General features: G+C 45.5%; 3 protein-coding genes across 3 annotated transcripts; all 3 read left to right on the plus strand.

Annotated features, from left to right (window-relative positions):
- Positions 1-1,838: 1,838 nt before the first annotated feature.
- On the plus strand, positions 1,839-65,921 carry TMT1A (thiol methyltransferase 1A). The gene is made up of 5 exons (XM_085883072.1): positions 1,839-1,952; positions 21,795-21,913; positions 31,562-31,694; positions 52,939-53,110; positions 62,021-65,921. The coding sequence occupies exons 1-5, from the start codon at positions 1,876-1,878 to the stop codon at positions 62,255-62,257; spliced, it is 738 nt and encodes a 245-aa protein (XP_085739198.1). The 5' UTR covers positions 1,839-1,875; the 3' UTR covers positions 62,258-65,921.
- Positions 65,922-96,293: 30,372 nt separating this feature from the next.
- Positions 96,294-129,559, plus strand: LOC147027023 (bifunctional methylenetetrahydrofolate dehydrogenase/cyclohydrolase, mitochondrial-like). Its single transcript, XM_085883073.1, has 8 exons — positions 96,294-96,486; positions 98,473-98,657; positions 98,920-99,042; positions 101,246-101,398; positions 101,683-101,790; positions 107,922-108,014; positions 114,555-114,680; positions 128,802-129,559. Exons 1-8 carry the CDS (start codon positions 96,398-96,400, stop codon positions 128,948-128,950), a joined length of 1,026 nt encoding a protein of 341 aa, XP_085739199.1. The 5' UTR covers positions 96,294-96,397; the 3' UTR covers positions 128,951-129,559.
- A 7,949-nt stretch (positions 129,560-137,508) lies between these two features.
- LOC147027024 (uncharacterized) lies at positions 137,509-140,259 on the plus strand. The gene is made up of 2 exons (XM_085880306.1): positions 137,509-138,679; positions 139,080-140,259. The coding sequence occupies exons 1-2, from the start codon at positions 138,551-138,553 to the stop codon at positions 139,770-139,772; spliced, it is 822 nt and encodes a 273-aa protein (XP_085736432.1). The 5' UTR covers positions 137,509-138,550; the 3' UTR covers positions 139,773-140,259.
- The last annotated feature ends 3,920 nt before the right edge of the window (positions 140,260-144,179 follow it).

Genomic DNA, 144,179 nt, shown 5'->3' on the forward strand with positions numbered 1-144,179 from the left:
GTTTTTCGCCCTATTTCTCAATGGTGAAGAATCAATAAAAACTTTTTTTATAGAATCTGGATCTTCACCAAAGTCGAATCAATTCTTCCTTGAATCAAACACCCAATTGTCCAAGTTTCTTCCGAATCTGTCCACAACTTTTTGAGATAACCTGCACACAAACAAACAAATGAAATTGCTCGTTGAGCAAGGAATTGCCGAAATAACTTTGTCATATCTCCATGATCTCTGAAAAAACAAAAACCTGGAGTTTGATCTTTCAAGGTCACCAGATTTGCCTTGACCTCTGAAAATTTGCATTTGCTTATCATTGGGGAGCTTTGTTGCCATGTTAACCGGAAGTGGCTGAACCAAATATCATCATTTTTAGCACATTATTGGACACTCATACCAAGATACCACATGCCAAATTGAAAGTCAATCGGGATCGAAATGACGTTTTTATCTCAATTTGAAAGTTTTGACTTGAACCCCCTGACATTTGACCCCGACCGCTAAGAAGGGTGTTGGTGTGACACCCTAATGAGACATATAGTTGGTTGCAGAATTGGAAGATGCACATTTTGGATTTGGTTTGAAGTCGATATGACCATTTTAGCGGACGATATTGCGAAAATAACAATTTCGGTTTTTCGGTGACCTTGACCTTGACCTTTGACCTATATTCACCAAAAACGACAAGAGTCTAATTTGGACCATGGCCGACGTCTGCACCCAGTTTGGTGATGATCGCTGAAACGGCGTGGCTGCTGCAGGGTAAACTAGAGGGGGAGCACTCGGTAGAGTGCAAAACCTCTGCCGCCAATACTGCTGGGTCTCTCAAGTGAACCTGATATACTATTCATTAAATATGATGTCAACAGTGCTCACAGAGTTATAGTTTGCAACTTTTCCTTTTACATACTCAGTTCATTCGTCATAACTAGATTCCTTGAGACAGAAATTGATTTTACGTGGGTATATCCACCTGAAGTTCCAAAATCAGCCGCAATTATAATTTTGGCATGTTTTTTTGTTGGAAATTACTTATAATATGAAGAAATGCAAAAAAAAAAATCGAAATTTTGTTGAAAAAAAAGTTGCAAATTTTTTTTTTCTCAAACAATTTTTTTTTTGGGGGGGGAGGGGGGTTGGAAATCACTTAAAACATGTAGAAATGCAAAAAAAAAAAATTTTTAATATTTTTTTCAGAATGGCGCCATAGCGGCCATATTGGAGTTTGGACCAGTCCAAAATCTGATGGCATGATCCTTGGACCATACCTAACCCCCCCCCCCCCACCAAGTTTCGTCAAAATCCGTCGAGGAGTTTTTCCGTAATACTGTTCACAAACAAACACACAAACAAACAAACAGACAGGAGTGAAAACAGTCACCTCCAATCTTCAATGGCGGAGGTTAACAAACACACAAACAAACAGACAGACAGACACACAATGACACACACACAACCGAGCAACATAATTTCCGAAATCCGAAGGATTCTGGTAATTAACAAACATTCAAGAGAGGGGTGATGAAATGAATGCGAGGGAAAAACCTTCAGAGAGTAGGCTTTATTTCACTGTAGGCTCGGTTTTATCTGTCACGTGCGCGAGCCGCGCGACATGTGATCACGTGTCACATCCTTCAATTCATCACAGGTGAAAACATAACCTCCTTGACCTTCGGTGGCGGAAGTAAAAATGATCGATTTTGATGAATATATTTTAAAACGTGAAATTCACATCACGTTCGGGTCTGAGCAATGAATGCAGCGGCTCAACCTTTGTGGAGTCTCAAGATGGCGGCGCGTTGGCTTCAACATTGAACTGTGACTGGATCTCGCCAACCGGAAGTGTCGTCATGAACCACGTGATATCAAGTTATCAGCACGATGGTTTGGTTTTGTTTTGCCTGCGCTCTCGTCGCTCTTCCTATCGCCATCATCCTCCTGGTGTTTGCTTTGGACTGGTAAGGAGGGGATGCAGGTGATGTATTTGTGCTTGTTCATCTGTCTGTGGTTTGTAGAAAAATTGAACGATGAACAACTAGACGAGGTAGAACGGCTTCAAGCGTCCTGAGTGAAGGGGACGGGGGTAGTTGTGCACCCATTTCATCCGTTTTCACGTCGCGTCCTGTGATTTGCACCACGTGGTCGATGATAGTTGTCTTGTAAAAGGATTTCGGCAATTATGTTGGTCGGTTGTGTGTCAGGTCAGGTTCGATCTGTGACCTGCTACAGGTACCATGTAAACCTGTACTAACCTGTTCCATGGTCGGGTTGTCGGCGACTAAACCGTCTCCCCCACCAGGTTTTCTGGTGAGGAGGGTGTTTGGATATGGACACCCAGCAGGATTAAAAACAAAACCTGTCAAAGGGCGGAGGAGCTCCTTGTGAGCCAACGGCCATCCATATCTCGTGCCCAACTGTGTCTGCGGACGTCCTCCTGCAGTTGGGCCACTTCTTATTAGGAGGTTGGTGGCAGGATTTGCACTCCGGCCACTGTAAAACCCTTCATTCCGCAAAACGCAAAAAAATCTGAAAACCCACTCCGTGGGAGTACCTCCTGTGCAGCTTCCCTTCGCAGGGCAGCTCACCGGATGACGGGATTGGGGCAAAACCTTCGGGACCCCCAATCTTTGATCGGAGGGAAACCACGGGGTAACATCCCTGGGTCAGATTGCGGGAGAGTGTGTCGGAGTGGTGCTGAGGTGTCGTCCACCAGACGGCGGTCTCCTTGGGTTGACCTGAGGCGGTCCCTTCGGGTGGGTGCCTGGAATGTCCTATCCCTAAGAGAGGATGATCACCTGTCTCTGTTATCATCTGAGCTCAAGCGTTTGGACATCGGGATTGCAGCTCTCTCTCTGAGGTTCGGAGACCGGATTGCGGCGAGATAATGGTGGGTGGTTACACCTACTATTGGTCTGGTCGCTCTGATGGTTACCATACCCAAGGAGTTGCTGTAGCTGTGTCCAATAAGCTGACCCCAATGATAATTGAGGTAACACCGGTCAACGAGCGTATTATGAGATTAAGGATTCGTCACTCCTTAGGTGTCATTTCCCTGGTCTCTGTTTATGCTCCGACTGAGGCGAGTGATCTCACCGTGAAGGATGCATTCTACGCCACACTCGAGTCTGTGGTTGATCAGTGCCCCAGACGAGATACACTTCTAGTCTTGGGGGATTTCAATGCATCGACTGGAACTGATAGGGATGGTTATGAGGTGTGTGTTGGTCCCCATGGGTCAGGAACTATGAACCAGAATAGCACTAAGTTCCTTGACTTTGCAAGAAGTCATGGACTTAGGGTGGCTGGTTCATGGTTTCAGCGCCCACAAGCTCATCGCTGGACTTGGTATTCCAACGCTGGCGGTGCGGCAAAGGAGATTGACCATGTCCTCATTGACGGTCGTTGGAGGATGATCCAGAACTGCAGGGTCTACCGGAGTGTTCAGTTCTTCAATACTGACCACAGGCTTGTTGTAGCAACTCTAAAGCTGCACCTTAAATCCTGGAGAATGGGACCATCCCAGCCTAGGCTGGATGTTGGCAAGCTCAGGGATGTGAGAGTAGCTGAGGAGTTTGCGAACAGGCTGAGTGGACACTTGGGGGGTCTGGGTGTTTTGGGGGGTCCTGAAGAGTTGTGGAGCGCCTTCAAGACCACCGTCCTTGATGTTGCCGGTGGATGTCTTGGAGCTCACCGCAGGGCAAAGAAGAATTTTGTCTCTCAAGGGACACTGGATACCATTGACCAGAGTCACAGGGCCAGGCTGAATGGCAGAGCTGAGCTGTTCAGGGAGCTGAGGCGTAAAACTGTACGTGCACTGAGGGTGGACAAGGAGGCCTATGTGCGAGGAATCTGTGAGGGGGTAGAGCATCACCTGTGGACAGGTGATTCTCGTCCCACTTACAGGGGAATTCGCGCATTGCGTTCATCCAAGCCCATCCCTCGGAGCACTGCAGTTCGAGCAGAGAGTGGTAGGCTCTTGACAGAGGAGTCTGAAGTGAAGGCCCGCTGGGCCAGTTACTTTGAGCGGTTGTACCAGGCTGATCCCCCAGCTGTCTAGTTGGATGTCAAGGGTGTTTCAATCCCTGTTACTGACCCTCAAATCAACTGTGGTCCACCTACGCTTCTGGAAACACGGGCTGCGGTGAACCGGTTGAAACGGGGCAAAGCTCCAGGGATCTGTGGCATCCATGCCGAACTTCTCAAGGCTGGTGGAAATGCTGCACTCGTGTCGTTGCATGCAGTTTTGTGCTCTGCCTGGAACACAGGCATCATCCCAACTGACTGGAAGAGGGGCCTTGTTGTCCCTCTCTGGAAAGGGAAGGGTGATCGCCAAGACTGCAACAACTACCGAGGGGTGACGCTGCTCTCAGTGCCGGGCAAGGTCTTTGCTCGGATAATTCTTGATAGGGTTCGCCACCATCTGCTTGAGCACCAGCGTCCAGAGCAGTCAGGCTTTACACCAAAGAGGTCAACGATTGACCGTATCCTTGCCCTTCGTGTCCTCACCGAACGCAGACGAGAGTTTCGGCAGGGGCTGCTTGCAGCCTATGTTGATCTCTGTAAAGCGTTCGATTCAGTGAATCGGGATGTCCTCTGGAGGATTCTTGGTCTTCGTGGGGTGCCACCAAAACTGATCGATCTGATGTCTGAACTCTACTCTAGCACTGAGAGTGCTGTGAAGTGTGGTGGTACCATCTCTGACTTATTTCCAGTTGTTCCTGAAGTTCGTCAGGGGTGTGTACTGGCCCCCACACTTTTCAGCACTTGTATGGACTGGATTTTAGGGAGGATGTCGGAGAGATCAAGCTGCGGTGCATCGTTTGGGAATGTCAAGATCTCGGACCTTGATTTTGCAGATGATGCAGTCATCTTTGCGGAGACTTTAGACATCCTCTTGGGGGCCCTAGAGGTGCTGAATGAGGAGTCGGAGCCGCTGGGATTACGGGTTTCTTGGGTCAAAACTAAGATCCAGGCTTTCGGTGACATCTTGGATGCTGCTGTCCTGTCGGTGTCTGTTTGTGGTGAGGATGTTGAGGTCGTGGAGAGATTCACTTACCTTGGCAGTGATATTCATGTCTCTGCTGGCTGCGAGTCAGAGGTCAATAGACGTCTGGGTCGGGCCTGGGGAGTCATGGATTCACTGGATCATGGGGTGTGGCGCTGCCGGGACCTGTGCGGGAGGACGAAAGTCCGAGTCTTCAGGTCCTTGGTACTTCCAGTCTTGCTCTATGGGTGCGAGACTTGGACTCTGACCAAGGATCTGAGACGGAGACTTAATTCCTTTGGTACCAGGTCTCTTCGGAGAATCCTTGGCTATCGCTGGTCGGATTTTGTGTCCAACGAGCGGTTGCTGAGAGAAACTCGGATGAGATTTGTTACCTGCATAGTCCGTGAGCATCAGTTGCGGCTGTATGGACATGTGGCTCGTTTTCCTGACGCTGATCCTGCTCATCAGATTCTCTCAGCGAGGGAGTCTCATGAGTGGAGGAGGCCAGTGGGCCGACCACGTGCCTCATGGTTGCAGCAGGTTGACCATCATCTCAAGGAGATGGGGATGGGCCTGGCATCTGCCTGGGGGATGGCCAGACGGAGGCCCCTGGAGTACCGGCGGGAAGTGGACGCAGCGACGCGCTGTTCTGGCACATGCTCCCATACCTGACCTGACCTGTGTGTGTCATTGTGTCTGTCTGTTTGTTTGTGTGTTTGTTTACCCTGTAGCAGCCACACCGTTTCAGCGATCATGACCAAACTGGGTACAGACGTCGGCCATCGTCCAACTTAGACACTTGTCGTTTTTGGTGAATCTAGGTCAAAGGTCAAGGTCAAGGTCACCAAAAACCCCAAATTCTTATTTTCGCAATAACATCCGCTAAAATGGTCGTATCGACTTCAAACTAAATCCAAAATGTGCATCTTCCAATTCTGCATCCAACCATATGTCTTATTGGGGTGTCACACCAACACCCTTCTTAACGGTCAGGGGTCGAATGTCAGGGGGGTTGGGTCAAAACTTTCAAATTATGATAAAAACGTCATTTCGATCCCGATTGACTTCCAATTTGGCATGTGGTATCTTGGTATGAGTGTCCTATTATATGCCAAAATGATGAAATTTGGTTCAGCCACTTCCGGTTACCATGGCAACAAAGTTCCCTAATGATAAAAAAAAATGCAAATTTTTGAGATTTTAAAAAAGTTTGAGTCTCCACAATTGTGCAGATTTGTTCACCAATATTTGCACCCACGTAGGCAATGGCACTGGCTACTGATGTGTTAAGTTTGGTTGACCTTCAATCAAGGTCAATGTCAAGGTCGACTATAAACCGTGAATCGTTTTTTTTGTCATAACGTACTCAACGAGGCAAATCTGGTGACCTTGAAAGATCAAACTTCAGGTTTTTGTTTTTTTGTCAGAGATCATGGATATATGACAAAGTTATTCCGGAAATTCCTTGCTCAACGAGCAATTTCATTTTATCCTCTGTCTTGTTCCGATTCGTCGCGAGAAAGCTTTCACGTTATGTTCGGAGGAGAAATAGCTGCAGATGTCTCGGTGATGTCATAAATGTAGTATTTACTTAGACAGGAAGAGTGAGGTCGATAGCTGCCATCATAAATCCCCACGCTTCCTATTTAAAGCAAGGTTGAAAGATGGGGGGGAAAAGTTCCACCAGGAATGACGCAATATCAAATTGGAGTTAAAAGAAACAAAAAAAACTTCTGTTTTGACCCCTGTGACCTGAAGTCCCCACCCCCAAGGGCATGGACCGAGGATCAAATCCCAAAAAAACATTTTCATATTAACTGCGTCCCACAATGCTGGTTTCATTCCAAAAAATGTTTTAAAATGTGCCCGCAATGACATTTCTTTTAGTATTTGATCTTTTGGCCACGTCTCAGAGCCCCGAGGGGCAGAGCCAGTAAATGACGATGCTCTTGCGCCTCTTGTCAAGTGATGATCATGACGACCTCGCTTGATGAATTTTTTGCACAACCCTATAGGAGGAGATAGACAGACAGACAGAAAGACAGACAGATGGAGCCAATTAAAATTTCACCCCTTTTTTTTTTAAGCATGGGGATAATGAGGGGTGGGAGTGTTACGGTTGAGGGAGGAATGTTTCATCCACAATGAGGTTTTGTTAAGCACCATGATGTCTTTTTTCACCACTCCCCCGCCCCAGGATAAAGTCATAGGTTGACGAAACGTGCTGGCTGATGTCCCTCCACCCCTCCCTTCTCCCCTTCTCCCCTTCGCCCAGGGAATTTGGGGGAACTGATTTGTCTATAATTCTCCTATTCATTAAAATGCCCCAATTAGTCCCATCTTCTTGTGGCATTGTCAGGGGAATGTTTGTCCTTCACAAACTGGCTGGCCAGGCATTCCACCTGAATCTATCATCATTATAACGATTAGCTCCTACTTTGGTTCACATTCTTTGGTTATTGTTGCCTTAACGTTAGTGTGGTAGAAAACTGTTGAGCTTATTAACCAGAGGTGAACTGTACTTGTTAAAAATAACTTTGGATTATGGTAAAGGTCTGAGGTTGCTGATAGGAGGGGTGGAGGATTGAGAGGATTGAAAGGAAGAAAGGGGAAATGATTATAGAAAACCTTGAGTTGGCTAAGGAAGTGTGTAAAGAGAGGGCAAATGAGGATTGGGTAAGTTAGGAGTGTAAAGGGGATGTTGTGGTATATACAGGGGTGTGGGGTCAAATTCTGCCATTTTACATTTGTAATTGGAAGGGCTCTCGGTGGAGAGCGTACCTCCGCCAGGCTGATTAGTTTACGTTTTGTATCCCACCGATAGGCCGGATCTGGACTCGGACTTGCACTCCGATTTAATCGGCTTGTTATTTTCTCGTCCAACTGTCCACCAAGTTTCGTCTGAATCTGTCCACAACTTTTTTGAGATATCCTCCTGCTACATTCCGGTTTTTTTTTGGCCTGTCACTCAATGCTGATGAATTACTTTAAAAATTCTCAGATTCAGATCCGGATTCGGATCTTCACCAAAATCTAATCATTTTGTCCTTGTCGTATTCGAAAGCTCTCCATCAAATTTCATCCGAATCCGTCCCAAACTTTTTGAGATATTTCGCTCAAAAACAAGCAAACAGACAGACCAGGGGTGAAAACATAACCTCCATCCACCTTCAGTGGAAGTGGTAATAATATGATTGTCCCCAAGGAAAGTGAGATCCAAATAACCACAGTTCCACCCATCACACCTGTGCCATCTGTTTCATAGCTACTTTAGCAGAAAAAAACACAGCAAGACATTACGCAAGGTGTGATTACAGACTGTGGTCACATGACGCCTGATAAATAAATGGCTATGCAAGCAACCGCAGAACCTGTGAGCAATGTTGCTTTCTTCTTCATTTTATTTTTGTGACAATGAGGGAGCGTTTTTTTTTTTTTAACACCATAGTACTGTATTGTGATCCCGGTGGAGATATTGATTATATTGAAGTGAAAAGTAGATTTTTTTTCCCACCGGCATGTCCTCCTTGTGTAGCTTTTCGAGCCATTTCCTCCGGCAGGGCCAGCCTAGCCTTTTGATACCAGCATCTCATCCGAGAACTCCACGATCTCAGGATGCAATTTTACAAACTGTTATTTTTGTTTATTAGTTGCCGGTTGGTTTCTTCCTCTTATTTCATCCCCGCTTTCCCCTTCCTCTTTTTGCTGCGTTTCATTCGGTTTGTGTGTAGCTAGTTCATCCACATATGTCCTTGTACCCCTCCCCTTGATCTCACTCTCACTCTCATTTTATACTCTGCTGTTGGTGTTTTCCCCCTTTCTATTTTTTCCCCTTGCATTGTGCTCTAGCTCTTCCACGAGCCTCAGCCACGTATACAAAAAAGCCAGTGAGGCACAAAAGTTGTTGTTTCGTATGAAGCCTGTGGCTGCTGGTTTCATTTCTGGAAGCACGGCTGTACCGCTGATGCAGTGCCCCTGATGCCAGTAAGCTGGTACTCATTTTGCCGACCTCGGAAGGATTCCAGGCTGAGTTGACCCATCCGGTGTTATTTCAACAGCACGCCAGGGGCTCGTCCTCAAGGCCAGCCACCTTAACCATTAAGCCAACACCAGACAGGCACATAAGGGCAGATTATGAAGTGGAATTTGCCCCAAAGGGACAACAATCAATCTCACTTGGCAATTTGCTTGCTCCTCATTTTATTTTGGAATGAATACAAGAGTGAGTTATTGGAAGGACATGATGAATGATTGTTTACCTGGTTTAGCCACACACACACACACACACACACACACACACACACACACACACACACACACACACACACACACACACACACACACACACACACACACACACACACACACACACACACACACACACACACACACACACACACACACACACACACACACACACGCATTTAAAGGCCATTTTCCCCGCTAAAGCGGGGGTTAGCCTTGCGGGCCCCATGACAATCTTCTCCACTTTACCCTGTTTTGTGCATCTCCCCTTCTTAATCCCCTTGCCCACATTTCCTATTCCACCACATTTAGCCAAGTTTTTCTCGGTCTTCCCCGTCCTCTACTTCCGACTACACTCATTTCCAACACTCCTCTCACCCAGTCACTTTCATCCTTCCTCAACACATGACCCAACCATCTCAACCTGTTTCTCTTCACAACCTCCATCACAGACTCTATTCCCATCATCTTCCGCAAGTCATCATTTGTCTTCCTCCCTCTCAACGATACTCCACACATCCACCGAACCATTCGCATTTCCACCCTTTCCAGCCTTTGTTGCTGCTCCATGTTCAGTACCCATGTCTCACTCCCATAAATCATCGTACTCCTCACACATGTAGCATACACCTTTCCCTTCAGCTTCAACGACACTCCCCTCTTTGTCAGCACGCCACTCAGTTCCCTAAACTTCTTCCATGCACATCTCACTCTAGCAACCGTCGAAGAGTCTGATCCACCTTCTCCATTCAGCATGTCTCCGAGATTTTTTTATTTTTTTTTTTTTGTATACCTTGGTCGAGGCTCGTGTGAGAGCTAACACACAACTCACAGCAAGGAGGCATGAGACAAGAGGGGTGGGAGTGGAAGGGACAAAACATTGGGGAACAGACACAGGTGAACTGTGGAAGGGAGAGGGATGGGGATGGGACGGGGAACATGGCGAGGAGAAGATGGACATTACAGGGACTTTCAGGAAGGAAAGCAGGAGAATTGAAGGAAGTGGGCTTGGGTGGATTATCGGGGGTAGAAAAGATCGAGGATTTGGATGGGGGAAGATAAGAGGTGGTGGTGAACAGCTGTTTTGAAAGCCTGGAGGGAAGAATGGGAAAGAATAGAGTGAGGAAGTTTATTCCAAAGGCGGGAAAAAAGAGGAATGAAAGAGTGAAGATGAGCAGTGATTCGTGATTTTGGTAGTTTTACCAGAAGGGGGTTGTTGGCGGACCTTGAGCGCCCTGTGGAAATGTGGTTGGGACAAATCGCAGAGAGAGCAGGGGGGGCAAGGCTGGAGAGGAGTCGGTAGAAGACAGAAAGACCACCGACCAACCTGCGGTGATTGAGTGAGAGGCCCAAAGACTCAGCTTCATTGCGGGAGATGCCAATGATCTTAAAAGCCCTGGTTTCGACAGCGTGAAGTCGAGAAAGGTGGGAGGCAGGAGCACCAGCCCAGAGGGGAGAGCAGTACTCCATCAGGCTACGGAGATAGCAAAATGTTTTCACCCCTTCCAGCTTCACACCATCTCCAAGATCCAACTCAACAATTCCTTCATCTGCTGCTCCCTCGATGCATACCTTACACTTGAATGTAGCTGCCACACTGGTTAATGACCCTCTCACCCCACTACATTTTTGATGAACCCATTCAGCACACATTGTACACTGAATGGAGTTCACTCCGACACCCTTCCTGCACACAGCACACGGCCACTTCCCAGTCCTTTCCACCTCACCACATGCTTTACCACTTGCCATCACCTTCGTCTTTCCGATATTCACCTTCAAACCTTTTGCCTCCATACATTCCTTCCACTTGTTCATCTTCTCCTTCAGTCCATCCAGACTCTCTGCAAACAACACCAGATCATCTGCATACAGCAGCTCCCACGGTAAACCCTCCTTTACCCTCCGAGCCAGCACCTCCATCACAACGACAAATAGAAGTGGACTTAGTACCGACCCCTGGTGCACTCCTACCCTCACCTCAAACTCACCACTGTTCCCATCCTTTGTCCTTACAGCTGTGCGTGCTCTCTCGTACATGGCCATCACTACTCTGATCAACCATTCCTCCACTCCTAACTTCCTCAATGCCCATGCCATTACTTCGCGTGGAACCCTATCAAATGCTTTCTCCAGATCAACAAACCCAAAAAACAACTTCTTCCTCTTCTCCATGTACTTCTCCTGCAACTGCCTTACAATAAAAATTGCATCTGTCATTCCTCTTCCTGGCATAAATCCAAACTGCATTTCGTCAATCTTTACCTTCTTCCTTATCCTCTTCTCCAACACCCTTTCCAATACCTTCATTCCATGCTCCAATAACTTTATTGCTCTATAGGAGCCACAGTCCAGAGGGTCACCTTTCCCCTTGTACAGAGGGACGAGGGTACTCAGTTCCCAATCCACTGGAATGCGGCCTTCTTTCACCACCAGATTACAGATCTCTGTCATTCTCTCCACACCCCAACTTCCCGCTGCCTTCAACATATCTCCCACAACTCCTGTTGGTCCTCCTGCTTTTCTACTCTTCATTGCTCTTATGGCTTCCTCAACTTCCTTCTCAGTTATCTTCTCTGCTGGTCCTAAAACTGGGTTACTCTCGATGTTTCTATCCCATTCATTTTCTACATTCAACAGCCTTTCCATATATCTCTTCCATCTTCCTTTAATTCCATCTGAATCCGCAACAATTTGTCCCACTTCATCCTTCAAGCAACTCACCCCCGTCACATCAAATCTCTCTCTCGCTGTCTGCTTTGCAATCCTGAATACCGCTCTCTTACCCTCCTCCGAATCCAAGCGTTCTCCAAACATTTTCCTATGGGCCTCCTGCGCCTTTGCAACCTCTTTCTTTGCAGCCTTCTTGGCTTCCTTATAACTTTCATGTGCAGCCTCTTCTTCCACCGTATCCTTTGCCTTTTGCCATTCCTTGAACTTCTTCCTCTTCTCTTCAATCGTCTTTCCAACTTCATAATCCCACCACCATGTTTCCGAGTGCCTCGGTGGTCCTTTTGTCTATCCACATACCTCACCAACGGCTCCCAATAGACTATCTTTCATTGACATCCAACCACTTTCAAGCTCAACCACATCATCTTCAACCATACTCAGCCTCTCTCTTAATGCTTCCTTCACTGTCGCCTCTTTCAACCTCCACACCTTCATCCTCGGTTGGTACTTCACCCGCCGAATTCTCCGCGCACCTTTCACCCTTATATCGCAGACAATCAGGTGGTGCTTTTTTTTTTTTTTTTGTATACCTTGGTCGAGGCTCGTATGAGAGCGAACACACAACTCACAGCAAGGAGGCATGAGACAAGAGGGGCGGGAGTGGAAGGGACAAAACATTGGGGAACAGACACAGGTGAACTGTGGAAGGGAGAGGGATGGGGATGGGACGGGGAACATGGCGAGGAGAAGATGGACATTACAGGGACTTTCAGGAAGGAAAGCAGGAGAATTGAAGGAAGTGGGCTTGGGTGGATTATCGGGGGTAGAAAAGATCGAGGATTTGGATGGGGGAAGATAAGAGGTGGTGGTGAACAGCTGTTTTGAAAGCCTGGAGGGAAGAATGGGAAAGAATAGAGTGAGGAAGTTTATTCCAAATGCGGGAAAAAAGAGGAATGAAAGAGTGAAGATGAGCAGTGATTCGTGATTTTGGTAGTTTAACCAGAAGGGGGTTGTTGGCGGACCTTGAGCGCCCTGTGGAAATGTGGTTGGGACAAATCGCAGAGAGAGCAGGGGGGGCAAGGCTGGAGAAGAGTCGGTAGAAGACAGAAAGACCACCGACCAACCTGCGGTGATTGAGTGAGAGGCCCAAAGACTCAGCTTCATTGCGGGAGATGCCAATGATCTTAAAAGCCCTGGTTTCGACAGCGTGAAGTCGAGAAAGGTGGGAGGCAGGAGCACCAGCCCAGAGGGGAGAGCAGTACTCCATCAGGCTACGGACAAAAGCTTTGTAAGTGGTCAGGAGCTCAAGAGGGCCGAGGAAGGACTTTGCACGACGGAGGATTCCCAGTCGGCGACTGGCTTTTGAGGCAAGGTTGGAAATGTGACTTTCCCAGGAAAGGTCATGGCAGATAGTGAGACCCAGAAGCTTGAAAGAAAAGACTTCTTCCAGAGGATTGTTGAGAAAGTGGATGGGGGGGTTTTGTAAACGGTCCTTTCGAAGAGACATAGTGAGAGTGTGAGATTTGTCTGGATTGAAAGACATGTTCCACGTGTTGGACCAGTTTGTGATTTTATCCAGATCTGCAGTGAGCGAAGAAGCTGCTGCTTGCCGGTCTGAGGGATGACAGATGGTACGGCAGAGGGTGGAGTCGTCGGCAAAGAGAAATAGAGGGTTTTCCAGAGAGTCCGAGAGATCATTGATGAAAACCATAAAAAGAACAGGGCCCAGAACGCTACCTTGAGGAACTCCAGCCTGCACAGGAAGAGGGGATGAAAGAACTCCATTTAGGGCCACACGTTGACTGCGACAGGAGAGGAAGTCTGCAAGCCATGAGTGGAGATGGCCTTGAATACCATGGGAAGAGAGTTTGGTGAGTAGGGCAGGGTGCCAGACTGTGTCAAAAGCACGTGATATGTCCAGGGATACGGCTCGGATTTCCTGTCTGGCATTGAGGACCTCCATCCATTGGTGGGAGAGCAGTAGCAGCATATCCAGGGTAGAGTGACCTGGTCTGAAACCAAATTGATGATTGGAAATCAAGCCATTGGAGAAGAGGAAGGATTTCATGTCTGAAGCTGCGAAACAGTCTCCTCCCCTGGGATCACCTTTGTGTCCTGGAGGTTTCCCCTATCTCGCTGACGCACCATCAGGTAGTCAATGGTTGTCGTCAACCCACCTGACGTGTATGTAATAAGCTTATTATCCGCTTTCTGGAATTGAGTATTACAGATCAACAAATCAGCTCCATCAGCAAACTCCAAGATCCTTTCACCTTCTCCATTTCTCACACCATATCCATAACCCCCATGGACTCCCTCAAAACCGTCTGGACTCCTTCCCACATGTCCATCCAAGTCTCCTCCCACCACAACAACTTCCTCATCTTTCACATTTTCCATCAACTTCTCCATCGCACACCAGAACATGTTCTTCTCTTCATCGCTTCGACCGACCTGCGGGGCATATCCCGAGATGACGTTCACCAAGAGATTTCCGATCACAATTCTCACCATCATCAACCTTTCACTCACTCTAGTCACAATCACTACACTGTCTACAAACTCCTCAGAAAACATTACACCAACACCATGCATGCCTTCTGGGCACCCTTGCCACATAAACTTGTACTTTTGCCCCTGCCTTCCCTTCACCATTCTCACACCACTTCCCTTCCACCGTGTCTCCTGCACACAACATATGTCCACTCTTCTTCTGACCAATGTTTCAACCACTTCTCCAGATCTCCCTGTCATTGTCCCTACATTCCATGTACCAAACCTCAGAAACCGATCTCCACGTGGGGCATCAGACTATTGGTCATCATAAATGGAAAAATTTCCTCCCTTGCTTCGATCGGGTTCCCCACCTTGAGTTTTAACGAGAGGGGGTGAGGACCCCCACGGGGTACTTCGGGCTGTACCCTGCCCATCAGTTGTACTCATCATGGTTTCCTATTGAGGTGATGTTTTTATGGCCGGATGCCCTTCCTGACGCCAACCCTTTTAGTCGCCTTTTACGACACGCAGGGATACGGTGTACCTATTCTGACCGGGGTACACACCGGGAGATGGAAAGCCAAGCTTTCCAAATATATCCATCCATTGGGACGATACCCTGTACAGAGCGCTGGTGCTGCTGAGGCTATTGGGCACAATCCTGGACAGGTCACCACTCTGACGCAGGATACTCAAATGGCTCAATCATCCCAGCAAGCTGGTACTCATTTCCCAACCTCAGAAGGATGACAGGCTGAGTCAACCCAACCTGGTGTTTATTCAGCAGCCAATGGGGCTCAAACTCAGGACCCGAGGATCCTAAGCCAGTCACCCTAGCCACAAAGCCAACACCAGACTTGGAACATCATGGAACTTGGAATCAGTTGTTCCTGCTGAGTTATGAACTTGATGTAAAAGATTCCATTTTACACAAGTAGTCATTTGTGAGCGTTGTTGTTGTTGTTGTGTTACATTTTCTGCTGCCATAAGTATCTTTTAAAAATTGCACCATTTACATGTATTACTATTGTCTAGTATTACTTTTAATGGCCCCAATTATTCACATCTCGTGGGGTCATCCAGGTTTTCAGGCCAAGTCTTTCACTGACTGGGCTGACTGGGCAGGCCTGTCGTTCAATCGGACAAAGGTAATTTTGGCGGAAATTTGGAATTTGGTCCTCCTGGTGATAACTCACCCACTCTTTGTGAAATACATCGTCTGATATTTAACATCCATCAATAATGCAGCAGAATAACATATAACGTCCATCTGAGGGGAACGCTCTTTGTGATACGACGCCTGGCCTGTCAAACGCCGATCTGACAGTCTGTAGTCGGGTCGGGGATCAAACTCAGATTAGATGGCTCAAAGAAAAGTGCACTACCGATGCACCATCAAATTGGATGGTCTGACATAAGAAACACATGAGTTTGCATCCCATCTCCAATTTATCTTTAAAATACCGTTATGTTTGCAGGGTAGATGGAGGAATTTCTTCGTAAAGGGAGGATTATATCATGTGGCATAGTCCATGGATGAATAGGAGACATTTCGATGGAAATTAAGTGGGGAAAACTGTGAACTTAGGATTGTTATGTGTCGCCACATGGGGGTGGTGCTGTGTTAACTAGGTAGGGTTTAAGGCTAGTTCTCCCAGTTATTGGTGTAGCCAGGGGTCCAAAAGTGATGAGGAAAAAAGAGGTCGGGGGGGGGGGGTGGTATTGTCCTATTGAGGTATTGTGACAGGAGTGGAGATAAGAGTATTCAGAGCACTGCCAGGAAACTTTGATAGTTTACTCCCCAGGGAGCTCAGATGGCCAGAGGGCTCAGGCCAGATCATATTTCAGGAAATGAGCGATGAGGCAACTGCCTCGTCTGCCTCAGCCTGGCTATGCCCTTACCAGTATGTGATTGCCCCGTGACCTTTTCCTATGGTTTTTTTTTTTTTTAATATACCTTGTCGAGGCTCGTATGAGAGCTAACGCACAGCAAGGGGGCATGAGACAAGAGGGGCGGGAGTGGGAGGGACAAAACAGTTGGGAACAGACACATTAGGCGATCTGTATAAGGGAGAGGGATGGAACGGGGAACATGGGGAAGAGAAGATGGACATTACACGGACTTTTAGGAAGGAAAGCAGGGGAATTGAAGGAAGTGGGCTTGGGTGGATTATCGGGGTTAGAAAAGATCGAGGATTTGGATGGGGGATGATAAGAGGTGGTGGTGAACAGCTGTTTTGAAAGCCTGGAGGGAAGAATGGGAAAGAATAGAGTGAGGGAGTTTATTCCAAAGGCGGGAAAAAAGAGGAATGAAAGAGTGAAGGTGAGCAGCGATTCGTGATTTTGGTAGTTTTACCAGAAGGGGATTGTTGGCGGACCTTGAGCGCCCTGTGGAAATGTGGTGGGGACAAATCGCAGAGAGAGCAGGGGGGGGGCAAGGCTGGATAGGAGAGGGTAGAAGACAGAAAGACCACCGACCAACCTGCGGTGATGGAGTAAGAGGCCCAAAGACTCAGCTTCATTGCGGGAGATGCCGATGATCCTAAATGCCCTGGTTTCTACAGCGTGAAGCCAAGAAAAGTGGGAGGCAGGAGCACCAGCCCAGAGGGGAGAGCAGTACTCCATCAGGCTACAGACAAAAGCTTTGTAAATGGTCAGGAGCTCAAGAGGGCCGAGGAAGGACTTTGCACGACGGAGGATTCCCAGTCGGTGACTGGCTTTGGAGGCGAGGTTGGAAATGTGACTTTCCCAGGAAAGGTCATGGCAGATAGTGAGACCCAGGAGCTTGAAAGAAAGGACTTCTTCCAGAGGATTGTTGAGAAAGTGGATGGGGGGGTTTCCAAACGGTCCTGTCGAAGAGACATAGTGAGAGTGTGAGATTTGTCTGGATTGAAGACATTTTCCACATGTTGGACCAGTTTGTGATTTTATCCAGATCTGCAGTGAGCGAAGAAGCTGCTGCTTGCCGGTCTGAGGGATGACAGATGGTACGGTAGAGGGTGGAGTCATCAGCAAAGAGATATGGAGGATTTTCCAGAGAGTCGGAGAGATCATTGATGAAAACCAGAAAAAGAACAGGGCCCAGAACGCTACCTTGAGGAACTCCAGCCAGGACAGGAAGAGGGGACGAAAGAACTCCATTTAGGGCCACACGTTGACTGCGGCAGGAGAGGAAGTCTGCGAGCCATGAGTGGAGATGGCTTTGGATACCATATGAAGAGAGTTTGGTGAGCAGGGCAGGGTGCCAGACTGTGTCAAAAGCACGTGAAATGTCCAGGGATACGGCTCAGATTTCCTGTCTGGCATTGAGGACCTCCATCCATTGATGGGAGAGCAGAAGCAGCATATCCAGGGTAGAGTGACCTGGTCTGAAACCAAATTGATGATCAAAAATCAAGCCATTGGATAAGAGGAAGGATTTCATGTCTGAAGCGATGATGGATTCCATAACCTTGCTGATGATTGGGAGAAGGCTGATTGGTCTGTACTTGCGAGGATCTGTTTTTGCACCTTTTTTATGCAAGGCGGTAATGTTTGCAGATTTCCAAGCAGATGGCAGATGACCTTGAGGAAATGAGAGGGTGAATAGAACAGGGAGAGGGTGAGCAAGAGCAGAAGAGCAGGCTTTGAGGACACGTGGGCTGATGCTGTCTGGACCGGTTGCAGAATCTGAGTCGAGGTTTGAAAGCAAGCTCTCCACCTTGTTCGGAGAAAAGGACACAGAGTCCAGGGACAGTTGGGTGCGACTGGGTAAGGTGGGTAGAGAAAGTGATGGGTTTTGGACACAAGATTTAGCTGCAAACACCGAGTTTAGACATTCAGCTTTATCACGTGCGGTATCAGCAGTGCGGCCATTTGAGGTAAGGGAGGGATGGAGAGGGAACATACACGAGAAACAGATTTGATTAGACGCCACCAGGATTTTGAGGAGGGAGAGAGGTTTGAGAGTTCAGACTTGAGATGAGAAAGATATTGTTTTCTGGCTCTCCTGAGGGTAGATACACACTTGTTCCGAGCTTTGTGGAAGGAACTGAGATTGCCCTCAGTTGGGTTTGCTTTCCATGACGCAAAGGCAAGTTGTTTCAGGACAACTGCCTCACCACAAGCTTCAGTGAACCAAGGGTGGGAGGAAGGGTAGGACAACTGAAGACGAGAGGGGATAAATCTGTGCATGAGGGAGAGCAAGTTTCTTTGAAAGAATTCCCAGGATGAGTTGATGTAGGAGAAAGTAGCGATCGGAGACCAGTCTATAAGTTTGATGGCTGCTTGGAGACCCTGCCAGTCGGCTTGAGTGAAATGCCAGACTCGCCGGCGGTGAGGTGGTTCTCTGATAACAGCCAGAGAGATGTCCACTTTGACAAGGACGTGGTCAGAAGAACCGATTGGAGCAAAGGAAGAGCAGCAGATATTGTCAGGGAAATTTGTCAAAATCAGATCCAGAAGAGATGAAGTACCATTGGTTGAGATCCGGGTCAGGAAGTTGACCAATTGAGTTAGTCCCAATGAGTCGCAGAAAGCTTTTGCTGAGGTGCCATGACAGGTGAGAGAGGTACCCACACCTAGCCAACTGGCAAGATGACAATTGAAGTCGCAACATATGAGGAAGAGAGAGTTCAGATGAGAAGATAGAAGTTGTTCCATGTTTTTGGATAGTGAGGTGTAAATGGAGTCATCACTGTTTGGTGGACGGTACAGTACGCATTTTAACATGAGGTGGGAGTGGAGGGGAAGCCGCAGCCAGAGGTTTTCGCATTTACAAAGCCGGAAATAAAAGAACCACGTTTTCAACAACAACAATAACCCAGCTGGAAAAATCCCGCCTTCCCAGCTTCGTACTGGCAGGCCATGCCTCCGAGGCTGATAATTATCAATTATATAATTGGTCAGTGTGACTGAATAGGGAGCATGATAGTGTGGAGATGGCAGTCATAACACATAGGACCTCTCTGGCTTCTCCAAGCATGGTCAAGAGGGCTGCGTGATTCTTGTTGTTTGTGTTGTGTGAATTTGCTCACGTGCTGGAGTAAGATGCTAGCCATTGACTGTTCGGGTGGGTCATGAAGTTTGGACGCTTTGAGGAGAAGGAGAGAACAAGAGTAGCGTGTCTCTTGGCCTAATCTCAGAGCCTCAGCAATCGCCTTGCTGTATGACCAAGGAGAAATTTGCTGTGAGCGGACCTGGTACTGCAAGAGGAGCGGTGTCGGTAATTTTGATCATGAGAAGGAAACTGCACGGCGGTTGGTGGGCCCCAATGAAGGAAGATTGTCAGCGTAAATCGCCTCACGTACGTGACCGCAGAGAACGACTTGGCGCCATTTTGGTGCGTTTTCCCACATGGTGGCTACGCAGTTTGATGACTGTGAGGCTCCTAAAAGGTCATCTCTGCAAACAAAGCTGTCAGGTCAGGTCAGATATGGGAGCATGTGCCAGAGCAGCACGTCGCTGTGTCCACTTTCCGCTGGTACACCAGGGGCCTCCGTCTGGCCATCCCCCAGGCAGATGCCTGGCCCATCCCCATCTCCTTGAAATGCCGATCAATCTGCTACAACCACGAAGCACGTGGTCGGCCCATTGCCCTCCTCCACTCACGAGACTTCCTCGCTGAGAGAATCTGGTGAGCAGGATCAGCGTCAGGAAAACGAGCCACATGTCCACACAACCGCAGCTGGCGCTCACGCACTGTGCAGGTAACAAATCTCATTTGAGTCTCTCTCAGCAACCGCTCGTTGGACACAAAGTCCGACCAGTGATAGCCAAGGATTCTCCGAAGAGACCTGGTACCAAAGGAATTAAGTCTCCGTCTCAGATCCCTGTTCAGAGTCCAAGTCTCACATTAATAGAGCAAGACTGGAAGCACCAAGGACCTGAAGACTCGGACTTTAGTCGTCCTGCACTGGTACTGGCAGTGCCACATCCTATGATCCACTGAATCCTTGACTCCTCAGGCCTGACCCAGACATCTGTTGACCTCTGACTCACAGCCAGCAGACACATGAATATCACTGCCAAGGTAAGTGAATCTCTCCACGACCTCAACATCCTCACCATAAACAGGCACAGACAGGACAGCAGCATCCAAGATGTCATTGAAAGCCTGGATCTTGGTTTTGACCGAGGAAACCCATGATACCAGCGGCTCCGACTCCTGATTCAGCACCTCGAGGGCTCCCAAAAGGATATCTAAAGTCTCCGCAAAGATGACTGCATCATCTGCGAAATCAAGGTCAGAGATATTGACATTCCCAAATGATGCACCACAGCTTGATCTCTCTGACATCCTCCCCAGAATCCAGTCCATACAAGTGCTGAAAAGTGTGGCGGCTAGAACACACCCCTGACAAACTCCAGTAACAACTTGAAATAAGTCAGAGATGGTACTCACACTCACATCTCACAGCACTCTCAGTACCAGAGTAGATTTCAGACATCAGATCGATCAGTTTTGGTGGCACCCCACGAAGACAAAGAATCCTCCAGAAGGCATCCCAATTCACTGAATGAAACGCTTTGCAGAGATCAACATAGGCTGTGAGCAGCCCCTGCCGAAACTCTCGTCTGTGTTCAGTGAGGACCCGAAGAGCAAGGATACGGTCAATCGTTGAACTCTTTGGTATAAAGCCTCACTGCTCTGGATGCTGGTGCTCAAGCAGATGGTGGCGAACCCTCTCAAGAATGATCCGAGCAAAGACCTTGCCCGGCACTGAGAGCAGCGTCACCCCTCAGTAGTTGTTGCAGTCTTGGCGATCACCCTTCCCTTTCCAGAGAGGGACAACAAGGCCCCTCTTCCAGTCAGTTGGGATGATGCCTGTGTTCCAGGCAGAGCACAGAACTGCATGCAACGACATGAGTGCAGCATTTCCACCAGCCTTGAGAAGTTCAGCGTGGATGCCACAGATCCCTGGAGCTTTATCCCCTGGCACAGTACTGAGTCCTGGTAAAAAAGGAGGATTTTCTTTTATTTATATCTTTCCCCTTGTCTGTTTTTGTGACTGAGTGGAGGCATCTCAATTAAGCTTAGCTTTACCTCACATTTCATTTTCAACTTTGGTTTATTTTAATTTAACTCTTGATTTTATGTTCATTAAACCATCATTTGTTAAATTTACTTGTGTTTGTCTATTCGTTGTGGGTTCGAGTATAAACCCGTGTGTTTCCATCTGGTATGCTCCCTCACCGCTCTCCATCCCCCGTGCACCATAATCTCCCAGGATTTGGCCTGTTCGCCTCCAAGTAGAACCGTTCGGCTATCCGTCCAGGTCGGTGTGAACCGGCTGGATACGACAATACGTTAATTTGTTTTTATTGCTGTTCTTCTGTTAAATCATCGTACACATTTCCTTGTTGTTGTTATGTTGTTCTGACATTTAGTTTGCTCTGATTTTTCTGTTTTTGTTTGCAGCGTGGGCTTGTGGGAACCACTGAATTATCACATGATGCCACATCTAAATGAGCACGTATCAAAAGACTACAACAAGAAAATGGATTTTGTGAAACGGGACCTGTTCAAGGACATCAGCAGTGAGTGTAGAGATTGACAATAAAATATGCATTGTGAATTCTTCAACATTTTAGCTGTCGAGTCACTGCCTGTTTCTTCATTCATCTTGTTTGTACTCCATATTGTGCTTTGACTAGTGTCCAGTTTTCTCAGTTTGTTTTAGTCACTTTCTTTGGTTATTTAGTTTGGTTTCATTTTTGTTGAAGTTCCCAAGACTGTTGCAATGACGACTATAGAGTTTATAGAACACGTTACCCCCTTGTCGTGTTCAAGTATATACTTCAATTTAAATATCATCATGATTTTAAAAATCGTTAAAAAAATTCCGGAAGTTTAGCGCTGTTGAAGCAGTCTTATATGTCACCCTTATACACAACCTCATTTAACACAAGCAAATAAAGCCTGTTGCTTCGCTGATGGGAATATATTATGGGGAGGGGGGGGAAGAGAGAGGAATGTGGGGGGCGGGGAGACCAAACGGGGTTTGCCTCACCAAACGGAGACCAAACGGCAAGGTGGTGTGGGAGGGAAAGGGAAGGTGGTGTGGGAGGGGAAGGGAAAGTGGTTGAGTAGAGATGAAGGGAATAGAAGGCAGCATGAGGCGAGGGGAAGGTAAGGGAAGGGTGATAAAATGTGGCCAAAAAGCAACATTTTTTTTAACCGCCGGGTTCCATATAAAACTGGGCGGGAGCATTTATAACACATGCTACCTATGTAATCTGGGAGCTAACAGTGATTTGTATTACATCTTGAGTACAAAAGGTGTGAGAGCGAAACTCATCATATGGTGGGATGGGGACCTCCGAATGACCATTCTTAATTTTTCCAATTGGTGCATTAAGTAGGGGGTGCTGCTTGAAGTACCCCCCAAAGTCAGTTTAAATTACATTTTGAGTATATCTATCAAACTTGTGCCAAAAGTTTCATTTTGGCACTGTCATTACATATGTGCCATGTTTAAGTGAAGAATTTGGTGCAAAACTCCTTTAAGAACGGCCTAAAGAGGGTGCTATTTTTAGCACATTTAAAACACATCTGAAGTACATCAATGAAACTTTGTGGAAATATTTTTTTGACCTTCCTAATGAAGGATCAGTAGTTCTTAAAGTTCTTAAATACCTGTTTCTGGGAAATTAAGATCAATAGAGAGCAGGTCATGGTGAAACAAAGATCATTTCATATCGAATATTTATATTGTTCCTTGTAATTAAACCGGTAAAATGTGTAAGATTCTATCAGATATCAAGCTTTGCATTACATTCTGAATTTAAAGAAAATTATGGTTGAAATCCTATTTATGTTCTCTGGTAACATGGTAAGAACATGTATACTTTTAAGACACGAAAGATTTAAAACCTATAGAATGCCTTAAAATTTTACTCTGATAGGATAGAAGAACAAAGAAACTATCAATTTAACTTTTCTATGAACTACGTATATTTTGATGATAAAATCAAGTGTGATGTGTACATCTAGCATCGATACGTAAAAGGAGCATCAGTGATCAATAAATGTAATTTATTCAAGTATCTACGGAGGATATCTGTGCACTCCCCCCCCCCCCAGGACTCTACCAAACCAATTTTTTCTCTACCAATTACTTCCTTTTATGGTCCTATTACACATTTGAGATGTTAACAAAAAAGAATTCCCGCCACTGTGGCGATATTCAAGATGACGTCCAAAATGGCCGCCAAAATGGGTAAAATCATAGAATATGGTATATAACGTATCAAAAATGTAACAAATTGGAAAAATAATCATTGGTATTTGGTTCCTTGTCATTAGCAACTAATTTCCGATGATTGGATTTTACCATTTTTAAAAATCCAAGATGGCGTCCAAAATGGTCACCAAAATATGCAAAATCATAAAAAAATTTTATATAACAGCCAAAACCTGTGACAAAATTGAAAATTAATCATTCAAATAAAATGTTTCTTATCATTAGTAACTAATATCTGGTTATTCTAATTCAGTTGCTATTTTTTAAGTTGAGTACTAAGTCATAGTATTCCACCTTGGAATATCTGATGAAAGAATAATGCTAGTAAATGGACATTTTATATAGCGATTGTCCACAGCTTATCAAACTATGCAAGCAAACTTTCATTATACAAGGAACACTTGTGATGATTCATACAATTACCAGTACTTTGGCATGGAATTTCGACGAGGAATATCTGGTAACAGCAAAAATGCTACTAAAATGAACATTTTATATAGCGATTGTCCACCGCTTATCAAACTATGCTCGCAAACTTTCATTATACAAGGAAACACTTGTGATGATTCATGCAATGCCATTTTGTTATGGCATTCCACAGAGGACTATCTCCAAATTTTCTCCTGTAACTAAAGTTCATGCATCCGGTTTGACTCCTGCAGGAGTGTCAGAATCATAGACCGGTGGAATAGGTCGAAGCTGGGGAAGAAATTACTATGTTATCAAACTCTTCTGATTTTTACTCACCAATGTCTCCAATACCACTGAAAAAAGTCCTGAGCGATTCACTTTGGGGAAAGTTTTTGACGGCATTTTGAATTTTTGTCGATATTTTGGCTTTTTCGCACAATGAGAATAAGGGTTAGATAAAGGAAAATACCGATTTCTATTTTTTCTGGGATACTAGAGTACTGCAAATTGGCTTGTATATTAAACATAACATGTTTTATCCTACTATGACAAAATAATTTCGTTCTGACAGAGACGTCATATGAAAAATCCAAGATGGCCGCCAATATACGGGTAAAACCGAAGCTCCGCGGCCGCACGGTCACGAGTCCAGACCACCCTGGTAAAGATGGATATACATGAGTTCAATAAAGAAACTTGATCGAACTGGTTTTTATTCCTAATACTCTATGCATCATAGTTGGAATGATAAACCAAGAAAAATAAATGGACTCTGCTTTAGAAAGACATTATAATAATAAAACAAATCCAAGACGGCCACCCACTGGTATAGATAATGCCCGAACATTAGGCATTTACAGGTTGTTTTCAAAACACCTTGACTACCAAAAATGTACAGAAAACACAACAGCCTGGATACAGTTGCCTTACTGTGCTACTTCAATACATTATATTATAATTATATATCAAAATCGACACAAAATGTTACACACACATACATTATACATGGGCTTGGTTCAAGGTTCATATGCATCATCTTCATCTTCGTCAATTATAAAATCAACTGACTTGTTGTGGCAGCTCTCCCCACAACAACCACCACATGCAACCACACACTTTAAGCCATTTTTTGTGGCAGGAACACTGGTTTGTAGCACACTGTCTTTTGGTGCTGACTTTACATTTACAAAAAATAAATTTAAGGACATTTGCGGGTGCCGCATCTAAGTCCGTCATAATTGGGCGCATAATGTTTTTGTCCATAGTCCATCCCCATTCCAGCGCATCCAGGCATTTGTTGTCGAGTTCGTTCCACTGAACCATCTGGAGATGTACACGAAGGTTATGGAAATGGGCTGCACGCTCAGTCGGAGGGAGTCGTTCTGGATCCATAAAACATACTTTTATAGAGACAATGGCTGAATGGCGTGTTTTGTTACATTAAATAAATTAAAGGTGGCCCATATAATCATAAAGAAAATAGAATACTAAAATTTAACTAACCTTTTCAATCCTTATGGCAGTACGGCACAAGTTCAATCATGTTACACTGATTCCATAAATGCACAATGTAAACAGATTATAGTTATACTGCGTACAACCCGTTACGTCATATTAGAATAATAGTAGATTAATAGTTATATTACTATACATGATGTCTGATAAAGTGCATGAAGGATTGTTTGAAACATATTCAGTTTATTATATATATATATATATATATATATATATATATATATATATATATATATATATATATATATATATATATATATATATCCATTCTTTTGTATCTAGGCCCAATATAAAGTTCTGAATCAGTTGATTGCAAACACGGTTGTGCCACCTTGAGAATGCTTTAATTAGACCCTCATATGGATGGACATGGCACCTTTGTCTGTGAAGCTAGAAGCATACGTAATAGGAAGGAATAAATACGAGTTAGAATAGCTTTTATTTTCGTGTACTCATACATATCCATCTTTACCAGGGCGGTCTGGACTCGTGACCGTGCGGCCGCGGAGATTCGGTTTATCCCGTATATTGGTGGCCATCTTGGATTTTTAATATGACGTCTCTGTCAGAACTAAATTATTTTGTCATAGTAGGATAAAACATGTTATGTTTAATATATAAGCCAATTTGCAGTACTCTAGTATCCCAGAAAAAAAGAAATCGGTATTTTCCTTTTTCTAACCCTTATTCTCGTGCGAAAAAAGCCGAAATATCGACAAAAATTCAAAATGCCGTCAAAAATTTTCTCCGAAGTGATTCGCTCAGGACTTTTTTTTTCGGTGGTATTGGAGACATTGGTGAGTAGAAATCAAAGAGTTTGATAACATAGTAATTTCTTCCCCAGATCACACCAAAAGGGATCCACTCCACCAGTCTATCAGTCTTTGTCAGAATCGGAGTCTCCGCTAGAGTAGTCGCATTCATCAGCATCTCTAAGTTCATCATCAGATGTGTCATCCTCGGTGACATCAGCTAATATATCTTGAAGGCAGGATGGCAAGATAGGTCCCTCAGACCATACTGGTTCAGTGTATCCATCGGAACGTACCCATCCGTGATTTGTAGCAGGTGGGATATCTACCATGGGTGTGTGTGCTCGTTTCCATTGTGCTGCCCTGCAGTTTGCCTGTCTGATGTGAGGATTAAGTGACTGCTTGCAGGGTGGTAGTTTAGATAAGTCCATTTTACTCGATGACTTAATCACTTCCCCCTCTCCAACCATTTTCTTCAACATGACAGCACGAACTTTTTCGACATCTCTCTGCCTAGGGAACCCGTACAAGAAGCACACAAACTCCTCTAGGTCTTCAAACAGAGTCTGCTCAACTTCCCAGATATCCCCCAACTTAGTGAAACAGTCTTGGTATTGAGGCTTCTTTTCAAGCTTCTTCAGGGGGGTTTTCTGTCCCTTTCCCTTAAAGGCACAGTTGCAGTTCTCAGCAATTATCAGAAACTAGTAACTAATGACCAGGAACCAAATCCCAATGATTATTTTTGCAATTTGCCACATTTTTGAGATGTTATGTACCGTATTCTATGATTTTACCCATTTTGGTGGCCATTTTGGACGCCATCTTGAATATCGCCAGAGTGCTGGGAATTTTTTTTTGTTAACATCTCAAATGTGTAATAGTGTTGTGGGGCCGAGTTTCGGTGGTGAGCACGACCGCTAGATGGAGCAGTAGAGTCGGCTCCACCGAACACCCGGAATTTATAGGTCGTCACCCCGGATAACTCCGGAGCCGACGGGTCCCTTATCGGACCGAAGATCGCCAATAGGTCGACCGCGTGGGATAGGGTCGATTGCCAATTTCAATTTACCTAAATACCCACGTCGTCCAAACTACCGGGGAAATTCACCCTCGGCGGAGCTCGACGGAACGAGCCGATAGCGTGCTCGAACTGTGCGTAACCCGAGCGGGTGGTTACCGAGGTCCATCGGTCCAAATGCACAATTTGCCGCTTCCCAATTTCCCAACACGCACCGTGCTAAGCCAATGAAAGAAACACAGAAACGAGCTGAAACATGTAACAGGGGATTTATTTATAACTAGCGTAACCCGCGCTCTGCACGACATGTTGGGGGGTGGGTGTGTTTGAAAAAGGAACTGATGCAGAGTATCAGTAGTAATTTTACTTTAATGCAGTAAGTGGAATACGATTTCACTGTTTCAGAACCATTTTATTTACTTTTTTTTGTACCATGCACCTCATATGGTCTTTGAGATAATGTAAGCCGAATATCACGTTACTCGAGCGCAGAACAAAGTCGAAGATAGCGCGACACGAAACCACAAACTCGGAAATAATATATAAGATTGGGGGGAAGGGAACACACAAAGAACAGAGTTATCACGACTAAGCAAGGCAAGTAATGTGCAACAAAAAGCACTAAACAATTCTCCTAAACAGACGGGCCCACACACATACACACACACACACACACGCACAAAATAAATGGGCTGGCCGGCCTTTATTGATGCCCCCCAGCTCGGAGGGAAGGTGAGCCGAAGGAGAGACCCTGTCTCGCACCTCCTCACCTCGTGCGGTTTTCGATGATCCGGTTCGGCGGGACTCAAACCCGCAACACAATGCAATGATGGACGCCAGCCGGCGCGAAGGTGGATCAGACAGAACGCCGGCAGGCCAGACGAGACGACCAGGCGACGAGGCTGACAAGGCGACCAGGCGACGCGACCTTGACTGGACCTCAACACAACTCTGGCCCAACAACTGCGCTGGACCGATCGCAACCTCACTCGCGCACCGTCGGGTCTCAGCACTCTCTCGCTCTGTCCGAACGCGCCGAAAACTACATTGTGAGTATAGTTTTAAATCACATTGTGAGTACATTAAATCGGGGGGGGGGGGGCACGGATACCCTCCGTAGATACTCCCCTAATTGGACCTGGCGTTTTTCCAACACATTCAGTGCATATGGAACAAGCATCATGAATCATGAAAAATTAAACAGTTTTTCTAGTCTAATGTTTCACGCTTATGACAAGAGAGCATCATTAAGTAGCTATTGTGGTAAAACATTTGTATTTAATTATATGTTGCAACAGGACACTAACATGCCTATGTTCAAGTGGTGATGCTCTTTGGAAACCAAACTTTTGTCATGTGTCAACTATGACTACCTTTTGATATCCATATCCATATCATGCAAATTTTTAACATGATATCAATCTATCGCTAAAGCTTACAAGACAAAACATCAAAACTGCTGATGAGTCACACACTTACTGTGAGGCAAAAGTTCTATTCCTATACTGTGAATATGTCTATAATCATGAGTTCACTAGTATTTATTAGTATTGGTATAATTATAGTTTCACCCTGCCTGTCTGTTACAAGATTCGAGTCATCTTCATCTGAAGATGCAATTTCCATGTCATCCTCCTCTTCCTTGTCCATTGCTTCTAATTCCTCTGTCTCTGGGATAAGGCTTTCGGGAAGTTGCTCCCCTTCGAACCAAACCGGTTTGTAATGGTCATCAACTAACTGCCAGCCATTTTCTTCAGTGGGATGCTGCTCTTTATGATTTTGATCTGCTCTTGCCCACATGTTGGAAACAAAGGAAGCACGCTTAATGGTGGTCTTCACAAGGTGGTAGTCCACTTGCATCCATGCCCCTCAAATTGGCTAGTAGGTTTTTTCCATTTCCCTTTGGTCCCTATGTCTTCATGAACTTCTCATGCCTATACTCATTCAGGCTGGTATTTGCACTATCCTTAGCTCCATACATTGTGGCTTCTTAAATGGGTTTTGCTCCAAAAGGGTAACGTAAGAACTACTGATCCTTCATTAGGAACGTCAAAAGAATATTTCCACAAAGTTTCATTGATGTACTTGAGATGTGTTTTAAATGTGCTAAAAATAGCGACCTCATTAGGCCGTTCTCAAATGGATTTTGCACCAAATTCGACACTTAAGAACTACTGATTCTTCATCAGGAAGGTCTAAGGAATATTTCCACAATGTTTCATTAATGTACTCACAATGTGATTTAAATGTGAAATTAGCGCCCCCTTTATAAATGTGAAAGTGGCGCCCCCCACCGCTTACTCACAATGTGATTTAAATGTGAAAGTAGCGCCCCCTTTATAAATGTAAAAGTAGCACCCCCCAGCCCCCACCGCTTAAAAATTGCCCTACTCCTCTCTGTGCATGTACACTCAGGACGAGATTCCATACAATTTGCCAAATTCAGAGCCAAAGTACTGCATAGCTACAAGTTCATGCCCTAATTTGTGTTCTCCAGTATTCAAAATATAACATTCAATTGAAATTAAATAGTTCCTTGATCATAAACTGACGTATGTAAACAGACAAAGTGAACCAAATGCTTAACCCCACTTTTCGCTTTGCATCCATACATCCATCCATTGGGGCCATACTGTATGTAGACCATTGGTGCTGCCTTAGCAGTCTCTTTGGCTATTGGGCACAATCCTGGACAGGTCGCCACTCTGACACGATACCAGCATGCTGACCGGTACTCATTTTGCCGACCTCGGAAGGATGACAGGCAGAGTCAACCCCACCTGGTATTAATTCAACAGCCAAGGGGGATTTGAACTCAGGATTCCTAGGATCCCAAGCCCCCCACCCTAACCATTAAGCCAACACCAGGTATGCTTTGCATGTGTGGAGTTATAATTGGTACCTATTTAAGGGACAGCCTGTAGTGCAGAAGCTGCTTCCCAAATAGCAGCCACGCTTTAAGATAACAAGCAATGTAACCTAGTATCTAAGAACCTCCAAGAAGCGAGACCAGACCACTTTTTACCTGCAGTCCAGGCAATAAGTTGGAATTTATCGAGAACGGCAGAGATAACTCGCCTATTCTTCGCAAAATGACATTGTGAGATCTTTTACATCCACCAACTAATGCCGGCAGACAGGGCACCGAGTTTAACGTCCATCGGAGGGATGGCACACACAATGATGCATCGCCCTGCATACAAATCACCAGTGGAGCAGTTTATTGTTGGGTTGAGATGTAAAGACAGGCGAGACAGCTCAGAAGTGAGTGCGCATCACCTTTTGGCTATCCTGTCACCCCATTGGATCAACATAGAATCAGCTCCAAACTAAAGATTCTCAAAATGTTAAACGACTTTCCCTGGATGTCTTTTCTGTTTATCTAATTTGTATGGTATGATTTTGTACCACAAGGTTATCTGTGAGATGCACTTCCTGGTGGTTTGTTGGTGCAGTAACAGGGAAATCTTTGAATAAATGTAGCTGCTATACCCTTCCTCTTCGAAGAGAGAGACAGAGAGACAGAGAGACAGAGACAGAGAGACTAATTTTGTAGAACAATTGTTGAGCTGTACTTTAAGTTTGAGAACGCTTCTTTTGTCTATTGTCACCTGTGAACACCCATTCTGTGAAAACTGCCTTGACATTGCTGCAATGCTAAAGATGCCCCAAAACAGAGTTCCCTCATGATGCTTGCGTAAATCCACGACTAATCAGAAAGAGTCCCCTTATAAATGATGTAACCACTGAAATTAGTTTAAGGAAAAACAAACTGATAAATTAATCGTAAAGTTCTCTGATGTTGTGGGAAACATCTGTTATTATTCGTCCCCTACCTGTTTCTCCAGAGGGGACAATAGGTTTGCTCTCTCTGTCCATCCATCCACTGTGGTTTCTCAGACTTTTTTCCCACACCCTTGAACATGTTCAACTGAAACTTGGTACGTGGCTTTACCATGATAAGTTACAGAACAAATTCGAGTTTCAGGGTGTTTCGTCGATTTTTTTTCAGTTATGTCCTTTGTGGACGAAGAAAATATCACCGGTAGCGGACATGTATTGCAAAGCAATTCTCGCTCTTGCTTATATATTTTTTCTTTATTCGATGTGCACTACTTTTTGGTTTATAAACATTTTCTTTGACCCTCATCGGTTGAAAGTTAATTGTCGAGGCGGCAATTTTTGTTTATAACCTGTTTAAATAGTGGTTAAGGAAACCTGAAGAAACGTTCACTGTTTTTCACAGACTCTTCTGTGGATGGAAAGCTGACCATTGTGGAGATCGGAGTGGGTGGCGGTGCCAATTTTGCCTTTTACCCGCCAGGCACAGAAGTCATCTGTGTTGACCCAAACCCACACTTCGACAAGTTCCTGAAAAAGTAAGATGTTGTTTCCATGTTTTAGTAATTTGTATGAACACATGTGGTAGTTACTATATCGGTGTAATTGAAAATGCTATTAGAGCCATCTATGTACAGTTAACCCTCTTCCAACGTGGGTTTTCGCAATGCGGATTCATTTATGCACATGGGAATAAATGCGATTCTTAGTTTCCGGACGCGCATAAAATATGATCATACGTGGGTTTGAATGTGGTGCTTTGACCACGTCATGCACAGAGGTGACATCTCCCGCCCTGTTCTATCATCTGCACTGTCTTCAGTCTGCATAGTGCCGCTGTCAAGTGAGTTCATGCCCAAGAGATTTAACTCCACATTATTTAGCTGCATACTGTGCCCTCAAATACAGTATGGTACCAAAAGGTCAAGCCTATCCAAGTGGTAGTGGAGTGATGAAATCCTGTAAGGTTGTGACATTGGCAGAGAGAATCGTGATTGTAGACAAGTTACTTAGCAGGATGAGTGTAACATCAGTCGACCATGAGTATAGTGTGAGTGAAGCCACTATACGCAGCATTTGTTGAAGCCAGACTTCCTGGAGTTTATAACAGAAAAAGCACCTCTGAACAGGTGTTCAATACTGATGAAACGTGGCTTTTCTAGAAGATAACGGGTAACAAGATGTACATCTCCAAGGAGCAGAAAGTAACACATGGGTTCAAGTCTTTCAAGGATCATCTTGCACTACTTTTTTGTGGAAATACATTTGGGAACTGTAAATGCAAACTATTCGCGCCACAACATGTCCACCGGCGACCATGATCTACAGGCTTTATACAATTAACCCCCCACACTACATACGCACTAATATATATATATATATATATATATATATATATATATATATATATATATATATATTATAGAATAAGTATTCCCTCTGAGGCTTATATTGTTGCAGACCCAGTGGCACAGGGATACTACGAGGGCAGGAGGTATCGCTGGTTCTCCCCGGACTCATCGGGAATTGCAGGCCGTCACCTACGAAGAACTTCATGTTGCGGCAGGTCGCTAAAGGAACGCGAATGCCAATAGTTCGACCACGTGACTTAGGGTCCTCCGTCTGACACCGTTTAGCTAAGAACACGTGATTTCCTCATCGGGGAATCACACCCTCAGCAATTATGCCATTGTTATCTTTATTGGATCTTGATTAATGCGGCCCAGATTTCCGCGAGCACAATACCGGACTGATATGAGAGCCCCTTAGTGGAGAATTATATCCTCCTGGCGAATCTACATACGGGCATTGCTTGAACAATGGAAGAAAGGACAACTATGTGCAGATTGTAAATACAGTATAACAAGAATAATTTATTTACAATGAGCGATGGATATGGAAAGGAGAGAGGAGAACTGAAGAGCTTTAATGGCGTAGAAGGGAAAACCGGGGCAGGAAAAAGGAAATGCAATAAATCAAGGTATGTATTTATAAAAAGGGACAACAAATGTACAAGTTGCAGTCTTAAACTATGCCTTACCTACCGGCTAACAAAACAGGGTACCCATCAGACCACACACACAGGGAGACAAATTGAGACTTGGTGCCACTCTCCCAAATGGCCCAGACACTGATCTCCACCACCGAGGGTCCACCAGCTCCATTGGGAGCAAAACGCCAATGTGTCCAGGACCAGGGAAGAGACGAGTGCAACGACCCAGATAGAGAGACAGAGAGACAGAGACAGACCGAGAGAACAAGAATAAGCTCGTGCCACGACCAGGAAGGACCCCGATAGCTAGAGGCAAAAGAAGAAAGAGAGCACAGCAGCCAGGACCAAAGTAGCGCGGGGGCGACGACAGAGACACCAAAACAGTGTGCCATGCAGATTTATAGCCCTGGGGGCAGGCAGGGCCAAACAGCCACACGTCAGATCCCCTGAGGCAGCTTGGGACCAGCCAGAGGGCCACGTCAGACCCTGCGAGACGGCCCCATGCCAGCCATTGGAGGGTTCTCCCGCAACCCTGCCCATTCTGCCGCCTGGCCAGATATTCATTCATTTGGTCCTTCCAGTTGTCGTCATGAACAGAGCTCTGCACTTAACATGGGGTGGGAGGGGGGGAATCCCTTCTACCACCATGCTACTGGGACAAACCCCAAACGTCCAACAATGTTCATGGCACAAATCCAAGGAATAGGGGCAATCATTTCAGGGAGGCTGGGTCATGTGTTGGTTCGTTTGCCAGTCCTTTTGGGTGGAGGGGAATAAACGGGAATTCGGGAAACTAAATACAGTACAGGAGAAGACGGCAATAAATAACATTGCAGGGTAGACGTCCATACAGATGAACAGACAAACAACGACTTTGTGACAAACAGACAAACAAAGACTTTAAACAATAAAGGGGAATGGGAGAATTTGGCACACGTACTAGAATGCTGATGTATGTAGCACATGTTGAATGCCAGGACAGTAAAACATGCACGCCCTGTGATGACAGCTGTTACGGCACACGTCATCATGCGCTGATGTCTCCATTCTCCCAACGGTTTGACAGGGGGGCGCTAACTACCCAACCCAATGCACTCAATTACGTAATAACCCCATTATAGGAAAGGTGCTATTCTTCACGTTCATTACGGAGATAACTATTCTAAAAGTCTATGTGCTGTGTGTGTTTCAATTTCAGCATGCGGTTTATAAAACCGCAACAATATTAGCAAAAAAAAAAAACTTATAAAATATTTGTCCGTATGTTATGTTCCATGGTCGTGTTCCATTATCCCCATTTCTCCCATGATGCCTTGAGGTTGCGTCACATGATTTTGCTGAATGCGCAGTTTTCCAGAAACTGAGCCCCTGCATTGGGCGATGGTTTACTGTATCTGATGGATGCAAAAACGACAACTTTTGATCAAAATAATTCCCATTCCCTGATCAAATTCCCATTTGATCAAAGCATGCTTATTATCATTGACCGCCATACCTGCCACCTTTCTTTCGGTACACAGTTTCTGTTTGGACTCTATTCTGTCAATGCAATTCACTGCTTTTATACTTGAACATTTGATATTTACTTTACCTGAACATACTTTACTTTACTTGAAAAAAACATCTCCCATTTGATGTTTTGTCTGTCCTTCCATCGTCCTTGGAATGATCAGGTCGGCTGTAAATCAATGTCGATTAAGCTCTATCGTTCGCTTAATGACACGATTCTTCTGTAGACAAGTGTGAAGCAATTGCAAATTTTCCAGATGATGCATCACACAATCATCTAATCTCAACTACACTCTTCAGGTCAAGTGGCCCACAAGGCTGCAGTGCGAACTCTCCAGTCTGCCCTGTTTCTGGCTATCAGCCTGGCTTCATTCCATGATTTCCATCCTATCTCTTTTCTTTCTTTTTCCACCGTTCTCCTCCAGGTTTTTCCAGGATGTCCCACTTTCCATCTTCCTTCGGGCTTCCATAACAATGCTGCCATACAATTGTTATCTTCTTTCATTCTTAGCACATGCCTAATCCATTTCAATCTTCTGGTCTTCACTTTATCATTGATCTTCATTACTTTGATTCTTTTAAGTATTTAAAGGCCCTGTCACACCTTGACGATTTAGCCAGCGTATGCCTGACGTATGCAAAATTTGGCTAAAACGCTGGCACACGTCGAATACGTTATGGGTAAGTTTGTATACGTTAAGAGCATGCTGGCATACGTCTTTGTACGCTGGCACACGTCGAATACGTTATGGGTAAGTTTGTATACGTTAAGAGCATGCTGGCATACGTCTTTGTACGCTGGCATACGTCGTAGTACGCAGAGGTGTTAGACAAATTTTCCATGCTTGAAATTTTTTGACGTATACCAGCGTATGACTCACACGTTCCGCATAATGCTGGCCATAAGTTGTAGGCACGTTATGCGATCGTTGACACACGTCGAGACACGTTACTTGTAAGTTACTCATAAGTCGAAACACGTCGAGGTAATGTTTAGCGTACTGGAAACTTATTTCTAACCTATGAGTAATGTGTTGTAGGCACGTTACGCGATCGTTGACACACGTCGACACGTTACTTGTACGTAACTCATAAGTCGAAACACGTCAAGGTAATGGTTATATTAGCGTCAGTGTTCCAGACTCCTTGGTTTTTTACTTACGAAATCTTTATGACCTCCGTCCTCTGTTTGTGTGTTTGTTTGTTTGTGTGTGTTTGTGTGTTTGTTTGTAGGTAGGATAACTCGAGAACAGAATAAGCTACCAATGTCAAATTACACCACGTTATTCAGAAGGGTGATGGCTAGCGCTGATTAGATTTTGGTCAAAATCGGTCAAAGGTCAATGTCAGAGTGAGGTCAAACATAATTCCGTAAATTCATGTGGAGAAATGGAGTATTTTTGCTTCGGTCGACGTTACGAGTTCGTTTTAACTTTGATTTTAATTTTGTTTTCGGTTTTTGCGATCGCTTAGGATGCTTAAAACTCGGTTGTCGAAATTCTGGTAAAATCGGATGTTTTGGAGACGTTTTAAGATTGCATAAAAAAATATTTTACTCGCCGCGTCACGGCTCGTCACGTGGTGCAGGGCGCTCGAGCAGACGCGTCGTTGAGTCACGTAAAGGTTTTGCGTGTGCGCGCTGACGGTGTTTTCGATAAAGATGGTGTTTAAAAGTCATTTTTTTATCCCAATAAAGGTTATCGTCGCATGCCTGACTCGCTCAGCCGTAAGATTATGTAAAGATTGTTGGTGGATGGCCGAATATTACGGTTTTGTGACTTTGATAAAATAATATTAAATAATTGCGTGGAGAAATGGAGATTTTTTGATTCGGTCGACATTACGATTTTTGATGGATTGGGACAGAATCATCGTAGAAACTTCTGGTTTGCGTCGCTACCTTCTCTTGAGACAGCTTTTATTAGACATGGTCAGAGGTCAAGTTGACGATTTCGAAAGTACCAGTCTATGACTGCTTGTTACTTACGAAATCTAAAGATTTCGTAAGTATATTGATGACTTCCGTCATTTGTTTGTTTGTGTGTTTGTTTGTTTGTGTGTTTGTGTGTTTGTTTGTAGGCACGATAACTTGAAAACGGAAGAAGCTACCAATGTCAAATTACACCACGTGATTCACGAGGGTGATGGCTCGTGCTGATAAGATTTTGGTCAAAGGTCAAGGTCACAGTGAGGTCAAACATTCGATTTTTGATGGTTTTGTACAGAATCATCAAAGAAACTTCTGGTTTGCGTCGCTACCTTCTCTAGAGACAGCTTTTATTAGGCAAGGTCAGAGGTCAAGTTGAAGATTTCGTAAGTACCAGTCAATGACTGCTTGTTTGTTTGTTTGTGTTTGTTTGACTTATATGCACTCTTGAATGAGTTCAAAACCTATGGTGGTACTCAGAGGGTGCGTAGGAAGGTTTTTAAGTCATAAAAGAAAATTCATAGTCCCTGGGTTCAGAATTGGGGAAGGACCCCAATTCTCTCTGAGGAAGTGTTTATCATATAACGTCACACCCGGTGGGTCTGGGTGTTACATGTCATCCCATCCATCATTCTGGGGTTAATTAACTCGTCCTTCGCAGGTTCTTTCTTAAGTCTAATATACATAACAATTAATGAGTCGGTTATGTTCCTCAAGCTAACTTGGCTTCTGAAAAGTAAAAATCCCAATCTCTAACACTGCTAACTTCAATGGGATTTGAAATTTAAAACCTCTGGTATACTAGTCATGTCGCTCACCACTCAGTTACCACCATGCATGGTGATTGGTGTTTGTTCCTCAGACTCCTATGTTATTTCAGTCAGAGACTGTTATGACTGTCAGTGTGAAGGTGTTATTACCTCTGCCACGGAAGGTGAAGGAGGTTATGTTTTCACCCCTTCCTGTCTGTTTGTTACTTACGAAATCTAAAGATTTCGTAAGTATATTGATCACTTCCGTCCACTGTGTGTTTGTTTGTAGGCACGATAACTCGAGAATGGAAGACGCTACCAATGTCCAATTACACCACGTGATTCAGGAGGGTGATGGCTAGTGCTGATAAGATTTTGGTCAAAATCGGTCAAAGGTCAAGGTCACAGTGAGGTCAAACATCCAAAAAAAGTTATAACTCGAGAACGGAAGAAGCTACCAATGTCAAATTACACCACGTGATTCAGGACGGTGATGGCAAGCGCTGATTAGATTTTGGTCAAAATCGGTCAAAGATCAAGGTCACAGTGAGGTCAAACATTCAATTTTTGATGGTTTGGTACAGAATCAACGTAGAAACTTCTGGTTTGCGTCGCTACCTTCTCGAGAGACAGCTTTTATTAGACAAGGTCAGAGGTCAAGTTGACGATTTCGTAAGTACCAGTCTATGACTGCTTGTTTGTTTGTTTGTTTTTTAGGCACGATAACTCGAGAACGGAAGAAGCTACCAATGTCAAATTACACCGCGTGATTCAGGAGGGTGATGGCTAGTGCTGATTAGATTTTGGTCAAAATCGGTCAAAGGTCAAGGTCACAGTGAGGTCAAACATCCAAAACATTCGATTTTTGATGGTTTGGTACAGAATCATCGTAGAAACTTCTGGTTTGCGTCGCTACCTTCTCCAGAGACAACTTTTATTTGACAAGGTCAGAGGTCAAGTTGACGATTTCGTAAGTACCAGTCTATGACTGCTTGTTTGTTTGTTAGTTTGTTTGTTTGTTTGTAGGCACGATAACTCGAGAACGGAAGAAGCTACCAATGTCAAATTACACCACGTGATTCAGGAGCGTGATGGCTAGTGCTGATTAGATTTTGGTAAAAATCGGTCGAAGGTCAAGGTCACAGTGAGGTCAAACATCCAAAAAAAAGTTATAACTCGAGAACGGAAGAAGCTACCAATGTCAAATTGCACCACGTGATTCAGGAGGGTGATGGCTCGTGCTGATTAGATTTTTGTTAAAATCGGTCAAAGGTCAAGGTCACAGTGAGGTTAAATACTCGATTTTTGATGGTTTGGTGCAGATAACTCGAGAACGGAAGAAGCTACCAATGTCAAATTGCGCCACGTGATTCAGGAGGGTGAGGGCTCGTGCTGATTAGATTTTGGTCAAAATCGGTCAAAGATCAAGGTCACAGTGAGGTCAAAAATTCAATTTTTGATGGTTTGGTACAGAATCATGGTAGAAACTTCTGGTTTGTGTCGCTACCTTCTCCAGAGACAGCTTTTATGAGACAAAGTCAGAGGTCAAGTTGACGATTTCGTAAGTACCAGTCTATGACTGCTTGTTTGTTTGTTTGTTTGTTTGTAGGCACGATAACTCGAGAACGGAAGATGCTAACAATGTCAAATTAACCATGTGATTTAATCGGGTGATGGCTAGTGCTGATTAGATTTTGGTCAAAATAGGTCAAAGGTCACGGTGAGGTCAAATATTCGATTTTTGATGGTTTGGTACAGATAACTCGAGAACGGAAGAAGCTACCAATGTCAAATTACATCACGTGATTCAGGAGGGTGATGGCTTGCGCTGATTAGATTTTGGTCAAAATCGGTCAAAGGTCAAGGTCACAGTGAGGTCAAACATCCAAAAAATAACGCGAGAACGGAAGAAGCTACCAATGTCAAATTACACCACGTGATTCACGAGGGTGGTGGCTCGCGCTGATTAGATTTTGGTCAAAATCTGTCAAAGGTCAAGGTCACAGTGAGGTCAAACATCCAAAACATTCGATTTTTGATGGTTTGGTACAGAATCATCGTAGAAACTTCTGGTTTGCTTCGCTACCTTCTCGAGAGACAGCTTTTATTAGACAAGGTCAGAGGTCAAGTTGACGATTTCCTAAGTACCAGTCTATTACTGCTTGTTTGTGTGTTTGTTTGTAGGCACGATAACTCGAGAACGGAAGAAGCTACCAATGTCAAATTACACCACGTGATTCAGGAGGGTGATTGCTGGCGCTGATTAGATTTTGGTCAAAATCGGTCAAAAGTCAAGGTCACAGTGAGGTCAAACATAATTCCGTAAATTCATGTGGAGAAATGGAGTATTTTTGCTTCAGTCAAGGTTACAAGTTCGTTTTAACTTCGATTTTAATTTTGTCTTCGGTTTTTGCGATCGCTTAGGACGCTTAACACTCGGTTGTTGAAATTCTGATAAAAATCGGATGTTTTGGAGATGTTTTAAGATTGCATAAAAAATATTTCACTCGCCGCGTCACGGCTTGACACGTGGTGCAGGGCGCTCGAGCAGACACGTCGTTGAGTCACGTAAAGGTTTTGCGTGTGCGCGCTGACGGTGTTTTCAATAAAGATGGTGTTTAAAAGTCATTTTTTTATCCAAATAAAGGTTATCGTCGCATGCCTGACTCGCTAAGCCGTCGGATTATGCAAAGATTGTCTGTGGATGGCCGAATTTTTTCGGTTTTGTGACTTTGATAAAATAATATTAAATAATTGCGTGGAGAAATGGAGATTTTTTTCTTCGGTCGACGTTACGAGTTCGTTTTAACTCGGATCGCAATTCTGTTTTCACTTTTGGTAATGGCTAAGTATGCTTAACACTCGGTTTTTTGAAATTCTGGTAAAAATCGGATGTTTTATGAGATTTATGTCGGGTGTCGTATCTGAGGCTTAACTGTGAAGATTATGCTAATGAGGGGGATTGTAACACGGCATTACGCGCTCGTTTTAAAGTCAATTTTAATCCTGTCTTCACTTTTGGGAACGGTTAAGTATGCTTAATACTCGTCGAAATTCTGGTAAAAATCGGATGTTTTATGAGAGGTTTGGTTCAGAATCATCATAGAAACTTCTGGTTTGCGCCGCTACCTTCTCGAGAGACAGCTTTTATTAGACAAGGTCAGAGGTCAAGTTGACGATTTCATAAGTACCATTCTATGACTGCTTGTTTGTGTGTTTGTGTGTTTGTTTGTAGGCACAATAACTCGAGAAGGAACCTACCAATGTCAAATTACACCACGTGATTCAGGAGGGTGATGGTTAGCGCTGATTATATTTTGGTCAAAATCGGTAAAAGGTCAAGGTCACAGTGAGGTCAAACATCCAAAACATAACTCGAGAACGGAAGAAGCTACCAATGTCAAATTAGACCCCATGATTCAGGAGGGTGATGGCTAGCGCTGGTTAGATTTTGGTCAAAATCAGTCAAAGGTCAAGGTCACAGTGAGATCAAACATTCGATTTTTGATGGTTTGGTACAGAATCATCGTAGAAACTCTGGTTTGCGTCGCTACCTTCTCTAGAGACAGTTTTTATTAGACAAGGTCAGAGGTCAAGTTGACGATTTCGAAAGTACCAGTCTAGAACTGTTTGTTACTTATGAAATCTAAAGATTTCGTCAGTATATTGATCACTTCTGTTTCTGTTTGTTTGTTTGTTTGTGTGTTTGTTTGTGTGTTTGTTTGTTTGTTGGCACGATAACTCGAGAACGGAAGAAGCTACCAATGTCAAATTGCACCTCGTGAGTCACGAGGGTAATGGCTTGCGCTGATTAGATTTTGGTCAAAATCTGTCAAAGGTCAAGGTCACAGTGAGGTCAAACATAATTCCATAAATTAATGTGGAGAAATGGAGTATTTTTGCTTCGGTCGACGCTACGAGTTCGTTTTAACTTCGATTTAAATTTGGCGTCGGTTTTTGCGATCGCTTAGGATGCTTAAAACTCGGTTGTCAAAATTCTGGTAAAAATCGGATGTTTTGGAGACGTTTTAACATTATATAAAAAATATTTCACTCGACGCGTCACAGGTCGTTACGTGATGCAGTGTGCTCGAGCAGACGCATCGTTGAGCCACGTAAAAGTTTTCCGTGTGCGCGCTTACGGTGTTTTCGATAAAGATGGTGTTTAAAAGTCATTTTGTTATCCCAATAAAGGTTATCGTCGCATGTCTGACTCACTGAGCCGTCGGATTATGTAAAGATTGTTGGTGGATGGCCGAATATTACGGTTTTGTGACTTTGATAAAATAATATAAAATAATTGCGTGGAGAAATGGAGATTTTTGCTTCGGTCGACGTTACGATTTTTCATGGTTTGGTACAGAATCATCGTAGAAACTTCTGGTTTGCGTCGCTACCTTCTCAAGAGACAGCTTTTATTTGACAAGGTGAGAGGTCAAGTTGACGATTTCGAAAGTACCAGTCTATGACTGCTTGTTATTTACGAAATCTAAAGATTTCGTAAGTATATTGATGCCTTCCGTTTCTGTTTGTTTGTTTGTTTGTTTGTTTGTTTGTTTGTTTGTTTGTTTGTAGGCACGATAACTCGAGAACGGAAGAAGCTACCAATGTCAAATTACACCACGTGATTCAGGAGGGTGATGGCTAGTGCTGATTAGATTTTGGTCAAAATCGGTCAAAGGTCAAGGTCACAGTGAGGTCAAACATAATTCCGTAAATTCACGTGGAGAAAGAGTATTTTTGCTTCGCTCGACGTTACGAGTTCGTTTTAACTTCAATTTTAATTTGTCTTCGGTTTTTGCGATCGCTTTGGACGCTTAAAACTCGGTTGTCAAAATTCTGGTAAAAATCGGATGTGTTGGAGACATTTTAAGATTGTATAAAAATATTTCACTCGACGCGTCACGGGTCGTCCCATGATGCAGTGCGCAGGATCAGACGCGTCGTTGAGTTACGTTAAGGTGTAATTGCGTGGAGAAATGGAGATTTTTGCTTCGGTCAACGTTACGATTTTTGATGGTTTGATACAGAATCATCTTAGAAACTTCTGGTTTGCGTCGCTACCTTCTCTAGAGACAGCTTTTATTAGACAAGGTCAGAGGTCAAGTTGACGATTTCGTAAGTACCAGTCTATGACTGCTTGTTTGTTTGTTTGTGTGTGTGTGTTTGTTTGTCGGCACGATAACTCCAGAACGGAAGAAGCAACCAATGTCAAATTACAGCACGTGATTCAGGAGGGTGATGGCTAGCGCTGATTAGATTTTGGTCAAAATCGGTCAAAGGTCAAGGTCACAGTGAGGTCAAACATCCAAAACATTCGATTTTTGATGGTTTGGTACAGATAACTCTAACAGAAGAAGATACCAATGTCAAATTACACCACGTGATTCAGGAGGGTGATGGCTAGCGCTGATTAGATTTTGGTCAGAATCGGTCAAAGGTCAAGGTCACAGTAAGGTCAAACATCAAAAAAAATTATAACTCGAGAACGGAAGAAGCTACCAACGTCGTGATTCACCACGTGATTCAGGAGGGTGACGGGTAGCGCTGATTAGATTTTGGTCAAAATCGGTCAAAGGTCAAGGTCACAGTGAGGTCAAACATTCGATTTTTGATGGTTTGGTACAGCTTCATCGTAGAAACTTCTCGTTTGCATCGCTACCTTCTCTACAGACAGCTTTTATTTGACAAGGTGAGAGGTCAAGTTTACGATTTCGTAAGTACCAGTCTGACTGCTTGTTTTTTTTTTGTTTTTTTTTCTTCTTCGGTATGACGGTGATGTTAACACTTTGATTTCTAGTGCAGTTATAATATTGTTGCGGATTTCGCGCCCGCCGGCGTGCTGACGGCCACGTAACTCGAATCGCGGCACGTCGCCCACCGGACGGACAATCCAGTCGTGACCCTCTCGGACTAACGCCGGGAACCAGTCACGGGTGGACCTTTCGGTCTCACCGCGATCGAGCCAATCAGCCCCCGCGTGGGATAGGGTTGCTCGCCAAATTCGACCTACCTAAGTACCCACGCGGAGGGTAGACCGGGCGATCGCACCTCGCCGCAGGTCGACTTCGGACACGGGCCACTTAAGCGACCCGTTCCGTACTATCAGAATAACCGAGCGGTGTTATCGTCGACCTCGACGATTCGATTAATTATCGGGCGTATTCAGCCCACTACCAACCCTTTACGTGAAGCAAGATGAGGATTCAAAGAAAGAAATGACGAAGCGAAGCGGGAAACAGTTCAACAATAAAGCACATTTATTCGCGGCACACGGGAAGCACACATTCAATTCCACCAAAAGCACACAAAAAAAAAGAAAACACAATTCCATTTACACAAAAAGCAAATATAAAAGCGAAAACAATGCAGAGCTAATACCGACTACCGAGCACACGGCAACACTTATACAATTCTACTTCACAGACGGCGCCGACAACACATACCCAAAACCAAGGAAAGAATACCCTCAAGGATGAGGCGGGCCTGAGGCCGAGACCGGGTCGCGCCTACCCGTCTGGTGATGAGACGCAGAGCGGCGATGGCGCCTCACTCCGCGGGCCTCGCGGACAGTGTCTGGCAGGGGGTGGGAAAAGGGGCCCCCTTGGTCGCACTATCTCAGCGCGGGGGGAAACAGGAGGGGGTTGCTGATGCTCGGGGTATAGAGGATCTTTATTATCCCTGGTGTGCGTCTCCACCTCGGCCAGGACGCGCTGCCGGCCTCCCTCGGGCGTGCAGCTCCCGGCACCGACGCGAGCACCCCCTCGTCTGCCTTCGCCGCTGCCGCCTCTCCGCCTCTGGACTCTCCACCCTGGACTCTTCTCTGGGCTCTCCTCGTTCGACTCTCTTCAGCTTCTCCAGCTACTGCAGGCTTCGGGCTCCAGACTTCCACACCCTCTGACTCTTTCTCGTTCTCTTGACTGACGAACACCGTCCTTTTATCCCCCCGTAGCTTCGCCTTTGACCCCCTCCCTTTGACCTTTCACCTCGCTCCCCATTGGCCCGAGAAAAAGTGGGCGTGAAGGCTTTTTGATCCACAAATTTGCATATATCGATCGTTCTGGAGGCGGGGCCAAATCGCCCCTCGCTCACCGATTGGACGGCAAAAAGTGGGCGTGTGTCGTTTTTGATCCGTTTTTGAAGCACAAAATCCGTGATTTTGTACACGCTGTTCAACGTGCGCCCTGCACGAGTCCAACACCGGTACCCACAGCGGGGCAAGAACGGTGGCGATGCTACGGTTGCGAGGTGTGACGTGAAGGTCGTGGCGGTTGTGGTGAAGCGGTGTTGTGGTTGGTGGTTGATGTTGTGGTTGTGGTGGTAATCATGGCGGTTGGTCCAAAATAAAGATAGTAAAAGAAAAACGGCTATCCTGAAGAGTCGCAGCACGTATAAATGACATGTATTCCCACTAGACAACGGGTTTGGGCCTAACTACACATGCACTTACCGAGATACCTCACCTAAGGGACCTGAATGGTGGTTTGCGAATTTGGTAACCACAACACTACCCCCTCCCCTTTTTACAGACTCGTCCCGAGTCGTCAAATTTTCGTGTGCCATCATGTGTAGTTTTCCCCTAGTACATTTTACCTACGGATCCCTGAGTGCGACATTCATGGTATTCGTGTCCCCAAAATAAATAACCTGAGGGCTGCGTAACTATCTAAACAAACTCACTCACACGGACGACTTAAATAAAATTGCCGGAGCTAGGACAGACATGCCGGGGGTGCACTCATATTTGCAGTACATCTTAACCTTAACTTACAAATTTTACACTAAACCATGGCCCAGGATCACTGAACTCTGCAAAAGAAAAGCAGTTAGCAGGGAGCCAGGCTGCCCACATGCAGTCTCTGGCTCAAACAATGCAGGTGACAGGGAACGTGGCTGGCTGCTCACACGCAGTCCAAGGCCTTCCCTTTTGAACTGAACGCAGTGAACCACAACGGTGCTTGGGCTGCACAACGCAGTCTCCGTGCCAGCTCAAGTGGCACACGCAATGAGCACAACGAATGGATGCATGAACGGTTTGAACTGAATGCAGTGAACCACAACGGTGCATGGGCTGCACAAACGCAGTCTCCGTGCCAGCTCAAGTGGCACACGCAATGAGCACAACGAATGGATGCATGGACACAAACACGGTGCACGGGCTGCCACTGCAGGCCCGTGTTGTAGCTGCCAACAGGGCAGTTCTTGCAGCTTGCAAACTGTTGCCTTCAGATCCTGGCGCACATGGAAATGAACAGGGGGGGGGGGCAAAGCAAAAATTGAACGGGGCTGGTGAACGTGGGCAGTGGGCATGGCATGGCAAAGGCAGCAGGCAAACACAGCCCGCAGAAGAAGGCCGCTGCAGGCAAACACAGCCGGCAGATGAACTGGCCGGCACAGGCCTCGAAGAAAAACAGCCAGCAGATGAACTGGCCGGCACAGGCCTTGCAGCACATAGCTGCCGATGAAGTTGGCCGGCCTCCGCCTTGAAGCAAAACACGGCCAGCCGATGAAGTTGGCCAGCCTTTGCCGTTCAGTGGAGGTTGGTGGAGGGAGTGCGGTGGTGCTGGCCACCTGGAAGGCGGGCTCGGACCTACCTACCTGTCTCCCTCCCAACCTATCGCCTTTGCCTGTCACTGTACATACCCACTCCCTTAATTTGTCAAACCCCAATTTAGCCCCAACTTAATTTTTTTTTTTTTCTTCCCCACTATAAATCGTCCCCTAACCCCCTTTATCGTCTTTGTTCGGCTAACCTATCCTGTCACCTAGCCTACTCCCAACCCCTACGTTCCCTTCCCGGAGGGGAATAAGGGAGAGCTAACGTCCTGTGTCGAGGCCCAACGAAGCCTCAGAATGGCCTCCTCAGAGTTCGGCGATCTATAACCAAAGTGGGTCCAGCGGCCCACAACGACAGCGAGGGGATGGATGGTGCGGAGGGGTACATCTCCTAATCTACCCTAACCATTAACTGTTAAACTACCCCGGGGCTTTCAACAAGCGCCTCTCGCTTAAACTATTGGTTCTAACAACCCAGATTCCCGTCGCCTGTGTTGGTGTCCTCACAATTTCGGGCCTCGCCCCCAATTTTCTCTCCGTGCCCTCACACGGTCTCCTGGCTGGGACACGTGGCTCCCTTTGGCAGGCACGACCCTCTGCCGAATCTCCCGCTATGGCACCCCCGGGCACTACACTGCCTCCGAGCCTACCAGCTCCCTAACACCGGGGAGTGCCCCCCATGGCACCTCCCCTGAAACGCACACGTGGCAGGCCGGCCTCCCGGGCCCCTTTCCGAGGGTCACCCGTGCCCACAACACTGCCCACGCGGCTAATGGCGCCCCGGGCCCCCGCACCAAGCAGGCGCACCCGTGCCCACTACTCTATCCCGGCCCCCCATGGGCCCATGGCCTACCGCGGCCGACTAGCCTGGTGCCCGGGGTACCCACTCAGCGATACTCACCTTTCGCAGCCACGCTCCCAAGCCCGTCAACAGGGCTCCTGCACCCCTCCAAAAGGGTTCTCGAGCCTACTTTCCCACCAACAACAAAACGACCTCCATTTTTCAATTTCACTAACCCAGCTAACTCACTCTACACTGACCCCGGGGTCCCTTGGGCGGGAGTCACTCCTCCCCCCAATCACTCATCGCACCATGCATTCCCCATTCACTCCATACACACAGACCCGCTGGCCTCACTCACTCACCAAGTACTCACCTCACAACTCACCAACAACTCTTCAACACACACACCGCTGAACTCTGCCATCCTCCTAACTACCTCCCCTAACTAACTCGTGCTCCCACGTCGTCCCTTATATTACAGCACGTTCCTTTTAACACTACGTAGCTAAGCTACGTCCCCGCTACACATTCACAAGTCTGTCACTGTCCTCGAATGTCCCAAAAATCAATTTCCCAACCTAAATCTGGCTACAATCCCTCTAACTAATCCATTCCACGGACTCCATGAGGACTTACCCCTGCCCCATGAAGTCGGTCTAGCTAAGCTAACCCTTCCCCCTAACTAGTTTCCATCCTGTGCCCAGGTAAGGGGGTCTTTCACCCCTTGCCCAGGAATCCTTTGCACCCGAAAGTGAGGCTTGTTCTTTTTTTTTTCTTTTTTTTTTCTACATGCGCAGCGCCAGCGCGGCAACTCAGAGCTCGCGCACTTTGCACCTGCCCGTGACGTCATGCAGCTGCACGTGTTCCTCGTCCCTCCTTGGACGGGACCATCCGGCAGAGATACCCCTCCTGCCGGATTCCAACCACACGTGCAGCCATGACGTCACCGTGCGCAAAAAAAAACACAAGCCCCACGTCTCGAGGGGTTCCCCACGCGAACACATGTGCTTTGCCCGTTGGAGCTGAACACACACGATCGCGTGGAGAACCCGTCCGGTCCAAATCCGTAGTCCTGCCTAAACTTTGTCCGTCCGCGGGATCGGCAAATCCACCGCGTGCGTTTCCGGACCGGGACTTCACTCTCGCAAGCGAGCACGTGGTGGTCTCGTGCGTTGCACAGCACGAACCGCGTGCTCACTGCTGGGTGAACCCGGCACGGTCCCCGAAGCAACTACAGCCGCTACTCGGCTTTCTCTCCTCTGTCGCCGTCGTCGTCGCCATTCAACACACGCACACCTGCGTGTTACGACGCACACAGTCCACTCCATCACATTCACACCGGGAGACGCGGCTGCGTGCTCCCGCATGCCAACCGACATCTCCCTCACATACCGCTCTCTCACACACACGGTCTCCCTTGCACACAGCGACCTTGCACACGGCCGTTCACTCACGCGTGCCTCACTACTCTCACACCGTTCCTCATCCACACACGCGGGGGAACTCACCCGCGGTGCCTCATCCACACACCGTGCCTCACTCATACACGCGGGGGCACTTAACCGCGGTGCCTCATCCACACACCGTGTGCTGGGAAGCACGTACTCCGGCACCATCGCCACCACACCACTCACACGTGGTGCCTCACTCATACTGGCCGTTTCACTCACACACACGGCCTCACTCACACACGGTGCCCCACCCACACACGCGGGGGCACTAACCCGCGGTGCCTCACTCACACTCCGTGCCTCATCCACACACGGCGTGCTGGGAAGCACGCACTCTGGCACCATCGCCACCACACCACTCACACACGGGGTCGCTTCCACACACGGTGCCGCACTCACACCTTGCACCACACACACAGGGACAACCACACTGGGGATTCGTGTCCCCACAAGGGTCTCCGGGGCCTCTATACCCCCCAAGCTCTCCGTGCACCCGTCCACAGCACCCGTCCCCTCAACCTCGCAAAGCACGACCGAACTCACCTGGTCGTGACTCGCCTCAAGGGGGCATACTCCCTCCCCTCGTTCCTGGAGGAGGTCATCCAGGTGCTCGCACTGGGTCTCTACCCAGTCCGCCAGCTCACCCCCATTATCCTCCACTACCTCCGTGTGTGTGTGTGCGTCACTTACCCCGTCTTCCTCGTGTAGTCTTTCCTCTATTGTTCCCTTCCCGGCTACCGTCACTGCCAACTCTTCACCCTTTACCTCTCTTGTCTCAACTATTATTTCCGTTGTCGTCACCTCGTGTCTCGTCTCACACGTTTTGGTCTCCCCATTTAATTTTTCCCTTTCGGTCATCGTCACGACCCTCGCCCAACACGTTCCACGAATTATTTTTTCACCCGCCTCCACCGCGGGCCTGTCAGCCGTTGTACCCCCTTCCAGCTCGTTTGCTCCCACACGTGAAGTCGCCATTCCCAGCTCCCTGGTCACGGCCTTCATGCCCGCCTGCAGGCATCGGCCCATGTTCTGCGTCTCACCCCGTAGTTCTTTCATTTCTTCCTTCATGTTTGCTTCCATTCCGTTTATTTGCTTGTTCATTTCGTTTTTCATTTCATTTGTATTTGTATCCATCTTTTCGTTCATGCCTTTCATTTCGTTTGTATTTGTATCCATCGTCGTTTTCACTTCATTCATTTGCTTGTTCATGTCTTTCATTTCGTTTTTATTTGTATCCATCTTTTCGTTTATTTGTTTGTTCATGTCTTTCATTTCGTTTTTTATTTCATTTATCATTGCCGCCAGCATGGCGCATAGCTGGGCCACGTCGGGTGCGCTTGAGTGAGCCGTTTCGGCAGGGGTTGGGGAAGGGTCTTGGTGGAGAGGGGGGGGGAGGTGTCATACACCGCGGCCGCTGCCGCACCCACCTCGGGCCCTGGGTTCAGTTGGGCGAGTCCGTGTTCCTGCACAATCAACATTTCCTGCTCGGGGATTCCATCCTGGACCATGGACTCTACATTATTACACATATACATTTCTAATACCCCCGGCTCCCGCTCGCCTTGAGACGCCATCTTGCTTCTCGTGAAGGGTTAATTTGCTCGCTCGTAATTTGGAGGGAATCGGGGGTCGCTTCTCTCACCCCTGGACCGATTCCCGTGAATTTAATTGGAGACAGGACAGCCCGTTTTCCTGTTCTCCGATTCCAGTGCCGCGAGGAGGGCGATGAATTTGAATTTGTATCCCACTCCTGACACCAGTGTTGCGGATTTCGCGCCCGCCGGCGTGCTGACGGCCACGTAACTCGAATCGCGGCACGTCGCCCACCGGACGGACAATCCAGTCGTGACCCTCTCGGACTAACGCCGGGAACCAGTCACGGGTGGACCTTTCGGTCTCACCGCGATCGAGCCAATCAGCCCCCGCGTGGGATAGGGTTGCTCGCCAAATTCGACCTACCTAAGTACCCACGCGGAGGGTAGACCGGGCGATCGCACCTCGCCGCAGGTCGACTTCGGACACGGGCCACTTAAGCGACCCGTTCCGTACTATCAGAATAACCGAGCGGTGTTATCGTCGACCTCGACGGTTCGATTAATTATCGGGCGTATTCAGCCCACTACCAACCCTTTACGTGAAGCAAGATGAGGATTCAAAGAAAGAAATGACGAAGCGAAGCGGGAAACAGTTCAACAATAAAGCACATTTATTCGCGGCACACGGGAAGCACACATTCAATTCCACCAAAAGCACACAAAAAAAAGAAAACACAATTCCATTTACACAAAAAGCAAATATAAAAGCGAAAACAATGCAGAGCTAATACCGACTACCGAGCACACGGCAACACTTATACAATTCTACTTCACAGACGGCGCCGACAACACATACCCAAAACCAAGGAAAGAATACCCTCAAGGATGAGGCGGGCCTGAGGCCGAGACCGGGTCGCGCCTACCCGTCTGGTGATGAGACGCGGAGCGGCGATGGCGCCTCACTCCGCGGGCCTCGCGGACAGTGTCTGGCAGGGGGTGGGAAAAGGGGCCCCCTTGGTCGCACTATCTCAGCGCGGGGGGAAACAGGAGGGGGTTGCTGATGCTCGGGGTATAGAGGATCTTTATTATCCCTGGTGTGCGTCTCCACCTCGGCCAGGACGCGCTGCCGGCCTCCCTCGGGCGTGCAGCTCCCGGTACCGACGCGAGCACCCCTCGTCTGCCTTCGCCGCTGCCGCCTCTCCGCCTCTGGACTCTCCACCCTGGACTCTTCTCTGGGCTCTCCTCGTTCGACTCTCTTCAGCTTCTCCAGCTACTGCAGGCTTCGGGCTCCAGACTTCCACACCCTCTGACTCTTTCTCGTTCTCTTGACTGACGAACACCGTCCTTTTATCCCCCCGTAGCTTCGCCTTTGACCCCCTCCCTTTGACCTTTCACCTCGCTCCCCATTGGCCCGAGAAAAAGTGGGCGTGAAGGCTTTTTGATCCACAAATTTGCATATATCGATCGTTCTGGAGGCGGGGCCAAATCGCCCCTCGCTCACCGATTGGACGGCAAAAAGTGGGCGTGTGTCGTTTTTGATCCGTTTTTGAAGCACAAAATCCGTGATTTTGTACACGCTGTTCAACGTGCGCCCTGCACGAGTCCAACACCGGTACCCACAGCGGGGCAAGAACGGTGGCGATGCTACGGTTGCGAGGTGTGACGTGAAGGTCGTGGCAGTTGTGGTGAAGCGGTGTTGTGGTTGGTGGTTGATGTTGTGGTTGTGGTGGTAATCATGGCGGTTGGTCCAAAATAAAGATAGTAAAAGAAAAACGGCTATCCTGAAGAGTCGCAGCACGTATAAATGACATGTATTCCCACTAGACAACGGGTTTGGGCCTAACTACACATGCACTTACCGAGATACCTCACCTAAGGGACCTGAATGGTGGTTTGCGAATTTGGTAACCACAACAATATAATATATTTAATAGGTGCCACTCAACGATTTACATCATAACTGCACTAGAAATCGAAGTGTCAACATCACCATCATACTGAAGAAAAAAAAAAAACAGGGAGTCTGGAACACTGACGCTAACCATTACATTGACGTGTTTCGACTTATGAGTAACTTACAAGTAACGTATATCGACTTGTGTCAACGATCGCGTAGCGTGCCTACAACTTATGCCAGCGTATGCGGAATGTGTGTCATATGTCAAGTACGTCGAAATTTTCAACATGCTGAAAATTTCTCGACGTACTCTGCGTATGACGACGTATGCCAGCGTGCTATTAACGTATACAAAACTTACCCATAACGTATTCGACGTGTGCCAGCTTGGTTCGGCAAATTTTTCATACGTTGGCATACGCTGGCTAAAACGTCAAGGTGTGACAGCGGCTTCACACTTCGATGTCTGGTGCGGTTATGATTTGAATTGTCGAGCCGCAGCCTATGAATGGCCTATGCCACATGATCTTCGGCGATACGCTGCTGCGCTATGCATAAGTTAGACTATCGTTGGGCATAGGTTGTGAACCCCGACAACACGCTCAGCATTCGTTGATACAAGTTATCTATATGTGATTAAAACGGTCTGTGTACATTACTAATACGTTATGCATACGTCCAACACGTTATTATACGCCCAAAACTTAAAAAAACATCAATAGTTCAGCGTACACCAGCGTTTTACATACATTTTGAGACCTTGCCATACGCTGGCTAACACGTCAAGGTGTGACAGGGACTTCACAATAGCCTGTATTATCCTTTTCAAATGCAACTCTAATGTACAGATCGCTCTTTGTTTAAAACAAAAACCAATGTACATTGTTAGCTTATCTGGAATTGGAATTCCATAGAAGGTACTGTCATCGTGCACCGTCTGTCCATCCGTCTCCTATTTCGACTTCGTAGGCCAAACCACTGGGCCGATCTGACTGAAATTTGGCAGCAACGTTCCTCTCCTGACTGGCAACGGGGATTGCAAATCTTGTTCCGGTCACGTGACTTTAAGTAGGTCAAAATGGCGGACTTAGTAAATTCCTTCAAAAATCTTCTTCTCCAGACCCAACAGTCAGATTGCTACCAAATTTTGGTGGCAACATTAGGCCAGGACCCAGATAAGCTGCCGGTCCAGTGGTCCTATTTTTGTTATGTTGTTTCATGTATTGTCATACTCATACATCTTTGTGGTGATGTCATGATAATAGGCTCAAAAGAAGAAACTATGGATCAAAACAAAGGATGCACCTATTCGGTGCGAGAATGACGTGTCATTGTTCATACACTAATATGCCTGTGTGTGGGCCTCGTGGCACCCACAGATCTGCGAGTATCTATCCGCACGTGTCGATCCGTGACTGGCTGGTGAGAGGAGCCGAGCAACTTCCATCATTGGAGGATGGATCATGTGACGTGGTGGTTTGCACGCTCGTCCTTTGCTCTGTGAAGAACGTTGATATGGTGATAAAGGAAATGCACAGGATTCTTCGTCCGGTATGTTCTTTGCAAATACAGTAATATATTGCAACATGACTTTAATACGATAAGGTATCAAACAAGTTTGAGTTTCAGGACATTTAGTTAATTTTTCTCTGAGTTATGCCCTTTTTAGAGTTAGAAAATATCATATTATATATGGGTCAATGTTCAGCTGCCCTGACTCCACCCTAATGCTTTCCATCCATTGGATGGACAGCCGGTTTGACTCCACCCTAATAAGATCACTCGCTACCATTGCATGAAGCAGTACAGATCAACAGGCCTTAGACCTGCGTGTTCGTCCATGGCCCAGTGCAATTGGAATGATTCCAGATAGATAACCATGACGTATTATATATGCACATAAGCCATACGCATGTTTTTTGCTTCATGTATGTACAATGGTTTATTACCTCCACCGCCGAAGGTGAAGGAAGTTATGTTTTCACCCCTTTCTGTCTGTCTGTCTTTCTGTTTGTCTGTTTGTGTACACGATATGTCAAAAAGTTGTGGACTGATCCGGATGAAATTTTGTGGATCCGGCTACTCTAAATTTTTAAGTGATTCTTCACCATTGAGAGATTGGGCGAAACCGATATGTAGCACGATATCTCAAAAGGTTGTGGATGGATTCGGATGAAACTTAGTGGACAGCGTGGGTGTGTGATAAAGACAAATTGATTCTGTTTTTATGAAGATCCGAATCTGGATGTGGATACGAGGTTTATTTAATTTTTATTGTGATTCTTCACCATTTGAGAGATCGGGCAAAAAACGATATAGTGCTGTATAACATGATATTTCAAAAATGTATTGGACCCGATATGTTCTCGTGGATCAGGCATTGTGGGGAGGAGGTACGTGCTCTACCGAGTGCCCTTTTAGTTTTTAATATGAAATAGCCAAAGCTGAGAAACTAATGAAGCATGGGGGGGGGGGGGAGGGGTTAGTTTCTTTTTCATTTTGGTTCTGGTATCTGTTTGAGTGTGCGTTAAAGCAAACTAATTTTTATGTCCGCTTTGTTATGCTCATTGTCTTTATTGGTTTCTCATCTGCAAAATATCTTTTTCAAAAGCTTTTGAAAATGTATGGACTATAAATGGTGTGTGTGTGTGTGTGTGTGTGTGTGTGTGTGTGTGTGTGTGTGTGTGTGTGTGTGTGTGTGTGTGTGTGTGTGTGTGTGTGTGTGTGTGTGTGTGTGTGTGTTAGTTATTGGTTATCTCCATATGTGGGTTTCAGAAGGAGTGTCAGGGTAAGAGGATACACACACCTTCAGAGGTTTCCTTCCCTTTGGTGTACGTATGTTGTGTGTGGTGCCGAACCGAGCGCATTCTCTAACGACTGCAATCCAAGCTTTGAGCTTCACGAGTCTGAATGATCGTACAGGTCAGCTACCACTTGAATGGATCTTTGTCAGTTGGTGTCTGTGACTTCTGAGTCCATTTTGTAAAGCACCGTGTCAAGCGTGACATGAACTGAAATGCAGTTTCACTTTCCTCAGGTTGATTTTGTCTGAACCTCCAGCGATATCTCTCCTCCATAAGTTCATACCTCTTCAACAAGGTCACTTTCAAGCGATCGTAGTTGTGAACATTCTCCGAGGGCATACTGGTGTCCACCTGGAGTGCTTTGTCTGTCAGAAGAGGACTGAGACGAGCGATCCAATCCTCTCTGTTCCAATGTTGACTCACAGTGAAGCACTCGAATCTCTCATGGTACGTGTCCAGCTCATCGTATTTCTCATCAAGTGTGGGGAGCTTCGGCTTGTTTGCCATTACTCATACCTCACCAGTGTCAGGTGTGGTGCAAGCACGTGCAGCTGCTTCGAGCTCTAACTGTATTCTTGCCAATTCAATCTTCATTTGCATTTCCTCCTTCATATGTTCAGCTTCCCGGGCACATTTACCATGCTCTGCCTCTTCTTTACCTTCCTCATGCTCTGCCTCCTCTTTCCATGCATGTTCCTCACAATCCGCCTCCTCTTTCCGTGCATGTTCCTCACGCTCTGCTTTGTCTTTGCATGTCTCACGCTGTGCCTCACTCTCCTTTTGTCTTTCCTCCTGTTCACGAGCCTTCTCTTCTTTTGCAGCCACTTGCTGTTCTTTAACAAACTCCATTAGTGTCTCTCCCTTCAAGCCCAAGCTGCTCGGCTCATTCAATCCACTTGTCAAACTCCATGGCAGATGGATGAGTGGTCAATTTGAACTCCGATCACAACCATAGCACCATGGCTTATGCGTAGTCTTCCTCGTCTGCTGTTTCTGTGACACCGAAAAGCCTTTTACCAATGATAGATCATGTCACGGTTGCCAAAAATGTCGGGGTAAAGTTTACGCACCTTGGTGTTTTCTTCCCTTTGGTGAACGTATGTTGTTCATGGTTCTGAACCCACCGCATTCTCCAACGACGGCAGTCCAAGCTTTGAGCTTCACGACTCTGAACGAATGTACCTGTGGGCTACCACTTGGATGGATCCTTGTCAGTTGGTGTCTGTGACTTCTGAATGGCGTTAGAGTGACCACATCAACAGCATAATGTTTTTGAAACTTGGATTTCAAATAAACAGATATGAAGTCAAATGAGGAAGTTCACCTTCACATACAATGTTCAACTCCGATTCCCGCATTGAGTTATTTCCACCGCCCAGTGTCCCAGTCCTGCCGGCACAACTCACGCGTGTTCACCTCGTCCTTCGGGGCGGTCGATCCTTCGATTACCGTTGTGGTGTCTTCTCATACGATGGCCCATCCAGGTTGATTTAAAGAGCTCAAAGGAATTCTTTCACGATGCACAATTTTAATGAGTTTTAAACAACCTAATTACGATCGGCTCTACGTGTTAACAACCACTGGCCATTAACACCTTGTTCACTCAGATATAATAGAGCACAGGGACTATGGAAACACACAGCTCATCACATATCCCGTCCTCTCACTCTCACTCTCTCTCTCTCTCTCATAGGTTTATGCGAGAAGCAGTCAATAAGTAACGTTAAAATATCGATATAAATTCGAGAATGTAATGTGTGTAGTTGTAGACAACATATGTTATATCTATGAATGAGAGTCATGTCTTGCCTGTTTCAGATCTGGCAACATTGAGCGTATGGCGTCAGTAGAATGAGGGTGGAAATCCCAGTGAAATCCATTGCAGAATGAAGATGCAATATTGTGATGCATGTTTATCGCTGCAGCAGGTGTACAACTGGGACAGGAAGTTTAAAAGTGGAATGTCCAGTATGGCAGATGCTGCTCACTCAGGCCGGCCTCACACAACTGACACACCAGAAATTGTTGCAGGAGTTGAGCACGTGCTAATGGAAAACCGTCACATTACGCTGGATGACGTGGTCTCCGAATTGAACATTAACCATGGTTCAGCACACCATATCATTCACAACATGCTGGGGTTCTGCAAAGTGTCTGCAAGGAGGATGCCGAGAGAACTCACACCCGAACTGAAAGAACTCCACTTTTAAACTTCCTGTCCCAGTCGTACACCTGCTGCAGTGACAAACATACATCACCATTTTGCATTTTCATTCTGCAATGGATTTCACTGGGATTCACACCCTCACTTCCCAGAAACGGATGACAGAACATTGCTCCACCCTGGTGCATGTGTCTAAGTGAGCCGCCATCTTGAAACTGCTTTGCTGATGTCATACGCTCAATGTTGCCAGATCGAAAACAGGCAAAACATGACTCTTACACACATATATATATATATATATATATATATATATATATATATATATATATATATATATATATATATATATATATATATATATATTACAGCTCTGAAAAAAATGAGACCACTCCAAAAAGAAATTAAATCGGCATCTCAACATGTCTGGCAGCCATTCCATTCCAGTGTCTGTTGAATTCCAACACAGGCACACCTCATTCTACTTAGTGAGGTACTGATTCGGTGATCACCTGAACCGAATCTTATTTAACAAGGAAAAGTATAAAAACCACTGCTGTGGTCATCACTATCCTCTTGCAATAGGACCAGCTGGATGGCAAAAACAGTGCTAGTAGTACCTCAAAAGTAATTAGAATCAAAAAAATAACTATTGACCATGCCAAAAGAGTTGAAAAGAAAAGTTTTGAGTGAGGAAAAGAAGGGTTCAATTCTGGCTTTACTGGCAGAGGGATACAGTGAGCGTCACGTTGCTTCCATCCTTAAAATTTCAAAGATGGCAGTTCATAAGAACAAGCCCAAGCAGCAGACATTGGGGACAACAAATCTACAGACGGGCAGAGGGCGAAAACGGCTTTCCACTGACCGGGATGACCGCCAACTCATTTGAATGTCACTCAACAACCATAGGATGACATCAAGTGACCTACAAAAAGAATGGCAAACGGCAGCTGGGCTGAAGTGCACGGCGAGGACAGTTCGAAACAGGCTCCTGAGGCAGGGCTGAAGTCATGCAAACCTAGAAAAAAGCCCTTCATCAATGAGAAGCAAAGAAGAGCCAGGCTGAGGTTTGCAAAAGACCATAAGGATTGGACCATAGAGGACTGGAGTACGGTCATCTTCTCTGATGAGTCCAATTTTCAGCTTTGCCCAACACCTGGTCGTCTAATGGTTAGACGGAGACCTGGAGAGGCCTACAAGCCACAGTGTCTCACACCCACTGTGAAATTTGGTGGAGGATCGGTGATGATCTGGGGGTGCTTCAGCAAGGCTGGAATCGGGCAGATTTGTCTTTGTGAAGGACTCATGAATCAAGCCATGTACAAGGTTGTCCTGGAAGAACACTTGCTTCCTTCTGCTCTGACAATGTCCCCCAACTCTGAGGATTGGTTTTTCCAGCAGGACAATGCTCCATGCCACACAGCCAGGTCAATCAAGGTGTGGATGGAGGACCATCAGATCAAGACCCTGTCATGGCCAGCCCAATCTCCAGACCCGAACCCCATTGAAAACCTCTGGAATGTGATCAAGAGGAAGATGGATTGTCACAAGCCATCAAACAAAGCCGAGCTGCTTGAATTTTTTGCGCCAGGAGTGGCATAAAGTCACCCAACAGCAATGTGAAAGACTGGTGGAGAGCATGCCAAGACGCATGAAAGCTGTGATTGAAAATCAGGGTTATTCCACAAAATATTGATCTCTGAACTCTTCCTCAGTTAAAACATTAGTATCGTGTTGTTTAAAAATGGATATGAACTTGTTTTGTTTGTATTATTTGAGGTCTGAAAACACTGAATCTTTGTTGTTATTTTGACCAGTTGTCATTTTCTGCAAATAAATGCTCTAAATGACAATATTTTTATTCAGAATTTGGGAGAAATGTTCTCAGTAGTTTATAGAATAAAACAAAAATGTTCATTTTACTCAAACACATACCTATAAATAGTAAAACCAGAAAAACTGATAATTTTGGAGTGGTCTCTTAATTTTTTCCAGAGCTGTGTGTATATATATATTTTGTTGTAGTTTCCCGCCCGTCGGCGTGCGAACAACCGCGTATAACCAATAGCGGTCGCTTCGCCCACCGAATGGACAATCCAGTCGTGACTTTCTGGAACAACGCCAGAAACCAGTCGCGGGTGGGTTTTTAATCCCACCACGTCCCAGTCCGTATTCGACCCGCACGAAATTGGGTGAATCGCCGAATATCGATATACCTAAGTACCCGCGCGGGTAACCTACCGAGGGACCGTACCTCGGCGAAGGCCTGCTTGGACACAAACTGCTTAAGCGGTCCGTTCCGTTCTGGGATAACCGAGCAGGTATTATCACCAGACCTCGCCAGACCCGATTCTATTTATCGGCTATTTAAAAACCAACTATATTCCGAGTGCAAGATGGGGCAGTTCAATGAGGGAATGGACGCAGCGAACAGGTTTACATTCACACAAGGACATTTATTATAATAAAGCACGTATGCAATTATACAAGCAACAAAAGCACGACAAAAGAACTACAACCGTCTACTTATTATGTACAGTCACTTGCACTTAATAGCAGTTCCTACTTATTACACGGGCCCACGGACACACGTACGCACACACACACACACACACCCAAAAAATGGTGGCAGAGGCCTTTAATAACGAGCTCCAGCTCGGAGGACAGGTGAGCTGAAACTCAGAACCTATCTCGAACCTCTCCACCTCATGTGGTCTTCAAGTTGTTCGGACCCGGGCTCCAGCGAGAGCGAGCTGGATCCAATCGCCGAGCCGTGATCCTTCCCGAGCTCCCGCAAATCCTCCTGCGCTTCTCAACTCGTGCTGGTGAGACGAAGCGCCGAACCTTCCCGTCGATGCGTCGCTTCCCCGAGGATCCACCTCCACGAAGGGGTCGATGAGTCGCACCAAGCCGGGAACCAAAATGGAGAACAATGAGCTCCACGAACCAAGAAGAAGAAGCCACCACTCGCAGCTCGAGCCGAGCGACCGGCTTAACTTCCTTCCAAACAGGGCAGCTTGAAGCAAAAAGCTCTCCCGAGCCAAGCAAAAGCCAAAGCTCACGGAACCGTCAAAGCAAAGAGCCTCCAAAAAGCCTCCTCCCGAGCCAGGCCTCAGCCGAAGCTCACTGAGCCAGCTGAAGCAAAAAGCTTCCGAAGGCCTCAACCCTAATGCAAGCCAAGCAGGACTCGATGGTCTGCTGAACGACTCCCCTCAACTCCCTTCTCCAACTCTGCCCTTCCAACTCTGCCCTTCCAACTCTGCCCCTGAACAAAAGAAAAGATCTCCTCTTATCCATCTCCTGCCCCCCCCCTACGCCCGGCGTGACTCATGCCCTCGTGCTCCATCCCCCTGCTCAGCCACAGGTGGGAGGGAGTTGTTGACATCATGAGTCATAGGACAGCAGGGTTCTTCCTCTTCGCAGAAGAGGGGGAGGGATGTCTCCATTGTTCGTTCCCTAACTATTAAATCGATCCGCAGCGCATCCAATCTATTTCTGAACATTTAAACAATGGAAGGTGAGTTATCTTGCGAACAAGCACTTATCGACACAGCTGACTTAAGGAACCTGTATGTTGTGTGCAATCAAATTCCCAAATTCATAACAATATATACCATGTCGTCTACAACTACACACATTACATTCTCAAATTTAACTCACCAATTTAAGGTTACTTATTGACTGCCTCTCGTATAATATCACAGAATAATCCCGTGCCTTTCAGCAAATGCAATTCTCGTCTATCCTCGAAGTTTCATCTGAGAACGTTCCAGCACTTTCACGAATCTCACCAAGCAGTTTCAGTGCAATACTGCTATCTACAGTAAGAATTAGCTCATTGCATGAAGCACTTTATCTTACAATTTACCGATTCGTCACTGAGCCCCAGATTGCTTCCAACTGCAGTTATTTTGTAGCAATATTCCCAGGGATGGTTTTCCCCAGGGATATTGGGATTCTCAGCAATTGTGACTGACATCTGGTAAATGCTTGACCAACACGTGTACAATAGTTGTAAAGGTATACTGAACTGCCTGATCGGGTGACCTTTGAACGCAACTAAAGTTGGGGACCCTCTGTTTAAAAGTGGTTCTGGAAATAGTCAAAACGTCGATGATGATCCAGATTGTCATTAAATCCATCATTCAGTGACTAGGTAAGTTGATTGATTTGAATGTTGTATACATAGGTATAGTTGTAAGTGTGGTGTGAGCGTGCATGGTTGATGTGATGTACATATCAGTTTTTGTCTTAATCTATGAATAAGGACTGGACTGGCAAGAACTCGCTTTGTATTCTCTCTGGAAGCTTCTTCAAGAGGATGAGAATAGGGTTGCAGCAGTCATTCGTTCTAATGATGCTTCCACACAATATTGACCTCTTGAGATATTTATTGTGACATCATTGGATGGCATTATTCATGGATCTTGAGCCTTACATCACAGGATGTGTTGCCAAGCAACCGCATCCGAAAGTCGTCCCCTTGTTTTTGTGTGTTTTGTTGGTGTAAAACAGTGCCATTACAGACATCCTCAATTTGCGATTTGAAAGAAAATCAACCAACCCTCTGAATTTCTCAGGTCATTTGTCAAAGATCTGTACTTTATCGATATTTGGTTTTATTTTTTGACAAATGTAACGGTTTCTGAATAATTTTCTCCCTTGTCGCTGTGATCCAGGAAAATGCAACTTGTGCTTAATGTCTTTTTCTTTTTCTTTGCGTATACTTAGCAAATTTGTACATCGGATGACACAATGTATGCCTGGTGTTTGCTTAATGTTTAGGGTTGCAGGCTTGGGATCCAAGGCTCCTGAGTTCAAATCCAGCTTGGCTGTTGAATTAATACCAGGTGGGGTTGACTCAGTCTGTCATCCTTCTAAGGTTGGCAAAATGAGTACAAGCTTGCTGCGATGATTGAGCCATTCGAGTAACCTGCATCAGAGTGGTGACCGGTCTAGGATTATGCCCAATAGCCCAGGAGACTGCTTTAGCAGCACCAACGCTCTGTACAGAGTATGCTCCCAATGGATGGATGGATGGATGACACAAGAGCAAATTTTTTAAAAATAATCTGCTGTACTTACTTTATTTGGACAGTGACTCATCGGTTTAATTATGAAACGATCCCAAAGGTCTACTCTAGGAATGGTACAATAAAATTGTTGGTTCATTGCTGCCTAACTCCACAAAGATGTGGAGTTTGCTGCCAAACTTTAGTTGCCAGGCTTAACTATTGAAAAATAAGATGCTTCTGTTGCATATTTTCCCAATCTATAAGGCCATTGCCTAGTATTGAGGTATCTTTGCTACCTCCTCCCACATTGGTCGAGGGTACGTTCCAAATGCGTAGTTGTGTGAAAGGAGGTTGCCGTTTACTTTTTGCTTTGTCCATATCTTGTGTACGGTAAATGCAGACGGTCCTTTGTTTTAATATTTAACGTTGATTTTACTTTGAACTTAAAAGAAAAATAACCTTTCCACATTCCGTTTCACAGGGTGGCGTATTTTACATCCTTGAGCATGTTGCTGCTTCACCTGGCTCATGGCTGCTGTCTCTGCAGCGCCTCGTCGAACCTCTTTGGAGTCTTCTATTTTGCAGTTGTAATCTGACGAGGGATCCGTGGCAAAACATGCAGAATGTGGGGTTTACCAAAGTAGACATTGAACACTTCAGTGCCCCTATCAATTGGCTGATCATCAAGCCACACATTGTAGGTAGCGCTCAGAAGTAATAGCCCTTCGGGGATCGTCATGGGATCTTACCTATATCTTGCAGGTGATTTCCTGATCAAATTGATTCATTGATTCCATTTCAAGGTGCCATCATTGTTTTAAGTGATTATACGTTGGTCACGGTGAAATGCGAGGAAAAATTTTTCACATTAATTTGTTGCTGTAACACAGATTTGCGCAATAACTTGTATAACCCATGCTTTGTGTCCCAAATACAAGTACTTAGTGGAAATGTGACTCCAGATTATTATTCCCACAGGTTATCCATTCAATACGTTTCATGTTGGAATGTACACTCGGTGTACAAAACATGAGGAACACCTTCCTAACATTGAGTTGCACCCCCCTTTTGCACTCAGACGGCTTCAGTTTGTTGGGGCATGGACTCTACAAGGTTTTGAAAGCGTTCCACAGGGATGTTCGTCCATCTTGACTCCAATGCTTCCCACAGTTGTGTCAAGTTGGTTGGTAGGGGATCTCTACTCCAATTAGCTTGTTCCATCTCATCCCACAGATGCTCAATTGGATTGAGATCTGGTGACTGGGCAGGCCACTGCAGTTAGCTGAATTCACTGTCACGTTTGTGGAACCACTCCTGGACAATCTGAACCTTATGGCATGGGGCATGATCCTGCTGAAAAAATCAATTCACAGATGGATACACTGCTGCCATGAAGGGATGCACCTGATTGGCCATGATGTTCCGATATCCTGTGGCATTCAAACGTTGCTCCACTTTTATCAAGGGGCCCAATGTGTGCCATGAAAACACACCCCACACCATCACACCACCACCACTAGCCTGCAACGTTGACACACGGCATAATGGATGTATGGACTCATGTGATTTCTTCAAACCCTCGTCCTCCCATAAGCGTGAAACAGCAGGAACCGGGATTCATCAGACCAGGCAATGTTTTTTTCCAATCCTTCAGTGTCCAGTGTTTTCATTCCTTAGCCCACTGTAACCGTAGGTTCTTGTTTTGCTGAAAAAAGTGGAACTCTACGGTCATTGGCTACCATACCCCATTCGTGTCATGGTACGACAAGTTGTGCATCATTCTATGGGTCTTTCAACCCCAACATTGTACTGGACAGGCACTTGACTAACTGCAGCCCGTCTGTTGTTCTACACAATTTGTGTCAGCATCCTTTGGCCTCTTTCATCAATGAGCCGTTTTCGACCACTGGCCTGTCCTTGGCTGGATGTCCTTTGGGTGGTGGACCATTCTTGATATACATGGGAAACTGTTGAGCATGAAAAACCCAGCAGCATTGCAGTTCTTGACACACTCAAACCAGTGCGCCTGTCACCTCCTACCATACCCCGTTCAAAATCACTTCAATCTTTTGTGTTGCCCATTCATCCTCTGAATGGCACACTTACACAGTCCATGTCTCAATCGTCTCAGGGCTTAAAAATCCTTCTTTAACCCATCTTCTCCCCTTCATCTACACTGATTGAAGTGGATTTAACAGGTGCAATCAACGAGGGATCATAGCTTTCACCTGGATTCACCTGATTGGTCTATTTCATGGAAAGACAGGTGTTCTAATGTTTTTTGTACACTGAGTGTATAAGTACAACCCAAATAGTGTAACATGTCAAGTATTCATGGTACAATGAATTTGCACCCATGCTGCACCTCCTATGTTTTGATTACCAACAATCGATCAATGCGAGGATTGTGAAGCCATGACTGTATCCTTATTGTATCCATGACTGTAGCCATATTGAAAATGATGACTGTATCCTTATGAGTTAATTGTTTGCATTTAGTTCCTTCATTTTGTCTTTATCATCTTGTCTTTAACCTTCTCACTCTTCCAGATGAATGCAACATACCATAAGTTGTTCTTTTCGTGATATATGTATATATGTATATATATGAAGACCACAAGGAGAAAACCAAAGATGTCACTTTTTATAAATTTCAGGGTTATTGCACCTGCCAATAGTTGGCAACATAAGGTTTCCTCTCACAATATTACTTTAACAAATAACCAGGGGTGTCACATAATTTATATGGTATAAAGTTTAGACGTGCAATGAAAAAACAAGTGTTTTCAAAACTGAACAAGTCGAAACCCAGAGTTGTCAGTACTTTACTCCTGGTTATCTCCCTTTCATTCATGTTAACTGTTCCACCATAATATTCAGAGTTGAGAAACTAAAAAAATGAAAGGTTGTAAAACTTTCACAGCATAAACTCTGAGCACGACAATGGCCTATTTGGTTATAGCATGGGCTCCGTAGTTGGTGCATATCGTGGTTCAAGCCTGGTCAAACCTTTATTGTGACTTTTATGGGACCCACGCCGTGGCTTAATGGTTAGCGCGTCTGAGTACCCATCCTCGTTCGATGTACCCACTGCCCAATCAAACTGCTTAGGTATATGAGGGAGTCACATGAGGTGACTTTGGCTATCGCGGGGGTGGTTTATCCTTGGTTTCCTCCCGGTTTTCCATCATATTAAGTAGTACGGAGTAAGAAATGGAGAATCCGTCGTCATATAAGCAAAATACCCTTGAGTATGGCATTGAACACCAATCAAACAAAAAAACAATGACCGTTTAATGTTGAAAAATATAATCTGTGATCACCAAAGTCATGTAATGTATGCTAATAACCAACAAGCATGAATTTGTTACACATCCTGGGTTAAAATTGCATGGCAATTATTAAACAAGGGAATAACCAGTGATGTCAGTTTGCAACATTGATTCGTTCTTTGCTCTTAAATTAAATAACACAGAAGCTTGTCAAATGCTACATGCTTAATTTGATCGGCCAATGATCACTCTTCCTTTTACTGGAAAAGAAATCTATGACAGTTATTAAACAGTCCACCAAAGTCTTGAAACTTTGTTTTTCAGTTTCTTCAAAATTGACTTATCCTGACATCTCTGGTTTTCCCCTTGTGGTCTTCATATATATATATATATATATATATATATATATATATATATATATATATATATATATATATATATATATATATATATATACACACATATACATATGTAATAGACCAGATTCTGCGCAATGATTTGAGCATTCGCTCTGAGTCTGGGTGTCATTGTTTCAAACACCTGCCAAATCATTTCGAAGATTAAAAAAATGGTATATGCTGCTTCCTTGCTTGATGCTCAGCAATTAAAAAGAAAGAGCATGGACAAACAATGTTGGGAAGACAATGGCAAACCACGCAGTATAACCCTTGCCAAGAAACTGCTTCGGCAGTACCAACGCTTTATAAAAAGTATGTTATATTACATCAAATTTAAAAAACAATTTTAAATACATATTTTATATACTGTCTGACCCCACTATTTGCAGATTCACTATTTGTGGTTTATAAAATGCGATCTGCTTCCACATTCATGGGCCTGTGCTTCGCGTATCCGTGAGTTTTTTTTTTCACATTTTCGTGGGCGTTTTTACTTTGTTGGTGGGTGTGTGTATTCATGGTTTTTCACAAGCTTTTTGATTTTTCCCTCACAAATCGTGAACCGCTGGGAACCTACCTATCCTTTTTCTATTTAAACAATGCCCCGCTTTTCGTGGACCCCGTGTACTCAGTTTATAAAATGTGATCTGCTTCGCATATTCGCGGCCCTGTACTTTGCATATTCGTGGTTTATAAAATGTGACCTTCAACATTCACGACTCTGTGCTTCACGTATTCGCGGGTTTTGTTTCATATTTCCGTGGGCGTTTTTTCTTTGTTGGTGGGTGTATTCACGGTTTTTCACAGGCTTTTTGATTTTTCCCTCATGAATCACGAACCGTTGGGAACCTATCCACCCTTTTTCCAATTGAAACAGTCCCGCTATGAGCAGAATTTTCAAGGAACTATCCCCCACAGATAGTGGGTTCTGACTGTGTGTGTGTGTGTGTGTGTGTGTGTGTGTGTGTGTGTGTGTGTGTGTGTGTGTGTGTGTGTGTGTGTGTGTGTGTGTGTGTGTGTGTGTGTGTGTGTGTGTGTGTGTGTGTGTGTGTGTGTGTGTGTGTGTGTGTGTGTGTGTGTGTATATATATATATAGTTACGGTTCTGGAAACCATTTGCATTCAACATACAGATGTCCTAAAAGTCAGTTATGTCGTGAAGTATGTGTGTAGTCAGATCCCCCTCCTTTTGTCGAGTGGGAGAATCAAAGGCATGCATTGCGATTTCTTTTTAGTTCGGTTATTAAATCTTTACATCCAACGAACCCTCCAACAAACAACCAACTACCATTCCATTCCCCATCACGATCCACTACCCACCCGCTGTCTACAAGCACTCTGACTTGCCAAGGCAGAGTCTTGCAGGCGTTCCTTACCGCTTCCACCAACGTTCCTTCCACAAACGTTGTAACTCTTGCATGACGGCCTGTGCAATATTGATACCGTTACTCATCAAGTATGAACCCGCGTGGAAGACTGGCTGAGGTTTCCCGGCAGGGGCCGTTGCAGCGTTGATACTGTTACTTGTCGAGTGTGGGCCCGCATTGAGGAGTGGCTGGGGTTTCCTGGCAGGGGCCAAGGCCCCGCCCCGGAAAGGTGGGCCGTAGGACCTGTCCAATCAGAGGTGGACAGCGAGGTGTGTTCACCAAGGCCCCTACCTGCTGAGGGAGGTCCATAAATTCCCGAGCACTCTCTGAGGCAGGTGGTCTTTTTGAGGTCTTGGGTGGTCTTTTGGAGAGTTGAGAGGTTCTTAAGGGTTTTGCTGTTACGAAGGGGTGGTTATGAGGGGCGATTACGAGGAGTGGTCACACGAGGTCCACGTTGCTGTTACAAAGGGGTTTTTGATGTCACGAGGATTGAGCAGAGGGTCATCGAGGCGGCGAACGTGTCTTTGCTGACAGAGCGACCCTGACCCCCTCCGTGGACCCCGATTATTCACCACCCGAACTCCGCCATGAGCCTCGAGTCCCCCACGTGCGACTGGGGACAAAACCAGTGACCATTATGAGGTGCCGCATCACGGAGCACACCCTTCCTCCAACGGTCAGGCACACCACCAAACTCTGGCCCCCAGCTTGTCTCTCTCCATGGCTGCAAGGGTCCAATAAAGACTTGGTTTCTTTTCATCTTGTGTGTGTGGGTGTGTGTGTGTAAATAAATATATATATATATATATATATATATATATATATATATATATATATATATATATATATATATATATATATATATATATATATATATATAATGCACGAGGTGTGTTCAAAAAGTATCCAACGTTAATTTTTTGTGCGTAAACAAATGAAGCTAGGGAGGCATGGTTTGGTGCACGTATGTAGGCGATCCTAATTCGTATGCGTGAATATTTTCCGGCCTGCAGAAGCTGTCAGTTGCCGACAGACCGCCGATGAGTGAGGAAGTGTAAGTGAGCGCCGTCGGATTTTCGTTTTTGACAAAATGACGGAAAAAAACTTGAACAACGCTACTGCATCAAATTTTGTGTAAAGCTTTGCGATTCCCAAGTGGAAACGATCCGCAAGATTCAACAGGCCTTCGGGAACGAAGCAATGGGCACCACACAGATAAAAGAGTGACACAACCGCTTCAAAGATGGTTGCACATCAGTGGAAAGTGAAGCACGTTCTGGTAGGCCCTCAACATCCCGAAATGAGATCGTCATTGACCAAGTGAGGACCCTGCTGATGCAGGATCATCGAATCACGATCAGAGAACTTGCAGACGAGGCGGGCGTCAGCATTGGATCCGTTCATTCCATTGTGACTGAGGATTTCGGCTTAAGGAGAATCTCAGCGAAGTTCGTGCCAAAGCTGCTAACAATCGAACAGAAGCAACTCCGTTTGGAGATCGCACAGGACATGCTGGAGACTGAACAGCGATCCCAACTTCTTCAACACAGTGATCACTGGCGATGAGACCACAGTGATCCGTCATTTTGTCCACTGATGTGACTCTGTTCTTCTCTGTTCTTCGACTGGCGTCGAAACTAAAAGGGATAGAGGTTCTTCTCTGTTCTTCGACTCTACAACTCTGTTCTTCGAACTGGCGAGCTAAAAAAATCCACACTATGAAGAAGCAAACTGAATTTGGAAAGGGCTTAAGAAACTAAAAGGGATAGAGGTTAATGAAATTTGCTCTGAAAATTTTAATTCCACATTTTCAACACCTCTTTTGAAAAGGATTGATCAAGAAAATGAAGAACACGTAAATCTAAATAGAGCAACAAAAAGTTAGATTTATTTCATAAAACAACAATAATCTCGCAAACAAATGTGACGGTGTAAAACCATTCTGATACTGACAGTGACCATCGATTGGTAAAGGCCCGGTCACACCTTGACGTTTTAGCCAGCGATGGCAACGTGTTAAAATTTATGTAAAACGCTGGCTTACGTTGAACTTTTGATGTTTTTTTTTAAAGATTCGGACGTATTCATAGCGACTTGGTCTTATGTATAACGCATTGGTAACAACACAGAACGTTTTGTTGTGTTATAGATAACTTAGACCAACGAATGCTGAACCTGTTGTCGGCCTACACAACCGATGCCCAACGATAGTCTAACTTAGGCATAGCGCGTTGCACGCATCGCCGACGATGTCGTGACGTAGCCTATTAAAAGGCTGACGCACAATGATTCGAATCATAACTGCCGTAGAAATGGAAGGGTCAACATCGCAGTCTCACCTTGGCGATCTTGCCAGCGTATGCCGACGTAACAAAAAGTGTGTCTAAAACGTTGGGGCACGTCAAATACGGTATGGGTAAGTTTGGTATACATGAGTAGAACGCTAAAGCACGCTATCATACGTCGTAGTAAGTAGAGTACGTCAAGAAATTTTAAACATGTTCAAAATTTTACGACGTACTCGGCGTATGACACACGTTCCGCATGCGATGGGGATAAGTTTTACACACGATATGTGGACGCTTACACACGTCCACAAAGGCTACTTATAAGCTACTCATAAGTCGAAACACGTCGCGGTAATGTCTTTTTTACGCGAAACTTATTTCTAACTTATGTTTGACGTGCCTTGAACCAATTCTTTACGTAGTCCCAACACACATCGACGTATGTAGACGTATTCCAATGACGTCTTCCGGTCGACAAAAAAAAAAAAAAAATGAACGTGTTTCTAGGTTACAACTGCCATATAAAGACGTGTTCCCAGCAGTTTTGGGAATTGGTATATAAAAATGCTGCTCATAAAAGGGGAACCCAACAGTGTTTTCGAGTTCCTTTTCGAGTCGATGTCCATGTCAGCAGTAACAGTATCAGTATCAGTATTAGTATTAGTATTAGTAGTAGTTTGTTCATGTTGGCAGTAGTAGGTGAGTGTGAGGGGGAGGGTGTGGGTTATGATGGATCGTCCTTGCGTCCGCGTGTCCACGGGTAGGTTCATAGGCTGCCACTCAACGATTTAAATGGCTGCATCTCCACTATTGAAAGTAGATGCTTGCGCTCAACAATTGGATTTTTTTTACACTCAACGACTTTTAAACGGTACCACTCAGCCATTTTCATTGTTTACAATGAACGATTTAAATTGCTGTCACTCGCCTTTGTTTTTTGACGCTCGCGCTTGGAAATTTTAATCGTTTCTATTGAACGTGTTAAATCGCTCAAACCCCACTATTGAAAGTAGACGCTTGCGCTCAACAATTGGATTTTTTTTTTACACTCAACGACTTTTAAACGGTACCACTCAACTATTTTCATTGTTTACAATGAACGATTTAAATTGCTGTCACTCGCCTTTGTTTTTTGACGCTGAGGTTTTGAAATTTGAAGCGTTTCTTCTGAACGTGTTAAAACGCTCAAACTCGACTATTTTAAATAGACGCTGCCGATGGACAATTGGAATCATAGCCAAGCTAGACATCGAAGTGTGAACATCCTCGTCATGCTGAAGAAAAGTTTGAAGAATGCTGCAAATAAGTGGCCTGGCCGTGGCCGTGGACGCTGACGCAAGGACGATCCATTATACCGACGTCTTTCAGCCTATGAGTAACTTAAAAGTAACATCTGTCGATGTGTGGCAACGATCGCGTAACGTGCCAACAACACGTTAATCATAGGTTAGAAATAAGTTTCGGGTACGCTAAACATTACCTCGGCGTGTCTCATCTTATGATTAACTTACAAGTAGCATGTGTTGACATCTGTCAACGATCGCAGACCGTGCATACAACTTGTGGCCAGCGTAGCGGAACGTGTGAGTCGTACGCCGGCATGCGTCGTGAAATTTCAAGCATGAAAAAATTTGAGGACAACCGAAAAGTACAACGTTTAAAGCCAACGTACAACGACGTATGGCAGTGTTTTTCAGCGTGCTCTCAATGTTATCAAAACTTACCCATAACGTATTCAACGTGTGCCAGCGTTTTAGAAAAAAAATTCAAAAATCGGCATACGTTGGCTAAAACGTCAAGGTGTGACCGGGCCTTAAGGATCAGTAAACAAATTTGACATCAGAAAATATAAGTGAGGAATAATGGAGCAAATACGAAATCATCAGATTGCAAGAATGAAAAACAGAATTCCAAAATGAGCTCAGCAACAGATTTGAACATGTAGAATGAAAAAAGAAAAGAACTTGTTGTCGACTAACCATCACCTGACAGGTGATGAAACATGCAACCGCAGCAATTGCAAAGTAAACTAGAACGACACTCAGAGTACATCGTCTCACCTCGCACATTCATTCTGAACAAAAATACAATCGCAAACTAAACACGCTATTATGATGATCCATATTCCCATATCATCCATGCACATTATGTCACAGTTTCTTGGCTTGGATTATGAACGCCATGAATTTACGTCTTCACTCACATCGGGTCATCGATCAGCTGTAATACATGAAGTTTCAGACTTTTCAGATAAGACTTTCAATTCGACCAATTATGGCTGGAATAACACTTCTCCGATGATGTCATCATTATCACCCTATATACTCCGTGGGGAGTTGATGATGTACGCCAAGTTTCAATTTTTGCATCCAGACCGCAACCAAAATCGAATCAGCTTATTCTTGTCACCTACCCAACTCGTCCAACAAGTTTTGCCATAATCCGTCCACAACTTTTTGAATTATCTGCTTTGGCCCCATCTCTCAATGGTGAAGATTCACTTGAGAATTATAAATAAAAAAACAACTCTCATTTCCAGATTGTGATCTTCACCAAAATCAAATCTATTTTTCCTTGTCACACACCCAACCTGTCCATCAAGTTTCATCCCAATCCGTCCATAACCTTTTAAGATATCTTGCTCACAAACAAACAGACAAACGGGTGAAAACATAACCTCCGTTTACCTTCGTTGGTGGGGGTAATTATACTAGGTTTTTGCATCTATTGGCAAAAGGAGTGTGTGTGTGTGTGTGTGTGTGTGTGTGTGTGTGTGTGTGTGTGTGTGTGTGTGTGTGTGTGTGTGTGTGTGTGTGTGTGTGTGTGTTTTTTTTCCACTGCCGCCGTTTCCATGTATGAACAAAAAAGGTACAAACCCAACAGCTCTCATCCATGGATATTTCCTCTATTTCCATGAGTCCAATTAACATTCATGAACAACACCATTATGGTTAACCACCTTGAAATTGCCACTCTTTCGTCTAAATGCTGAAAATGATGTTTAAAAGACAATTTTCATTCCAGATTTTGCGCTAGTAACAGTAGGTTAAAAGTACTTGGCCAGCCGAACAAAGTCACTGTAAGCGCACACACACACACACACACACACACACACACACACACACACACACACACACACACACACACACACACACACACACACACACACACACACACACACACAATGCACAGCAGGCCTCATTAGCATTCATACATCATTTTGAAAGTCCCATATTGATGCTAACCCATAGCCATGTGCTGCATACAAACGACAACCAAATTCCAAATTCCTGCACCTTCTGTTGAATACGAGACCAGGCTCGCCGGGTCGTGAAAACTTTGGCCTAAAACTTCCCCCGACAGCCCCCACAAAGAGGTGGGATTAATGCAGGCCATTGAATAAGTCGTGTAGTAGTGTTATTTGTAGTTGTAGTCGGAGTAAGATGTCCCCAGGCTTCTCACGACTTCCCCTACGATGCTTCTCTCCTCATATATGAACTAAATCCTTTTCAGTGTGGCACTGGATAACTGCATTCTCATCAAAGTCATCATTTTGAGTGATTAAAAGACAGAGTGGACTTTGATTAAACTCGACGAAGTCCCCTTCCCATTTTCTCAACCTTGTGACCACTGGTGTGATTATTTTACTATTCAAGATTGAGGTTCCTATAGAGGAGTGATCTGAAATATGGTTGGTAAAAAGGCAATGCACTGACAGCAGAGAAGTGGCACGAGTTGGAAATGACAAGCGAGAAAGAGAAACACAGTGACCTGCAAGTAAAAGGGTTGACGTAGGTTTGGTTAATGGGTGTGGGGGCATGTTAATATATGGCGGTGCAATTTGAACCTCTGGAGTCTAGAGGGGAGAGAGCGAAGGAACAGCCTCAGGAAGGTGGTTCCACAAACGGGACACAAGAGGAACAAAAGAGTGGAGGCATGAAGTCAAACTGCATTGGAGGAGTTAAACTACGAGAGGATAACTGGAAGAACACATGCCTCCAGGAGTTGTTGCCGTTGTTGAAAATAGACGAAGCTATATCAAAAGAGTGGTTAAAAAAAAATCAAACATGGAGACCACCAATCTGTGATGTGAGAGCAACCAGCCTGTGGCTGTTAGTTGCATCATTTTCTGGGGGCGTGGCTGTGCCACTGATGCAGTGCCCTCTGTTACCTGTACACTAGTACTCATTTTGCCGACCTCAGAATGATGACGAGCTGAGTCAACCCCACCTGGTGTTAATTCAACTGAAAAATAAACAGGGGCTTCAACTCAAGACCCTAATATCTTAAGCCAGCCACCTTGATCGATAAGCCAACACCAGGCTTATCATTTGATGTTAAAAGCTTTATATTCCACAGATTCAAGGACATACAGATGTGATGTTGGGACACAAACCCATAGGGGAGAGTGATACTCCATTCAGTTACAAACCAAAGCCTCATTGGCTATGAATAGTTCATATTTTTCAAAGAATGACTGATCAGAGGATGCCCAGTCTGTGGCTGGCTTTGGAGGCTAGCTTTGCTTTGTTTTTGGCTCAGAAGAGTTAATGGCAGATGGTGAGGCCTTGTGGTTAAAGAGATTAAACCTCTTCCAGTGGCTGACCATAAAAATTGAGAAGTGGGTTTGTTTGATCCTTCTGGAGTGACAGGGTGAGCCTGTGAGATTTTCCAGAATTAAAATGCGTGTTCCATTTATCAGACCAGCACCTGATTAATTCCAGATTAGCAGAGATTGGGGCAGTTGTTGTCTGTCTGTCAGTAAGATGGGTGTACTCTATGACACAATGTGGAGTCACCTGCAGGAAGAGAGGATTTGTAGAACATCAGAGTACATAGATGAGAAACAAGACTGGGCCAAGACACTGCCATGATACATTCCAGCCTCCATTAGGAGAGGGGAGCGTCCCACTGACTACACGAGCGAAGGAAGTCGGCCAGCCAGATATGAAGGTGGTCTTACTTTCAAGATACGGTGAGCTTGTAAAAATGGAGGATGATTACCAGCAATGTGAACCACCAGGTTTTGTTTGGCCAAGGACCCCTAACTCTCCAAAATGTTTGCAGGACAATTAATTAATTAGTCACAGGACCAAACTACAAACAGCATGCGTAATTATTTCTTCTCCAATTCACAATCTTCACATCTACATTATTGCAGGAAGTGGGCTGGCAGGATGGCCTTCGATGTATGCACACCCGTTCTGAGCTGTCCTAGTCCAAGTTCGAATTCCGACTGAGCTACAAACTGTCACCCCAGGGTTTCACAGGCAGGGTGGTTCATCAATGTGTGCACCATCCCTCAGATGGATGTTAAGCAGGTATTCCATTTGCCAGCATTGGTTGGTGGATGTTAAAGATCCCACCGTGTCCTTCGTGAAGAGTAGACGAGCTGCCGCCGGCACCCTCAGCAAAGCGCACATTTCCGCGTGGCTTGGAGGTAGCAAGGGGTGTTATCTTTTTGGAAGTTTGTTGATACCAGGTTACACTGCTTGTTACCTGACGACTTTATGAGTGCAATTGCTGTCTGGGAAGCAGCTTTTGCACTATAAACGAATTTAGCAGGTAGACCTGGTAGTTCGCATGGGTTCATTTGATAGGCTCGAATAGGAAGGGCAACCTAACTTGAGGACATTCATTACCCACATCACACATGTGGTGTCACACTGAACAAACCACATTCCAAAGTCTATATTTCCGATAAACAAGACTGTCACCTATAATTCCACAATTACTATCTCCATCGACATCAATTCATACATTTTACCTCCACGTCATTTACATTGGGGAAATAGGGAGCAAAAACTCCACCTTCATCACTTCTGTGCTGTGTCACGTGATTGGGTTTTCGTAAATCATGCCTCGCCCGCTAGGGGTGGCAAGAGTGTGCTTCTGATCGCGCAATAAAGCGGAGTAGATGCTGGCTCGCGTGCTTCTGGCGTCCCACTGCACCTCGTACACTCTAGTTGGCGACGAGGATGGTTGAATACGGACTTGTGCCCGTTTTCGACGGGGACGACTTCGAATTGTTTTCGGAGCAATTGGAATGCTATTTCCACGCGAACGATGTGGTCGACGAGAGCAAACAGAAGTCGATCTTGCTCGCTTCGCTTTCGCCAGAGCATTATCGGCTGCTGGGTGATTTAGTGGCACCGAACAGGCCCCGGGATGACGGGCTGTCGTTTCGGGACATTGTGGAGAAAATGAAAGCACACATGGCGCCGGAGAAGTCATTGCAGCTCGCTCGAGTCCAGTTCGATCGCCTCTCGAAAGGGGCAGAGGAACGCGTCGCTGATTTCGTGGCGCGGATTAAGCGTTCTTCCGTGGCCTGCAAGTTCACGGCGGGGGAGCGGCCAACTCGGCTCAGAGATCGTTTTATTGCTGGTTTACGAGATGCGAAAATGGTTTCAGCGGTTTTACGGCTGAAGGATGAAACCATTACATTCGACTCGGCGGTCAGCACGGCTACAGCGATCGAGCAGACTCGCGGGGATGTTCGAGCCATCACTGGCCACGCGGGGTCGCGAGCACCCCGGGACGCGCGCACGACCTTCGATGCGGGTCGGACGTCGCCACGCGGCTGCGCGTGCGGCGGGGTGACCCAGCGGACATGCTTGGGATGTGGAGGTCGACACCTGCGCCGTGCATGCCCGTGTAAAGGCAACGTGTGTTTGAATTGTCACAAGGTGGGTCATTTGGCGCGTGTGTGCCGTGGGGCGACGGCCACCGTTAAGGTCATGGACGGCGATGTGCGAGGCGACTCGGGGCGGAACCAGCGGCCGTTGTTGAGCCTGTTTTCAATTGGCCCGGCGACGGCGCGCCCGATGACGGTGGAAGTCGAAGTGAACGAAACGCCGATCACGTTCCAGGTCGATACGGGAGCAGCGGTGTCGCTCATCGGCGAACAGACCGCGCATAGACTCAACGGCTTGAAGCTTATCAGGTCAAACCTCATGCTGTTCACGTACACCCGCGAGAAGATAACGCCAGTCGGGATGGCAGACGTGTCTGTGCGGTACCAAGGCCAGGTCGCCACGCTTCGGGTGTACGTCGTGCGGGGGAGGGGGCCGTCTCTCCTCGGCCGAGATTGGATGGCCCGCATCAGGCTCGACTGGGCCGCAGTTCACCTTGTGCAACCCGTGCCGAGCCAGTGGGAGGATCAGTTGGAGGAGATTCTTCAAAGACATCAAGGGTTGTTTAGCGACGACCTTGGAAAACTCAAGGGCATGGAGGCAAAACTCTTCTTGAAGGAGGGGGTGGTTCCTCGGTTTTGTAAACCGCGTCCAGTGCCGTATGCCCTGCGGGACAAAGTCAAGGGTGAACTGGATAGGCTGGAGGCCTGTGGAGTGATCGAACGGGTGTCGTGCTCGGATTGGGCCACCCTGGTTGTCACGGTGCTGAAACGGAATGGAGATGTCCGATTGTGCGGGGACTTCAAATCCACGGTTAACCCGGGGCTCAGCGTGGAGCAATATCCACTGCCGTCAATCGATGAAATATATGCGCGATTGGCGGGGAGTCAATACTTCACGAAGCTAGACCTGCGTGATGCATATTTTCACCTGCCGATGGATCCCGGGAGTAGCGAGCTTTTGACAATCAACACGTGTCAAGGACTCTATCGATATACCCGACTCTGTTTTGGGATTGCTTCGGCCCCAGCTTTGTGGCAGAAAGCCATGGATCAGGTTTGCATTGGCCTGCCCGCTCAGACCTACCTGGACGATGTGCTCATTGCGGGTAAAACGGCGGACGAGCATCGTGCGAACATTGCCCGAGTGCTGACAAAGCTAGAAGCGTGCGGCCTGCGCTTAAACAGGGACAAGTGCACGTTCTTCAAGCAGCGCTTGGAATACCTCGGGCACATCATCACGCCGGAGGGGCTGTTGAAAGGTCCTCGGAAGGTGGAGGCGATTCAGCACATGCCACCGCCTCGCGACAAGACGCAGCTGCGCTCGTTCATTGGCATGGCCCAGTATTACCAAAGGTTCGTGCGCGGGCTCAGCTCACAACTTGCGCCGTTAACGCGGTTGCTCAAGAAGGACGAGCGCTGGGCTTGGGGGCCTGCACACCAGGCGTCGTTCGACCGCATCAAGCGGCTGCTCACAGAGGATACGGTCCTCGTGCACTACGAGCCTGCGCGTCCGCTCCTATTGGCATGCGACAGCTCTGCATATGGCATCGGGGCAGTGCTCTCCCACAGGATGGACGATGGTTCCGAGCGGCCTGTTTGTTTTGCATCCCGGACCCTGTCCACAGCAGAGCGCGGATATGCCCAGATTGAGCGTGAGGCTCTCAGCCTCGTCTGGGGTGTGCGGAGATTTCATCAATATCTGCTGGGGCGGCATTTCACTTTGCAGATGGATCACAAACCGCTTCAATTCATCCTGAGACCCGAACGCGGGGTGCCGGTGGTGGCAGCCGCGCGAATACAGCGGTGGTGTCTGTTTCTGGGTGCTTACGATTATGATATTCAGTTCCGAAGCACCGAGAAGCATGCTAACTGCGACGGGCTCTCACGCTTGCCGTGTGCGGAGGGTCCAGCTGCGTCTGAGTTGGGCGACCGGGTCGATGTGTTCGCGCTGGGCCAGGTCCAAAGCGGGCCGGTCACGGCCAGGCAGGTCGCGGTGGAATCAGCTCGTGATCCGGTGCTTGCCCGTGTCGTCCAGGCGATTTCTACGGGGAATTGGAGCGATCTGCCTTCAAAACCGGCATTTCAACCTTTCACGTCACGCGCAGCGGAGCTGTCGTTGGTCCAACGGTGCGTAATGTGGGGAATGAGGACGGTGATTCCACCGAGGTTCAGGCAGCGGTGTTTGGAAGAACTGCATGTCAGTCACCTTGGCATCGTGAAGACCAAGAGTCTTGCTCGTAGCCTGTTGTGGTGGCCGGGGTTGGACAAAGACATTGAGCAGTTGGTTAAGCGTTGCGCCATGTGCCAGACAGATGCTGATAACCCGCGTCGAGCTTCGGGTCTCTGGCCTGTGCCAGACCGAGCTTGGCAGAGGGTCCATGTAGATTTTGCGGGACCGGTTAATGGCAAGATGTTTTTGATTGTGATCGATGCATTCTCTAAATGGTCGGAGGTTGTAGTAATGCAGCATACTTCAGCAAACATTACAGTAGAGAAGCTGCGGACGATCTTTGCTAATAAAGGGTTGCCGGAGATCCTGGTCTCTGATAATGGTCCGCAGTTCATCGCGGGTGTATTTGATGAGTTTATGCGCCAGAATGGTATTCGACATCTAAGGTCCGCACCGTATCACCCTGAGACGAATGGCCAAGCTGAGTCGTTTGTGAAAATGTTGAAGCTGTGCAGACGGTGGTCGATGTCTTTTTGCTCCATTACAGGAACGCGGTTCATCCCGTCACGGGTGATTCGCCTGCCATTCGTCTCTATGGACGGGCTTTGCGGTCCAGGCTGGATTTGCTGCGACCTGGAGGGTCGGGGAGTGGGGCAATGTCGCGTCCGACGCGGCTGCGCAGCTTCGAGGTGGGGCAGCGGGTAATGGTGCGCGATTATTTCCACGGTTCCAAATGGGTGCCGGCGGTGGTCTCTGTGGTGCTGGGGCCGGCGCATTGCATGGTGCGGACTGATGGTGGGGATGTGTGGAAGCGGCACGTGGACCAAATGCATGATCGCTGTTCAGCGTCACCGCCCCCCCACACCTCCCCAAGCCGAATGATGCGGGACCCCCACCGGTAGTATCGCCGGCACCTGACGTTGTATCGCCGGGGCTGGCTGGGCCGGCGCCAAGGGGGTCTTCGCCTGATGCCGTCCTACCCGCGGACGTCGAGCAGGCTGGGCGGTCGGGGGTGGCTGGTGTTGCGGAAAGTGCGAGTCCGGCGAGGGTGTCACCTCGACCGAGCCGGGAGGCGTCTGAGCCTGGGCTGTCTGGTGGCGCTGCCCGTCCGAGGCGGGTCAGGGTGCGGCCGCGGTACTTGGAGGATTACGAGTGTTGATGGGTTTCAGATGGTCATGTTGTGATGGTCCGTTCATTGTGTGACGGGTCATTTTACGAGGGGAGGAGTGTGCTGTGTCACGTGATTGGGTTTTCGTATATCATGCCTCGCCCGCTAGGGGTGGCAAGAGTGTGCTTCTGATCGCGCAATAAAGCGGAGTAGATGCTGGCTCACATGCTTCTGGCGTCCCACTGCACCTCGTACACTCTAACTTCGACTAGATGTAATAAGGAAGATGAGGTTTAGGAGGAGGTACAAGAAGGCTTAATTGAGGAAAAGCATGGGAAAGATATTGAAAAACTGGATTTAATGGATAAATGTTAATTGATGGATAGTTAATTGAACACTGATGATGGGTGTAGTGCTGCTGGAGTGCACCGGAGCGCTGCTCCAGCACCTCGTTCCATCAGAGGTAGAGCTTAGTTTCGCAACAGCTTACAAACAAACAAACAAACAAAAAACAGCCATGTTCAGATCGGTTGAGTTATTGTGCTTTGTGGGTTGTCATAGCCAAACCATTGGCGTCAAAGTTTGTCCTGAAATTTGGGTATGTCGATATGTTGGATACTTTATATCCAGATTTCCAGATTTAGTAGATTATGTCGGAGAACAATGAGAAGAAATGAAGAACAAGGTTCTGGCAGTAGACAATTAGTGATAGACTCATTAAAAAACAAAGCCACAAATCGGGAGGGTTGAAATGTGGAACATTGTCAGTTGTTATGTACTGCAGATTAATTGTTGACCTGATGAGAAAGAAGAATTCCAGGAACAGATGGACGATGTAATGCAAGCAATACCAAGTAGTGACAGATTAGTGGTGGCAGGTTACTGAAATGAGGATGTGGGGAGAGAAAGAGTGCAATACGAGGATATCCATCGTGGATTAGTTCTTGGAGGAGTAAATGAAGGAATCAAGATCTTGGACTTCACTGTGTCACCGATTGGTAATACTCAACACTTGGTATCAAAAAGGAAGGAACCACCTTATAGCAATAGTGGTGGTAGAGAGGCAGTTGAATTACATAATGGTTAGGAAACACTATTGTGATGGCTGCACGTGCGAATAACTCCGAACCCTGACCACGGACTCGACATAACTCACCTCTGTCTGGACCTTTGCGCCTAGGGGCGTTTTACCGTACCTGTGAGATGAATGAAGCATATGGGGAACTGTGGCGGCTACTTAATTGGCCGAACGAACCAACGCCATGTACCGCTCTCTATGCGCTACCGTTGCAGTTATGTATTTGCACCAATCGTCCGAGGAGTGCTATCCCAGATAAAAACCCAAGCAGGATAAGTCAAGACATGAATCAACACTCATAAATTTATTACACACAATCAATTGAGTGGGAAATGAAGGGAGGAATGGCAGTTGGGGAATTCAAACAGGGAAAAATGTTGGGAAATTGAAAGGGGCAAAGCAAAGCATATCCAAATATCTACAGCACTTGTACATTCCCATGACCTCCACGCAAACAATCCTGCCCTCGGATGCCTTAAAACAATTTCTTCACACCTGTATACTAGAAATGGATCCAGAAACCTGAAATAATGACAGTTTGGGAAGAGGGGAGAAGAGATAAAGAGTACGAAAGATAAGTGTGGGGTCTATTACACACTTTGGTGCACCTTCAGCAACCTCGGTCGAAGTGACTGAGTCTACTGCTCATAAGCCCACCAAGGAATTACAAAGTCTTCCCAAACGAGGTGCAACCACCCTATTCGGAGTGCTGATGGCAGAGCTCATGGTAAAGAAAACAAAACAGCAGAAGACAGTAGACAACATTAGGTGGTGGAAGCCCAAATATCAAAGTGAAGGAGAAAATTAGAGAGCAGATTGGAAGACAGCAAAGAGAAATCAAAGAGATTATGACAAACACCATAGAAGACTGGAGGAACTAGAAGACTACAGAAGATAGGATTAGGAAACCTAGTTAAGTGTGTGGAAGATCATCGGAGAGGAGGAAGATTGGAAAAGCAACTTGGTGGTGGAATGAAAACATGGAAAGTGCCGTTCGTGAAAATAAGGTAGTGTTAAAGAAGTGGAAACAGTCAGGGCTTGAAGAAGATAAACAGTACAAAAAGGAATGTAAAGAAAGTGATTGTTCGAGAAAGATCCCTGGTCATGGAAGAAATACAGGGTGTTCCAAAAAGACCTGGACAACTTTGGTTGTTAATATATTTAGAACCACAAATGATACGATACCCTCATAAATTTTTTTGTGTTCACCATCAATACACTTCAATGTGAGCTCCGTTTGTCACAGGCAGGACATCAAGGTGATGCACGACTTCTTGCCATGTTTGGTTCAGCAGTTGGCAGTAATTATAGCTTTGAGTCTTCTTGGGTTTGGGTGTATCAGCTTTCCACATCTGGATTTGGGAATTTTCTCTCTTTCTTCCTTGCAGATTTACTCAAGCTCTGTCAGGTTGGATGGGGAGTGTCGGTGAACAGCAAATCTTCAAATCTTTCCACAGATTCTCAATGCGATTCAAGCATGGGCTTTGGCTGGTCCACTCAAGGACTTTCATGTTCTTGTTCTGAAGACATTGCAGTGTTGCTTTGACTGTATGCTGGGGGGTCATTGTCCTGTTGGAACATAAACCTTCGCCACAGTCTTAGGTCTTTTGCACTCTGAAGCAGGTTATCCTCAAGGATTTTCCTGTATTAGCTCCATTCGTTGTTCCCTCTGTCCTTGCAAGTCTCCCTGTCCCTGCCACTGAAAAGCATCACCATAGCATGATGCTGCCACCACATGCTTCATTATAGGGATGGTGTTAGATGGGTGATGAGCTGTGTTTAGTTTCTGCCACACATTGCGACTTTCATTCAGGCCAAAGAGTTCAATTTTCATCTCATCAGACAACAGAATATTTTGCTTCATGTTCTCAGAGTCTTTCACGTGTCATTTTGCAAACTCCAGGTGTGCCGTCATGTGTCTTTTTCTCAGGAGTAGCTTCCGTCTGGCCACTGTCCCATGAAGCCGAGACGTATGAAGTGCTGCAGATATTGTTGTCCTTCCAGCAGGTTCTCCCATCTCAGTCAAGGAACTCTGTAATTTTGTCAGAGTGGTCATTGGGTTCTTGGTCACCTCACTGACCAAGGTCCTTCCTTCTCAGTTGCTCAGTTTGGTCGGACAGTGAGCTCTAGGAAAATTCTAGGTAGTTCCATATTCTTTCCATTTCCTAATGATGGAGCTCACTGTGCTCTTGGGAACTTTCAACACTATTGAAATTGTTTTATCCCCTTCCCCAGATCTCGGCCTCCTCACAGTTCTATCTCGGACTTCTATGGACAGTTCCTTGGACTTCATTGTAGAGTTTCTGCTCTGACATGCATTGTCAACTGTAGGACCTTCTATAGAAAGGTGTGTTTTTCTAAATCATGTCCAATCAATTGAATTGGCCACAGGTGGACTCCAATCAAGTTGTATAAACATCTCAAGGAGGATCAAAGAAATTGGATTAACCTGAGCTCAATTTGGAGTGTCGTAGCAAAGGGGTTGAATACTTGTTGACGCAAGTCATTTCAACTATTCATTATTAATTAATTTGTAAAAATTTCTCAAAACATCTTTTCACTTTGTCATCATGAGGTATTTTGTGTCGATCAGTGATAAAACATTTAAATTGAACCCATTTCAAATTCAGGCTGCAACAATAAAATGTGACAAAAGTGGAGTGGTGTGAATACTTTCTGAAGGCCCTGTATATGAATGCCTTGATACTAAAGAAGGACAAAAAATACTTCTTCAGAAATATGCAAGAAAAAAAAAAGACAGAAGAGGTAGTTGTAAATCAAGGTATGACAACGACCATTAATTTGAAAGATTATAACAGCATTGAGAGGAATAAAAAAAATCGTAAAACAGTGGGACCCGATGAGGTACCAGTGGAAGGATGGACCTGCCTCGGTGAATTTGGGGTCCAGGTCCTGAATAAACGATTCACTTGTGTTATGATGAGAGGAAATATCAAAGATATGGAGGTAAAGTATTCTGGTACCACGATTTCAAGGAAAGGGGACATCCAAGAGTGCAAAAAGTACCGATGAATTAAACTGCTACCACATACCTTCAAGGTAAGGTATGGGAGAGAGTTATAGATCAGAGATTGAGAAAAATGGATGTCCATTCGGATTCATCCCTTGAAGAAACACCACGGATGACCTTTATTGAGACAAGTGATGGAGAAATACTGGGAAGGACAAGGCAACATAAAGTTTGTTTTCATTACCTCCACCACCGAAAATGGAAGGTCGTTGTGTTTTTCCCCTCTTTTCTGTCTGTTTGTTACTTGCAAAAACGGTTAATCGTTTTTGTCTTTTTGTCTGTTTGTCTGCTTGTCGCCTGCAGGTCGCAATTTCAAACCGATCTTCACGAAACTTCACCACGTGGTAGAGTTTGTCATAAGGATGAAGCCGATTGTTTTTGAGGTCAAAAGGTCAACAACTAAGGTGGGATTTCTAAAATTGTCAATTTTCATCCGATTGACTTGAAATTTGAAGAGGATTCCTATTTCAGGTCATTGAATTCAACGAGCCAATTCTTTTTGAGGTCAACAAAGGCCAAAGGTTGACAACTTACGTGAGATTTCTAAAATCCTCAATTTTCATCAGATTGACTTGAAATTTGAAGAGGATTTTCAAATCAGCTAACTGAATTCAACCAGCCAATTATTTCTGAAGTCAACATAGGCCAAAAGGTGAACATAGGCCGAATTTCTAAAATTGTCACTTTTCATATGATTGACTTGAAATTTGAAGAGGATTTGCATATTTGGTCATTGAATTCAACCACCAATTATTTTTGAGGTCAAATTTGTTTTATGGATTTTGAAAGTATCGTGCTCTGCACAACGTCTTCTTCTTGTTTGTTTGTTCGTTTGTCTGTTTGTGTACAGGATATGTCAAAAAGTTGTGGATGGATTCGGACGAAACTTGGTGAACAGGTTGGGTTTGTCGCAAGGAAAACTTGAGGTTTTGGTGAAGATCCGAATCCGGATCTGGATACGAGAATTATTTATTTTTTAAAGTGATTCTTCACCATTGAGAGATATTTCTAAAAACAATATAGTACTGTATAGCATGATGTTTAAAAAATGTATTGAGCCCGCTATGTTCTCGTGGATCAGCATTATGTAACGGAGGTATGTGCTCCAACGAGTGCCCTTCTAGTTACTTTCGCCAAAGGAGAGAGCATTGCATTTGGTTCAGTTTGTTACTTACGAAATCTAAAGATTTCGTAAGTATATTGATGACTTCCATCATCTGTTTGTGAGTTTGTTTGTGTGTGTTTGTTTGTTTGTAGGCACGATAACTCGAGAACGGAAGAAGCTACTAATGTCAAATTCCACCACGTGATTCAGGAGGGCGATGGCTAGTGCTGATTACATTTTGGTCAAAATCGGTCAAAGGTCAAGGCAACAGTGAGGTCAAACATTCGATTTTTGATGGTTTGGTTCAGAATCATCGTATAAACTTCTGGTTTGTGTCGCTACCTTCTCTAGAGACAGCTTTTATTAGACAAGGTCAGAGGTCAAGTTGACGATTTCGTAAGTACCAGTCTATGACTGCTTGTTTGTTTGTTTGTCTATCTGTTTGTCTGCACAGAATTTTCATGTTTTTCTCCGCAACCACTTGTCGGATTGAGACGAATTTTTCGCAATTGGTGCGACTACTCATGTGGAATGTTATAATGATAATTATGACGTGATATATAATGTGGTGTGGCAGCCATATTGGAAAAATGGAAAAACTTTGGACCTCTGTATCTCTGAAACCGCACCCAGAAAAAAAATTAAAACTTGGCACATGGCAAGTACTCCTCATGGGGAATAAGAGATTTTTTTTAATGATGTCATTGGTGCCCTCGTTACGACCTCATAATTGGAGATGTAGAACGCCACACCTGATCAGTATGAAAAATTTTGAGGGTCATCTTGGGATAAAATGGTCCACAGAAAAAGATTTCATGATGTCATTGGTCACGTGATTCAGCCGCCATATTGTTTTGTTTTTTTTTAAACCTTCAAAAATCTTCTTCTCTGAAGTGGCTGAACAGATCGAGGCGAAACTTTACCCGTATGACCGCCTGTCCATGAGAAAGAAAAAGTTCACACATATGATGTCATTGGTCACATGGTTTGGTAGCCATATTGGATTTACCCTCAAACCTATAAAAATCTTCTTTTCCAGAACGGCTTGACAAATCAAGGGGAAATTTCACACAAATGTTCCCCAAGCCATGGTTGTACAAGTGTGTTAAGGAATAATTGATAGGTCACATGGTTTGGCAGCCATATTGGATTGAAGAAAATATTAAATAATGTTTTCTCTTGAACCGCTTAATCAATCAATATGAAACTTCACATTTATGATCTCGTAGATATGGGGAATACATGTTTTAAATTTCAACTTGATCGGACACATGGTTTGGCAGCGATATTGGATTTATCCTCAAACCTAAAAAAAAAAAATAAATACACCACTTAAAAGAAGTCCTGGCATGGTTCTACAATCTATGATTGCTCTTTTTCTTGTTCAAAAATGTATTGGGCCTGATATGTTCTCCTGTATCAAGCATTATGTGGCGGAGGTATGCACTCTTCCGATTGCCCTGATCGTTGACATTGAGGAGGTTTATGACCAGGTGCCTCGGGAGGAGGTTTGGAGATGTGCACAAATTTGTAGAGTCTCCAAGAGGTTATGTACGACTATGGAGGACATGTATGAAGAGTGCCAGACAAGATTAAGAAGCAGTGTGGGAGAGAGTGAGAGTTTTGAAGTTAAAGTTGGATTGCGCCAAGGATTGGCCAGCTAGCTTAACCTGAACCCTGGACCTCCTGATTGTCATGGATGCTCTAACTGAGCAAGTGAGACAGGAAGTGCCATGATCAATAGTGTTTGCAGGTGACATTGAGCTACGTGGTGGGGATGATGATAATATATGACTAGCTAGCTATCGTGTGCAGCCTGTGGCTGTTGGTTGCATCATTCGCTGGGGGTGTGCCTATGCCGTTCATGTAGTGCCCTCTATGACCAGTACACTGGTACTCATTTCGCCGACCTCAGAGTATTATAGGGTGAGTCAACCCCACCTGGTGTTAATTCAATGGAAAAACAGGGGCTCGAACTCAAGACGCTAGAAGATCTTAAGCCAGTCACCTTAACCATTTGGCCAACACCGGGCTTATAATTTGACTATCTTGAAAATGGAGAAAGGTGGTGTAACAGGGGTATGCAGATCAGTGTGCGATGGAAAAGGACCGCTGAAACTGAAAGGAAGAATTTACAAGACATTTGTGACACTGACTTTGTTATATAGTGCTGAAACTTGGCAAAATTAAAGAAAGACGAACAGAAACTGGATGGAAATGAGATGCGGATGATAAGATGGATGTGTGGAGTGACAAGAAGGGACAAGATTAGGAACCAGCACATAAGGGGGTCAGTGAAGATTGTGACAGTGTCGAAGTTGAATGGGTATGGTCATGTGACGAGGAGAGATAAATGGCGTGTGGTGAGGTGAGTGATGGAAATGGGATTGCCAGGAAGAAGGAGAAGAGAAAGGCTGAAAACCAGATGGAAGGATGCAGCAGCAAGAGATTTAGAAATTGTGGGATTGGAAGAAGAATGAGTGATTGACAGGAGGAGATGGAGAAGGGTGACCATCCAGCATTGTGGTGACCCCTTGTAAAAATGGAAACGGCTGAAAGAAAAATAATAACAATAAGAAGTGAATTATCTTGTGTTTACAAAAAAGTCTTTACACCCTAGAAGACGTGAAGGCAGGCTAAAGTTTGGATGCTCACACCTCGTTGAAGTCTGGGTGGTGGGTCATTCCGTGCCAACTCACCTAAATTTCAAAAACCTCCACAGGTCACCTCCTCAGATTTTGCTGGAAAAATTCTTAAATGTAGATCTATATGGCTCTGCCCACCATGCAAAAGATTAGCTTTCAATTCCTCATAGTTTAAAAAATATCTATCTCCAGAGACCTTTGAAATTTGGCCTTAAAAATGCCAAATGTGAAAAACGCATTTTTTCTTTTCAACTTCAGGGGCTTATAATTTTATAATGGACTCCTCTAGAAAGTTAATATTGCAAATATTTATTAATTGGCATCTAAAATTTTCAATTATGGCATCAGATAGCCTCTGGGATGCATATTTCTCACTCTATAGGAAGCTAAAAATTGCTTTTTGGGCCAAAACGAGCTAAAATAAGGTGAAACTATAGTAGCCCTCCTGAAAATATGGAACAATTTAGAATTTTTTTCCTCATAACACAGTGATTATAGGGTCATTATCTATCCATAGATACATTTTTGTTGGGATAATACAGTTAGGTGATGAATTATAAAAGTTTTAACATAAGCCCTTGCCTCCGAGTGCTCTAAAATGGACCAATTTTGTCCCCTGGTTGGACCAAGTGGCTCGGGGTTTAGGATCTTCATTTTTTTTTCCTAAAGATTGCCTCATATAAGATGTGTCTACTGACCGAATAATTTTACCTTATGCCCATGGCTTCATATTAAAATAACTTTTTATTTACATGCACTTTTTTTATAATTATTCACTTTTTTTCATATTCATGAGCTTATAAATCTGAAACTGAACAATCTAGCAAAGTGATACTGCAGATATTTATAAACTGGCATTTGAAATTTAAGGATCTGTTATCAGAATGCCTGATAAATGCATACGTTTCTATCTGTAGGAAGTTGAAAATGCCACTTTGACCAAAAATGGTGAATATTCTCATGGCCTCCAGAAAAAAAGAAAGATCACTGCTGGGTGCCATTACTCGACATTCTTTGTGTGGTTGAGGCCCCTGACATAAAATCTGGTGGATGTCAGTACCAACTGTCACAGCATGACTTTAAGCATGTTCAAGACCTGTTTTCTCAGATGTAAAATTCTGTGCCTCTGAGTGCTAGATAATCATGATAATGAATGTCATAAAAAGATGAAAGGTCATTAAAGAGTTTTCTAAGGTATAAAAATTACTCATATTCATTGTCTCTGTATATCTGTAAATAAAAACGCTGCTACTCAACGAATCAAATTTGTTCTAATATATAATTTGCAATCACTTACGAAAGCAATCATTAGCATGTATTTATGAATAAATAACATCCTTATCACTAATGTCTAATAAGAAGCATAATTTAGCCTCATGCACACCTCTGCAAGTTCACCTTGTTTTGGACCAAGTGTGCCAAATTGCCATATTTGGCTTCCTAAAACTAGGAGTATGTGCTTTCTAGAGACATTCTGATGCCACAATCTGAAATTTTGTATACCAGTTTATAAAATTCTGCAGTAACTCTTTCCTGGATAGTTCCATTTAAGATTTAAAAACTTCTGAATATGAAAAAAGTGAATAATTATAAAAAACGTGCATCTAAATAAAAATTTATTTTACTATGAAGCCACAGGCATGAGATAAAATTATTCATTCAGTCAGTAGACACATCTTATATGAGGCAATCTTTTGAAAAAAAAAATGAAGATCCTAAACCGCGAGTCACATGGTCAAACCAGGGGACAAAATTGGTCCATTTTAGAGCCCTCGGAGGCAAGGGCTTATGTTAAAACTTTTATAATTCATCACCGAACTCTATTATCCCAGCAAAAATGTATCTATGTATGATAATGACCCTATAATCACTGTGTTATGAGGAAAATATTCTAAGTTGTTCCATATTTTCAGGAGGGCTTCTATAGTTTCACCTTATTTTAGCTCGTTTTGGCAAAAAAAGCCATTTTAGCTTCCTATAGAGTGAGAAATATGCATCCCAAAAGCTATCTGATGCCATAATTTAAATATTTGGGTGCCAATTAGTAAATATTTGCAATATTAACTTTCTAGAGGAGTCCATTATAAAATTACAAGCCCCTGAAGTTGGAAAAAAATGCGTTTTTCACATTTGGCATTTTTAGGGCCAAATTTCAAAGGTCTCTAGAGATAGATATTTTTTAAACTACGAGGAATTCAAAGCTAATCTTTTTGCATGGTGGGCAGAGCCATATAGATCTACATTTAAGAATTTTTCCAGCAAAATCTGAGGAGGTGACCTGGGGACCCTGAGGTGAGTTGGCACGGAATGACCCTGGTTGGTTCAGCAATGTGGCTGTTCTTGTGAAGAATGGCTCCCACGTTGTACATCAATCATCAATGATATGGACTCGTGTTGGCAGAGCAGATAGGCATGATATTCTACATGTTTACTATCATGCCTATCTTCTCCAGCTGCCATCTCCTCCAGTGAGGAGAGTTCTTAAAATGTGATAGTTGCTCAATGTGGGCCATGTCAACACAGATGCCAACCCTCCCGATTTCATCGGGAGGCTTCCGAAAATTCACCCAAACTCCCGCCCTTACGATCACTATCCTTATCCTCCCGAAATTTTGATATTTTTGCACTGTTCACTAATCAGAATGTACTAGTATGAGAATTGAATGAAAAGCATCGTCTGCTACGTATAGCATGTGGTAACTCCATAACGTTCGCTGCTACCAAATTGTACGTAAAAAATTGCAAATTCAAATGAGGAGCAGCGAAACATTGGGTCTGGATCTCGCTTATGCGATCATGCACTGAGATTTAGTGCATGCGGTATGTGTGCAATACAGTGCATGCGGTATGTGTGCAATACAGTGCATGCGGTATGTATGCACAGTGTATATGCATGCGATACGCTCACTGCATGCAGCTGGGCCCGTACCAGCCCGGCGGTCGCGACCACCGTGCGGTGTTTAACAGCCGCTAGAGTTCTACGAGTCGCGCTGCAGCTGTGGAACATCGACTTCGAAGTTACCGATGCTTCAAGCCCTCGATGTTGATTACGAAATGGCAGAAAAGAAGCTTACGAAGACCAAGAAATGGTCTCAGAAGTACAAGACCGAATACAGTCTCCAATACCCGTGTATTCGAAAGTCTGAAAGAGGAATTCATCATGCGTATTGTACAGTATGCAGCGTTGATATTTCAGTTGAGCACGGAGGTCGCGATGATATTCGGAAGCACGTTGGAAGCAAACGGCACACGGACATTGCAAAGGAGAGATCTTCGAGCACGAGTACCGGTACACTTCTGAATTATTTCACCAAACAAGGGACAAGCGAGGAAGAGGATGTTACCCGAGCGGAACTTCTCTTTAGTGGATTTATTGTGGAACATAACTTGCCCATATCAGTCTCAGATCATGCTGGACCTCTATTTCAAAAGATGTTTCCAGATTCAAAAGTTGCTTCAAAGTATGGATGTGCAAGAACAAAAACTTCAGCAATAATTGGTGATTTGTCAAATGTTACTGCTTCATCTATTGCCGATATTGCTAGACTAGCTCCATTTAGCCTAGCTACAGACGGTAGCAATGACAGTGGTGAGGCCCAGCTATATCCTGTCCTGATTTCGTACTATGACAACAGTGCTGGGATTGTGAAGCAAGGTTTGCTAAGTTTGCCTGCGTGCAAACAAGATTCCACTGGAGAAAACATTTTCAAACTGCTTGATCATGAGTTCAGTGACAGGAAAATTCCGTGGGGAAATTGTGTTTCCTTTTGTGCTGACAATGCCTCTGTCATGGTGGGCAAGCACAAAGGAGTCGCTGCTTATATCCACAAACAAAATCCAGAGTGCTACATCATGGGATGCCCTTGCCATATGATGCACAATACGGCCAAGAAGGCGGCTCAGGCCTTACCCATTGAATTAGATGACTTTCTCATCGATATTTACTACTACTTGGACAAAAGTAGTAAACGCGTCAAAGGAGTGAAAGCACTGCAAGAACTCTGTGATGCCCCGACACACAAGATTCTGAAGCATGTCGCAACAAGGTGGCTGTCCCTTGGTCAGTGCCTAGACAGGCTGATTGAACAGTGGGAGCCACTTCGCCTCTTCTTCAAAGAAGAAGTACGAAGAAAAATGCAACCAACTGTAGCCAAGACTCTAACAACGAGCAAGAAGGACGGCACTGTATCTACTGCCAGTACTGGCACTGCAGGATCAAGCACTAGTGGAGCAGCATTCACCACTACCACTGCAGTATCTGCTGCGAAGAAGACAGCAGGGACAGCACCAAAACCAATGCTGAGAGCAGGTAGCATCACCGGCCCTTCATCACGTTCATCTACAAAGCAGATCCCTTCAGAGTCGAGAAAGACTGTGATAGTCCCATCTACAGGCAAAGAAGGACCCAAGTTAAGTTCTGCTTTTGCCAAATCACTTGATAGAAGCTCAGCAAAACCTTCGAATCAGAGGTCTTCTTCCTTGGCTGCACCTACCTCAAGCTCTCTCCTCAAACGTAAAATTGGATCTGGTACTACGAGTCTGACCTCTTCTGCTGGCAGTAAACGCAAGTGTGATCGCCCTGCGGCTAAGTGTACTACGAGTTCTACAACTAAAAGCGCATCTTCCTCAAACACTGTGCAGGAATCTAGAGAAAAACGTGTCAACAGGATGTTCTTGTCTCCACAAACAAAACTCTATTGTTTCTTCCTTCGATATGCTAACAAGCTTTTTGAGAAGGGGAATCTTCTGCTCCAAAGAGACGAACCCTGTATTCATCTCCTGCACGGAGAATTGAATGGTCTTCTGAAAGATATCTTCGTACGGTTTTTGAAACCATCGGTGTCATCGGTTGCTCTGGTAAATGTACCCTTCTCTGACAGAAATCATCAGAAGAATGATGAGGACCTCATGATTGGGAACGATGCCAAACTGTATATAAGGGAACAAAGGAGTCTCAAGAAATCCACCTTCACTCTGAGTGAGTCAGACATCCAAGGTTTCTTCAGTGCAGTTCGCTCATATTATGTGAAAGCCTGCAATTACATCTTCAAAACCTGGCCGCTAGATGATGAATTAGCCAAGCATGCTCAGGTGCTGGATGTTAAGCTACACCAAGAAGTGGGGTTTGACTGTGTGGAGTTTTTCATCAAGAAATTCCCCTGTCTGTTCAGTGGCGGTGATAGTGACATAGACAGTCTTGAGAGTGAATTCGCTCACTACCAGGCAGACGCCTCCATAGCTACAATTGCAACTGAGACAGTGAGAGTGGATGAGCAGTGGCATCGGATTTCACAGCTCACAGATCCCTGCACTGGTGCCAAGAAGTATCCTAATTTGAGCAAAGTGATGAAGGGAATCTTGGTCATTCCTCATTCGAACGCATCATGTGAGCGGGCACTCAGTCTTGTACGGAAGAATCATACTGAATTTCGTCCCAATTTGAGTGTCAAAACCCTGGAAGCTCTCTAAATTGAAAAACTAGCTCATAGCACCCCTTGCTACCAGAGAGAATACAGCAAAGACATAATCAGAAGGGCTAAAAGAGCCACACAGCTGTCACTCAGCAAAGCTGCCATGGAAAAAGCAAGCAGCAGTAGTACCAGCCAGTAAGGTAAGAAAAATATTGCTTCTTTTGTGCTTTTTGTTAATCTTTGATTGTCCCCTAACTTACTAATATTAACATACATGTAACATTAAAAAGTGCACAATTTTCCCCTTTTTTTGTTCAAAAAGTGGGAATTCTTAACATGTTAAATGCTCCAAAATAGGGCTCAGAGGGCACTAGAGAGCGTCTAGAACCCCAGAGCTTCCAGGGCCCTAAGGCGGGCCCTGGACCCCGCCGCAAGGGTCGAGCGCTCCGCGCTCGAGATGTGCGCTTCGCTCACATTATTTGGTGTCGGTTGCGAATCCTCCCTAATTCTGATTTCCAAAAGTTGGCATCTCTGTGTCAACAACAGGGGAAACACAGGGTTCTTACTGTTGTACGAAGTGTGAGGAAATAGCCCACTTGAGGATGGTTATTACGAGGTTGAAGGAACACATAGATAATTTAAAAAATATTAAATATGTGGATTCTTCATCCTGTAGGAAAAATTGTAGACAGAATTCTGTGTAGTTTTGAAGGAGCAGGAGTTAGGGACACTGAAGGAAGGGTAAACAATATTGTATCGGGTCAAGGTAGGAAGAAGTTGGTTATGGTACACCTCGGTGCAAATGATGCAGGGAAAGTTTCCTCTGAGGTTTTGAAATATATATATATATATATATATATATATATATATATATATATATATATTGTTGCGGTATTCGCGCCCGCCGGCGTGCTGACGGCCACGTAACTCGAATCGCGGCACGTCGCCCACCGGACGGACAATCCAGTCGTGACCCTCTCGGACTAACGCCGGGAACCAGTCACGGGTGGACCTTTCGGTCTCACCGCGATCGAGCCAATCAGCCCCCGTGTGGGATAGGGTTGCTCGCCAAATTCGACCTACCTAAGTACCCACGCGGAGGGTAGACCGGGCGATCGCACCTCGCCGCAGGTCGACTTCGGACACGGGCCACTTAAGCGACCCGTTCCGTACTATCAGAATAACCGAGCGGTGTTATCGTCGACCTCGACGGTTCGATTAATTATCGGGCGTATTCAGCCCACTACCAACCCTTTACGTGAAGCAAGATGGGGATTCAATGGGAGAAAAAGACGAAGCGAAGCGGGAGAACAGTTCAATAATAAAGCACATTTATTCGCGGCACACGGGAAGCACACATTCAATTCCACCAAAAGCACACAGAAAAAAACACAATTCCATTTACACAAAAAGCAAATATAAAAGCGAAAACAATGCAGAGCTAATACCGACTACCGAGCACATGGCAACACTTATACAATTCTACTTCACAGACGGCGCCGACAACACATACCCAAAACCAAGGAAAAGAATACCCTCAAGGATGAGGCGGGCCTGAGGCCGAGACCGGGTCGCGCCTACCCGTCTGGTGATGAGACGAGGAGCGGCGATGGCGCCCCAACCCGCGGACCTCGCGGACAGTGTCTGGCAGGGGGTGGGAAAGGGGCCCCCTTGGTCGCACTATCTCAGCGCGGGGGGAAACAGGAGGGGGTTGCTGATGCTCGGGGTATAGAGGATCTTTATTATCCCTGGTGTGCGTCTCCACCTCGGCCAGGTCGCGCTGCCGGCCTTCCTCGGGCGTGCAGCTCCCGGCACCATCGCGAGCACCCCCTCGTCTGCCTTCGCCGCTGCCGCCTCTCCGCCTCTGGACTCTCCACCCTGGACTCTTCTTTGGGCTCTCCTCGTTCGACTCTCTTCAGCTTCTCCAGCTACTGCAGGCTTCGGGCTCCAGACTTCCACACTGCTCTGACTGACGAACACGGTCCTTTTATCCCCCCGTAGCTTCGCCTTTGACCCCCTCCCTTTGACCTTTCACCTCGCTCCCCATTGGCCCGAGAAAAAGTGGGCGTGAAGGCTTTTTGATCCACAAATTTGCATATATCGATCGTCCTGGAGGCGGGGCCAAATCGCCCCTCGCTCACCGATTGGACGGCAAAAAGTGGGCGTGTCGTTTTTGATCCGTTTTTGAAGCACAAAATCCGTGATTTTGTACACGCTGTTCAACGTGCGCCCTGCACGAGTCCAACACCGGTACCCACAGCGGGGCAAGAACGGTGGCGATGCTATGGTTGCGAGGTGTGACGTGAAGGTCGTGGCGGTTGTGGTGAAGCGGTGTTGTGGTTGGTGGTTGATGTTGTGGTTGTGGTGGTAATCATGGCGGTTGGTCCAAAATAAAGATAGTAAAAGAAAAACGGCTATCCTGAAGAGTCGCAGCATGTATAAATGACATGTATTCCCACTAGACAACGGGTTTGGGCCTAACTACACATGCACTTACCGAGATACCTCACCTAAGGGACCTGAATGGTGGTTTGGGAATTTGGTAACCACAACAATATATATATATATATACAGGATATTGGGTAAGCGGCTGAAAGCGAAGGGTTGTTCTCTCCCGAGATTCTCCCGAGATTAGGAAACAATATTAGGAAATTATGAGCAGATCAATAGATGTCAACCAACGGCTGAAAGAATGGTTTATGGAGGAAGGTTTTACATTTAAGAAGCAGTGGGAATCATTTTGGGACAAAGGGAGTGTTTCCAGAATGATGGCCTTGTGTTAAATAGAAAGGGGGCAGCAAGGTTTGCAGTTGGAATTGAGGAAGGAATTCAGGCTTTTTTCGGTCAGCGGAGGGTGGAGAAGATATGAAGGAAGAAACGGATGATTTAATTGGGATGAGTAAGGCCAGACACGAAAATAGAATTTCAGGAAGGGAAAAGTTAAACATATTCTATAACAATGCCAGAAGTTTAAATAATAAGACTGAAGAGCTTGAAGCCAAAGTAGATAGCGAGGAGTACGATATAGTTGCAGTGAGTAGGACATGGTTTAAGGAGGAGAGTAACTGGAGGACAGGATTAGAAGGCTACAAGGTGTATCGGTGTGATAGGAAGGAGAGAATAGGAGGAGGAGTAGCAATCTGGGTAAAGGACAGCATTGCATCAAGAGAAAGGGGTGACATTAAGGAAGGAATAAATGTTGAGGATTCTGTGTGGGTTGAGATTAGATATTGTAAATACAGTAAGATACTGGTAGGATGCTTTTAGAAGGCTCCGGGTATGAAGGAAGAGGAGGAAGGAGGAGTACGTGAAGAATTCAAAAGGGCATGTGGTAAAGGGCATGAAGTATTGATTATGGGGGATTTTAACTTGCTAGGTATAGATTGGGTCCAGGAACAGGGAAAGGGCAGAGCGGATGAGAATTTCCTCGTTTTATTCCAAGATTGCTTTTTAACCCAGTTTGTAGATAACGAGGGGGAATGCAGTGTTGGACCTGCTTTTAAGTAACGATCCCAATATGGTGGAGGAGGTGGAGGTAAGGGAGCATTTCGGAGCAAATGACCATAACATTGTGTGTGCAAAGATTCTGTTGAGGGTTAGAATTCAGGATAATAGGGTAAGGCTATTAGATTTCAGGAAGGCAAACCTTGAGGGTATGAGGAGAGTTGGGTGATGTAGATTGGGAGAAGCTAACACTAGAGCAATCAGCATCAGAGAAATGGGAATACTTTAAGGACCAAATGTGTAGAGTGCAGAGTAAGTACATTCCAATCAGGTGTAAAACCAGAAGCAGAAAGAGGCCAGGGTGGTTGAGTAGTGAGATAAGGAACGCTATTAGGAGGAGCGAGGGAAGGACTGGGAGGAGCGAGGGAAGGACTGGGAGGAGCGAGGGAAGGACTGGGAGGAGCGAGGGAAGGACTGGGAGGAGCGAGGGAAGGACTGGGAGGAGCGAGGGAAGGACTGGGAGGAGCGAGGGAAGGATTGGGAGGAGCGAGGGAGGACAGGGAGGAGCGAGGGAAGGATTGGGAGGAGCGAGGGAAGGACTGGGAGGAGCGAGGGAAGGACTGGGAGGAGCGAGGGAAGGACTGGGAGGAGCGAGGGAAGGATTGGGAGGAGCGAGGGAGGACAGGGAGGAGCGAGGGAAGGATTGGGAGGAGCGAGGGAAGGACTGGGAGGAGCGAGGGAAGGACTGGGAGGAGCGAGGGAAGGATTGGGAGGAGCGAGGGAAGGATTGGGAGGAGCGAGGGAAGGATTGGGAGGAGCGAGGGAAGGATTGGGAGGAGCGAGTGCCTCACCGGAGATACAGCTGGCTGTGTGGTGAGAGAGAGAGAGCTCCGCGTGTTGTACGATTCATGGCGATGTGGTGGCGAATCGCGGCGCCTTCCCTCCTGCGACATTCCTTCGGTGTCTCGGTGCGGATTTTCTCCTCGTCCGTGAGGAGGTGAGCCGGAGTCGCCATGGGAAACCCGGCTCCTCCCGCCGTTCGGTTTCGCGCCCGTTCGTGCGAGATTTCCTCAGCGACTCGGCTGATGAAATCGTCGCTCTCCCGGAATCAGCGGCGCATGGCGCGTCCGTCGCGACGTCACCACACTGACCGAGTTCACTCAGAAAATGTCAAGAAATGTACAAATATATCGGTAGATGAAAGTTGTCGGTACAGCGTGTACATGTCCTTTTGTGGTCATTTTAAAAATAATAAAACAACTCAGGTGTGAGACGACCGGTTGTTTCATTGAGCTTTAATCGACGTAAGTTCAGTTCTGTCTCAAAATTCTGGAAAAACCTGATGGACGTCAGTTTGGGGTCCACGAGCCTCGGTGCAGATCATGAAGGTCTAGTTGTTCACCGTTCGAGCGTCTGCTCCGAGTCTGCGAGGTCGGTGGTTCGAATTGGAATCCCGTGGATGAGAGAACAAACAAACGACCACAGGTTGGTAACAATAGCGCAGCCTTTGATGGACCTCGTCGTCCCCTCGTGCCAGTCTCGGTATGGACTGAAATCTCTTGCAGTCGTCAAGCTTTTGGGTTTGAATCCTGACCCAGGTGAAAACTGCCATCCTGGTGTCTTGTAACCAGGATGAGACATCAATATGTGTCCTGTCCCTCCGATGGATGCTGTGCTGGACGTCCTCTCTACCAGCTTCAGGTTAGTGGAGTTTCACCACGAATACATAGCCTGGTGTTGGCTCGGTGGTTAGGGTGGTTAGGGTGGCGGCTTGGGATCCTCGGGTCCTGAGTTCAAGCCCCGTCGGCCGTTGAATTAATACACCAAGGGGTTGACTCAGCCTGTCATCTTTCCGAGGTCGGCGAAATGAGTACCAGTTCCAGTGTGTGTACTGGTAGAGGGGCACTGCATCAGCGACACAGAGGGGGCACTTCAAGAAATGATAGCTACCCTGGCAGCTAAGCTGCCATACGACCACCACCACCCACCAAGAATACGTGAGGTATCCTCAGCACTCTGAACGGATTACAAATTCCTGCTCTAACCTGCAGGGGGAACTGCATCGGTGGTACAGTCACTCTCCCAAAATGATGCAAGTAAGCCACAGTCTGCATACGAAATGAATGAAAGAATAAAGACCTCAGGAGCCCCGAGGAAGCCATCCTAGTTTGGAGGTGACGCGGCGGCTTGCACATGCCCCATGATGCCAGCCAGGGTCATGCCGTATTCAGGGTCGGAAAAGCCTTTTTGTGGTTTATTTATCTCACCCGACTGCACCAGCACCTCCTCACCGGTGCTCAGCAGGGCAGAGACAATGTTTTCCTGTGGGAGAGGACGCTTGTTGCCGACAAGTCGTGCAGCATTTGCTGTTATGGGACTCAATCTGTGCCTTGCTGCCCCACAAAGTTAGTGGGTTCAAGTGGGTGTCGGTGTCAGTGAGCGAACATTTGTGAAAGCCTCCCTACCCACTCTCTACTAATTGTGTGATTTATTAGCTCCGTCACCGAAGGTGAAGGAGGTTGTGTTTTCACCCATTTCTGTTTGTCTGCAGGATATCTCAAAAGAGTTGTGGATGGATTCGGATGAAACTTGGTGGACACGTTGGGTGTGTGACTCGGAAGAACTGATTCAATTTTGGTGAAGATCCGAATCCAGATCCAGATCCGGATCTGATAATTTTTTGAAGTGATTCTTCATCATTGAGAGATAGGGCTAAACTAGTATATAGCACGATATCTCTAAAAGTTATCGATGGATTCGGAGGAAACCTGGTGGACAGGTTAGGTGTGTGACGAGGAAGAATTGATTCGATTTTGGTGAAGATCTGAATCCGGATCCAACTACGAGAATTTCTTTAGTGAATTTCAAATCCGCACTCATATGGTGAGAGTTTTTCTTGCTCCATTAGAGTGTGCCATCCTGTTGTTATGCGTCTTGAAAGTGGTGTTTAAGTAACCGTTTTGTTATTCCGTGTGTTGCGCAGACACCAAGCGGTGGTGATATCAGGTGTGAAGCTTGCCCGGGATGTACGCCGGGAAGTGCGACACGATGTGGAGAAGTGGGTTTCTGCTGGAAACAGGCGTCCTCACTTGAGCGTAGTTTTGGTTGGAGATAACCCAGCCAGCCATGCCTATGTCCGTAACAAGACGAGAGCTGCTGCCAATGTTGGTGCGGACGCCTAAAAAAATTCCTTTAAAAATGTTTTTAAAAGATTGGCACGTTTGGTGTTGCTGGGATGCGAGGATTGAAACCATTTTGTTGCGTTGATTTGTCCATAGTCTCGTCGTGTCCTTGTAATTTATGTTGAAGTCTATTAACCTCACAAAACCCATGAGTTCCTCGATGAGCCTGAAATGATCATTGAACAAAAACAGTTGTCATTGTGTCATTTAAAAAATCTTGTATTTGATTTGTTTGTTTGTTGTACCAGGAATATCCAGTGAGACGGTGTTGAGGCCAGCTTCTACATCGCAGCGAGAGCTGTTGGACCTCATTGGCAGTCTCAATTGTGACGCCCATGTTGATGGCGTCTTGGTCCAGTTACCACTGCCAGGTGAAATCATTTAGACATCTATGTTTGATTAGCACTCTAACCTTTGTCTGGTTAGCGTGTGTATTTGACCTTTATGTCTGGTTTGCGGATTAGCGGATCACATTGTTTAATTGATTTGTAAGATTGTCTGAGCAGTGTATAGGCAGATATATTGTTTGGGTATACTGTACTGCTTTTGCCTCTTTCTTCCAGAGCTTTCAGGTGGTAGTGATGCAGTCATGTGGTGAATATTAAGTTATCAAAATATTGGGAAATCTTTATTATTTTTATGTGTATGTGGTTCAACAAATAGCACGCATTAATTGGTGTTGGATTATTGTGTTGCGTCAAAAGGTCAAATACCAATAAATGCAATTACAGGCACATTTTAAATTAAACTTTGTATATATGCATGAAATATGTAACGATTTTTTGGATTTTAACCCCGGTTCATGCCTCGGGGTGGGGACGTATGATCGCAGGGGTCAAAACGGGGAAAATTACTTTATTTAAACTCGAAATTTGATTTGGGGTAATTTCTTGTCGAACTTTTTGCTATCTGTCGACTTTGTTTAAGGTGAGAAGCGTGAGAATTTGCGATGACGTGCCATCAACTTCGCTGTAGTTGTAATTATTTCCTTGTCCCGCTTCCCTACTCCCCATTAAGCCTGGTGTTGGCGTAAAGGTTAAGGTGGCTGGCTTAAGATCTTTGGGTCTTGAGTTTGAGTCCCTGTCACACCAGTAAATAACACTAGGTGGGTTGACTCAGCCTGTCATCCTTCCGAGGTCCGCAAAATTAGTACCAGCTTACTGGAAACTGGCCACTGCATCAGCGGCACAGCAACGCTCCCAGCAATGATGCAACCAGCAGCCATCCAAAATACAAATAATAATATAATATTACTGCATACAAAATATACAAAATAATATATTTTGTATAACTTGCCATTTAATTATACAAAAAATACAAACTGCACACAAAACAATAATAATAATAACTTGCCATTTATTTTATTTTTTTTCCTTTCTAATGCATTGCATGGAAAAGCCTTCTTTGGGCATGAACCGGGGATCATATCTGATCACTGCTCAGTTTCCTAAGACCTGACGGCTGTTGTCACGGGATGCCACACATGCGATAATCTTAATAGTCACCCGGAATAAATAACAAGGACAAATGTGTCCAAGAGCCGCGTCCTAAAGGTTTTGTCTTCACCAGAAGAAGAATAAGAAGAAGAAAAAAAAACAATCAAACAAAAAAAACAACAACAACTTCCGATATTTCGTCACGTGCCTTGATGCAGCCAATAGCGAGACCCGTCATGGCCGATCGTTGTTCATGACGAGAAAATAGTGTTTTTACAAAATGATAATACATTAAATGGAATAATCTTTAAATAGTAACGTGAACTTTTTGAAACTTTCAAGCAAATGTCCGAATATATTTAAAAGTTCATGATAGACGCTCTCAAAAGGCACCGTCAATGCGAGGATGTGTACAGGTGTTCAGTATTTAAGGAGATCCGGATCCTGTATATAAAAGAGCCGAGTCCTAAAGGCTTTGTAAGAAGAAGAAGACGAAGACGAAGACGAAGACGACGACGACGACGACGCAATGCGAGACGTGGCTAAAAAAGAGCAAATGCCACTTATTGTATTCACTTGAGCCACTGATCTTCAGCCTGATTAATTAGGTCAAATTTTTTTTCACAGTTTACTAAACTAGTGCGTGTCCGTACGTGCAAAAAAAAAAGAAGCTTTCAAACCGCGTGCCAGAAACAACAACCACACAGGCCGTTCCTTCGCTCTCGCGTGCCCGTACGTGCAGCGTCGGTGAAAGAAACGGGTGTCAACGTCAATGGAAAAAGGCGGGTGTCGAGCCTCCGTTGGGCTTACGGCTATCTCATGTACATGGATGTGTCTGACGCAAAGAGAAAAAGGAGATTTCCGTAAGAGAGGGGATCTATTCTTTACCCTTCTCAACGCATCACATTTAGAATCCCACCAGACATGGGGATAGGTCGATCCTGGACATGCATTTAAGGGAAATAACTATCTGAGGACCTGGATGTTTGTATGCATTTGTCGGATCGGATTCTTAAATCCGTAACAATATATATATATATATATATATATATATATATATATATATATATATATATATACATATATATATATATATATATATATATACATATATGTAATGTATGTATTTCTACCCAAGACCACATGGATGAACGGGCAATTTGCAATGCTGTGCATCCGGAGAAGGACGTTGACGGTTTCCACGTAAGCAATGTTGGACGGCTCTGTTTGGATCAACCGTCCATACTTCCTGCCACACCCTGGGCTGTTTGGGAAATCCTGCAGCGCACAGGTTAGTGTTTTTTGTTTTTTTCTATCTGCGGTGATTTCCAAAACTTTGAATCGGCAATTAATGGTAGTTTTTTTTTCAAAAAAAATTTAAAAAGTCAGTTTTTCATCCTTCTCAGGACAATGCAAGTTGAAGTGTTTGCCAACCAATCACAGGAGTTAATGCATTGTAGTTTTGATTGGCGATATAATTTTTATATTTATACAATAGAAACAGCCTTGCACGCTTCCTCTACCCCTGCCATTCATGTCAATGTGATACACGTTTGTATTCTCTTGACCTATTAGGTATCGAAACGTTTGGGCGAAATGTTGTGGTCGCCGGCCGATCCAAGAATGTGGGCTTGCCCATAGCAATGCTCCTGCATTCGGATGGAAAGCATGAACGCCCAGGAGGTATGTACAATCTTCAATCGAGGAAACTGCAAACGTTACCATGAGGATTAAACATGAGATGTACCTCATATTATCCAGAGGATTGATTATCCTCGTTAGATAATGGGGCAGGCAGATATATCTCAGACATCCAGGAAATTGGTTAGATAGTTAACAGGAACGTAAATATACTCAAAACTACCTAAAAAATTGGACCACGCGTCCTGAAGCTCATCTGGATCAGGAACAAGGGTCACTAAAGCCCCCCGCAAACCCCCTTAGACCCTGATATTTTTTATTTATGCCGAGAACAAGCTTTGGTACATCACAGTTGATGAAGGTTGTGCTGAAGTTTCATCAAAATTGTGTGTGTAGTTTCAGAGAAGAGAGCAAACACCTACTTGGAGGCAGGGGGGGGTCAAACCCCTCCCCCCATTGACCCCCTTCATGGGTGCAGGTTTTGATGCGGTCAATACACCTTCGTTTGGCATCAGATATGAAGCTTGTGGCCAAGTTTCATCAAAATTGTGTGTTTGGTTCAAGCAATAATGGCTGAAGTGTTTACAGACTGACTGACTGACTGACTGAGTCACTCACCTACGGACATTGCTTGATCGCATAAGCTCACCGGACTGGTCCAGGTGAGCTAAAAATTGGCTGGTAAGATACCATGTGGGAAAATATACCTTAAACTATCCAGGAAATCAGTGAGATAAAGGGTGGGCAGATTACCCAAGACTATCCAGGAAATTTGTTAGTGAGATAGCAGGCAGGTGTATTTTACAAGACCAAATCGGAAATTGGTTCATGAGATAATGGGAAGGCAGATTTCCCAAGACTACCTGGAAGAAAAGAAGGTGAGTGAGATATCAGGCAGTCATACTGGTCAAGACTCAGCATCATCAATGATGTACCGTGCCCTCTGCAGAGCGTTGGTTCTGGTGAAGAAGTTACTACACGACAATCCTGGTCGGGTCACCACTCCGACTTAGGGAGTCAGGGTGGGAATTTGTAATTTATTAAGGGTGTCAGCGAAGAATCGCCAACTCTTCGTGAAGGACACCATGGGATCTTTAATGTTCACCTACTAATGTCGGTAGACGGGTCACCCGGTTTGACGTCCATCCGAGGGACGACACACACACACACACACATTGGCGAACCCTGCCTGTGAAACACCGGGATGACAGTTTACAGCTGGGCCAAGATTCAAACCCAGTGTAGACAGCTTCGAGGTGAGTGTGCGTTCCTCTCGGCCATCCTGCCAGCCCACAATGCCTTTAGATCCTGTTTAATGGAAGAAGCATGATTATTAATGGCATTTGAATTTGTTTTCCTTCTAACAGGGATTGTTATGATCTCCATTTTTAATGTGAGTATTAACTTAACTGTATGTTCAACTATTCAGCCTCTTGCAAAATAGTAAAAAAACAAAACAAAATAAAATACTGTTACATGGAAAGGGTGTGGGGGGGGGGGGGAGGGGGATCCAGAGTTAGAATGTGTTAAGAATAGCTTGATCCACAGCTTTGTCCAGGTGGTCGAGTAGATTAGATTTACACTTGTAACAGGGACTCGTCAGAGGTAAGTTGTTTGTAGTATGTGTGCTGAGGGGCAGTGTCTGTCCATCATGGAGAAGTATGGGATAAGTTGTGTTGTTTAGACCTCCTGCATAGGCAAAGACAGGTGGAGGACCTGTGGGCACATAGACACCATAAAAGCATACCATGCTAATGTGGAATGAAACAACATGAGCTGTTTGGCTAAGGACTGTAGGCCAGGATGGTGTAGTGAACTGTGGAGCCTTGGAGAGGGACAGGACAGCCTGAAAGCTGACACCGCCCACGAGCAGTGGGCGGCCAATGAGGGGCATCTGCCATGCATGAAGGCAGGCTGAAGGTAACAAAAGCCGCGTACGCTCTTGGGTTTCTTCCAGACCAAGAGATTCTGAGAGATGGCATCTGTCTCTTTCTGCTTCATCGGTCTTGTATGGACCATTGAGAGACCATGGAGGTCATCTCCTCCTCACCACAATACCCCTCTCGTCTTCGGCCATGTGTCGCACCAGCCTGCACGGTGCCATTGTGGTACAACCTGAGACCAGCTCGTGCCAAATTAATTCCTCGCCTGTTTTGTTCCCCTTTGTTCTGAAGCAAGTCCCAAGTCCCAGTGCAATAGCTTGCAGTTTAGTTCTTTCATTTGTACTGTATATGGGGATATATAGTATCTCATCGTGTATAGATATATAGTACTATATATGGGGATATATAATGTTTGTGTGTTCCCTTCTTCCCTATTAGTTTTATCTTTTGACTGCTCAGTCTGTTCAGTTTATTTATTAATCAGCATCTTGTTTTCCTCTTCCCCATATTCTTTAATAAACTACTTAATTATAAGAAACGTGTTCCTGCCTTCGCGTGCGCTCGCTCACAGCCGCTAAATTCGGTGTTTGTATTTGGTTGGGAAGGAAAATCCTTGGAGAGGGGGGGGGGAGGGGGGAAGAATACCATCTAATGAACGCAGTGTAAATTTGGAGATCACTTGGTCATACGTGAGGGTCAATCCCTCGGTCCTCGGTGCGACGGTTGATGCGAGTCGACCCGTCGATGCAACAATACTATTCCATATCCTTTCATGCTCGGTCTTCGGTGTCGCATAATGTTCTTCCCTCGTATCTGAATTTATTTCAAACCTTCTCATTTAATGTTTCACTAAATGTATTGTTTCATGAAATTACATATTTCATGAAAAGAAAAGAAAATTTCATGGATTGATTCTGTACTGTACTGAAATGGGAGATGCTTAGCAGGCAGACACGAGCGGAAGGACAGTCGAGCCGGGCTGTGTTGTACAAGTGCGAGCGCGGGCGTACTCTGCCCGGCGGCTCCCCTTTATTCCGTATTCGGCACACTCACGAGCCGGGCGACTCCAGTATTACCACGACGCCTCAGACGGCGCGCACACCCTATATCCCTTGCAGATACGATAACCACCACGACCACTCCTCCCATCATCACGCCCATCATGCATCATCATCATGCCCCTCCCCGTAGGCCCGCAGACTACACCACACTCCTCCCTCCTAAAAGTATGATTATTAAATGATCACCATTCTAAGAAGCATTATAAGGACTTCGGTATAATAATCATGAAAATAAAATGAAAAATAGCGAAGTATAATAGCACACCACATCATATAATGTGTCGATGCGAGCGAGTGGAGCAGCAAAGGCCAGGTTCCAAAGACGGAGGTGCACAAAGCACCCACCACACTCTGCCCGCGTTACCGATATGAAGCAGCAAATTGAGAAGCACAGCAGCACTACGCAGCAAAAACGCCCCCAGGCGGCCCATGCTGACATGGCCCTCGCCGAGGTCGTGACGACCTTTCGAGCCAACCTCCCCCGGCACCATCAAACGCCTCCGGCCCACTCCCTCCAGGCAGACCCGACGTAGATAAACATTCCGAGGCCGGAAGCCCGCTGTCTGGAAGCCGTGGCGCCAGCCTTAGACCTTGGCCGGGGGCACTGAACAGCGCCGCTGGCTGTATGCATTTAATGCTCCAAAACAATTCACGCACCACAATCAGTTGAGACGCCAACGCCCGTCCAAACGGCCTTGAGCGAACACAGAGAGCTGCGCTCGCAACCAGAGGTGGGGGTAACGCCGACCAGGGCACCAATCTTGGTCCTGAGTCGACCTCCGAGACCCACACGGCAGCTAGACGGGAGCAACTCCACTTAAACCACACTGCAATCATAGGCTCGTTATAAATCACTACGAACATTATTCGAAGTATTGCAAACTCATTTTTCCGTACAGCGCGCTTTTTTGATAAAATCCCAGCACATGATAAAGCAACTACCTGCGGCCCGGGACAATGGAAAGCCAACCCAACCTTTTTATTCGCCACCACCGCTCCTGAAGCCCCCACATCACATTGATCATAATACAACTCCCATTTACTGATCTCCGCCAAATCCACTTTCACACGAGAACTGCTGGCATTTATTTCAACAACGTTAAACTGCATCACTAGAGCAAGGAAAAACATATATGCCCTGAACAACAACCCACAACCCACATCACGAGTCCGTTTCTTGGTTGTCGACTTGATGTTGCGACTCGTGACTCCCTTTAACGCCACGGGCTCCCCGCCACCTGTTGAAGCTGCCTGAACAACACCGACGCGCATTGCCTCACGAACACTGCCGAAGCGCGGGAACTCATCGCGAGCGAAGCGCGGGAACTCATCGCGAGAGCTGATATGGCTCTCGCCGCTTTCGACCCGCACATCACCGCCACAGGCAGCAACGAACGATCGCTCCCGCTGCATCGACGCGGCCCCCGCCGCCAGAGCCTCGCCCTTGGTACTCGACGAAGGTCTCGAAGAGAGCACTGGCACATCTGCAGGTACGAACCGGAGATCCAGTCCGAGGTGCGCCAGCCCGTTCCGACCCAACAGGGTCCGGCTCGCCGGCATCGTCATGCCTCGGTTGCAGGTCGATCTCCAGGTCACTGGGGTCCTGCTGCGGTGCCCCTTCGCTCCCGGTGCGACCGTGCTGCGGTGCCCCTTCGCTCCCGGTGCGACCGCGCTGCGGTGCGCGTCCTCGTCCCGCACCGCTAGGCGCGCGAGCACCCTGCGGCACCTGTGCCATCGCACGGACTCCTGGCTGCGCGACCTGCGGCACTTGTGCGGTCACCGCGTGGACCTCGGGATTAGCCGCCATGCTCCAGCTGGAGCTACTCATTACGTCCTGGCCAGCAATGGCGCGGACATCCGTGAGTGTCTGCTCGACAGATGAAGCAGTCGCGACCGCCGAGTCGAATGTGATGTCGGTCAACCGTAGGATGGCTGCTCGCAGACCAGAAATAAAACGATCTCTGAGCCGTGCCGGACGCTCCTCTGTCGTGAATTTGCACGGCACAGCCGAATGTGATGCGCGGCCAGCACGAGTGGACTCAATTCGACACCCGATCCGTGCCTCGCTCACTTCCACCTCCCCTGCCACTGATCTTGTCATCTCCGGATCAATTGGAAGCAGGTTTCGACCCGGGATGGAAGGATCGCTTCGCACACCGCCATCTAAGAGCGTAACAATGGGCGATGACCCTCGGCCCACACACCGTAGACGACCTCGAGAGCTCAGACCGCCGTCCGAGTGATTGCATTGCCACGCTCGCCCACGACCCGCGCCGCAGACCGTGCGCATGGCCGTGCGTGCCTGGCCCATCGCGATGACCCCCAGACCATCTGCCGTGCCCCGACCATCGAGACCTCGGACATTCTCCAGAGCTTGCGCGACGTCCCACGCCGCGTTCGAGCCGAAACGAGTGTCCTCGACAAAACGAACAGTGAGCGCGGCCGTTGCCCACTCGACGTGGCCGAAGTCGATTCCGACGAAGGCGGGCACGCGTACGTTTGCCGTGCACCAACCCTCTGCCATGCTGGCAAGACCTTTGGCTCCGTAGCTTGGAACCGCACGGGTCATTTGCCGCCCTTACACACGCCGATCCGAAGATCCTCGTTCGCCAACTGTACTATACTGAAATGGGAGATGCTTAGCAGGCAGACACGAGCGGAAGGACAGTCGAGCCGGGCTGTGTTGTACAAGTGCGAGCGCGGGCGTACTCTGCCCGGCGGCTCCCCTTTATTCCGTATTCGGCACACTCACGAGCCGGGCGACTCCAGTATTACCACGACGCCTCAGACGGCGCGCACACCCTATATCCCTTGCAGATACGATAACCACCACGACCACTCCTCCCATCATCACGCCCATCATGCATCATCATCATGCCCCTCCCCGTAGGCCCGCAGACTACACCACAGATTCAGCCAAGCAGTTCATTTATGGTTCTCATTAATATGTAAAATTTGCAAAATCTTAATCACAAGTCATCTCGAAGATTATTCGTTTTCACGCGTGTCAAATGATCATAATTTTTCTTTGAAGTCAACAATTTAGTAATTGTCAACTCCGACAAATTCTTGAGTCGTGGTAAACAAAACGAAATAATTATCCAACAAAGTAATTGCGTTTTCTAAGTGTCCGTTGCATCGGATCTTATTTGCTCTCTAACTCTTGAGGTTTTGAAGTTGATTGCAGTTGTGAAAAATCATTAACAACTCGCCTGTTTTTGTTCTGCAGGTGATGCCACAGTCACTATTACACACAGGTACACACCAAAGGTACAGATGAAAGCTTTCACATGCTCTGCTGATATCATCATCGTTGCTGCGGGTGAGGGACTCTAGTAGATCCTTTTTTTTACCTCCGGCATCTGCGATGGACGGAGGTTGTGTTTTCTCCCCTGTCTGTCTGTTTGTTTGTATGTGTGCAGGATATCTCAAAAAGTTGTGGACGGATTCGGATTAAATTTGGTGGACAGGTTGGATGTTTGACATGGATGAAATGATTCGATTTTGGTGAAGATCCAAATGCAGAAACGAGAATTTGTTTTTCTTTTCTTCAAGTGATTCTTCGTAATTGAGAGATATGGCCAAAATCTGTATATAGCAAGATATTTCAAAAAGTTTTGGACGGGTTTTGACAAAACTTGGTGGACCAGTTAGTAGTTGACAAGAACAAGTGGATTTAATTTTGGTTCCGGTCCGGATGCAGATCCGGCCTTTCAGTGGGATACAAAACGCAAACTGTTCAGCCTGGCAGAGGTATGTGCTCTACCGAGTGCCGTTCTAGTTTTAATGTGTATTCCTATTATCACTTTTACCATTTCTTCAGATACGAGCTGCCTTCTGAGAGCCCATTCAACAACTGCTCTTGGTACTCGATCATATGCTTTCTCCAGGTTCACAAAAACATGCTCCGGTTTCCTTGTCTTTGCCAAATCCTTATCTTGGCATTGCCTCAAAATAAAAATCGCTTCTGTTGTTTATCTTCCTGGCATAAAACCAAACTGGGTGTAGTTTAGTTTTTATCACTTTCAACATTACATGTTTTTTTTTTCACTTTTTTGGAGGCACATCAAGTTCTAAAATCAGGCATGCACTTTTAAGGTCTTAATCCAAGCGATGTTCCAAGGAAGACGCTTTGCAAATGTCATAACACGATGAGAGAAGTGTACAAATTTATTTGGTTTTTCGTTATGTGGGACATACGTTGTAAAACAGGTAAAAGATGAGTTTAAATCTTGTTTTTCTCTAGCAGTTCATGTTCTTCGCTCCTTTCATACCATTTGCTACCTTCCATCTTCATGTTTATGTCAATGCCTTTCCAAGTGCCAAACAGCAACAATGTGACTCCTTTTATTGCCCCCCTTACTTGCTGCTTGTGTTTTACTCCTCCTGAACCATTCCTTCACATCCCTTGCACGATGAGAAGTTAAGTTGACTCGAAATGAGGAAAAGTGCTTTAACTTGGGGTTTCGGACACACGTGAGTTCGTACACAGCAGGCTTAAGTCGTCCTTTGCTGAAGACTGCTTTCATAGGATCTCCTTGCAAGTACAAATGGTCCACTTTGGCAGTTACTTGAAGTCCTACTGTCTACAGGGGTGGATCCGGGGAGGGGGGCACACCTAGCAAGCACCCCCAAACCCTTTCCCTCCCGGCAGGTGCGCTCAGCCATCGAAGGTGGAAGAAGACTGTTTTCACCCCTGTCTGTCTGTTTGTCTGTTTGTGTGCAGGATCTCTCAAAAAGATGTGCATGGATTTGGATGAAATTTGGAGGGGAGCTTGGATGTGTGACAAGGACTAACTGATTAGATTTTGGTGATGATCCAGATTCGTATCCAGCTTCTGGAATTTTCGAAGTGATTCTTCACCATTGAGAGATTCGGCCAAAAACGATGTATAGCATGATATCTCAAAAAGATGCAAACGGATTCAGACGAAAATTGGTGGACATGTTAGGTGTGTGATTAGGAAGAATTGATTCAATTTTGGTGAAGATCCGAATCCTTAAAGGCTGAATGCCTAAACTCGGTGTTTGCAGCTAAATCTTGTGTGCAAAACCCATCACTTTCTCTACCCACCTCGCCCAGTCACACCCAACTGTCCCTGGACTCTGTGTCCTTTTCTCCTGACAAGGTGGAGAGCTTGCTGTCAAACCTCGACTCACATTCTGCAACCGGTCCAGACGGCATCAGCCCACGTGTCCTAAAAACCTGCTCTTCTGCTCTTGCTCACCCTCTCTCTGTTCTATTCACCCTCTTATTTGCTCAAGGTCATCTGCCATCTGCTTGGAAATCAGCAAAAATTACTGCCCTGCATAAAAAGGTGCAAAAACAGATCTCTGCAACTACAGACCAATCAGCCTTCTGCCAATCATCAGTGAGGTTATGGAATCCATCATCGCTTCAGACATTAAATCTTTCTTCTCCAATGGCCTGATTTCCCATCATCAATTTGGTTTCAGACCAGGTCACTCTACCCTGGATATGCTGCTTCTGCTTTCCCATCAATGGATGGAGGACCTCAATGCCAGACATGAAATCCGAGCCGTATCCCTGGACATATCACGTGCTTTTGACATGATCTGGCACCCTGTCCTGCTCACCAAACTCTCTTCCTATGGTATCCAAGGTCATCTCCACTCATGGCTCGCAGACTTCCTCTCCTGTCGCAGTCAACGTGTGGCCCTAAATGGAGTTCTTTCATCCCCTCTTCCTGTCCAGGCTGGAGTTCCTCAAGGTAGCATTCTGGGCCCTGTTCTTTTTCTGGTTTTCATCAATGATCTCTCTGAATCTCTGGAAAATCCTCTTCATCTCTTTGCTGATGACTCCCACCTCTGCCGTACCATCTGCCATCCCTCAGACCGGCAAGCAGCAGCTTCTTCGCTCACTGCAGATCTGGATAAAATCACAAACTGGTCCAACATGTGGAACATGCCTTTCAATCCGGACAAATCTCACACTCTCACTATGTCTCTCAGAAAGGACCATTCAGAAACCCCCTCATCCACTTTCTCAACAATCCTCTGGAAGAAGTCCTTTCTTTCAAGCTTCTGGGTCTCACTATCTGCCATGACCTTTCCTGGGAAAGCCACATTTCAAACCTCGTCTCCAAAGCCAGGCCGACTGGGAATCCTCCGTCATGCAAAGTCCTTCCTCGGCCCACCTGAGCCCCTGACCACTTACAAAGCTTTCGTCTGCAACCTGATGGAGTACTGCTCTCCCCTCTGGGCTGGTGCTCCTGCCTCCCACCTTTCTCGGCTGCACGCTGTGGAAACCAAGGCATTTCGGATCATTGGCATCTCCCGCGATGAGGCTGAGTCTTTGGGCCTCTCACTCTCTCACTGCAGGCTGGTCGGTGGTCTTTCTGTCTTCTTCCGTCTCCTCTCCAGCATCGCCCCACTGCTCTCTCTGCGATTTGTCCCCACCACATTTCCGCAGGGGCGCTCAAGGTCCGCCAACAACCCCCTTCTGGTAAAACTACGAAAATCACGAATCACTGCTCACCTTCACTCTTTCATTCCTCTTTTTCCCCGCCTTTGGAATAAACTCCCTCACTCTATTCATTCCCATTCTTCCCTCCAGGCCTTCAAAACAGCTGTTCACCACCACCTCTTATCATCCCCCATCCAAATCCTCGATCTTTTCTACCCCCGATAATCCGCCCAAGCCCACCTCCTTCAAATTCCCTGCTTTCCTTCCTGAAAGTCCATGTAATGTCCATCTTCTATTCTCCATGTTCCCCGTCCCATCCCTCTCCCTTCCACACATCTCCTAATGTCTCTGTTCCCCACTGTTTTGTCCTTCCCACTCCCTCCTCTCTTGTCTCATGTCCCCCATGATGTGCATTGTGTGTTTGCTCTCACACAGCCTCGACAAGGTATACAAAAAAAAAATCCGGATCGGAATCCGATAACTTTTTCAGTGATTCTTCACCATTGAGAGATAGGGCTTAACCGATATTTAGCACAATATCTCAAAAGTTGTGTTCACATTCGGATGAAACTCAGTGGACAGGTTGGGTGTGTGGTAAGGACAAATTGATTCGATTTTGGTGAAGATCCAAACCTGGATCTGGATATGAGAATTATTTAATTTATAAAGTGATTCTTCACCATTTAGAAATGGGGCAAAAAACGATTTCGCACTGCATTGCATGATATTTCAAAAATGTATTGGACCTGATATGTTCTCGCGGATCATGCATTACCATGGCGGAGGTGTGCGCTCAACCAAGTGCCCTTCTAGTTTCATATGTATTAAGGTGTGCGATCACCCGGCCTAACATGGAACTTATTTGTACCATTCAGTTGTTCCCATAGTGGATACTTGATGAATAATGATTTACCGGAATCATTTCTCTTCAGAGGTTCATCTTTTCTCCTCACCATTCATGAACCAAAAGTGGAATGATATCCAAAATATCAGATAATTCAGAGTCCCTATCATTCTGTTTGAAATCGGCACCGAGTCTGTGTTTTAAAGACTCAAGAACATGCTTATTGATCGTGGGAAAATCCCCAGGATATTCAATAGGCATTGAATGTGTTGGAGAAGAAGCTTCGTTATGAGTGATTCACATCGCCGAGATGATGAAGGAAAATGTTCAGCTGATGGCAAAACCGGAATTCTAATCAAGGTCACTTCCATGTCAAACTTTGTTCGATACATCAGAGACATTGATTTGTTTTGATCACTCTGGCATTTGTTTTATTATATATGCAATATCTGCTTTTCATTCAATTCGATTTTTATGATGAGCCAATAATTAAAATAAATGTTGAGTTTTGAGCAAAAGTTTTTCATTAGAGTACTTATTTTCAAGTGTATTAGAGCTTCGTTGTCGATATCTAGAATAGTCTTTAGAATATATGACAAAACGAAACATCCACAAAAAAATGTTCTCCTCGCTCTGCTCAGCAAAATTATATTTTTCAGTGCAATGTAAATTTTTGCACCCCGCTAACCTAAAATCATGGATCCACGACTGATCTATAGGATAAGAGAGATATTTGTCTGTCTGTGTGTCGCAAATTTTCTCACAGATGGCCAAATTAATATTCGTCAAACTTTCTGAGGTTAATCCATGAGTGTCGGGGAGTGGTTCCGGCCAAATACTGTATACGAGGTGTGTTCAAAAAGTATCCAACCTTAGTTTTTCGTGCGTAAACAAATGAAGCTAGGGAGGCGTGGTTTGGTGCACGTATGTAGGCGATCCTAATCCGTATACGTCAATATTTTCCCACCTGCAGAAGCTGTCAGTCGCCGACAGACCGCCGATGAGTGAGGAAGTGTAAGTGAGCGCCGTCGGATTTTCGTTTTTGACAAAATGACGGATCACTGTGATCTCATCGCCAGTGATCACTGTGTTGAAGAAGTTGGGATCGCTGTTCACAGTCTCCAGCATGTCCTGGGCGATCTCCAAACGGAGTTGCTTCTGCTTGATCGTTAGCAGCTTTGGCACGAACTTCGCTGAGATTCTCCTTCAGCCCAAATCCTCAGTCACAATGGAATGAATGGATCCAATGCTGACACCCGCCTCGTCTGCAAGTTCTCTGATCGTGATTCGACGATCCTGCATCAGCAGGGTCCTCACTTGGTCAATGACGATCTCATTTCGGGATGTTGAGGGCCTACCAGAACGTGCTTCACTTTCCACTGAGGTGCGACCATCTTTGAAGCGGTTGTACCACTCTTTTATCTGTGTGGTGCCCATTGCTTCGTTCCCGAAGGCCTGTTGAATCTTGCGGATCGTTTCCACTTGGGAATCGCCAAGCTTTACACAAAATTTGATGCAGTAGCGTTGTTCAAGTTTTTCCGTCATTTTGTCAAAAACGACAATCCGACGGTGCTCACTTACACTTCCTCATTCATCGGCGGTCTGTCGGCGACTGACAGCTTATGCAGGCGGGAAAATATTCACGCATACGAATTAGGATCGCCTACATACGTGCACCAAACCACGCGTCCCTAGCTTCATTTGTTTACGCACGAAAAATTAAGGTTGGATACTTTTTGAACACACCTCGTATATACATATATTTTTTTTTTTTTGAAAAGAATTTTTTTTTTTTTTTTTGTTTTTAAATCGCTCTACAGTGCCTGAGCATTTGGAGCTGTGTGAAAGGTAATATTAAATGATCCCAGACTCCATTCCTTGGTGGGTGTAGGGAAATGTTTTAGCCCCACCCCCCCCCCCTTCAAAATAGAAAAGAAAAAAATTAGATACCTTCAAAACGTCATCGGGATGAGAACAGCACCCTTCTAGTATTCAATAAGGGTGTGTGTGTGTGTGTGTGTGTGTGTGTGTGTGTGTGTGTGTGTGTGTGTGTGTGTGTGTGTGTGTGTGTGTGTGTGTATGTGTGTGTACACGTCTGTACGTCTATAAATCATAGAAAGAAAAAAAAACAGGCCTGGGCTGATCTTCACCAAACTGTGATGGTGGTACTCAGGGTCAGGCCATGAGCATAAGAAAACACCTTTAAAAACCACGAAAGCAGGAGGGGGTGAGATGACTTATGATTTTCACCTGCACATATGCCACAGTGTAAGTGGTTTACTGACCCCTACTGCAGACGGGAGATTGTTATCCCCACTATCCACGGCACAAAAAAAATATATATATATATATATATATATATATATATATGTATATATATTCCCCTCCCCCACGCTGTTTCCAAAAAGATCTGGTACTTCTAGTAGATATAAATGTGACTCAAACCTTGGATCGTATGTGGACATGTCTTTCGCCCTCTGTGTCTAGATTCAGAATTTGGAGCAGGTTTTGTGTCGGAAAGTTGTGTTGAGCAGTTTTCTTGAAAGTTATGCATGATATGCCTTCCATCTTTTTGTGTGGTGTATGTGTAGGTATTCCTGGACTCATTACAGATGATATGGTTCAACCTGGTGCTACCGTAATCGACGTTGGAATTACTCGTATCACAGATGCTGTCAGTGGGCAGGACAAGCTGATCGGAGATGTGGATTTTGAAGGTGCCTTTTAATTTCCTACATTATGTGTTTGCACTCCACACACTTAACCCACAATTGATCCCGCATGGCCATTTAATATTATTTTAGAGTACACGTCCTACAAGCAGAGGTGAAATTCGTATTGTTGTTCAAGCCTGTTACAAAAAGAGTCTTCATGTTACCATTGGTTTAATTCATTGGCAGCAATCCCCATGAAACATTATCCTTCAGGATGATTGACAAGTCATGGCAATTCTATAAGGCACCTTTGCTGGGAAGGAATAACTTTGTCTTTTATTTTTTTATTTTGTCATCTGCAACCAAATAAACCAAAAAAATGAAGAGAGAGAGACAGAGACAGAGACAGAGACAGAGTCAGAGACAGAGAGAGAGACAGAGACAGACAGACAGACAGACACACTTTTGACTTTTATGGCCTTTTATTAAAAAAAGTATAAAGGATAAAAATTCAATACAACAAAGCAAAGGATTATATACAAGAGTGGAAAAAAAGAAGAGAAGAAACCAATTCAATTTTCAAGTAATCGATAAAGCATTGATAACAGTTTATACACAAGGAACACCCCCAAATAAATACATTAGAGAGAGGAGAAGGAGATGATAAGAAGAGAGAAAGCAACACAGGCTCCACACGTACCGCCAGAGACTGAGCAACAGCCCCTTGCGTTTGCACGTGCGTGGGGAGAGAGAGAGAGAGAGAGAGAGAGAGAGAGAGAGAGAGAGAGAGAGAGAGAGAGAGAGAGAGAGAGAGAGAGGCAGAGAGAGAGAGAGAGAGAGAGAGGCAGAGAGAGAGAGAGGCAGAGAGAGGCAGAGAGAGAGAGGCAGAGAGAGGCAGAGAGAGAGAGAGAGGCAGAGAGAGAGAGAGAGGCAGAGAGAGAGAGAGAGAGAGAGAGAGAGAGAGAGAGAGAGAGAGAGAGAGAGAGAGAGAGAGAGAGAGAGAGAGAGAGAGAGAGAGAGAGAGAGAGAGAGAGAGAGAGAGAGAGAGACACACACAGACACTTCTCCCCTTCTCCCCTTTGTTACGAGAAAATTCAAGTTTCACATGCTGAAGTATGTTAGTACAAGCATCAAAATAAATAACCAGGAAAGGAAGGGGTAACAAAGAGGTAATATTAAATTTATAAATTGATTCTTGGAGCACCACCAACCATGCTACATAAGGATTGTTTCACACACCACCGGTTTCTAAATAAAGCAGGATCTTGAGTTTCAAACTCAAAAAGAGCACGCGACGTAACCAATGCTTTAAAAATAGTTGAGATGTCAACAGCTAAAACATCAGTGTTCTACAATTTTCGCTTCCTCGATAAATAAATGGCAAGTTTTGCTTCAGAACACAAAAAGTTTGCTGAAAGACATTCATTTTTACATTGATACAAGACGTTAAAACCAAATATAAAAACACAATGTGTAAAAGACAAACCGAGCCCCCGGATCACACGTGACATGATTCCAAAAAGCGAGGCCAACCTTGAACATTCAATGAAAATGTGAAAAATGGTCTCCGGGGTGTCGCAAAAGGGGCACAATTCCGAGTTTTCAGGACATATATATGGTGGGACAGGACGTTGCAAGGCAGGATGCTGTGCGCCAGCCGCCACTGCAGATCGCCTGAGCGCTTGACCATAGGTTCTCTGTACATCACCTGCCATTTTATTGTAGTGGAACGGTTAGCTTGAAGCAGCGCTCGCCAATGAGCTTGTGGCTCTGCAGGTTTGTCAGGAAAAAGGGTGAGAACACATAGATTGTACACTGAGGATTTCTCCATCTGGTTAAAGGGCATAAAACTTTGAAATAAAATTAACAGATTTGGGAAAGGACATTGGGAAAGATGGAGGGCATCTTCAATGTCTGGGTCCCATTTTAACCCGGTTTGCTTAAAGGTCCGTAGGATCACAGAGAAAATTCTGCCAATAACTCTGATGGACCTCACGCTGGTGGCCACGGCAATGTCAGCAGCTGGCTTCCATCTATGTACAAGGGGGTTCCTGAGGTGTTCAACTCTGGTAACGCCGACATCAATAAACTTTTGCATGAAAGATCTGTCACTACAGACCCCATTAAAAAAAGGATTGAAAAATATTGGTTCCTTTAAAAACATCTGAAGGGAGTAAGCACTGGTATCACAGCGAAAAGAAAACGCCTGCCATGCTTCCAGCATGCTTCGGTTAAAAAAGGGGGACCGATGTCATATCCACGTGTTTCGTGTTGAGAAGAAAGAGCTCGTCACCATAGCCAAGTTTCCCAGCTTGCTTAAGCAAGCAATGGGCAAAGGCTTTCCATGGAGCGTCGGAGTATAGAAGCCTTCGTGCTGAGAGGAGGCGGAAAGCCATCACTTTGCTCGTTACCTCTATTAGCCCCTGTCCACCCTCTGTAGTCGGTAGGCTTAGTATTCCTGGCCGGAGCCAGTGCCCCCCCCCCCCCAGAAAAAGTCCACAAAAAGACCGAAGTTTTCTTAAGATAAAAGCTCGGGCCTGCAGTGCCTTAAAAACATGCCATAGTATTGATGCCGCAAGATTATTGATGACTAGAGTATGACCCCGGTTGGAAAACTGCTTCAATAGTCCCCTCCATTTTGTTAACCGCTGCTCAGTTTTGGTAATCAGCGATTCCCAGTTTTTTGAAATAAAATCTTGAATTCCAAGAAAGACACCGAGGTAGTGTATTCCTTCATTGGTCGATTCAAGCTGCCCTGGCAGGGTTGGAGGGGGAGTCTCATTCTGTGGACATAAATAAAAAGCTTTGCTCTTTTCCATATTAACTTTAGTCGAGCTAACCAGGCTAAATTCCTTGACAGACTCAACCAAAGCACGAGCATCGTCATCTGAGTGCACAATTGCACAGAGATCATCCGCATAAGCAATGGTTTTTACAGGATTTTCTAACGGCAGAGGATAAAACCCTTGTAGCCGCGTGCGTAAACGATGTAGTGAAGGTTCAATTGATAGGGAGTATAGAAGGCCAGACAGGGGGCACCCTTGACGAATACCCCTGGTGACAGGGAAAGGCTGACTTAAGATGTTATTTACTTTAAGCACACTAAAAATATTATAATACAATAGTTTGATCTAGCAAGTAAAATTTACCTTAAAACCAAACCCCCGTAAAACAGCAAAGAGATAAGAATGATCAATTGTGTCGAAAGCTTTTTCTTGGTCTAAAAACACCAGACCAACATTTCTATGTTCAGCAATACAAATATCGATCATGTCACGGACAATAAAAATACTATCGTGTCTTGCCCTTTTAGGAATGCAGTAAGATTGATTGGGGTGTACAATCTCCTCAATCAAAGGTTTGAGGCGGTTGGCAAGAACTTTCGAGAAAATCTTGTAGTCCGTACAGAGGAGCGAAATGGGATGCCAATTTTTAAGTTGCTGGAGGTCTCCTTTCTTAGGTATGAGAGCGAGTGTGGCCCTGCGACAGCTAAGTGGTAACAAGCCTGACCATAGGCTATCAACCAGGAGGTCAAGCAGCTCAGGTCCCAAAAAATCCCAGAAGGCTTTGTAAAACTCTGCAGGGATTCCATCAAGTCCAGAAGCTTTACCTGTGGGCACAGTTTGCAAAGCAATAGAAAGTTAATCAAGAGTCACTTCCTTGTCAAGTTTTTGACATGCAGATTCAGACAAGGTGGGCAAAGAGGTGGTTAAGGAACGAATCATGTCTTCCTTAGTGTTTCTGGCACAATACAAGTCAGAAAAGTATTGTTTGGTCAAGCTCCTAATATCTTTTGGATAGTGTATTGCTCGGCCTCCTGGTGTCCGCAGCGAAGTTATTTGCTGGTTTCTCTTTTTTGCGCTTCTAACGCAAAAAAAACTTGGAAGGAGTATCGATAAAGCTGTAGTTCTCCATTTGCAGCCTTATTAGAACCCCTCTGGCTTGTTTTGTACAGAGTTGAACGAGGAGGGCTTTCTTCGTTGTTAGTAGAGAACTAGTCCTTTCAGCACTGGGAGTTTGAGAGGTTGACTGGAGAGACAATATTTCTTTAGCAATTAGAGATTGCAGCGCAGATTCATTCTTGGTACAAAAGGAGCTATATTGCTGGCAAAAGGTCCTGATATGGGTTTTCGCATTGTCCCACCATTGTGCAAGGCAGGAGCAGGAAGGACTCCGTAGTCGTAAAACTTCCCAAAAGGCTCGGAAGGCGACAGGAAAAGCGTCATCTTGCAGAAGACTCGCATTGAAGATCCAATGGGCAGTGCCACGATTTCGAACCGGGGAAAGTATATGAAGAACAACCATGTGATAGTCTGAAAAGCCACTTGAGGTGATATCAACATGGTCTATGACATTTAAAGAGTCATTATTGATGTAAAATCTGTCTATCCTTGCAAGAGATAGCCGGCCATTTGCACATCGGCACCACGTGTATTGTCGTGCAGATGGGTTGTGGAGTCTCCATACATCCATAAGGGAGAATTTGGACAAAGCCCTCTTTAAGGGTGCCGTACTTGGTGGGTGAGGCTCTTCTCCATTATGATCAAGGGTGGGATACAATGTGCAATTAAAGTCCCCACACAGACAAACAAGACCATCAAAAACAAGGTGTGTGAGGAACATTTCTAACTGTGTAAAGAAAACTAGTCTTTCTGTGCTCGTACTCGGTGAATATACATTTATTAAAGTGTGTTTATAACCATTATAAAGGAAATTAACTGAAACTAAATGCCCTTTTTATCATCTCCTTGAAAGTGACATTTTCAGGACAGAAAGAAGGATTTAAATAAATAGCCACTCCAGCACTAGAACAGGTCAAGGTACTAAAGAACCATTGTCCTTTCATGATGAGAGTCCATTCGCTCGAGCACAAAGAGCTACATCTTGTCTCTTGCAAAAGAACAACATCAAAATGTTTTTGCTCGACAAGCAGCTTTACCTGAGCTTTGCGCAGGGGTGAACGTCCCCCATTTATATTTAAAGTTACAATAGAAAATGTCATGGTGAAGGTAGGGAGGGTTTGTCAGGTAAAGGGAAGTTGGGTTGTGCTTGTAGCTCTTTCCGAGCTTTCAATACACACTTCCTAAGGCGAAATACTTGTGACTCAGTCACACCAAGTTGTTCAGCCTTGAGGAGAAGACGTCTTCAAGAGGTTATAAAGCCAGACAGGTTCGGGAAGAAGGTTATAATCTTAACGTTTTTCTTTCGAAAAGTGTCCTGAAGAAACTGGAGAATTTCCATGGGTGATAAATCATCATCACCCTCCAGTTCCTTGGCTATTGCTGGGTCGTTCCAGACCTCGCTTCCAGCACTAGAGGCAAACGACGAGGCCCCATCTGAGTCGAAATCCGAATGGTTTTTATTTTTCTCTTCACACACTGAAGTCGATGCTCTCACAACAGGAAAATCGTCTTCTGCTGAAGGTGCAGCTGTTTCCACAGCGGGAGTTTTAAAGACCGTAACAGGGATTACCGTTTTTGTATCGGAGGCTTCGCACTCTCCTTCTGGGGCTGTTACTTCTTCCTCCTCCATCACCTCAGACACTTCGTCCTCAGCAGGGCGCGCGACGAGAGCAGGTTTGTGGTTCTTGATTTTAATGTCAGTGACCAGGGTGGTGACCAAAACATCTTGGGGCGTTGCGCTCGGTCCTTGTTCGTGAGAGGAATGAACGGAAACGTCTCCTCCCTTTTCAGCGAACACACTGAACCTGTTCTGCAGCATAGGACCAGCTGCAGGAGCTTCTGTTTCTAAGATAGAAACATTGCGTTCATTCGATGGCGCTATCTTTTTCGAACAGCTCACCTGTGTGTCCTCACTTCCGCTTCCTCTTTTATAACTCCTCTTGGAGGACACAGTGATAAAACCCGCGTCATCAGCCGGGAATCGGTTTCCGCGCTCGAATGTGAAGGTCGATCTCCCGTTGCAGACACGCCATTATTATTACTAATATCGACTCTATATGTGCCACTAGGATCGGCGCTTGTTTCTAACTGTCTCGATGTGCCACCGGATATATACTTCGGGCAAGCACCTTTTAAATGTCCGAAGGCACCACACGTGAAACGTGTCATTGTTTCTGTTGCGATGTACATTCGATAATTTCGATTTTCAACTTCCAACGTAGCTGAGGCATTGAGCGATTGAGCATTGTTTTTTAACACCATGTAACAGTGCCCCCGGAAGGTCATGATATGGCGGACTGTGGAATCCGAACGCAAACGAAAAGGAATCATGGAGATTTTTGACACCACCGTGCCAAACTGTTTTAAAACGGACAAGATCTGTTCGCTTTTAACGAAAGGTGGCAAATTAGATAAAGTGATTTTCACCGCCGGTGAGTCCAACATACTAACGTTAACGAAAATATCTGGCGGTAAAGACAAACCGGTTTCAACCGCCTGAGCGACGTAGCGCTCCTCGGAAAGAAAAACAACAACTCGTTGGTTCATCTTTGAAGCTGCGAACACATTTTCGAAACCAACGAGTTCTCCCAAGCCCGTCATGACGTCCTCGACCCGAACCCCGTCGGGTGGACGAACTATCACCGCATTTTTGCGAGTAAGTGACTCGTAAACGCTATTCTGCAAACGACTGTTCGCCATAGCGGAAAATAAAGGAAGCAAAGACCTGTCACGAGCAGAATTCGCAGGCGAAGGTAAAATAAAATAAAGAATGAAAATATAAGGAAAAAGAAGAGTACAAGGAAGAAGCTAAATCACCGATAAACGGTAGGCCTATGAAAACAAGGCAGATGAAAAAGTAGGCCCGGAAACCGAAGGTTTCAAGGAAAACCCACAAAGCACCTACCGTGCGTGCTCTCCCTCTCTCTCTCTCGTCTCAGCAGGAAGGGAAAAACAAGGGGGGGGGGGGAACCTCCACAAACACGAACAGTGATACAGAGGGAAACGAAATGGGGATAGGAACGACAACAACACAACACAGTACTCACAGCTGCACACACGAAGCTGCCATGACGCCACACCCACGCACTACTCGCCAACGACCAGCAGGGAGAGAGAGAGAGAGAGAGAGAGAGAGAGAGAGAGAGAGAGAGAGAGAGAGAGAGAGAGAGAGAGAGAGAGAGAGAGAGAGAGAGAGAGAGAGAGAGAGAGAGAGAGATAGAGAGATAGAGAGATAGAGAGAGAGAGACAAAAAGAGAGACAGAGCGAGAGAAAATAGATCTGTATCCATTCAAATGTGACTTGGAAATGTTCATTAACATAATCTTCTTTGATAAATTATTTCCTTCCCATTTCCAGTTTGCCATCACCTTTTGTTAATTTTTCAGCCATTCTCATTGTTTTTATTTTTATATACTACTAGCAGTGGCATCCGGTGTTACCTGGTCTATTTTTTTTGGGGGGGCCGAAACCACTTCCTTTCACCAACTAAAGAATGGGATCGAGGATCACACATATATATCTATATATATCAGTGGAGTTTGTTTATATGACCCCCTCTAGCAGTTTATATGTCCCCTTTGCAAGCTGGACCCTACAAACCATGTATTTTCTAAACCAGCATGATGCGGGAAAGGTTATGGGCCTGGTCAGTGGTGGATCCAGGGGGCTCACGGGGCTCGAGCTCACCATGTGTAGCGCCCACAGACTGCCAAGGTAAATTATAAATCCAACCTCACCTCCAGTGGTGGGAGAGAGAGGCGTGCCGGCAACCTGGACTGTGCTCATAACGAAGGAAACAAAAGTGAAAGTGACAGTGTCACGACACGAAACGAAAGTAACAGCGTGTTGTCTGTGACGAATACAAGTAATTTTCGTGTTGTCTGTGATGATTTTGTCTTGTCTGCGACGAATATACAACGTGTCCAACGTGTCTGGAAAGTAAGTGGTTTGAATATACAATATGGTACGCCCGATTCCACCCACAATTTCCTCTCAAGCTGCCGCAAATCCGACTCCAGAACAGATACTTCATGACGCACGCATGCAAACTGACAGTATTCACCAGCAGTTACCGACTAAAATTTCCATCGTAAAACATGGACTGATCACAGCTGCATCTCACAAGGACACAAACGATGCAGTTGCCAGACTCCAAAACCTGGAGACATTTATTACGCTTGAGATGAACACTTGGAGAGATAAGCTGTACTTCATTGGTCATGGATTTACAAATCAGCACATTCGAAGGATAACTGCCAAAGAACACACCATTGCATATTTACGTCAACTTTTCCCTCAGTGTTTCCACCAGTGGCCATTCAATCCACAGTCATGTAATTGATGTTGCTGTAAATCATATCTAGAATTTTCACATTTTCCATGGGTGTTTTCACCATGACATGTGACCGTAGTCCACAGTCGTGTAATTGGTGCTAATGTAAATCATATCTTTGAACGATACACTCAATATAGTTTATTTGGGGGAAAAATAACAGCTTTCTTCGACTCAATTCCCTTCAGATGCCGAAAGACCGCCCTACTAGAAGAAACACAGCGACTGTTGGTTGTAATTGCTCCCTGGATTCCCCTGGATCCATTCGTTTACATGCCCCGTAAAGAACGATTAGGACGTAATTCTGCTGCAGACAATGCCAAGAAGAGGGCCCAAATGACAGACAGAAGATTTGAAAACACTGCGTCTTCTCCAAAATAAAAAAACGCAATGAATCTTTCCGAGCAGCCGAGTCTCCAGAAAGCAAAGCTCACCGTCTTGAAGATCAGCGTTCACGCACTGCATCTACCCGAGCAACCGAGTCTGTTGAAACGAACGCTCGCTGTCTTGAAGATCAGCGTATTCGAACCACTCGACAAAGACAGCGCGATGCTGCCAATAGGCCAGCACTGACTTATGACCAACATGATCTCCATGTTAAAGCAAACATTGGGCCAATGGACAAGCTCTGCTGCCACTGTGGTGCAAAAAATTTCAAGGCAGAAAGGCCTGGCATTTGCTGCTCAGGAGGAAAGGTTATCCTGCATCCATTCCCTCCACTCCCTCAAATCCTTCAAGAGCTCTTTTCAGGAGAAGGCCCCATGAGCAAGACCTTCCTATCCAATATCCGCGAGTACAATGGCTGCTTCTCAATGACCAGCTTCGGCCACAAGGATGCCTCTGTGCAGGGATGGAACCCATGCTTCAAGATTCAAGGCCAGGTGTTTCACCGCATTGGCAGCCTCTTACCGCCACAGGAAGGCCAGCCGAAGTTCCTCCAGGTGTATTTCCTTGACAGCTTCGTACAGCAGACTGAAATCAGGGGCCAGAACAGGTGCCTAAATCAACAGCTTCTTGGGAACTTGACTGAGTGGTTCCAAGACAACAACCTCTACGTCCAACAGCTCAAGACCACCAAAGACATCATAGAAGAGGACAATACTGAAGAATGGAAGATCGTGATCAGAGAGGACAAGAGGCCCCGGGGTCAGCATGAACGACGATACAATGCCCAAACAGCAGCTGAGGTGGCCATCCTCATGGACAATGAACCAACGGAAAATCGCGACATCGGCATTCGCCTGAAGGACGGCACCCTCAAGAGGATCTTTGAGCTCCACACAGCCTATGACCCACTTCAGTATCCACTCCTCTTCCCTTACGGCACAGATGGTTACCATATCTACATCACCGGCAGGAATGGACGCAAGGTGACTCAACAGCAATTCTACAGCTGTCACATCATGGTAAGGGATGGCAACTACCTTCTGCAAAGTGTGCGCCTCTTCCAACAATACCTGGTAGATGTCGACTGTAAGAATGAGACTGAGAGACTTCAGTTCTTGTGCCGTGAACAAAAGGCTCTCAGGGCAGACAGCTACATCAGCTTAAGAGACTCCATCTTGGCTATTGATGGCGACCCTCGGCAAGTCGGCCAAAGAGTAGTACTTCTGGCCACCTACACTGGCGGTCCACGCTACATGCATGAGAGACAGAGTGATGCTATAGCATATGTCCGAAGGATGGGCTGGGCTGACTTCTTCATCACCATGACATGTAACCCGCAGTGGCCAGAATTCATGGACAACCTCCTGCCAGGTCAACAAGCACAAGACAGACCAGACATGGTGGCACATGTTCCGCCAAAAGCACAAGAAGCTGATGGAACTGATTGTGAAGGAGACTGCCTTTGGCAAGGTGCGCGCTTGGCTGTACAGCATCGAGTAGCAGAAGCGAGGCCTACCACATGCCCACATCCTCACCTGGCAAGACCCACAGTACAAAATCAGGCCGGAAGAGATCGACTTGGTCATTGTGGCTGAGATTCACGACAAGGACAAAGACCCACAGCTTCACAAATTGGTGCTGTCCCACATGATCCACGGCCCCTGCGGAGCAATCAACATGAACTTGCCCTGTATGGTGGACCGGCAGTGCACCAAACATTTTCCCAAGACATTCCTTCAGTGCACAGAACAAGGCATAGACAGCTATCCCAAGTACTGACGCCGCAAGCCGGAAGATGGCGGATACACAGGCAAAATCAAGATGCTACAGCGAAGCAAATGCATCAATCAAGAGGTTATCAACCAGTGGGTCGTCCCATACAACCCACTCCTACTACGGGAATATAATTGCCACATCAACGTGGAACTCTGCAGCAGCATAAACTCCATCAAGTATGTACTCAAGTATGTCACGAAGGAAACAGACCAGGCAGTTTTTGAGCTGCAGCGAACATATCATGACAATGAGTTACAGACCGACCAGCCGAGAGTGGTGGACGAGATCGCCTTGTTCCAAAATGCGAGGTACATGGGCAGCTGTGAGGCAGCCTGGCGCATTCTGGAGCACCCAACGCATGACCACTTTCTACCAGTGGTTGGCTGGCCATGCACCTCCAGAACGGACAAAGAGTAATATTCACCGAAGCCAACGCAATGAACATAGCTCAAGGGCCACCCCCAGCCACCACTCTTACTGCCTTCTTTGAACTATGCAACAATGATATATTTGCCAAAACTCTCAAATATGCTGATGTACCTGAGTACTACACTTGGAACCGAAGCACAAAGAAGTTGATGTGGCGCAAGAGGGGTGTCCCATTAGACGGAAACGACCCACGAAATGAAATCTGGCAGGGTCCAGCAATCGGCCGCATCTACACTGTCAGTCCAAGGGCAGGAGAATGCTACTTCCTGCGAATGCTCCTCAATGAAGTGACCGGTCCGACATCCTTTTAGAACCTGAGGAGAGTCAACAACCATGTCTACGATACATTCCGAGAGGCCTGCCATATGCGAGGACTTCTGGAGGATGACCAGCACCTGCGCCTGGCCATGGAGGAGGCCAAAGTCACCCATTCTCCAGCCAACATGCAAAGTCTCTTGGCGATCATCCTCACAGCCTGTGTCCCCAGCAACCCAATTGACCTATGGACACAGTTCCACGATCACCTCTCAGAGGACTTCCTCTACCAAGACAGGCGCAGCATGAACAATGTAGATGCAGACTACAATGACGACATTTACAACCAAGCCCTCTGCTGTCTCGAAGACAAGGTCGCTTTGATGGGTGGCCAACCTCTGCAAGTCTATGGCCTCCCTGCACCACAGCATGACACTAACGAGAGGCTTTCCAGAGAATACCAGAGGAAAGTGAGCTATGACCTAGAAGACATGGCGGCGCAGGCAGAAAACCTCCAAACCAATCTTGCAGACGATCAGCGCACGGTCTACAACACGTTCCTCGAGATTATGCAACAGACCCATAACCCTAATAACAGCCACCAAGGCAACATCATGTTCTTGGATGCCCCAGGTGGCACGGGCAAAACGCATCTGATCAATCTCATCCTTGCTAAGATCAGGTCCCAAGGCGAGATTGTGCTGGCAACAGCCTCAAGCGGAATAGCCGCCACTCTCCTCCAAGGTGGCTGAACAATACACAGCACCTTTAAGGTGCCGCTCGATATGCACAGGATGGACCAGCCAACGTGCAAAATCAACCGCAGCTCAGCCATGTCTAAAGTCCTGAAGGACACATCAGCCATTATCGTAGACGAAGCGCCCATGACCCACAAATCGGTATACGAGGCGATTGACCGCACTCTTCAAGATATCACCAGCATCAACAGACCAATGGGTGGCATCCCCACTCTTCTTTGTGGCGACTTCAGGCAAATCCTGCCGGTAGTGAGAAATGGGACAAGGGCAAACATTGTCAACGTCACCCTTAAGCAATCCCACCAAAATGGACCCATGTCAAAATCATGAAGCTCACCACCAACATCAGGGCTCATCTTAGTAACGACACTGCAGCTGCTGACTTTGCACACCTGCTTCTGAACATTGGAGAAGGTCGACTCCCTCTTGTTGCTGAGACTGACACCATCAACATACCACCTACACTTGGAAAGTGTGTTGTCAGACTGGAAGAACTCAAGGCGGAGGTCTACCAAAACTTGGCAGCCAACTACAACAAGCCAGAGTGGTTAGCAGAACGGGCCATCGTCTCTCCACTTAACACCAATGTCAACCACCTCAGCACTTGGCTCATGAACGAGTTCCCCGGAGAAGATAAACAGTACAAGTCGGTGGACAGTGCCATGAACGATGAGGAAGTTGTGACCTACCCTGTGGAGTTCCTCAACTCCCTCGAGCTGACAGGCATGCCACCACACCTACTTAAACTGAAGGTCGGCTCCTCCATCATGGTACTAAGGTCCCTGGAGCCACCAAAAACCACCAATGGCACCTGGTGCATAGTCACAAGACTGCACAAGAACGTGATTGAGGCAATCATCTCCTGCGGCCCTGACAAAGGTCAAGTTGTCCTCTTCCCTAGGATACCACAGATGCCTTCTGATGCTGAACTGCTATTCCTCCACAGGCTGCAGTGCCCCATTAAGCCTTGCTTTGCCATGACTGTGAACAAGTCACAGGGCCAGACTTTCAAGGCCATAGGAGTTGACCTCTCCGCAAGCTGCTTCTCCCATGGCATGTTTTATGTGGCAGCATCTCGCACTGGCAACTCTGCAAACCTCAGCCTCATGGCTCCCAACAATCACACCAGAAATGTAGTGTATCAAGAGGCACTGCAGTAATTACACGAGAAGTTGAGTCTGTTTTAAATTGCAGGATAACATCAACGGTCAGTATACTCCAGTTACCCATTCAACTTGAAATGAACAGTTTCTCATTGCTTATTAACCCCCTAAGTGCGCAATTACACCGTCGCTCATTATCGCACATTTATGTCACCCTCGCACTTGAGGGGTTTAAGTGGTTAACCCCGCAGCGCAGCGCGGGTACCCCAACTAGTTTAATATATTACTTTTCACATTGTTACAAAGGTGGAGGCACCATAGAGCGATTTAAATATATTTATATATTTATATTTTTATACATATTTAAAAAGTCCCCCCAAAAAATCCAATGCTTTTTTAAAATCAAAACTACATTTATTTTGGCCTAAAACACGATGCGGCACTCACTGACAAACTTCTGAAAGTTTGACAAATCTGTTTGGCCATCTCTGAGAAAAATGGTGACACACACACACATACTCGCACACACATGAAAATGGCTCTCTTGTAATATAGATTCGGTTTTACTTTTCAGTTGCAATTAATGGTTTGCAAATGCTGTTAATTAAAAGTAATCTGTAGCTTTATGATAAAGTCAAGAAGTTTGCTTGAAACATTAATGTTAAAAATCTGGAAGGATATTGCAATTTATTTGAGGAAAAGCACAAGCATCAGAAATTGCTGTGGTGTTGCTGCAGATTCAGATTTTTTTGGGGGGAGGGGGAGGGGGGCAGATGGGCAAGTGAGGAAGGAGATGAGGTTTGGTAGTCAAGGAGAGATAGGTTCTATGTGGTTTTTTATTTTATGCATTGTAGATGGTGGAACACTGATGCAATGAACACAATCAACAGAACATTGATCGAGGTATGTGGTAAGTGCTGTTGGAAGGCAAGGAGAAGCTGACGTTTCGGGCATTTAATCCGTCATCAGAGCAAAAGAGGTTACCTCGATCGATGTTCTGTTGATTTCATACATCGTTCTACATGTCTGCCGACGCAGGCCAACACTAGCCTTCATGAGCAACACTAGTTATTAACTTGAACACTTATACAGGTTTTGTGCTCAGATTTGTGGTGCTACATTCATGTGTATTGTGGCTACATCTGCTCATACTAATTGTTTCAATTTTTTTACTGGATTGGGGGGAGGAGAGAAGGGATTTTTAGAATATCTTCTTGGCACGTGTTGTGTTGTGTGTTCAGGAGTGCAGAAAGTGGCCGGGTACATTACCCCCGTTCCTGGTGGTGTTGGCCCTATGACCGTTGCTATGCTCATGAAAAATACAATCATCGCGGCTAAGAAGATGATACCGTTGTGCCAGAATGTGTCGTATGGGGCTGGCATCTGTTGAAAACATTAGCACGACCTTCCTCCATCGCCGAGTGACATTGGCATCTGGCAAAAACCTATAGATGGCTTTCTTGTGAGCTGTGGACACCATTGCTTGCTCAAAGCTTTAGTACAGCATTTTTTATTTTTTTTTTGCTACCTTAGCTGATTTGCTTCTGCTGTTCTGAAGTCTGCACAAGATGCCATTTTTGGTGGATTTTATTATTTATTAAACTGCATTCGCACCTTGTTTCTCACAGGAAGCACGTCTGTATCATATGACACCGATCATATAGGAGGAACGATGTTTTTATGTTCTCCTCTTTCATTTCCCCTCCAAGTGCAAGGCTTCCTTCACACAAACTATTGTCCATTATATCCAATGAACCAAACACCAATTAGTAAATTATATTGTCTATTTCAAAAAACTTTCATTTGCTTTATTTACATTCTCCTGTATCATTTGCATAGTTTCAAACGACCCCGCCACATTCTGTTGATGGGAAAACTACGAAAATGAATGTATGTTGAGTTCTCCTTCAATGAATTAATTTGTCATAGCTTCCTCTGGTTGTGATAACCTTTCTTTCTTTTTTTTTTTTTTTTTTTTTTTTTTTTTTTTTTTTTTTTTTACTTTTCACCAGACTAGCTTTCAGTTTCGCGTGCATTAACTCTCCACCTTTGCACAAATGGCGATTTTAAAAAATTTGTTTCAACAGTTTCATTGGAGTCACATTGCCAACAAAGTATACATGATGGTCAATTGTTAAAAACAAATAAATACATTTTGTTTTCTCTTTTGATTGCATTATTAAGAAATGGTAAGAGAGTAAAGCAAATGAAGCATGAGGATTGAAGAATGTAGGAGTTTATGAATACTTCAAAGCCTGTTGGAACTTTTGCTTTTTTTTTTTTTTTTTTTTTTCCTTCTTCTTCTTCTTCTTCTTCTTCTTCTTCTTCTTCTTCTTCTTCTTCTTCTTCTTCTTCTTCTTCTTCTTCTTCTTCTTCTTCTTCTTCTTCTTCTTCTTCTTCTTCTTCTTCTTCTTCTTCTTCTTCTTCTTCTTCTTCTTCTTCTTCTTCTTCTTCTTCTTCTTCTTCTTCTTCTTCTTCTTCTTCTTCTTCTTCTTCTTCTTCTTCTCTAATGGTTTAGGAAGATTATCAATGGTCTGCATTTTGTCGAGATGAAGGATGATACAGGAAGGTGCTAATGATGATCTGTATTTTTGAATAGCCTTTTCAACGAGGTCATGTTATTGTTTTCTTGTTAAAAAAAAAAGAAAGAAAGGTAATTGGCTAACTTTATTTCGAACGACCTTTGTTGGAATGAAGATCGAGTTTTTCATTGTTTTGCAATTTTTCACTTTTAAAATCTGTCATTTGAGAAAGGAAAAAAAAACATTTCTCTTTATGCTATTTATTACTATTATTATTATTATTATTATTATTATTATTTATTACCCCGTGCAAAGTGAAAAGTGGGGTCAAGCAATTGGTTCACTTTGTCTGTCTGTCTACAAATGTCAGTCTCTGATCAGAGAACAACTTCATCTCAATTGATTGTTACATTTTGAACACTGTAAAACATGAATCGGAACACGAACCTGCAGTTTAGCACAACTTTGGTTCTGAATTTGGCAAATTGTACGGAACCTCATCCCGCTCACACATGCGCAATGCGGACTGGAAGGTAATTTTTTATCCTGTGTCTGCTTGTCTGACAAACAAAATTGAAAATCATTCCAAACAGGAAACTTAATGTTTTTTGGGACATCATAAAGGTTACCAACAACAGGTGCAAACAGCTAATTGAACGTGTTAAATAATGTGGTGTAAGAGACTGCACCAATGGCAGTAAACTTCTGAAAAGAAGATAATTTTACAGCGTTTAAAATCTTTATTTTATTTCGATTTAATTATACACTTGAACACTGTAGAACCCAAATCGCCTTCTTCGCATATTAGCAGCACTTCTTGGAAATTAGGCTGTCTCATGAGGGCAGAGTAACTGTGAGATTCAGCATTCAGACAAATATGGCGGTGCCAAGCGAGCGCTCTCCGTTTCGTACAAAACACAAAGCAACACATGTAAAGACCCTTCCTCATGTCCTTTTTTCTCAAGAGTGCTTGTGGTAAGGTGTGCTATGAACTCGAGTTATTACCTCCGCTACCGAATGTGAAGGAGGTTATGTTTTCACCCCTCTCTTCCTGTTTGTTACTTGCAAAATTGAAGATTTTTCAAGTATATTGGTCAGTCGATTTTATTATTCTGTTTGTCTGTTTATCGCCTACAGGTCACAATTATAAACCGATCGTTATGAAACTTTGCCAAGTTGTAGAGGTAGTCTCAACTGAGAAGCCTATTGATCTTGAAGTCGAAGGTCATTTTGAGGTCAAATTTCAAAAATCATTTTTCATCCAATTGATTTGAAAGTTGAACAGGATTTGCATATTGCATCACTAAATTGGGAAACCAACTATTTTTGAGGTCAAAAAGTCAAAGATAAACTGGAGGTCAAACTTCTAAAATCATCAAATTTCACCTGAAAAAATCGTCAATTTTCATCCGATTAACCTGAAAATTAAGCAGCAATTGTATAGTGCATCACTTAATTTGGAAAGCAACTATTTTTTGAGGTCAAAAGGTCAAAGGTGAACTCAAGGTCAAACTTTTAAAATCATCAATTTCAATCTGAAAAATCAATTTTCATCCGATTGACCTGAACTTTGATTAAGATTGTCAATTTTAATTTTAATGAAATGCACACTTTGTATCCATGGCAACCTTTGGAGAAAAGGTGAGGTTGGGGGTGGATTTTGCAAGTATCATGCTCTGCATGACGTCATAGCGAAAAACTGTTATTGCCAAGTATGTTGGGTGGTCGCTAGACTACCCTTATTCTCAGTTTTTCCGTCTGTTGGGTGGTCACTAGAGTACCCTTATTCTCAGTTTTTCCGTCTGTTGGGTGGTCACTAGAGTACCCTTATTCTCAGTTTTTCCGTCTGTCTATGTTGGGTGGTCGCTAGACTCCCCTTATTCTCAGTTTTTCCGTCTGTTGGGTGGTCGCTAGAGTACCCTTATTTTCACTTTTTCCGTCTGTCTGTATGTATGTTTGTTTTTTTGTCTATTTGTAATGGACAGCTCTGGAGGCCAGAGGAGTCAACAGGTTTTGATGAAACTTGACAGGTAGGTTCATACCAGGGTCTAGTTCTATGCTTTTGAGCACCGTTGCTATGGACACCACCGTTGCCAAGCAACAGGACTTTGAAATTTTTGAAAAATCATAAAAAATTAATTTTTTCGAAAAACAAAAATCAGCTTCCAGGCTTTTATGCGCACTATAATCAACCTCTTTGTCAAAAATTTTCAGCCCGATCTGTCAAAAACTGTATGACTAGTATGTAATTATGTCGCGACCACCCATGTCGCCTACCGGCTTGTTGTGTGGTCGCTAGAGTACCCTTATTTTCACTTTTTCCATCTGTCTATATGTTTGTTGGGTGGTCGCTAGAGTACCCTTATTCTCAGTTTTTCCGTCTGTCTATGTTGGGTGGTCGCTAGACTCCCCTTATTCTCAGTTTTTCCGTCTGTTGGGTGGTCGCTAGAGTACCCTTATTTTCACTTTTTCTGTCTGTCTGTATGTGTTTGTTTATATGTCTGTTTGTAATGGACATCTCTGGAAGCCAGAGGAGTCAACAGATTTTGATGAAACTTGACAGGTAGGTTCATACCAGGGTCTAGTTCTATGCTTTTGAGCACCGTTGCTATGGACACCACCGTTGCCGAGCAAAGGGACTTTGAAATTTTTGAAAAATCATAAAAAATTAATTTTTTTCGAAAATCAAAAATCGGCTTCCAGGCTTTTATGCGCACTATAATCAACCTCTTTGTCAAAAATTTTCAGCCCGATCTGTCAAAAACTGTATGACTAGTATACAATTATGTAGCGACCACCCATGTCGCCTACCGGCTTATTGAGTGGTCGCTGGAGTACCCTTATTTTCACTTTTTCCGTCTGTCTGTATGTAATGGACAGCTCTGGAGGCCAGAGGAGTCAACCAATTTTGATGAAACTTGACAGGTAGGTTCATACCAGGATCTAGTTATATGCTTTTGAGCACCGTTGCTATGGACATCACCGTTGCCGAGCAACGGGACTTTGAAATTTTTGAAAAATCCTAAAAAAATAATTTTTACGAAAATGAAAAATCGGCTTCCAGGTGTTTATGCGCACTATAATCAACCTCTTTGTCACAAATTTTCAGCCCGATCCGTCAAAAACTGTATGACTAGTAAGCAATTATGTCGCGACCACCCATGTCGCCAACCGGCTTGTTTATCTGTCTGTCTGTCTGTCTGTCACACGATATTTGGCCACAGTTTTCAAGCAATCATTCTGAAATTTTTTCTGTGTGTATGTGACCGGCCAAGGACAGCAACGCTTAATTTTGGTGAAGATGCGAATTCGGATCTGAGAATGATTTCAGTGATTCTTCACCATTGAGAGATAGGGCCAAAAATGATAAATAGCATGATTTCTTAAAAGATTATGTATGGGATTCACACGAAACTTAGTGGACAAGTTGGGAGTGCCACAAGGAAGAACTGATTCAAATTAGCTGAAGATCTGAATCCAGATCTAGATACGATGATTATTTAATTTTAACTGATTCTTCACCACTGAGAGATGGGGCCACAAACTATATATAGCATGATATCTAGAAACATTGTGGACGACTTGTGACAAAACGAGGTGGAAGAATTTGTTAGGCGACAAGAACAAGCCAATTAGATTTTGGTTAAGGTCCGGATTCAGATCCAACCTATGATTGGGATTCAAAATTTAAACTGTTCAGCCTGATGGAGGTATGGCTCCACCGAGTGCTGTTCAGTGTCGCCAAGTGTCACACTATGAGTGATTTTTCAGTTTCTTGTTTGTCTGCTTGTATGCAGGATACCTCAAAAAATTGTGGACTGATTCTGAAGAATCTTTGTAGACAGATTCGGTGTGTGACAAGGATGAACTGATTAGATTTTGGTGAAGATCTGGAATTTTTTTTTAGTGATTCTTCACCATTGAGAGATAGGGTTAAACATATATATATATATATATATATATATATATATATATATATATATATATATATATATATATATATACATACATATATCATGATATCTCAAAAAGTTGTGGACAGATTCGGATGAAACTTGGTGGGCAGCTTGGGTGTGTGAGAAGGGTGACTCGATTAGATTTTGGTGAAAATCCACATCTAAGCCTGGTGTTGGGTTTTTATTTTGTTTTTGTATGCAATGTCGAGGCTCATATGAGAGTTAAATGGTTAGGGTGGCAGCTTGGGATCCTAGAATCCTGACTCCAATTCCTGCTTGACTGTTGAATTAATACCAGGTGGGGTTGACTCAGCCTGTCATCCTTCTGAAGTCGGCAAAATGAGTACCAGCTTTCTGGGACGATTGAGCCATTCGAGTATCCTGCGTCGGAGTGGCGACCTGTCCAGGGTTTGTGCCCAATAGCCCAGGAGACTGCTTTGGCAGCACCAACACTCTGTGCAGAGTATGGTCCCAATGGATGGATCCAGATCTGGATACGAGAATTATTTAGTTTTAAAGTGATTCTTCAGCATTGAGAGATCAGGCCAAAAAAACACAGTACACCATGATATCTCAAAAAGTTATTTGGCCTGATATGTTCTACTGGATCAGGTATTGCGTGGTGGAGGTATGCGCTCTCCCGAGTGCTCTTCTACTTATTTGTTGTAATAGTAATATTAATTGTAGTAGTCGTAGTGGTGTTGTTTTTAGTAGTATTTGGATTGTCATATTAACATCCGGGGCTTCATCATGGTCGTGTTAATGTGGGTTTATGTGATTACCTTGATTCAAGCTGGCATTCACAATGTGCCAACGCCCTCTGTTGAAGGCTTTGTGTATGGAGGCTCATGGAGAGGAGGTTTATTGAAGGTCATTTATAAATGCACAGTCATGTTTGTGCAAGCACATTTCTGCTTTTATGAAGGTATGATACAGGTTGCTTCTGCTTTAATTGCTGCTATTGTTCAGTTCATTTTTCTCTCATTGTTGCGGAAAAGATTTTTACTCAAAACATCTTAACCCCTTTTATTTATTTATTTATTTATTTTTTTAAGGTGCGATATTTAACATTATCCCTCCATTCATGAACATTCCAATCGACAAAATGTCAACATGGAGATCTTTAAGTCGGCTGTGCAGATCTTCAAGGACGACCCTGTTTCCCACTAAATAGTGTTGTGAGAAAAAGCAAACCTGGTATTTGTCGAGGTTCGCTTGCAGACGTCCTATTGGATGTAATTTTGTTGCCGACCGAAGGAGCTGCTCACTTGATGAGGGTACATCAACCGAATTAAAACTGTCCAATCAGAATACGTGGCACCTTGTGTCAATAACTCCATCAAATTTTCTTATTTTGAAATGACCCCATGTCGTAACCTCCTCGAGTGAATTTAAAGGCAACGCAGCAGCAGTGGAGGCAACAGTTGTGCACAATAACCGATGGAATGAACGTAAAGGAAAACGGGAAACATTGTAACCTGCAATTAAGGTTTTTTTTATTGTATTTTATGGTAGGGACTAGGGACAAGCCCACAGCCACACAAGTGCACCCTACCCTTTCAAGGTAAAGCCAATTCCCAGCACCCACCCCAGCTGACTGAAATGGTAAAGCCCCTATAGGATGGTGGTGGGTATTGCCCCGGGTCACCCGGTAAAAACCAACCTACTACTATTAGTTTTAATTCCGAGTTTACTTTCTATTAGGCAGGTAACCTTCACTATGGCTATAGAGGTTGATGTGGGATAGTGCCCCACACTAGAATTCCAGATGTTTGTGCAGGATGCTCCACATCAGGATTCCAGATACTAGTGCAGGAGACGCTCCGCACTCTGATTCCAGGTGTTTGTGTGGGACTTTCCACACCACAGTTCCAGGTATTTTTGTTGGGATGCTGTACACCATGATTCCTGCTATTTGTGCGGGACGCTCCACCACGATTCCAGGTATTTGTGTGGGACGCTCTACCCCACAATTCCAGGTATTTGTGTGGGACGCTCTACCCCACAATTCCAGGTAATTGTGTGGGACGCTCTACCCCACAATTCCAGGTAGTTGTGTTAGGACGCTCTAACCCACAATTCCAGGTATTTGTGTTCAGACGCTTTACCCCACAATTTCAGGTATTTGTGTTAGGACGCTCTACCCCACAATTCCAGGTATTTGTGTTAGGATGCTCCACACCACGATTACAGGTATTTGTGTGGGACGCTCTACCCCACAATTGCAGGTGTTTGTGTTGGGATGCTCCACATCACAATTCCAGGTAATTGTGTTGGGATGCTCCACACCACAATTCCAGGTATTTGTGTTGGGATGCTCCACACCACAGTTCCAGGTATTTGTGTTGGGATGCTCCACACCACAATTCCAGGTATTTGTGTTGGGATGCTCCACACCACAATTCCAGGTATTTGTGTTGGGATGCTCCACACCACAATTCCAGGTATTTGTGTTGGGATGCTCCACACCACAATTCCAGGTATTTGTGTTGGGATGCTCCACACCACAATTCCAGGTATTTGTGTTGGGATGCTCCACACCACAATTCCAGATATTTGTGTTGGGATGCTCCACACCACAGTTCCAGGTATTTGTGTTGGGATGCTCCGCACCACAATTCCAGGTATTTGTGTTGGGATGCTGCACACCACAATTCCAGGTATTTGTGTTGGGATGCACCACACCACAATTCCAGGTATTTGTGTTGGGATGCTCCACACCACAATTCCAGGTATTTGTGTTGGGATGCTCCACACCACAATTCCAGGTATTTGTGTTGGGATGCTCCACACCACAATTCCAGGTATTTGTGTTGGGATGCTCCACACCACAATTCCAGGTATTTGTGTTGGGATGCTCCGCACCACAATTCCAGGTATTTGTGTTGGGATGCTCCACACCACAATTCCAGGTATTTGTGTTGGGATGCACCACACCACAATTGCAGTTATTTGTGTTGGGATGCTCCACACCACAATTCCAGGAATTTGTGTTGGGATGCTCCACACCACAATTCCAGGTATTTGTGTTGGGATGCTCCACACCACAATTCCAGGTATTTGTGTTGGGATGCTCCACACCACAATTCCAGGTATTTGTGTTGGGATGCTCCACACCACAATTCCAGGTATTTGTGTTGGGATGCTCCACACCACAATTCCAGGTATTTGTGTTGGGATGCTCCACACCACAATTTCAGGTATTTGTGTTGGGATGCTCCACACCACAATTTCAGGTATTTGTGCGGGACAATTCACACCACAATTCCAGGTATTTGTGCGGGACAATTCACACCACAATTCCAGGTATTTGTGCGGGACGCCGTACCCCACAATTCTCGGTGTTTGTTTCGGATTTCCACATCCATAAAAGCATCACTGTTCTATTGCTTATGCCACTTTTACAATTTATCATTTGCAACCTTGTAGCTTTATTGGTGGTCGTGATGGAATAGAATATTTAACGTGACTAATATGAATTCACAAACGTGCATCTTGCAGTCGATGATCGACCATCAGTGGGGTGCAACCTGTGTACGATGTACACGGTCTCTCGTGGTTTTCGATTGCAGACTCACGAGGTGATCGTCTCATTCACTTATTATTGGGAATGATCCCCAGTGCACAAGTCGTGTGTACGCCATGCTCGGATCCACGAGTGATTCGGAAACCCACCAATTGTTGTTCTTTTCGGTCTCAAGGCCCAAGAGTGTGCAACATCTGTGTCCCGACTCCGAACACCATATCCTCGTCTCGTCCGAGCTCACAAAGCTGTTGATAATCGTGAGACGCGTGTACACGACACTCTCGGACGTCCGAGGGATACTCTGTCGATTATTTATTTATTTCTCATGACATAAGCACACATGATTAATAAGGAAATATTCTTACAATACCAAGCAGATCCACTTGTATTTAAATATAATTTCACGGAGTATTCTCTAATGATTCTTATCGGGTGTAGTGGCGTGCACCTGTAATCCGGCTACTCGGAGGCTTGGGTTGGAGGATCGCTTGAGGACGGGCGCTCTGCGCTGGGCCACGCCATGAGAGGGTGTAGGGCAGCCCGGAATCATGGCGAAACCCAATGCTTATCCCTGTGTTGTAAGAGGCGACCAGGGTTGCGTCAGGAAGGGCATCCGGCGTAAAACCTGTGCCAAATCAGTATGCGGATCATAACGGATGATCCGCTGTGGCGACCACTAACGGGAGCAGCCGAAAGAAGAACAACATTCTCTAATGATTCTTCTCGTTCCGAGAACATTTTGAATACCCCACTTAGTCAATGTAGATGTCTTAATAATTAGTTAATGAGTTGTTTTCATTCAAGTGTCAGTAACTAATTCAGTGGGTTGAGACCGACACTTGTTGGTGCCAAGTTGACGGAAGTTCAAGCATTAAAACGAAGGTCCCACCGCATCTTCTGCACCAGGTTCCATCAGCCTGGAGGTCCAGGGTGGTCGACCAAGAATATTCCATCCAAATGGCGTGGAGGGTTCAAGTATCAGGCAAATGGAGGAATTTATCTCGAAGATGAAAGAGCAATGGGGGGGGGGGTCCTGGTCTATACCTGGTGAGGTGTGTCTATCTTGGTGTTGTGGAAGGACTAGCACACACCGTGCTGCGCCGCACGGATTACAGGTACGAACTTGAATCTATCTCCGCCCACCTTTTCCGTAACCTTGTATACAGGTATATATGTATATATATATAATATATGTATGTATATATAAGGAGGCTCCGAGGTTCGTACGGGACGTGATCAAGGTCCTAATCGGAGGGGTTTGTTGGTGTGATCGGAGATCGCACACCTTGGACACACGTGAGCCGCTGCGATGTACACCTGATCGCACCACGTGCCTTTCTCGCGGCTAAATCGTCTCGTTGAATGGATAACGGGAGTGACGTCCATATGTAATGACGTCATTGTGTGAAAGGGCCTGTTGGTTGCCTCATTTATTGATTTATTTGTTGTTCTTTTTTAAGACGACTTCATGCCACCGGCCAGGTTGGTTGATTCGTGTCTCACCTGTGTCTGCAGGAGACGATGTGCTCTGCATTGCAGTGCGTTCTGCAGCCGTCCTCGTGTGCTGTTCCAGCGGAGGACTCCAAGTTATCGGAGGTTCCCGGAGACGTGGACGGGGAGACGTCCGTGCACATCGCCCCCAAGTTTGTACGGGATGACCGATGCGCGCAGGGAGACGACATCGCGCTCGAAACGAATGACGATATCGACGAAGACCCTCGAGCGTTGACAGACACAACCGTGGCTTGTCGTTGTACGTGCGGGTGTTATCGGTGGTGTGCGCGTGATTGCACCTGCTGCTGCTGCAAACGGGGTTCGGATCAGGGAAGGCACGTGACTCTTCCTGGAGAGGCGGAGCTTGGTGAAGAGGAACGCGGCGAGCGCAACGCCCGCCGATTGGCTGCCAACGAGCGCGAGCGCAACGCCCGCCGATTGGCTGCCAACGAGCGCGAGCGCAACGCCCTCCGATTGGCTGCCAACGAGCGCGAGCGCAACGCCCTCCGATTGGCTGCCAACGAGCGCGAGCGCAACGCCCGCCGATTGGCTGCCAACGAGCGCGAGCGGCGGCGCATGCGCGCTATGAACGCGGCGTTTGAGAGGCTGCGCAGCGTGGTTCCGCGCGGTCACGGAAAACGCGCTCTCTCGCGAAAAGACACGCTCGAGGTGGCGCTACTGTACATCCGCGCACTCAGTCAAGCTCTCGGATAACGACAGCGACCGCACTCGTTTTTTTTCGGCTGCTGTGCGGACAAAACGAAGGCTCATGGATTTATTCATTTTTGGTGTCGGTGTAGCACAACCATGATGGGCCTTTCATCCTGAAATCCCCATTATGATTGTGTAATTGTCCTTTCAAGGGAATTGTCCGTCTGACCCACACGAGATTCATTCTCAATTGGGGGGGAGACAAAAACGCAAATGGCGTCTTCTGCCATCGAGCCGACAAGCTGGGAGAAACGATTCCCATTTATTGCCACATCTGATGCAATCTAAATGCTCTAATTGTGATGAGGTGCTCCATTTGAAACTGTTCGATGTTTGTCGCTTTTTGATGCCTTGAGTCTGTCATAAGAAAATGTTTTGTTTATTTATTTCATACGCAGTCAATGGGTGCTAGGTTGTGTTGCTGATGGGCCGAGCTTTCCCCGGTCAACCCCACAAAAACGTGCGAATAATAATTGTGACCATTAAAGAAGAAAAGGAAATAAAACCTTTTTCTCTTTTGTGTCAATCTTATATATGACATTGGTTATAATGGTGCTGTGTGTGTGTGTGTGTGTGTGTGTGTGTGTGTGTGTGTGTGTGTGTGTGTGTGTGTGTGTGTGTGTGTGTGTGTGTGTGTGTGTGTGTGTGTGTGTGTGTGTGTGTGTGTCCATGTGTCCATTACTCCAAAACTATAAAACCTAACAGCCTGAAATTTGCATGCACACGAAGAAAACTCCAAGGAAGTGCAAGAGTGAAAATTGTGTGCTTGGGTTAATTAAAACACTCATTTTGAAGATTATTAACGGCCTTATTTAATTATATCCTTCATCAGGCACATCTTCGGCCACCTCGCTATGTGGGGTCGTTCGGAATCTCCTGGGTAACCTCACTGGGGTCTTAATCCGCCATGTTGTTTGGCCTGCTCATCCATGCCTTGACTTGGATCAGGCCGCAACGATTTCTAAAACGACAAATTTGTTTTTTTTCTCACTTTCCTCACTCATATTATCGAACGCCTGTTGATCATCGTACGAATCGCTGGGTACATTGCAATGCTTATAAACGCCCGGAGACGTCGGTGTTCGTGGCTTTATTTCATTTCCACACGTGCGATCACTACGAGAATCTTAAACTAAAGAGAATTACAAAATTTAAGTTCCAGAATTGAACTTAGTAGCAGTTCAGACTGCTTTGCATGCACACTAAGAAAACTCCAAGGAAGTGCAGGAGTAAAAATTGGGTGTTTGGGTTAACTAAAAAAACCCTTTTGAAGATAACTAACGTCATTATTTAATTATATCCTTCATCAGGCGATCCTCAGCCACCTCTCTCTCTCTCTGGGGTCTTAAGGCGTTTCCTTGGTAACCTCGCTGGGGTCTGAAGCCGCCATGTTTTTTGGCCTGCTCAACTACGCCTTGACTTGGAACAGGCCGCAACGATTTCTTAACGACAAAGTTGGTTTTCACTTTCCTCACTCATATAATATTATCGAATGCCTGTTCATCATAGCTACGAATCACTGTATGCATCACTTTTGTAACTCCGATAGTTTTCAAATTAGGAGCTTGGAACGATTTCAAGCATTATATGATATGATTTTGCACGATCGACTGTCATGAACTAATTAAAGTATATCGTCGAATTATCATTTCAGTTTTGAGGATCAGATATCGTTCGGATTAAATAAGTGTTGAAATCTGATCATTTAAAGACATAACGAGTCATAAATAAGCCGATAAATCAATTGCAAATTCTTTAAAAGCTGTCACGTAGTTAATGATTTTTCCCTAATTAGTTTTCAATATCAATTAAATTACTATTTTTTGTAAATAAACAACATAAATAAATGTTTTGTGGGGGGAAATCTGAAATCGTAGGGGGAGGATGAAATCGATTTCAGGCTACCTCCGGGGGTAACTTGAAATCGATTTCAGATTACCGGGAGGTAACTTGAAGGGGGGGGGGGGTAGCTTGAAATCTTTACACCGGCACTCCGGGTACAATAGGCCCATGATCGAAGATGGTCCTCCCGCGCCGGCACTCTCGGCTAAACGTCGTTCGTGACCGTCTAAGATGAGCCATTTGTTGACACTTTCTCTCCATTTATCCCATCTTACAGGCGTAAAACGTTTGACTTCTTCGCTACATTGTCCTGGTGAATAATACACGGGGGAGCATCCTCACACCATATTCATCAAAAATCGCCGATCAGCTGCCGGTGATTTCCTCCCTGAAGGAAGCTTCCACCTTGGACAACCTAGCTGGTCATGTGACAGTCTGACGTAATTTGCAAACGATGTCAGCCGATCTATTGGCTGTCGAGGCGTCACGTGACCCACACGTGATCCGAGTTCAAATGAGGAACGCGGGGAATGCATCGATTTTCAAGATGAAAATACACAATAACTGCAGCTATTTGAGTGGAGAACTTTTGTATACGTATGTATTTGGATATATACTATCATATTATCAAGGTTTTGTCTACCCCCCTCCCCCTCCTCCCCCCGATGAGTGGAACAAAACTTGATTTTCAAGCACTTTCTGAGCCATGGCTGATGGCCTAATTTACTGAATTCACTGCGAGACCTCGTGTCCTGTCCCCCAGAGGGACTGCCTATCCATAGCGTCTACCAGATCTGTGTCTATATTTTCGGAGGTTTCACGAGGTGCTCCACAGGTAATCGAAGAAAATCTGGTAAAAAAAACACATTAAAAAAAGTTATAATGTTTGCGCAGAGACTGCGAACTGATGTACCACGTGACACGTGCACAGATGAGCAAGCAAGCTGTCGGATTATCCGCAATGTTTATTTCACAGGCAATTGAACTTTGCGATGTCTCCAGGGTTGTTCGGCTCCAAGCTGCAACTCTTTTGTGGATAAAGTCATAATTTAAACAAATTCATTTTATTTCATTAACTGCGATGTGCATGGTGAAGACGAGCTTTGAAGTTAAAGGGATCCGACATGATATGCAGTCACAGCCTGGCCAGCCATTCCTTATCAACCATTTAATTGGAGTGCTTGCATGAGTGCTTAAACCACTTGCCGAACGCCTTACAATCGATAGTGGTACTGCGCTACGTCCTTCTGAGCGAATCGTTCACTCCCTGTGGGTGCTTTTTCCAACCACGTCATTCAGATCGAGTGGTTCATGCTCCGTCACCCTAAGCGAGTGATTCTTGCTCCGTCACCCTGAACGAGTGTTTCGTGCTCTGCAACCCTGAGCGAATGGTTCGTGCTCCATCACCCTGAGGTAGCGGTTTGTGCTCCGTCACCCTGAGCGAGTGTTTCATGCTCCATCACCCTGAGCGAGTTGTTCTTGCTCTGTCACCCTGAGCGAGGGGTTCATGCTCCGTCACCCTGAACGAGCGTTTTGTGCTCTGACACCTTGAGTGAGTGGTTCGTGGTCCGTCACCCCGAGGTAGCGGTTTGTGCTCCATCACCCTGAGCAAGTGTTTCATGCTCCGTCACCCTGAGTGAGTGGTTCATGCTCCGTCACCTCAGTGAACGTTTCATGCTCCATCACCCTGAGTGAGTGCTTCGTGCTCGGACACCTTGAGTGAGTGTTTCGTGCTCCATCATCCTGAGCAAGTGTTTCGTGCTCTGTCACCCTGAATGAATGGTTCGTGCTTCGTCATCAAGCAAATCTCTCTCTCTCTCTCTCTCTCTCTCTCTCTCTCTCTCTCTCTCTCTCTCTCTCTCTCTCTCTCTCTCTCTCTCTCTCTCTCTCTCTCTCTCTCTCTCTCTCTCTCTCTCACTCACTCACTCACTCACTCACTCACTCACTCACTCACTCACTCACTCACTCACTCACTCACTCACTCACTCTCTCTGTCCCATCCTTGCTCTACTTCCTCCCAATACACTGCAGCACTCTCCTCCCATACCTCTCTCACTCTTTCCTCTCTGTCTGTTTCTGTCTCTGTCTCTAGACATATCCAAATCGTGGTTACGTCTGGGCAGTGTTTGTCTCCAGACGTGTCTGGGCGGTGTTTATGTCTGGACAGGAGTTTGTCTCCAGATGTGTCCGAGCGGTGTTTGTCTCCAACCAGCTTGCCTCCGGCCGCGTCTGGGCGGTGTTTGTCTCTGGATGCGTCCGGGTGGTGTTCATGTCTGGATGGGAGTTTTTCTCTGGACGCGCTTGGGTGACATTCGTCTCCGGGCAGCATTTGTCAATGACTCTTCATGGATACCATGAGACCTTTAACTTCTTCTTCTTCTTCTTCTTCTTCTTATTCTTATTCTTATTCTTATTCTTCTTCTTCTTCTTCAGACTTTGGCTGCTAGTTGCATCACTGGTTGAGGGTGCAGCTGTGCCGCTGATGCATGCTACTATTATCAGTACATTGGTACTCATTTCGCGAACCTCAGAAGGATGACAGACTGAGTCAACCCCACCTGATGTTAA

The sequence above is a fragment of the Eptatretus burgeri genome, chromosome 5 (genome assembly GCF_056783735.1).
Source record: "Eptatretus burgeri isolate ZD-2024b chromosome 5, Ebu_testis_v1, whole genome shotgun sequence".
NCBI classification, from domain to species: domain Eukaryota; kingdom Metazoa; phylum Chordata; class Myxini; order Myxiniformes; family Myxinidae; genus Eptatretus; species Eptatretus burgeri.

Coding starts and splice junctions, on each gene's coding strand:
- TMT1A (XM_085883072.1), top strand. CDS start 1,876: ATGGTTTGGTTTTGTTTTGCCTGCGCTCTCGTCGCTCTTCCTATCGCC. Junction 1,953..21,794: donor CTGGTGTTTGCTTTGGACTG/GTAAGGAGGGGA, acceptor TTTTGTTTGCAG/CGTGGGCTTGTGGGAACCAC. Junction 21,914..31,561: donor CCTGTTCAAGGACATCAGCA/GTGAGTGTAGAG, acceptor TGTTTTTCACAG/ACTCTTCTGTGGATGGAAAG.
- LOC147027024 (XM_085880306.1), top strand. CDS start 138,551: ATGGAGGAATTTATCTCGAAGATGAAAGAGCAATGGGGGGGGGGGTCC. Junction 138,680..139,079: donor CTGCGCCGCACGGATTACAG/GTACGAACTTGA, acceptor CTGTGTCTGCAG/GAGACGATGTGCTCTGCATT.
- LOC147027023 (XM_085883073.1), top strand. CDS start 96,398: ATGGCGATGTGGTGGCGAATCGCGGCGCCTTCCCTCCTGCGACATTCC. Junction 99,043..101,245: donor GGTCCAGTTACCACTGCCAG/GTGAAATCATTT, acceptor TTTCTACCCAAG/ACCACATGGATGAACGGGCA. Junction 101,791..107,921: donor AAAGCATGAACGCCCAGGAG/GTATGTACAATC, acceptor TTTGTTCTGCAG/GTGATGCCACAGTCACTATT.